This window comes from Leguminivora glycinivorella, chromosome 9 (assembly GCF_023078275.1).
Source record: "Leguminivora glycinivorella isolate SPB_JAAS2020 chromosome 9, LegGlyc_1.1, whole genome shotgun sequence".
NCBI lineage: Eukaryota > Metazoa > Arthropoda > Insecta > Lepidoptera > Tortricidae > Leguminivora > Leguminivora glycinivorella.
This window is the reverse complement of record NC_062979.1, coordinates 14569463-14713641: the sequence shown is the minus strand read 5'-3', so window position 1 is coordinate 14713641 and position 144179 is coordinate 14569463. Positions and strand designations below refer to the sequence as shown.

The 144179-nt window shown below is 37.5% G+C and overlaps 1 protein-coding gene across 2 annotated transcripts; it reads left to right on the top strand.

Moving 5' to 3' along the window:
* The first annotated feature begins 43205 nt into the window (after positions 1–43205).
* Positions 43206–133710, top strand: LOC125229711 (trace amine-associated receptor 8b). 2 transcript variants are annotated; one of them, XM_048134625.1, is made up of 9 exons: positions 43206–43373; positions 121852–122281; positions 122357–122482; positions 125165–125281; positions 126930–127069; positions 127938–128115; positions 130787–130915; positions 131839–131964; positions 132209–133710. In XM_048134625.1, exons 2-9 carry the CDS (start codon positions 122063–122065, stop codon positions 132677–132679), a joined length of 1506 nt encoding a protein of 501 aa, XP_047990582.1. In that variant the 5' UTR covers positions 43206–43373; positions 121852–122062; the 3' UTR covers positions 132680–133710. The 2 variants fall into 2 exon arrangements, with proteins under 2 accessions (XP_047990582.1, XP_047990583.1); XM_048134626.1 differs by lacking the exon at positions 43206–43373 and having other exon boundaries at positions 121845–122281.
* The last annotated feature ends 10469 nt before the right edge of the window (positions 133711–144179 follow it).

Genomic DNA, 144179 nt, shown 5'->3' with positions numbered 1-144179 from the left:
TTGCTATACAAAACTTGCCTCAACTGTCACGTTACGCTTAGCTGATATACTCAAGCCTGGACCTCCTGCCCAAACAAGCATCATAACTTCAATGCCAAGTAGCAAGAGAAAAGACCTGAGTCTCTTTAATTTATCAAAAACAAATCCGAAATAAAAATATTTAATTCAAACTGGCATTCCCGACAGAACCTAGTCCCTAAGCTTCTCAAAACCCAGCTATCCCATATACTTCAGCAATTAAACCTCCTAAAATATAGTCCCCATTAGCAGCTCATTCTACAGATATAATAAATAATAAAAATATAATATCACAATATTATCAAGTATAAAGAAATAAAATAATCTTTTATTTCTGAGGAATAAATAAAATATAATTGGCTTCAGCATTTTCTGAAGTTGATTAAGAACCTTAGTTCATTTAAAAGCAAAAGCTTGTACAGTTGACCATATAATTAACACATAAAATATCATTTGGTTTGCTTCAGAACTCCTTGGAATGAATGTAAGACCCTTGGATCTCAAACACAAAAGCATGCAGTTAAACATTGTTTTTCTGAAGTTGTTTAGAACCTTAGTTCACTTAAAAGCAAAAGCTTGTACAGATAACCATATAATTAACATTGTAATAAGTTCTCATATAAAATAATTTAGTTTGCTTCAGCATTCATTAGAAATTAATGGAAGACCCTTGGATCTCATACACAGAAAATATGCAGATAAGCATTGTAATAAAATTATAATATAATATGCTCCAGAATTTCAGAGATTTATTTAAAATCTATAGATTATTCAAAATGTATAATAAAAACCCTTAATAAATCAGTTATGTTTCAAAGTACCACAAAATAGTCATATAACAAACCACAATAGAACTTCATAATGAAATCACAAAGAAAAACAGTGATAAATATTAAAGAACTCACATGACTCCTTCTTATCTTTGGAGAGATCTCCCCGTGGCTGTTTCGACCCGCGACTCGTTCCTGAATGTTCCCCCCTGCGCCCCGTGTACTGGCTTATATAGCCCGCTCGGGTGCCGGCCCCGCCCGAACCTGCCACGCTAGCGTCCCCCCGGAGCCCCGACGGCCCTGCTCGCTTGTATTACCATATATGGGCATCCGTCGCGCACCCTCCAGCGCCGACGCGCTCATCTCGATCGTGATTGGCTGTGCACCATCGCCTGACGCCAAGTCGAGTTTCGACCTGTTTCCTAGAACTTTTGCTACCGATGTTTTGAATGATGTTTCTATTTGGAATGAAAATAATATTATATTTATGCATGCATAGGTTTGTACGAAACGAGATTATCGGATCGTCACAATTGCCCCCAACATTTGTCACAGAGGAAAGGTTTTGTAAACCTTGACTCGGAGCACAAATGTTCCCACTCTAAATCAGATATTGTTATTTAACCCTTTGATGTAAATGTGGTGTGTAAAGTGACCAATACTAGAAAGGAAGCAAATTATCCGGCATGAAATTATAAACCCACAGAATTATGACCCATGAGTCCAATTGCTTTCAGACAGAATTTCCACCCTCCATGCGACACTTGGTTGTGAGGCAAGTGAGCCCTATGTAGCAAAGTCCTCGCGTTTCATCCGGAATCTACGACCGTAGCCATTGAGATTCCACCACCTACATTGCCCAGATGTCCAGAAACAACGAAAACCTCCTCATAAAGAATGGAAAAACCTTTGCGGTAACCTCCAACACTTTTTCCCAGTGGCAATAACTCCAGTCAATAACCCACACAGGACAACCGATTCCTTTCTTTCTTGGCTTGATGTAGTACTCTATTTCCAAGCAAGAAAGCTAGAAGTATTTTGAATTCATATATATTACGTTATGGCTCAAATGATTTCCACTCGATTTTTTTTTTTATTCGTGTGGAACCCAAACGAACTCTAGATTCCTTATCTGAGGTTAGCGTCAGGATAGATGGACACGAAGTAATTCAAACATGTGTTTTAATTCACATGCTTGACCACCCCACATCACGTAAGCTCAGGAGTCAGCCAAATGGTCAGTTAAGAATGTAGAAGACATCCTTAAAAGTATTTGAAAGTCTCGACCGAGTTACTGGTAATACAAATGGACAGGAAGGAACTCCTGGACAGCCTCAGCCTTGCTATTACATTAATAATAACTTTATTTTATTTTGTGGAAGTTATTATTATCATAATCCTACTTATGATGAAAAATTACTATAAAAATTATACATATCTGGATGTATATCGGCTGCAAAATGCCATACTAATCTACAATGCAATTGATTTCAAAAAAATCATTTCTATAGAAAGCTTTTTAGTTAAATAGCAATGACCAAAACTGTCTATCAGAGGCACACATTTCTCTCCAAAGGTAGGACCGCCACGTCACTGCAGTTCAAACACATGGTTCTTTTTTTTTTTTTTCCACGTGCTTGCTGTGCAGCCCGGTACCCCGGATCCCCTAAGATAGGTTAAGCAAACTAAATCAAAACACTCCTTCTGCAAACCCACTCGTTCATAGAGAGTGTGACGGACGAATAGTGATAGCTTCTTGTAGAGTATTGTGTTATCAAAAAGAATTTACCTATAAAAGGTATGACCTTAACCTAACACCAATATTCTCTTGATAACACATCTTTGTTCCCCTTTTCCCCGTTTGCAAATAACAATAACTGTTGTCAATATTTGATGATAAACAACTCTTAATAAACTCTCTCATACAAAATCATACATCAATTCTTTCATCCATCCTCTCTTTCATCTACACATAACATACATCATCTGAGTCGTACACACATATCATACATGTTCCATTCAATCATCTTTTATTCTTCCTCACTCGCTCTTTCATACAGTTTAATACAAGGTTGCAAACAATCAAAATATTGACAGTAAAAAAAATTAATCCCATTTCCTTTTGAATAAAATATTTACTGCATTGTGCTTTATATTGAAAAAAAAATCTACATAGTATACTATACTACAAAACATAGTTTATAATTAAAGTTTACGCTTACGCTTAATGTTTAACGTAATTGGTTGAGACAAATTACGCTAAAAATAAATATAGTCAGAGCAACGTTAGAATTAATTCCTGATAGTCATGAATAAACCTTTACACATACGAAACCATGACTTGCTGTTCAACAAAAAGCCATAGCCCCGCACATGCACTGGCCACCCACAACCACCAAAAACCAATCCCACATTACTCCAACCATAAAAGTTACGCCTTATATGCTCTAAAAATTACGCTTGGTTACGCCTTATATGCTCTAAAAATTACGCTTAATCATTTACGCCAAATTGCAATTAAATTTACGCAAAATGTACTTTACTTAACGCCAAATTAGTTACGCCAATTGCTTTAATCAAAATTACTACGCGCTATGCCACTTAACTTAGGTATTCTAACTACAAAATGGTAACATGTTCATCTTACATTTGACCAGCCACAAATATCCTGAACCAAACGATTACCCACGTCTCATTCTTCATTATCCAGATCCTCTTCAGATGTTTTTGAACTTGTTTATTCTGCCGAAGTAGTAGATCCTACTGACTGCACAAATATGTTCTTGGAGGGTTTCAGACGAAGACAGCCACCCCAATTCATAGATCTTCTACTGCCACTGCTGGCCCGTACTACTGCTGCTGTCCCGTACAACTGCTGCTGGCTCTGTAACTCAAAAGCTCGAAGCACGAAACGCGTCGAGTTAGCGTAATTACAAACAAAATATGAACTTTGGATTATCCTTTATTTTTAGTTTCCCCAACACAAAATTGCAAAATTAATACTGTTACAGTTACACGATATTTTTAGCTAGGTGGAGGATAAAACGACGGCTTATAAATGGATAACCCTTATTTATAATCAGTTTTACTTGGGAATAGAAAAACATGACAAAACCTATGCCTGATAAACAAAATAATAAATTTTAGTGTAAGTAGCTAATTGGTTCATCAAGCTAAGGTCTAATTAATAGGTTCTCGTACAACTTTCCAAATAGCGAGACTCGCACATAGTCATTACATTGTAGTTCATTGTTGCTAGGTCCTTGAATAAAATATTTCTATTCATTTCCCATCCACATGATAAGAAACATGCTTTAAAGAACAATGTTGTCATGTAGCGATGCGTAAATAGATACTACTACGCTACCATAATTAGATATCTTAACGCTTTTATCGAAAGTTACTTATGAAACTTGCCCCCATGTCATTGCAAGTTTTATGCTATTGACTAACTCTGTAAATGTAAAACTATTAGTTTCTGGCTTCTAACCTTTGCCGAATTATGATGACGAGCACCCTCAGTTATTAATTAAGTTAATCGGAAACAAAAGTAACATACACATACACTTACAATTTAATTATAATATAAATAAACTAATTATAATATAAATAAATATAAATAAACATCTGATGCTTACTCAAACTAATTACAATTTTACATACTGGCACACGTGCCCCCCTGCGAACTAAACTTTTACATACTCAGTTGTGATAACCAAACACGGAATAACTCACAACAAAAGTCATCTTTAACACATGTCGTAATAATTACAACTCTCTTTACTCGCTGGCATACATGCCCCCGTGACAACTAAAATTTAGCGTATTCTAAAAGGTTCAAATTGTGAGAAGCTAAATAAAGGAAACAATTGACCAAAGTTTAATCACAAATGGATAACCTTGAACAATAAGATTAAAAACAAAACTAAAATAAATATAGAGGAAGAACCTTAAAACTAAACTAAAACAAATTAAAAGGAAAAAACTCAAACAATAAAATACACAAAAATATTTCATTGCCGGGGTTCGAACCGGTAATCTACCGCTTCGTAGCCCAATCCACTGAACTAAGTGTGCTACGGCGACTGTGGTGAAATAGGCAATGTATATCGACGAAGACAGATTGCCTTGATGTTTAATTTTCGTTCATTTATCTTTTCTGATTATTTTACCACCGTAGGAACAATTGCGTTTCGGACAAAATGTCGCACGAAAAATATGAATGAACACTAAGCACATTTAGAACTAGTCCTGTAAATACACGAACAGTCGTATAACACTTACCCCGCGACAATAACACACTCACACGTACCGCTTGTACATATGATTACGGTATACACCGTCTTTTTCACGTACGTAAAACAATTAAACTTTCCAGTTTACATTTCTAAAATGACGACATTGACGGAATTTCTCATTGACCTCTCACCTTTTTTTGACGGTCCACTTTCCTTCTTTTCTTCGCGACACCCTACATTTTAAATGTATGTTGTCACCAATCTACCCATTACCCTCTAAAGACAACAAATTGAAACTAGATGGCGTTATTAGGATCATGTAATGCGATGTTATGCTAAAACATCATGTTTCAACCACAAGCATTACCATATCACTTGAAACAAGCGAATACTAAAATAACATACATACACATACCTACCATTACATTTAAAATACAAGAGTGTTCCTTTACATACTTGTTGGCCTACTTCAGGTCCTCTTTGCGAAACTAACTCTTCTTCATCTATCACAAATTACAGACAAAAATTCTATGATTTAGGTTTTGGTGATGAAAATGAATAGTGATTAATACGCTGAGTTTATTTCTCTTACTTTAAGCTTTATTTAATTACGTCAACGATTTCAAAAGGAATTAATAGATGAATAGCCCTTAATAGAAAATAAATGACTTCTAAATAGTCTCGTAACATACATACATTACATACCTACATTCAAAAACAAAACTATACATACCTACATTCAACCACACATTTACAGGTACATACATTCAAACACAACTATGAAAATTGAAATGTAACTTTAAGTGTGTTCTCAGTTCTCACACTATCCGATCCGACCGATATCGAATGCGAAAACTCCCTGAGTAGAGTGCACCTTTAACCTCTTAATGTAAGTTTATCTATGTATAATGATGGTAATGACAGACTACTTACGTCTTATTTCGTTAATCTGCTTATAATTAGAATACCTATTGATACATCACACAAAAACTCGCAAGACATCGATTGCAGACCATCGCCCGTACTACAATACAATACAATAGTTAGTACATACTCTTACCCTCTGCTGACCATTACATTGAGTTGAAATTCGACGTACCTAACTTTTACTATTTCTAAAAATCACGTCTATGTTTTCAAAATCAAAATCAAACAACTAGGAGGTATAAATAGGTATATCTATGTTTATGAAAAACGTGATGAACTATCCCTTATTTACTGAATCGATACTATAGAATTGGAATGTAAAATTGGATTTAAACAATTGAATATAATAGACGCAGATTTTACTGAGTAGATATGAAAAACAATTTTCCTTCCATGTAATATTATGAATACCTACTTACATACCTACTTCCACAGAATATATGATACAACAAATACTTACTAATTACTTGGTACTTATACCTATTACTTACTACTTACTTGGCTGGCACGATAACCCAAAATGAGTTTCGTCCTTCAACACAAGAACACGCCGTTTCGTTCGGTCTTGAGCGGTGTCATTACCTCACATTCACCTTGAGAGAATGGGAGAACGCCGCCCTGCTGGTCTCCCTAAATATCGTTGGGCGGATACAGTGGAGGTAGACCTCCGTGAGCTCGGCGTTGACGAAAGCAATATTATGAATACTCGACGATAATGGTTATCTAATAATATATCTAGTAAAACAAGTACTTACCTTGGTTAAAGAAACTAGTTAAAGTTAAAAGTGAAATGTTTTATAATACTACTTGACTCTATTTGACCTTACTTGACTCTAATGTTAATCTGAAAGTTTACTGATATGAGTGCTTATCAAAAATTTAAAAGACTGGTTAATTTAAGGACTAAAACGTTTAATACTACGTCTCTAGTTTTGTTCAAGGAAATATAAAAGAATAACATGAAAATCCTTTCTAATTTTAAATAAACGGAGTAATGTTAAAACTGACAATTACGGAGCAACATAATCTACAATAAAACTCAATGAAACTACGGTTGCACTCACGTTGTTATATCGCTACTGTTGCGACATGGTTCGAACCAATAAAGTACCTACCTACCTAATCACAAGAAGATTCGAATTTAATCGAATGCATTATATTGTAGATCTATCTCGCCGAATCTATAAAGTTACATAAGTAAAACACAAAGATTATAATAATTCAGACATGCTCACTTACCTCGACATAATATGAAACTGCTAACTGACTCTACCTAGTCTGACTTCATTTACCATTTTACCAATTTCTTCTACCACGTCGATGACAAACAGGTAATTATACGGGCCGCCTGATGGAAAGCGGTCCCCGCAACAATTTTTGAAACCTTTTAATATCTTCTGGCTGATATTTACTCCACTGTGCCTCGAGTCAATTCACATAACCTTCTAAGTTTCCTAAGCTAAAAATGGGGAAACAAAACAATGGAAAAACATAACAGTACATAACAAAAGTAAATAGGATTAGTATAAAATAATAAAAGGGTAGATAAACATATCAAATATGTCCCGTTAACTTGTTAATCTTCATTCCTTCAATCTTGCTAACTTCCTGCATCTTCACGTGCCCCCCCTTATAGTAAAGTCTTGACCCACCATTATACAAGAACAAGATAAGTAGTGTAGACCTAAAAATATAAAAACACAATGTTATAAGAGAAATAAAAATTATGCAACTATCGTCTACTTTTACTCTGATTTCGAACTTTACTGAAAGACTTGGTTGGACAAAAACCCGCCTTCAACAGAAGTTTCAGCCTAAACGTGCTTACATAATATCTACACATTATGTGACTATGTTTGGTAAAACATATAACTTTTTATGGGGTAGGAGGCAAACAAGCAGACATAATAATCGAAGACATTTAAAACCGAGTTCGGCTTTGCGAGCCATATTTATACATATTCATAAAAGAAAGATGTAAAAGTCGCTGACATATACTATATTATATTCGCTTTTTAGTGATAAGACTGCCTATTGCTACCTATTTATATTCTCACTCAACATTATGTATGCATAAATATAATGTGTAAAATGGTGCAATAAAGTATGTTTACATACTTACTTATAATATTAAGTGATGATGATTAATGATATGTACTTAAAGTGTTAGTTCCTTAAAACAATCCCTACAAAAACGTTCCTTCAATGTTGTTCTTGAAACCCTTTCATATTTCTACTCATACATACATATAATCACGGCTATATCCCATAAAGAGGTAGGCAGAGCACATGAACTACCAAGTTTCAGTGCCACTATTCATACGAAGAAAGCTGAAGCAATCTTTGCTTTAGTTGCTAACACTAAAACCCTGACGACATATGAACGTCTTATAAACTATATGGTAGCTCATTACAAAAATTGAAGGATTAAAACGAGCTTTGAGACTAAATAATAACTAATACATGTTAATTATTAAAATAAAGATTACATGAAACCTTACACTAACCACGTATATAAAAAATGATATCCTAAATGTTGAGGACGACAATCGTTCGCTACGAAGAATTGCTATTACAAAATGACAGGCGTTATTTTTGTGTCATACTAACTAACAAAATCCAACTCACTAGACTATCCTGTTTGCCGTTGGTAAACACAAATCTATTCTATTTTGACCATCTATCAAATTATAGAACTTTCTACTCTAATGTTGATAACCATACAATAGACCTATACATATCAACACTAAGATTAAGTAAAGATAAAAGTAAATTAAGTAAAGGTAAGTTAAGAACATGTTAAGTTTTAAGTGAGAACCCTTATTCTATAGGATAAAGTCCTGCTCCTAGGTTTTCCAGAGCTCTCTATCTGAAGTTGTTGTCAACCAGTTGAGACTAGTCGGCGACGGCGGGCGGCGGCGGCGAGGCGGCGGCGGCGAGGCGGCGGCGACGGTAGGCAAGGCGGTGACGGCAGGCAAGGCGGCGACGGCAGGCAAGGTGGCGTCGGCAGGCAAGGTGGCGTCGGCAGGCAAGGCGGCGACGGTAAGCGGTCTGACTAGCCCATGGAGCATGACTAGGCGAGGCGGTGCATGAGGCGGCGGCGGCGAAGGCTGACAAACGCGTGGCGCGTGACGACACGGTGAGGTGAGGCGGCGGCGGTAGACGACGAGGCGGCGGCGCGGGTGCGAGCCCGGCCGTCCCTCTTCTCGTTTGAATCTCAAGATTTGGCGTAGGCACTAGTTTTACGAAAGCGACTATCGACTGATCTTACTACACGTAAAATACTAAATAAATGCTAAACAAGTAGGTATGTTGAAGTCATTGAAACTAACCTATTGCGGCTATGTACTTACAAAGTAAAACTTACAGAAATAAACTAAAACTACCTAGAAATAATATTTAACCTAGAAATAAAACTTAAAACAAGAAATTTAAGTTGCCTAGAAATATGTGAATATAAATTATGATGTATTATTTTTGGAATTTCCCTTTTTATTCTACTTAAGTAGATTTTTCTTTCTCGCTGATCCAACAACAAAATCTATAATGGTCGTTAGAACTTTAAACTGAATCACTCATTACGTATCGAAACGTAAGTGTAACAATAAATCGGCGACAACTTTACAAACAATAGCATAACAGTATATTCATAAATTCTATAGATAATCAAAATCAAAAGACCAAAAATATAACTGTATATAAATATAAATTACCCAAATATCCTAGAAAAACAGAAAAAGTAAAAAACAGAAAAATTTGATTATCCCATCGGAGGTTCGAACTCTGGACCCTCGAATCACATGTCCGACGTACTGCCGCGGAGCCACTTACGCTGTTAGCATAAACACGAATTTGTTGACCACTATCCACCCATGTGACATAGTTTGAAAACCCCACAATCCCTAAAGTTTTGATCAATTTTACCTATAAAAGATTTTAGCTTAAAGTTTAGCTCGCTAACATTACTAAACACTAAAACTAACTTTCCAACGCTTTCTTATGAAACATGACTAAGAACACTCCCGACTAATTCAGTTTTCAAACAAAAAATAATCTAAGTTGGTTCCTGCGTTCGGGAGCTACGATAGCACAGACAAACACACACACAGACAGACGGACAGTCGAACAGACAGACAGACATACTTACATACAGACAGACAGACATACGTACAGACAGACAGACAGACACACGGACAGTCGAACAGACAGACAGACGTACAGACAGACAGTCAGACATACATACATACATACAGACAGACAGACAGACACACGGACAGTCGAACAGACAGACAGACGTACAGACAGATAGTCAGACATACATACATACATACAGACAGACAGACACACGGACAGTCGAACAGACAGACAGACGTACAGACAGACAGTCAGACATACATACATACATACATACAGACACGTCAAACTTATAGCAATTTTACTCGCTATGCTCGCGGTTCAATACCCTACTATCAACTTTGGCATGACCGGTCAAACAACAAACCACTCGCTACGCTCGCGGTTCAATACAAGAATCCCTCGCTTAAGTACTCAAGTATCAACTTTGGCACGGCCGGTCAAACAACAAACCACTCGCTACGCTCGCGGTTCAATGCTGAAATTCCCCGCTTAGATACTAAAATATCATCATTGGCACGACTGGTCAAACAACAAACCACTCACTACGCTCGCGGTTCAATACTAGAATCTCTCGCTTCCGCGAATATCAACATTGACAAATACGATTAACCAACAACTTTGCCCCCTTGTAAAATAAATAACTAGGTATCTATTATTATTTATCTAATCCTAGTGACAATACAATACTAACTTAACCTACCAAACCCCTGTTTACAGTATTTTGAACAATTTTGTCGAAAAAAGACATAAAACCCTCTAAAAATCAAAATCTGTTTTGTGATGAAATTTTGATTCCCTCGTTTCTTTTCCAACCTGAGCGCACCGTCTAGTAACCACGTAACCCACCAGACTATACTCGCTCTGTCAGAGTTGCCCGCTAAAGTTTACTGACAGATGGCACTTTTCCCCACTAGTAACAATAGTCCCATAGTTTGTCAACAAAAAAAACAAACAACTTTTTCCGTGTTTTCACTTGTTTATCAAGTTTTTAAAGTAATATTTATTCTATTATCAAGTGGAAATATATTCGCATACATAACAATCAATGAGGTAAAACCCCCGTACAAAAATAAGTGATAATTTAACCGCAATTCCACGATTATTGGAGCCGGCAAAACAACGTAACCTATCAGTGAAATTCATCATTTACTGTGAAACGAAATATAACAAATCTAGTTAAAATGTGTAATGTGTTAGATATTCAGTAACTACCACATGTTGTGTAAGTGATTTGTGGAATAGTGTTAAGTGATATGTGGAAAGAAAATGGTCAATCACCAATTATTGTCTTCAAACCCGTTGAATGCTGTAAGGTTAGTAATCAAATTATAGTTACACTGTATATAAATAAGATGCGTATAATCAAAACTACTCAAACTTAATACAATGAGTTGAAACTACAACTTGAGTCCTTTTTCACTGCAACAAATTGTGACATTAAAACATGTCACTTGCAAAACAAAACAAATACACTCTTAAGTAAAACAAAGACATGAACAAATGTAAACAAATGAAGCTAACAACATTCTAATGTGGCAAACAACCACAACATGGCATACAAATGCCCGTCCTGATCACAAATAGCCCGTGCTGGTCTCGGCACCAAATTGTAACGGTCAAAAGGTGACCTACCTACCCTAGCCTATACTCTACCATAAGCACCCCATATATTTAACAACCCAAGACCCATTAAACTTAAGAACTACCCCCGAATTTAATCCCAATTTATTTTGTTTGTTTTGTTCTGCATTTTAAGAGATTGGCCATAGAAAAATAATAAAATGTGATCGTTTAGTAAAGGAAGGACGCCTAAGTTGTACGAAGTAACCACAAATCCTTTTCTCAAGTGTAGGAAGTTTCAACACACTAGATATTCCCCTAACATTTAGAAATTCTACCTCCTAGGTAATAATAGTTTCCGCTATTCTGATATTCCCTATAGATGAGTACCGATACATAATTTATTTTATAGAGCAATTACAACCAATATAGTCTTTCAATTCTCATAGTCAAATATACACTTTGTGAAGTAGAAAGAAATAAAATACAATAATTAAGGTGAAAAATTCAATTTATTTGTCAAATATTTAGGAATTTTATTTTTAAAGGTGTTTTATCCCCAACGCGTCCTAGTACGAATTACAATACATAGTCGGTAATACATACTAAGCTGTGACCATCAACGTAGAGCTATTTACCAATTCAATTCTTTCTTCGAATTGAATATGAAATTGGAATTCTATTTCAATTATTTCTATTTTATATTGAATCAGTGAACATACATCTTCAATATTGATACTATTCAAGATAATTTAAAGGAAAACACTGCAATTCAAGAATTCCAAGAACCCCTTGTTTTATTTTGTATTTAGGGCTTTATTTAGGCAAATACCCCTGGTTTGCGCATGAGGTAAGGTCGCCTATTCTGTCATCTAAAATGCCAGGCCTTGGATCCTTTCTTAGAATCATCTTTTCTGGAATGTGAACCTATCAACCGGTTCTCTTAAAAATTTTGAACTTTATAAACCATAGAACCCCAGACTCTCCTCCAACATATCGACAAATGAAAATTACAATCACTATATTTGAACAAGAAAATTCCATATAATGGCCATCATTGTATGTGGTAAGCTTGTACGCATTGCTATACAAAACTTGCCTCAACTGTCACGTTACGCTTAGCTGATATACTCAAGCCTGGACCTCCTGCCCAAACAAGCATCATAACTTCAATGCCAAGTAGCAAGAGAAAAGACCTGAGTCTCTTTAATTTATCAAAAACAAATCCGAAATAAAAATATTTAATTCAAACTGGCATTCCCGACAGAACCTAGTCCCTAAGCTTCTCAAAACCCAGCTATCCCATATACTTCAGCAATTAAACCTCCTAAAATATAGTCCCCATTAGCAGCTCATTCTACAGATATAATAAATAATAAAAATATAATATCACAATATTATCAAGTATAAAGAAATAAAATAATCTTTTATTTCTGAGGAATAAATAAAATATAATTGGCTTCAGCATTTTCTGAAGTTGATTAAGAACCTTAGTTCATTTAAAAGCAAAAGCTTGTACAGTTGACCATATAATTAACACATAAAATATCATTTGGTTTGCTTCAGAACTCCTTGGAATGAATGTAAGACCCTTGGATCTCAAACACAAAAGCATGCAGTTAAACATTGTTTTTCTGAAGTTGTTTAGAACCTTAGTTCACTTAAAAGCAAAAGCTTGTACAGATAACCATATAATTAACATTGTAATAAGTTCTCATATAAAATAATTTAGTTTGCTTCAGCATTCATTAGAAATTAATGGAAGACCCTTGGATCTCATACACAGAAAATATGCAGATAAGCATTGTAATAAAATTATAATATAATATGCTCCAGAATTTCAGAGATTTATTTAAAATCTATAGATTATTCAAAATGTATAATAAAAACCCTTAATAAATCAGTTATGTTTCAAAGTACCACAAAATAGTCATATAACAAACCACAATAGAACTTCATAATGAAATCACAAAGAAAAACAGTGATAAATATTAAAGAACTCACATGACTCCTTCTTATCTTTGGAGAGATCTCCCCGTGGCTGCTTCGACCCGCGACTCGTTCCTGAATGTTCCCCCCTGCGCCCCGTGTGCTGGCTTATATAGCCCGCTCGGGTGCCGGCCCCGCCCGAACCTGCCACGCTAGCGTCCCCCCGGAGCCCCGACGGCCCTGCTCGCTTGTATTACCATATATGGGCATCCGTCGCGCACCCTCCAGCGCCGACGCGCTCATCTCGATCGTGATTGGCTGGGCACCATCGCCTGACGCCAAGTCGAGTTTCGACCTGTTTCCTAGAACTTTTGCTACCGATGTTTTGAATGATGTTTCTATTTGGAATGAAAATAATATTATATTTATGCATGCATAGGTTTGTACGAAACGAGATTATCGGATCGTCACAACCGAATAAAGACAAAGGGTGGAACGAAACTCTCCTTCCATTGAGCCACTCATAACCTGAGCCTCTACCATGAGATGTTTTACAATACGTTACCTACTCGATAGCGTAAAAGTCACAAAAAAAATTAAAATTATGTAGTTATGTATATGTATAGTCACCCCTTTGGTGGTGCTGTTCACTTTACTCCAGAAAATGAATGTCAATGTGACGTTTAAATTCAGTACAGAAAGAGAAGAGTCGTAAGTAATCGTAGTATGTATATGATCCCTTACATATCAGCCAGTCTAGCCGAAATGACAATCGTTGGCGCCGGACGCCGATCGAAACGTAGTCTGTCTCTGTCGCACCAATACGGAAGAGCGATAGATAGCCACGATACCGATATTATCGTAAGCGTTTGTGTTACAGGGACCAAGGACTTACAACTTCATGACAGACTCTACGCTATCGAGTTACATATTATATTATACACCGTGTTTTTTTGTTTTCCGTTAAATTCGACATGTCGTTAGGTTCATTATGGGTAATTCCATGATAACTTGCGTTACATTTAGAACGCAAAGTTGTCAAACAAAGGTTATTTGCGGCTTGATTCATACTTAAATATCTTTTTTTGCTGGTGCACCATTTAATACAGTTAAATTATTTGAAACATGACCATTTTCTGGCCTCAGTACACTAAAATGAGGTGGTAACTTTCGTTACAGAAATTAGACATGGGTTTTAAAGCATCATTTAAATATGATTTTTTTATTTCCATATTGGTTTACGAATTTTCTTGTAACTTAAATCGTGTCAGTCAAGAGTACAGGTATGTTTATGTAGCAAAAAGGAATCTTAATATTTTTCAATTATGAAAATAAACATGCAAAACATTGGTAACTTGCGTTTCAAGAAATCAGTAACTTTTGTTACGTCCGAATGAAACGTATTTTTTTATAGTTAGTGATCGATCGAAATATGAAGTAAAAGTTACAGAAGTAAAAAAATACAGCATTCCTTGATTGGCTTGATTTTTAGGGATAAGAGGGAAAGTTAAATTATTTCCCCCAAAAAAGATATTTAGTTTTTAATTATTTTTTGGATTTTTGAATATTATGTTATTTTAGTATTTTTCTAAAAATGTCAGCTACTTTTTATAATTAGAAAAATCCCTTGAATATAATGTGAGTCTTAATTAGTTCAGTTTACGCACGTATCTTAAAAAGCACGCATTTTAAACTTTAAAAAAATTGCCATACTTAGTTAAACTCAGTTTATTAAAAAAAAAATCGGTTCAAGTAAGGTCTAGAGCCAAAGAACATTACCCCATAACCAGATTTTAAAAATTCTGACCTCAAAAAATCGCTCTCTGCCATGGAATTACCCTTATGGAACCACCCTATCAGTTTTAGTTAAATTCGCAAAAAAACTTTTTCGTTGTTTTCATACATAATAAATGAATTAATTAGTGTGAGAGACTCTTTAAAATAATATTCAAGTTAGTGTCAAGTGATTGACGGCACATGTCAAAACAAATAACATTGGGAAGTGGTAAAGGCGGTCAAACACGTGTTCAGTAATTATTACTATTTTTTTAATAACACGATAACCGTAAGAGTTAAGACGCTAGTTTCTTAGATAAATTACCTAATTGTATTTGATCTAAAGAACCATCCCTTAAAGTTAACGGAATTCAATAAAAACCGGGTATTTAACATACAAAACTCAAATCTCGTGGTAGGGCCTCTTCACTGCGTAGCTGTGAGTAATGATTAAAGTTGAACATTAAAATGGACCTGTCCATATTTCGCCGAGGCATTAATTTCATGGTTTAGTACAATTGGGTATTCGAAAAGTTGAAGCTGCCAATAATATTTTATGAAGGGGAAGCGTATTTGTTATAAAGTATTGATTGTGAGTGCTTTACAGTAATAGATTATGAATGCTTTACAGTAGTACCTACTGTGTAATATATTCAGTGATTTCAGTAACTATTTTAATTATAAAAGTTGAAAATAAACGTTTAAAGTCGATAACTCCTGGGTACGAGAGCCAGACTACCTTTCGCGGCGTTTCGTTTTCGTTTCGCGTCGCAGAAATGCCATTCGGCTACGGCACCTGTTCATGTACAGAGTACTCAACCAAAGTGTGTGTGTGTGGATTGAGTGAGCACCTTCCGAAAATAAAAAAAAATATGCTGATCATTTAGTAAAAGTTCTAAAACAATTGTAAAACGAATCTCTGAATTTGTAAAAAGATAAATCAAAAGATACAGCCATTAACATGTGCTCACTCAGTTCTCACAAACTACCAACGAAAACAGTGAATATATTCATTTAACATATAATATTTATATACTAACATTTAGTAAAAAATAGGCCAACCTACCTCTATAAATATTAGATCACCTAGTTACGTATTTAATTTTTTACAAATAGTTTCTTATGCTCACTCAATCCTCACACTTTTGAAAAGCCGAATTTTGTTGAAAAACATAAGATTTAGACCGCTATTATATGTGTATAGTTTAGTAAAAGTGAAATGGGAATTTGTAAAATACAAAACGAACCACTAACGTGTCAGGTTTTTTTATAATAAATTTTTGTAAGTGCTCACTCAGTCCACACGTTTTGAGAAAGTTAAAAATGTAAATATCTTACGATTTGTAGCACCTAAGATACTCGAAAGTACTTCAACATTTAGTAAAAATTTTTACTAAATATCCACCATCTAATATTTTAAATTCGTTGTCTGGTTTTAAAGATATTCAGACATAACTTTTCTCATACAAATGTATCAAGTAGGGTGACCACACTATGTCGGCTCCTGATTTTCCCCACCTTCCCATTGTCATATTGAGATTGGGGAGTTTCGTTTAATTTTGATAATAGTTTATATTAAACTAATACCATATTAATTCTCCATTTGCAAACTGTTTTTAGGTTATGTTCTTGGCCTAGTGATGATGTGTATTGTGTAATTTTTATCGACGTCAGGATAATAACCATATCGACATTCATTTGACGACCGGTCTGGCGCAGTCGGTAGTGACCCTGCCTGCTATGCCGCGGTCCCGGGTTCGAATCCCGGTAAGGGCATTTATTTGTGTGATGAGCACAGATATTTGTTCCTGAGTCATGGATGTTTTCTACGTATATAAGTATTTATATATTATATATATCGTTGTCTGAGTACCCACAACACAAGCCTTCTTGAGCTTACCGTGGGCCTCAGTCAATCTGTGTAAGAATGTCCTATAATATTTATTATTTATTTATTTATTTATTCATGCATTAAAAAGGACATGAATGATAATTGGTAAGAAACAAAGAATATAATACTTCACTAGTAAGAAACCAGAACCTGGTAATCTAATCGTGCTAACAGATGAGCATACCGGATTTGTAAGTGGGAGCGAGAAAATAATAACTATTTCTCGCTCCCATTTACAAGCTAGCAAGCATCCATATGGATGACCTTGGTGCGGTACGGTGCTCGTACGGTCATGTGTTAGCAGCTTTACAGCGTGCGTAGCCGAATGGCATTAGGGCCTTATCACACTTGCGATTTACAAGCGAGGCGAGAGCGAAGCGAGCGCGCAGCGAGTTCGTTGCGAGCCCGTAACTAATTCTCAGCGAGTGCGTCGCGAATTCGCCGCGAGCGCGTAACGAATACGCTGCGTATTCGCTGAAAGTGATCTGCGTCTTAGACAGTCACTTACATAATGGATTCTGACGACGAAACACTTCTGTTAGCTTTATTGCTTCGAAGAAGTAAGAAACGAAAACTAAAGCAGAAACGGCGTGTTTGGGAGGATCCATTTTTAAGTAATCGACTGCAAGTGAGCGACTATTATGTGCTGTTTTGTGAACGAATCAAAAAATTTTTAAATTTTATAAATGCCTCGATATCGATTCCAACAGTGTTTGATTGTTCCGCCATTATTGTTACTGTCCGCTCACACTCGTAGATAATAATATACTACAAATGATAGGATTAAACTAAAGTGGGTAGAAATGAATTTTGCTGACGAAGGTACAGCATATCTAGACGCGGCGAACTCGCTACGAAATCGTTGCGCGCTCGCGGCGAAGTCGCGACGCACTCGCTGCGAATTGGTAACGGGCTCGCGACGAACTCGCTGCGCGCTCGCTTCGCTTTCGCCTCGCTTGTAAATCGCAAGTGTGATAAGGCCCTTACTCCGACGCCAAACGAAAACGAAACGCCGTGCCAGTTAGTCTGGCTCTGTCGCGCCAGTACGCACGAGCGATATAGATGTCGATATGGTTATTATCCTGACGTCGATAAAAATTACACAATACACATCATCACTAGGCCAAGAACATAACCTAAAAACAGTTTGCAGATGGGGAATTAATATGGTATTAGTTTAATATAAACTGTTATCAAAATTGAACGAAACTCCCCAATCTCAATATGACAATGGGAAGGTGGGGAAAATCAGGAGCCGACATAGTGTGGTCACCCTACTTGATACATTTGTATGAGAAAAGTTATGTCTGAATATCTTTAAAACCAGACAACGAATATAAAATATTAGATGGTGGATATTTAGTAAAAATTTTTACTAAATGTTGAAGTACTTTCGAGTGTCTTAGGTGCTACAAATCGTAAGATATTTACATTTTTAACTTTCTCAAAACGTGTGGACTGAGTGAGCACTTACAAAAATTTATTATAAAATAAATTTATAGTTTAAAAAACTCTAGAAAAACACGCTTTTATAAATGCACGTAAAAGCCAAAAATAAATTATGGATCGTTCAAGTTGTCTCTATTGCTGGGATGAAGAGTAAACTATGTGCTTTTAATTATAATATTTGATTGTAAAAGCGTGGGGCGCTGCAGTCGTGCTGCAAGTCCAGTTAGCGCGCCAATCTGTGTAAACTGCTTCTCGTAATATAGCTTAACTTGATTTCTCAGCAAGTTATACAAAAAGTTTTTCCTGTTACAGCGCCCCACGCTTTTACAATCAAATATTATAATTAAAAGCACATAGTTTACTCTTCATCCCAGCAATAGAGACAACTTGAACGATCCATAATTTATTTTTGGCTTTTACGTGCATTTATAAAAGCGTGTTTTTCTAGAGTTTTTTTAAACTATAAATTTATTTTATACTTTTTAGTCGTTAATAATGAAATATATTTAAAATTTAAACAAAAATATTATTTCAAGTAGGCGAATTTCGCAAGCCATTTGTGGTTTAACACGTATTGCTATTGCTTAATAAGAATTAATACCACCTGATGTATAGGTACCAAGTTTATCGCAATAAGATTTCATTCATTTAACATTTTTTTCATAGTGCTGCGCTAATTTGAAGATTAATGCAATACAGAACTTAAGGATTTCATCTTACAGAGTAGGAAAGAGACAAAAGGTTGAATTTTCTCAGTCGCTCTCTAGTATATTTGCGTGGGGTTGAACCTGGTTATGGAACGTGGATGCGATAGTTTGCTAAGCAACTAAAAGACTGATAGTGGCTCTGGGATCTGTAGACCTTCGCGACGTGCTTAGCAGTGGCGTGGCGTGAAATTTTTTGTTGATAAAGCCCTTACTTTTGCCCCCCTTACTTTTGCTCTTAAGGGTCACAAGAAAGCCCTGACCCAACTTATTTTAAATATTACATTGATCTTTCTTTTATGCGGGGGGCTTCGCCCCCCGAGCCCCCCTTTCTTTGCTCTTAAGGGTCACAAGAAAACGCTAACCCAACTTATTTTAAATATTACGTTGATCTTTCTTTTAAGCGGGGGGCTTCGCCCCCGAGCCCCCCTTACTTTTGCACTTAAGGGTCACAAGAAAACCCTAAACTAATTTATTTTAAATATTACGTTGATCTTCTTTTATGCGGGGGGCTTTGTCCCCCGAGCCCCCCTTACTTTTGCTCTTAAGGGTCACAAGAAAACCCTAACCCAACTTATTTTAAATATTACGCTGATCTTTCTTTTATGCGGGGGGCTTCGCCCCCCGAGCCCCCCTTACTTTTGCACTTAAGGGTCACAAGAAAACCCTAACCTAATTTATTTTAAATATTACGTTGATCTTTTTTATGCGGGGGCTTCGCCCCCGAGCCCCCTTACTTTTGCTCTTAAGGGTCACAAGCCCTAACCCAACTTATTTTAAATATTACATTGATCTTTCTTTTATGCGGGGGGCTTCGCCGCCCGAGCCCCCTTTTGTTTATATACTCTTGAGGGTCACAAGAAAACCCTAAACCAACTTATTTTGAATACTACGTTGATTTTTTTTTGCTCTTAGTTTTGTTCTTAAGGGTCACAAGAAAACTCTAACCCAACTTATTTTACATACTACGATGATCCTTTTTTTCCGGGGGGCTTTGCCCCCCGAGCCCCCCTTTCTTTGCTCTTAAGGGTCACAAGAAAACCCTAACCCAACTTATTTTAAATATTACGTTGATCTTTCTTTTATGCGGGAGGCTTCGTCCCCCGAGCCCCCCTTACTTTTGCACTTAAGGGTCACAAGAAAACCCTAACCTAATTTATTTTAAATATTACGTTGATCTTTTTTTTATGCGGGGGGCTTCGCCCCCCGAGCCCCCCTTAATTTTACTCTCAAGGATCACAAGCCCTAACAAAACTTATTTTAAATATTACATTGATCTTTCTTTTATGCGGGGGGCTTCGCAGCCCGAGCCCCCCTGTTGACTGTAGATGGAGGCGGCTACCAGGTTACGAAGAAAAAACTCCAGTTTTTTATTTTCAATTTGCTGCGGTGGTGTGTATGGGGGAGCAGCGCGTGCGCGCTCTCTCGCCGTCGGTGTTCAAGTGACGCTCCGAGCGTCGGGGCGGGTATATATATGCTTTCCCGGCCGCGAGACTCGTGTACCATTCGTCAAGTATGTATTGGTGTTATGTGTGTCTATCGTGTAACAGCAATTCTTTATTTTTCAAATATAATTCTTATGAGATAAACATTAACAATCTTCTTATACATTCTTATAAGTATATATATTAATATTCTAATTAGATTGTAAGTATCGGTGCCAGATACTTACTTTATATTAATTGCCATTTGTTTTTGGTATATAGTTATGTATTTACGACTGAACTATGCTTGGGTTTTTTAAGGGTAAGTAAGAATCTACTAGTTAAAGTTCAGTCGTATAGTGAAGTGCTTAGGATTGGTGGGAAATAAAAGAACAAATATAAATCGATATTTCTTTATTATTTATTATCTTAAATCTAACCTACGAGATCGTTATTTACCTATATTTTGGGGCTATTTACGACATTCCCCCTACGTGTTTTTAACACAGTTACAACGGAGTAAATCCTATAACGATAAGTCGTGAGGCTGGGCGACGAATTCTTCCTGCAGCGGTTTCAACTTCTGTAACTCGTACTCGCCCATCTGGACCAGGAAACGTCTTTACTACTTTGCCGCGTGGCCAGGTATTACGAGGCATAGTGCCGTCAGCTATGATGACTATATCTCCTTCTTTTATATTTTCGTACTTGGGATCGTTGGGGCTTCGTCTTGGTCTTAGCGTTTGACGGTATTCTTTTGTCCATCGATCCCAAAACATATCTGATAGAGCTTGTGCCGTTTTCCATGATTTTTCTGTGAGATGAATGTCGGTGAATACGCCGAATGGTGACATGGCGTTTGACCTTCCTATCAGGAAATGATTGGGCGTCAGAGCCGTCTGACGGTCATCTAATCGGACTGGAACAAGTGGTCTAGAGTTGATGATATGTTCGGCTTCTAGAAGTAAGGTATGTAGCACTTCTTCCGGTGGATGCCGTTCTTTCAGTGTAACGCGAAGAGCAGCTTTGGTAGCACCCACCAGTCGTTCCCAAGATCCTCCTGCTTCTGGATTGCCAGGAGGTATCTTTTTCCAGATTATGTTTTTATTTGTTACGAACGACTGCACTTCTTCTTCTATGTCTGCTAATGCTTCAGCTATCTCGCGTTCGGCCCCTATGAAGCAGGTAGCGTTGTCAGTATATAATACAGTAGGTTGACCTCGACGAGCCATCATGCGTCTGAGTGACAATATCATAGATGATGCAGATAGGGAAGGCACTAGTTCTATATGTACTGCCCTAGTGGTTAGGCAAGTGTACAGTGCGCCCCATCTTTTTTCATGTCGTCTGCCTACTGTAACTGTCATAGGTCCGAAGTAATCGCACGCTGTAGCTGTGAATGCAGGTTGATTAGCGGTAAGCCTTTCAGCAGGTAAATCGCCCAGAGGCACCTTGTGGGTAGTACCTCTGTATACGCGACACCATTGGCATGTGTTGCTAATATACCGTATGGCACTACGCAGTCCTACTATATGAAATTGTTTGTGTAGCTCATTGATGACAGTTTCATGATTTGCGTGGTTAAACAAAGCGTGGTAGTGTGCTATGAGTAACTTTGTTAGAGCTTCTTTTGCGTGTAGGACTGGTATGCACTGGTTTCGATCTGTGCGCCCATCTAGTAGTAGAATTCCATGTTTGCTGACGTTCACGGCGAGCTTCTTCAGCGGTGACCCCTTTGATATAGGCCGCCCAGCCTCTATGTTGGCGATTTCCTCTCTGAATGATTTTCTCTGACTTCGTTTGATTAATAACAATTCCGCAATCTTAAGTTTTTCATTCATTGTAGTGAGTGTAAGTTTTATGCCGCGTATGAGAGACTTGAACGATTCAACTGCTGATAGTACGTAAGCGGACGCGCGTAATAATCGTTTATAGGTAGGAAATCTATCTATGTCGGGCAAGCAGACGCAAGTTTTGTTTTTATTAACGACATTTACCTTCTGTTGTACGCGTTCTTCTCCTGTTGGTGGAAACGGTTGTGCCGAGGGCTTTTCTACGGGCCACGAACTACTGTCTTGTGTTATAAAATCTGGGCCACGAAACCATCTATGGTTGGCGTCGAAATCTTTAGGTATGCCGCGTGTGGCGTCGTCGGCTACGTTTAGTGAGGTAGGTACCCATCGCCAATCCTCTGGCGAGGTAGTCTCCTCTATTTCAGCTAATCTATGTGCGACGAAGGTTTTGAATGTACGAGGTCCCGACCTTATCCACGACAGACACGTTAAACTATCTGACCAGTAATATGATTTTTCTATGACGTAACTAGATTCTCTTTTTACTGATTCGGTTAATCTACTAGCTAACGTAGCGGACTGCAGTTCGAGCCTAGGTATTGACACTTGTTTCAAAGGACAAACCCTTGCCTTCGCGGCTACTAGAGTGGCTTGTTTGTTCCCTTCTTCGTCCGTACCTACCATGTATACCGCGGCCGCGTATACTTTTTCTGACGCGTCACAAAAAGTATGAGTTACGACCTTTCGATTCGGCGCGGGAACGTACCGTTCTATTTTTAATTCGCGCAATTTATTCATGTTATTTATGAATTCTAACCATAATTGGTGATCTTCGGGGGTGATTTTTTCATCCCAGTCTTTACGCGTACGCCATATGTTTTGAATGAGTACTTTTCCCGTTACCGTAATGGGAGAAATAAGACCGATGGGGTCGAACAAGCTCATTACCCCCGAGGTCACCTGTCGTTTGGTAGGTATGACGCCTTTTTCCAGTACTTCTTTAGGTGTGTTGCGAAAGTTTACGTTAAACCCTAGTTTATCTTGTTTATTATGCCATAATAGGCCTAACGTTCGTTCGCATTCGTGCTTCCCTAATTCCGATACCTCTTTGCTAGAGATGTCGGTTACGTCTTTTAGAACTTCGGGAACGTTAGAAGCCCACCCGCGTAAATGAAAGGAAGCTTTTGCGTGTATTTTTACAATATCGTTCACTAACGTGCGTGCGACATGCGGGTCGTCAAAACTGGCTAATAAATCATCTACGTAAAAGTTATTTAGCGTAGTTTCTTTTACTAGTGGGTATTTTTCACTATGTTCTTCTGCGTTTTTATTTTTTACGAACTGTGCGATAGTAGGGCTAGAGGCGGAGCCGAATATTAGCGAAGTCATTCGGTATTCATCGGCCGGGCCTTCGCGCCTATCTCCCCTCCATAGAAATCGGAGGCTATCTCTGTCCTGCTCTATTACGCGAACTTGTAAGAACATTTCGGCTATGTCCGCTATGACGGCCACTTTGCCTTCGCGAAATCGTATCAACACACCGAACAATGATAGCAGTAAATCTGGCCCTACCAATAGTGCTTCGTTTAAGCTTTTACCCGCCATTTTGCATTTTCCGTCAAATAGTAATCTAGGTTTACCCTTTTGAGGATGGAAAGTGGCAAAATGTGGAAGGTAGTATTCCCTGGGAGACGTGTTAGGCTTATGTATTCTTTCGGCGTACCCTTTGTCTAGGAGGTTTTGTATTTGTCGAGAGTATTCTGCCTTTAACCCGTCATCCCTGTCTAGTTTTTTTTCCAAACTTACTAGCCGTTTCATTGCTTTGTCTTTGTTGTTAGGTAGAGTTTCGTTGTCCGTTTTCCATAATAATCCTGCTTCGTACCTATCTTCGCCCTGTATTTTTTTACATGTTGCGTTTAGGATTTCGAAAGCGCGGTTATTAGGATCGGATCTGTTTATTTTAGGCTCTACTCCTAACGACTCTATGTTAAAATGTTGTTTTATTAATTCGTGCGTATCTTGTTCGTCGCGACGAGATACGTGATTAATTGTTGCTATTAACTTTCGCGGTTTTGCTTCCGCGCCGTGAAGGACCCAGCCCAACTTGGTATAGGATGCGGCGGGCAGGTTCTCGTCGGCCTCTATCAATTCTCTAGTAACAATTAAATGCCAGTTATCCTGGCCTATAAGTACAGTAGGTATACCCGTAGCGTATGTGAGTTCGTCTCGTAGTTCCTCGAGATGAGCGCACTTACTTAACACTTCTTTATTTATTCCTTGCGGGTGTAATCCTAACTTTTCGACTGTAAATGCCGTAAGATTATTTACGTTCTCGCTCTTTAGTCCGCGAATAGACACGTTTACCTCGCACGACTCGTTATCTACCAGAGTATTGTCTCCTACTGTATTTAGAGATAATTCACACGAACGCGTTCTAGGCGTAACTTGGTCGGCTATATGGCGCTCTATTAAAGTAAGCCCCGCCCCTTCGTCCAAAAGCCCGTATGTTTGTACGGAGCCCAATGGCCCGCTTACTTCGACTGGCATAACCTTTAAATAGGTATCTTTATCGTGTAAGTGGCTTATGGACGACTGCACTTTGCGGGTTTCGCTCTCTTTTCTAGTGCCGTGTAGTAATTTATGATGTGCCGCCTCGCAATCGCCCGTTCCGCACGGTACGTATTTACATTTATTAAAGCGTCTGTGATACGGCCCTAAACATCTGTAGCATAATTTGAATTCCTTCATTTTCGTCCATCGCTCGTCAACATTAAGCTTTAAAAAATCGGCGCACTTCGTTATATAATGTTCGCCGCTGCATACCGTACATTTATTTGAATTACTTTCTCTAACTCGCGGGGCGTTCGTATGTGTTTTAGGTTTATTATTTTTCACGGATTTTTTCTCTACTGGTTTTTTACTGACCTGTGCAATGAAAGGTTTACTTGAACGTTTGTAGGAATATTCCGTTTCGCTATACGATTCCCTACTCGTCGACCGTGAGCGTGAACGGTGTCGCGACTGTGCTACCGCGTTTACGCTATGCTTTTTCTGTGCGGATCTACGCGATGCGTGGGTAACAGTTAGACCTGCCGCTTTGCTGGCCTCTGTTAGGAATTTTGATAATGACACTAAACCTAATTCCTTAGGGTTTTGTACGCGGTGTTTATTCCACTCATGTCGCATTAGAACACTCATTTTATCGACTAGCCTATTTACCAACTCCGGGGCCATGAGATATTGTTCTTGATGCAGTGATTTGATGGTGGCTACCACGTTAGCGACTTGGCCGGCGAACGATACGATATTGTGATTGTCTTCGGATAGTTTAGGTAACCGTTTGACCTCTTCTATTTCTGCTAGTACTAAGGCCTCGGGGTTGCCGAATTGCAACTCGAGCATGTCCATAATTTCGAAAGGATCCGACGTAGTATATAGTAGGGCTTTAACTGCGTATTTGGCGTCGCCGCGTAGCGCGCGCCTAATCCTACCTACATTTGCTACTTCTGAGAACATAGCCTCAGTGTCGTTGAACTCAGCCTTGAAAGCTATCCATTCCGATATTGAACCGTCGAATTTGGGTAACTCGGCAACGTGCCGTTGTACTACCGGGTCGCGCCTACCTTTACCTACCGCGTTCTCAAATCGTTGCGCTAACAATTCAATGTCATTACTTGCTATTTTATTACTTGTACCTACATACGGCATCGGTGCCGTATTTCTCGGTTTTATAGTATCTTTTTGTTCTATTTTTGCCTGTTCGTTAACCCAACATTGTACCGGGGGTACGTCTGACACCTGTGCGGGTTTGTTCATCGTCGCAGGTGTCTGTTTACGAGTACAGACTTCGGCAAACTCCGCCTCTGCTTTGGCTAGAGCTAATGCGCTACTGGCGGCAGCCGCTGCCGCCCTAGCTTGTGCTAATTCTGCGTCACGCACGGCCTGTTCGCTGCGGAGTATTAGTAACCTAGCCTCGGTTATTCTCTCGTGAGAACTATTGTCGATGACCGTAGGCCGCGGTGCCTCCACTGGCACAACCGTGTCGTCCAACATTGTGCTTTGACGGGGTGACGCCTGTTCGTTCTTATTTGTCGTTTCAGTACTATTCGCGCGTTTGCTACCGCTTACGCTTTCCTGTTCGGAAGCTGTATTTGTACGAGACCCTACTAACGGCGTGTGCTTACCCGATCGTAATACCCTCCCGCTTTCGCTCATGATTGAATCGTACAAATCTCTATCACACGGTAACGCCCTATATAATGAGTGCAAATAATTAGTACTATATACAATGGAAACTACAAAAAATAATCAAAAACGAACAAAACAAATTAACACTTATATATTATGATTGACTTAACCACTACGCATAACACTTATATAACAACCCGTGACTCTACACACTCATTATTTGTACGTGGCACTGTATATGTTTACACTTGGCAATAACGCAATCCTAGCACTTCACTGTCCCTATGCAACGTGTCAACCCCCTGATAGGTTGACTCGTGCGCGGTCCCTATCGTCCCTAGGGCCTGACCGGGTACTAACGTAGGGGATCCGATCAGGATAGGATAAGGTTTGCGGAACTGCTCTGGTAGTGGCAGTGTACCTTACGGGTGCCCACTGATGACTGGGAATGTCCTCAGCTTAACAGCCTGGTTTCAATCCGTTAGACGGCATAGAATCCACCGTTCGATACACTGCGTGCCAGCACACACAGCCGAGTATGTACGTATCACTTGCGTGACACGGTGTACGTTCTCGTTCGTACACGAAGACCCGCTGCCCAGGCTCACGACAGTCGTTGACACCGTTAGGTGACCGTCTGAGGAGGGGAGAATGTCGTCCAGGTCGCCACCGTTAAGGTTACGTTACCCACGTTACTTTTCTCGATAACTGATAAATCAGTCCTACTAAATTTTCGCGGCTAGCGCTACTCGTCTAGTTTATATCGATGACTGTATGTGTTTCTTTCTTCTTAGTTGCTGGATACTGGCACGATGATATCCGCGGCTCGATGGACCATTGTTGACTGTAGATGGAGGCGGCTACCAGGTTACGAAGAAAAAACTCCAGTTTTTTATTTTCAATTTGCTGCGGTGGTGTGTATGGGGGAGCAGCGCGTGCGCGCTCTCTCGCCGTCGGTGTTCAAGTGACGCTCCGAGCGTCGGGGCGGGTATATATATGCTTTCCCGGCCGCGAGACTCGTGTACCATTCGTCAAGTATGTATTGGTGTTATGTGTGTCTATCGTGTAACAGCAATTCTTTATTTTTCAAATATAATTCTTATGAGATAAACATTAACAATCTTCTTATACATTCTTATAAGTATATATATTAATATTCTAATTAGATTGTAAGTATCGGTGCCAGATACTTACTTTATATTAATTGCCATTTGTTTTTGGTATATAGTTATGTATTTACGACTGAACTATGCTTGGGTTTTTTAAGGGTAAGTAAGAATCTACTAGTTAAAGTTCAGTCGTATAGTGAAGTGCTTAGGATTGGTGGGAAATAAAAGAACAAATATAAATCGATATTTCTTTATTATTTATTATCTTAAATCTAACCTACGAGATCGTTATTTACCTATATTTTGGGGCTATTTACGACACCCCCTTTCTTTGTTCTTAAAGGTCACAAGAAAACCCTAACCCAACTTATTTTAAATATTACGTTGATCTTTCTTTTATGCGGGGGCTTCGCCCCCCGAGCCCCCCTTACTTTTGCACTTAAGGGTCACAAGAAAACCCTAACCCAACTTATTTTAAATACTACGTTGATCTTTCTTTTATGCGGGGGGCTTCGCCCCCCGAGCCCCCCTTTTGTTTATTTACTCTTGAGGGTCACAAGAAAACCCTAAACCAACTTATTTTGAATACTACGTTGATATTTTTTTTGCGGGGGGCTTCGCCCCCCCAACCCCCCTTAGTTTTGTTCTTCAGGGTCACAAGAAAACCCTAACCCAACTTATTTTACATACTTTGTTGATCCTTTTTTTTGCGGGGGGCTTCGCCCCCCGAGCCCCCCTTTATTTGCTCGTAAGGGTCACAAGAAAACCCTTACTCAACTTATTTTAAATATTACATTGATCATTCTTTTATGCGGGGGGCTTCGCCTCCCGAGCCCCTCTTACTTTTGCTCTTAAGGGTCACAAAAAAACCCTAGCCCAACTTATTTTACACACTACGTTGATCTTTCTTTTTGCGGGGGCTTCGCCCCTTTAATTTTGCTTTTGTTATCAATTTTTCTTTTGTAAGCATGTGGACGCTAGCCCGCGACCTGGGCTAGATATTTATGGGTCACAAAAAAGACCCTTACCTGACTTAGTTTAGATACTTATTCGGTCTTTCCTTTTTCCGCTCATAAGGGTCGCAAGAAAACCCTAACCTAACTTAGGCCTCGCTTCGCTTCGGTCAATAATAGGTTTGTTATAACGTTGAAAACGTAACGTTTAAAGTTCATTACGTGGCCTTTCTCACAAGCGCAAACACAACTATGATACGATATGCCATCATGGAATGCCAGTGCCAATCTTCGGGCTTCATTATCAGACCTTGAAACCTAGTTCATTATAAGACTTTTCTAAGAAACCAGAAAACAGCTATGATACGAAGTTCCATCATGTAGTTCCAGTTCATATCTTCCGGCTCCATCATCAGACCTTGAAACCTAATCGTAGTCAAAGTTCATTACAATACTTTTCTAAGAAACCCAAAAACAGCTATGATACGATGTTCCATCATGTAGTTCCAGGTCATATCTTCCAGCTTCATCATCAGACCTTGAAACCTAATCGTAGTCAAAGTTTATTACAAGACTTTTCTAAGAAACCCAAAAACAGCTATGATACGATATTCCATCATGTAGTTCCAGGTCATATCTTCCAGCTTCATCATCAGACCTTGAAACCTAATCGTAGTCAAAGTTCATTACAAGACTTTTCTAAGAAACCCAAAAAATGCTATGATACGATGTTCCATCATGTAGTTCCAGTTCATATCTTCCGGCTCCATCATCAGACCTTGAAACCTAATCGTAGTCAAAGTTTATTACAAGACTTTTCTAAGAAACCCAAAAACAGCTATGATACGATGTTCCATCATGTAGTTCCAGGTCAAATCTTCCAGCTTCATCATCAGACCTTGAAACCTAATCGTAGTCAAAGTTTATTACAAGACTTTTCTAAGAAACCCAAAAACAGCTATGATAGGATGTTCCATCATGTAGTTCCAGTTCATATCTTCCGGCTCCATCATCAGATCAGTTCAACAGTATCATATTATTGTATTGTCATCAGAACTACATACAGCTGCCAATTTTCATTACGCTACGATCCTTGGAAGATGGTTAAATTAGCCTCCGCAGATTCCATTACATAGTTAGTTACATACACGACGACCTAATAAAAGCGTGTTAAAAACCTGACACGTTAGTGGTTCGTTTTGTATTTTACAAATTCCCATTTCACTTTTACTAAACTATACACATATAATAGCGGTCTAAATCTTATGTTTTTCATCAAAATTCGGCTTTTCAAAAGTGTGAGGATTGAGTGAGCATAAGAAACTATTTGTAAAAAATTAAATACGTCACTAGGTGATCTAATATTTATAGAGGTAGGTTGGCCTATTTTTTACTAAATGTTAGTATATAAATATTATATGTTAAATGAATATATTCACTGTTTTCGTTGGTAGTTTGTGAGAACTGAGTGAGCACATGTTAATGGCTGTATCTTTTGATTTATCTTTTTACAAATTCAGAGATTCGTTTTACAATTGTTTTAGAACTTTTACTAAATGATCAGCATATTTTTTTTTTTTCGGAGGGTGCTCACTCAATCCACACACACACAACCAAAGTCACATCTCGGACACTGGCGATCAAATATATGAATGAGGCGCGTTCCTACCACACAGAATACGCTCGTGTAGGTGAACGCGTACTATGTTTGTGTGAGTGAAATATGATAGGTCAGATGTTCGCGTTTTTGACAGGCGGTAACTATGAGGTAACCGAGAGGGGGTGGGTGGCACTTTCAGCGGGGAGCGGGAGTGGCCATTCTGTACGATAGTACTCTTTATTATAAATACTGTGCCAAAGTACAGAGTGTGTTTCCAGATCGGAAAAATCTTCGAAAATTTATGTAATTATTAGTGGCGTATTGAAATTGTCTGCCGTACTGAAACGTTGCACGTTTGCTTCCGCTTTCCTTCTCTATAATCGTATTTTACTATCGTAGTCCTGCAAGACCCTTAGACCGTATAAATCCTTCACAGCTTCCGATATAAATCTACCATCATATTGCATAATGAATTTAAATCGTAATCACCGGCGCTGGGGATGTAAAATTAATAACTGTTTTATGCAAATCAGCTCTTAGTCGGCGTTAGGAGAGTCATATGGGACATTAATTAGATTTTAGGCAGCCGTGCAAATCTGAGAGGTCATTTCCAAGCACACATTACTCTGATTTCCTTCCTTCTTTCATCTCTAGTATCATTATATTTCTAAGCTGGTACGTACATACATTCAGTTTCACATGGCGACGCTTAAGAATCAATATTGTCTAAGTAACATGTAAGTCTAATGTTAGTTAGGCAATATTGATTCAAGCGTAGATGGCTGGCTAGGGGCATTATGATGTTGTATCCTGAACTTTTACATTTGAAAGATTTTCCACTGAGGAAAAGAGCGTCAGCGTACGTTTACATCTGGTAAATGCGTGTTTTAAGGATATCTCATGATAAAACTGATTCATTATTAATTAACCCATTATGCTCAAAATATAGTCACCGAACTTTTAATGTAGACGGCTATAATAGTTACCTATATACTATTTAGAACTATCTAAGTATACTATTTTGCGTTTCAAAGATATCTTCAAAGGAAACATAATATATGTAATACATTTTTATTTTCGCATTTAAAACTCCGAGTCTTGTCTTCTTTTGTGTCTCAGAGTATGTTACAAGTTGCCTATTATTTTTATATAATTGTCTATCGCGGGAAAATACATTAAAGGTTGTAGTAAAAACATAATTCTCCTCTAGACAACCTTTGTAGTTAACTTAAGGACTTTTTCTTTGATTTTGGATCAGTAAACCGGGCGGACTTGGATTCGTTGTTCTTTCTTAACGACTGATCAGTAAATGCGTACCTATATACAAGATTAGCTTTTGCCCTCGGCTCCGCTCGGGTTAGAAAGAGACAAAAAGTAGCCTATGTCACTTTCCGTCCCTTCAACTATCTCCTTAATAAATTAATAGTTTAAAAAACACTATAAAACACGCTTTTATAAATGCACGTAAAAGCCAAAAATAAATTATGGATCGTTCAAGTTGTCTCTATTTGTGAGCTGAAGTTAAAAAACTATGTGCTTTTAATTATAATATTTGATTGTAAAAGCGTGGGGCGCTGGAACAGGAAAGACTTTTTGTATAATTTGCTGATAAATCAAATTATGCTATGCTACGGGAAGGAGGTTACACAGATTGACGCGCTAACTGGAGTTGCAGCATGACTAGTAGGTTCTACATTAAACAGTCAAATCAATTAAAAGTCAGTGTTCAAAGTAGGTACCAGTTTGTCGAACTCAGACAAAATATGCGCTAGTAGCAAGGAGAGTCGACAGTCACCGACACTTAGAACGCCGCTTTTTTCCGGTAATCAAAGTACAAAAGGGGAAAGTGTCTACAGTGACAGGATGCAGAGTTCTTGTTCGTGGACGAGATATCTTTGGTTCTTTTTGGTAACCCTTAGGCGGCATATGTAAACGTTATGTTCTTATGCAACTTCATTCGCCAGGAAGTTCGGATTAGTATTTGTTTACAAGAAAGTCTTTCCTGTTCCAGCGCCCCACGCTTTTACAATCAAATATTATAATTAAAAGCACATAGTTTTTAAACTTCAGCTCACAAATAGAGACAACTTGAACGATCCATAATTTATTTTTGGCTTTTACGTGCATTTATAAAAGCGTGTTTTATAGTGTTTTTTAAACTATTAATTTATTTTATACTTTTTAGTCATTTATACATAAATTTATTTCAAGTAGGCGGATTTTACATGCCATTTGTGGCTTAACGTGTACTTATTGCTAATTGCTACTTAATAATAACCAGCGGCTACCTTCTTATTACGGTATTATCTTAAAAATGTTTATACCTAGTAAGTTATCCGTAAAAGATAGACCCCCTTTATTTGCTCTTAAGGGTCACAGGAAAACCATTACCCAACTTATTTTAAATACAACGTTGATCTTTCTTTTATGCGAGGGGCTTCGCTCCCCGAGTCCCCCTTTGTTTGCTCTGAAAGGTCACAAGAAAACGCTAACCCAACTTATTTTAAATACTACGTTAATCTTTCTTTTATGCGGGGGGCTTCGCCCCCCGAGCTCCCCTTTGTTTACTCTTAAAGGTCACAAGAAAACGCTAACCCAACTTATTCTAAATACTACGTTGATCTTTCTTTCATGCGGGGGGCTTCGCCCCCCGAGGCCCCCTTTTCTTAGCTCTTAAGGATCACAAGAAAACTTTTTTTTTGTTTTTTTTTCGTGGGGAATGCGTTTACGAATACCGCCGGGTCTGAGATGGTGGGCGACCCGGTCGGTTATGTGGGGCTCGAGGCTGTAAAGAGTCCCCCTACCCACTAAACCCCACGGTGTCCTCTCTCCGCTTTGTGTGCGGGGTCCCGGGAAGCTGTAAAGTGCATCCGCGGCCCCGCAGCAGCCATCCTGGATCAGAATCACTCGCAGGTCGGGCCATGAGCCGACCGGTCCTCACTGTGGGAGCGCTTCCTGGACACAAGGGTCGCACTCTCCAACTCGAGAACCAGCGTATTGGGCGGGGGCGCTTCCATGCATCCCTCGCCCGCTGGCTGTCTTTAGGGTGGCAGGTTCCGCCCGGGAGCGGCACGTCTGCGACCTATGCATCACAAGAAAACCTTAACCCAACTTATTTTAAATACAACGTTGATCTTTCTTTTAGGGGGGGGGCTTCGCCCCCCGAGCCCCCCTTTGTTTGCTCTGAAAGGTCACAAGAAAACGCTATCCCAACTTATTTTAAATACTACGTTAATCTTTCTTTTATGCGGGGGGCTTCGCCCCCCGAGCCCCCCTTTGTTTGTTCGTAAAGGTCACAAGAAAATGCTAAACCAATTTATTCTAAATACTACGTTGATCTTTCTTTCATGCGGGGGGCTTCGCCCCCCGAGCCCCCCTTTGTTTGCTCTTAAAGGTCACAAGAAAACGCTAACCCAACTTATTTTGAATACAACGTTGATCTTTCTTTTATGCGGGGGGCTTCGCCCCCCGAGCCCCCCTTTGTTTGCTCTTAAAGGTCACAAGAAAACTATTTTAAATACAACGTTGATCTTCCTTTTATGCGGGGGGCTTCGCCCCCCCGAGCCCCACTTTGTTTGCTCTTAAAGGTCACAAGAAAACGCTAACCCAACTTATTTTAAATACTACGTTAATCTTTCTTTTATGCGGGGGGCTTCGCCCCCCGAGCCCCCCTTTGTTTGCTCTTAAAGGTCACAAGAAAACGCTAACCCAACTGATCTTAAATACTACGTTGATCTTTCCTTCATGCGGGGGGCTTCGACCCCCGAGCCCCCCTTTGTTTGCTCTTAAAGCTCACAAGAAAACGCTAACCCAACTGATCTTAAATACTACGTTGATCTTTCTTTGATGCGCGGGGCTTCGCCCCCCGAGCCCCCCTTTGTTTGCTCTTAAAGGTCACAAGAAAACGCTAACCCAACTTATTCTAAATACTACGTTTATCTTTCTTTCATGCGGGGGGGCTTCGCCCCCCGAGGCCCCCTTTGTTTGCTCTTGAAGGTCACAAGAAAACGCTAAACCAATTTATTCTAAATACTACGTTGATCTTTCTTTCATGCGGGGGGCTTCGCCCCCCGAGCCCCCCTTTGCTCTTAAAGGTCACAAGAAAACGCTAACCCAACTTATTTTAAATACAACGTTGGTCTTTATTTTATGCGGGGGGGCTTCGCCCCCTGAGCCCCCCTTTGTTTACTCTGAAAGGTCACAAGAAAACGCTTACCCAACTTATTTTAATCTTTCTTTTATGCGTGGGGCTTCGCCCTCCGAGCCCCCCTTTGTTTGCTCTTAAAGGTCACAAGAAAACGCTAACCCAACTGATCTTAAATACTACGTTGATCTTTCTTTCATGCGGGGGGCTTTGCCCCCCGAGCCCCCCTTTGTTTGCTCTTGAAGGTCACAAGAAAACGCTAAACCAAGTTATTCTAAATACTACGTTGATCTTTCTTTCATGCGGGGGGCTTCGCCCCCCGAGCCCCCCTTTGCTCTTAAAGGTCACAAGAAAACGCTAACCCAACTTATTTTAAATACAACGTTGGTCTTTATTTTATGCGGGGGGGCTTCGCCCCCTGAGCCCCCCTTTGTTTACTCTGAAAGGTCACAAGAAAACGCTTACCCAACTTATTTTAAATACTACGTTAATCTTTCTTTTATGCGTGGGGCTTCGCCCTCCGAGCCCCCCTTTGTTTGCTCTTAAAGGTCACAAGAAAACGCTAACCCAACTGATCTTAAATACTACGTTGATCTTTCTTTCATGCGGGGGCTTCGCCCCCCGAGCCCCCCTTTGTTTGCTCTTAAAGCTCACAAGAAAACGCTAACCCAACTGATCTTAAATACTACGTTGATCTTTCTTTGATGCGGGGGGCTTCGCCCCCCGAGCCCCCCTTTGTTTGCTCTTAAAGGTCACAAGAAAACGCTAACCCAACTTATTCTAAATACTACGTTGATCTTTCTTTCATGCGGGGGGCTTCGCCCCCCGAGCCCCCCTTTGTTTGCTCTTGAAGGTCACAAGAAAACGCTAAACCAATTTATTCTAAATACTACGTTGATCTTTCTTTCATGCGGGGGCTTCGCCCCCCGAGCCCCCCTTTGCTCTTAAAGGTCACAAGAAAACGCTAACCCAACTTATTTTAAATACAACGTTGGTCTTTATTTTATGCGGGGGCTTCGCCCCCGAGCCCCCCTTTGTTTACTCTGAAAGGTCACAAGAAAACGCTTACCCAACTTATTTTAAATACTACGTTAATCTTTCTTTTATGCGTGGGGCTTCGCCCTCCGAGCCCCCCTTTGTTTGCTCTTAAAGGTCACAAGAAAACGCTAACCCAACTTATCTTAAATACAACGTTGATCTTTCTTTTATGCGCGGGGCTTCGCCCCCCGAGCCCCCCTTTGTTTGCTCTTAAAGGTCACAAGAAAACGCTATCCCAACTTATTCTAAATACTACGTTGAACTTTCTTTCATGCGGGGGGCTTCGCCCCCTGAGGCCCCCTTTTCTTTACTCTTAAGGATCACAAGAAAACCTTAACCCAACTTATTTTAAATACAACGTTGATCTTTCTTTTATGCGGGGGGCTTCGCCCCCCGAGCCCCCCTTCGTTTGCTCTTAAAGGTCACAAGAAAACGCTAACTAAACTTATTTTAAATGCTACGTTAATCTTGCTTTTATGCGGGGGGCTTCGCCCCCCGAGCCCCCCTTTTCGTTACTCTTAAGGGTAACAAGAAAACCCTAACCCAACTTATTTTAAATACAACGTTTATCTTTCTTTTATGCGGGGGCTTCGCCCCCCGAGCCCCCCTTTGTTTGCTCTTAAAGGTCAGAAGAAAACGCTAACCCAACTTATATTAAATACTACGTTGATCTTACTTTCATGCGGGGGGCTTCGCCCCCCGAGCCCCCCTTTGTTTGCTCTGAAAGGTCACAAGAAAACGCTAACCCAACTTATTTTAAATACTACGTTAATCTTTCTTTTATGCGGGGGCTTCGCCCCCGAGCCCCCTTTGTTTGCTCTTAAAGGTCACAAGAAAACGCTAACCCAACTTATATTAAATACAACGTTGATCTTTCTTTTATGCGGGGGGCTTCGCCCCCCGAGCCCCCCTTTGTTTGCTCTGAAATGTCACAAGAAAACGCTAACCCAAGATATTTTAAATACAACGTTGATCTTTCTTTTATGCGGGGGGCTTCACCCCCCGAGCCCCCGTTTGTTTGCTCTGAAATGTCACAAGAAAACGCTAACCCAACTTATTTTAAGTACTACGTTAATCTTTCTTTTATGCGGGGGCTTCGCCCCCCGAGCCCCCTTTGTTTGCTCTTAAAGGTCACAAGAAAACGCTAACCCAACTGATCTTAAATAGTACGTTGATCTTTCTTTCATGCGGGGGGCTTCGCCCCCCGAGCCCCCCTTTGTTTGCTCTTAAAGGTCACAAGAAAAACCCTGACCTGTTTGAGGCTAAAGTAGACACATATAAAACAAGAAGCCAGTATAGAAATAAGCTAAAAACACCTGACTCGAACTTGGCTATATATAGAAACGGTCCCCATTTTTTATGTATCCGCATAGTTAATAAAATCCCTGATGACATCAAATTAGAAAATAATGACAATTTATTCCATAAGAAATTGAAAAGTTTTCTCATACACAAATGTTACTATTCAGTGGAGGAGTTTTTTAATGATGAAACCTTTTAGTACCTAACTTAAAATTTCCAAAAAAACGATTTTTTTTTTTTACATGTATTTTGAATTTAATTGAAATCATTTATTCCTAAATCGTATTACTCGAATTATATTATGCTATTACCAAAAATTATTATATAACAATTCCACATATCCAAATTATTAACTAACTACGTGGCCTGAAACTTAGTATTAAGCTAGATATAAGTAATTTGTGTGCCCTGACAGGGTGTCATGGAAGCTATTTGTAAAATTTTAAGATCCTATGTACATGACTTATACAAATAAACATCTTATCTTATCTTATCTTATCAAGAAAACGCTAACCTAACTTATTCTAAATACTTCGTTGATCTTTCTTTCATGCGAGGGGCTTCGCCCCCCGAGGCCCCCTTTTCTTTACTCTTAAGGATCACAAGAAAACTTAACTAAACTTATTTTAAATACAACGTTGATCTTTCTTTTATGCGGGGTGCCTCGCTCCCCGAGCCCCCCTTTGTTTGCTCTTAAAGGTCACAAGAAAACGCTATCCCAACTTATTTTAAATACTACGTTAATCTTTCTTTTATGCGAGGGGCTTCGCCCCCCGAGCCCCCCTTTGTTTGCTCTTAAAGGTCACAAGAAAACGCTAACCCAACTTATCTTAAATACTACGTTGATCTTTCTTTCATGCGGCGGGCTTCGCCCTCCGAGCCCCCCTTTGTTTGCTCTTAAAGGTCACAAGAAAACGCTAAACCAATTTATTCTAAATACTACGTTGATCTTTCTTTCATGCGGGGGGCTTCGCCCCCCGAGCCCCCCTTTGTTTGCTCTTAAAAGTCACAAGAAAACGCTAACCCAACTTATTCTAAATACTACGTTGATCTTTCTTTCATGCGGGGGCTTCGCCCCCCGAGCCCCCCTTTGTTTGCTCTTAAAGGTCTCAAGAAAACGCTAACCCAACTTATCTTAAATACTACGTTGATCTTTCTTTCATGCGGGGGGCTTCGCCCCCCGAGCCCCACTTTGTTTGCTCTTAAAGGTCACAAGAAAACGCTAACCCAACTTATCTTAAATACTACGTTGATCTTTCTTTCATGCGGGGGGCTTCGGCCCCCGAGCCCCCCTTTGTTTGCTCTGAAAGGTCACAAGAAAACGCTAACCCAACTTTTTTTAAATACTACGTTGATCTTTCTTTCATGCTTCCCCCCTCGAGCCCCCCCCCCCCCCCTTTTCTGTTCTTATCTTCCGGCACAATCATCAGGCCTTGAAACCTAATCGTAGTCATAGTTAATTACAAGACTTTTCTAAGAAGCCCAAAAACAGCTATGATACGATGTTCCATCATGTAGTTCCAGTTCATATCTTCCGGCTCCATCATCAGACCTTGAAACCTAATCGTAGTCAAAGTTCATTACAAGACTTTTCTAAGAAGCCCAAAAACAGCTATGATACGATGTTCCATCATGTAGTTCCAGTTCATATCTTCCGGCTCCATCATCAGACCTTGAAACCTAATCGTAGTCAAAGTTCATTACAAGACTTTTCTAAGAAGCCCAAAAACAGCTATGACACGATGTTCCATCATGTAGTTCCAGCCCATATCTTCCGGCTCCATCATCAGACCTTGAAACCTAATTGTAGTCAAAGTTCATTACAAGACTGTCCTAAGAAGCCCAAAAACAGCTATGATACGATGTTCCATCATATAGTTCCAGTTCATATCTTCCGGCTCCATCATCAGACCTTGAAACCTAATCGTAGTCAAAGTTCATTACAAGACTTTTCTTAGAAACCCAAAAACAGCTATGATACGATGTTCCATCATGTAGTTCCAGTTCATATCTTTCGGCTTCATCATCAGACCTTGAAACCTAATTGTAGTCAAAGTTCATTACAAGACTTTTCTAAGAAACCCAAAAACGGCTATGATACGATGTTCCATCATGTAGTTCCAGTTCATATCTTCCGACTCCATCATCAGATCAGCTCAACAGTACCATATTATTGTATTGTCATCGGAACTACATATAGCTGCCAATTTTCATTACGCTACGATCCTTGGAAGATGGTTAAATTAGCCTTCGCAGATTCCATTACATAGTTAGTTACATACACGACGACCTAATAAAAGCGTGTTAAAAATCACATCAATTCGTCGCTGTGTTTTGCCGTGAAAGACGGACAAACAAACAGACACACACTCTTTCCCATTTATAATATTAGTAGTATGGATATCTTTTCATATACACATAAAGTCCAGCCAAGCCAAGTTAGCAACGGGTTTGACAGCTTCATTTGGGCTTTACTAAGCTCTTGCCCAATAACTCTATCGCGGATAAATACAATATGTAACTGAACAAAAAAAACTCAAACCCTTTATCAGTATGAACTGATTAATTTTACCAAAGGATCCAACTCAAAATAGCATTTTTTTATATTTTCTCATAGGAAGTATCGACGTCAGACCAGCGAAATATATAAAACAGCCAGTTTTTTACGTGAATTTGGGGTAATACTATCATGATTGGAACGAGTTCACTACCGTAAAATTTGACAAGTTGGATAAATTGCTTTTTGTTCAGTTACACACTGTAAAAGCACCTAAGATACATTTGAATACAGTCTTCAGTTTTAACCTTAACGTTATATAAAGAAACCCCTAAGTTCCAATATAGTCTTGAATTAGTGCTTGACACTGACCTCAACCTTCCTGGCAAAGAGGGCAATTTCAATAGATGTATTGTTCCACAAGAGCCATACGTGGCGCCCTTGGTGATGGTGGTGCAAGTTCAAGAGTGTCCCAATGTTTTTTTTTTTAATACTAAGTCGGTGGCAAACAAGCATGCGGTCCGCCTGATGGAAAGCGGTCACCGTAACCTATGGACACCTGCAACTCAAAGAGTGTCACAAGCGCGTTGCCACCTCATTTAGAAACTTGTACACTCCCTTTGCTGTGTTAAGTATAAGTACACAGCAAAAAGGAGTGTACAAGTTCTAAGGAGGGTTCGGGTTGCGGACGACTCAAAGGACAATAGACGGAACAAATTAGTTCCGTAAGTCCTCCCGTCGTCAGCACACCACACCCTCGTTGAGCTCTGGCAGCCTTACTCACCGGTAGAAACACAACACAACTATGAGTAGGGTCTAGTGCTATTTGGCTGCGGTCTTCTGTAAGGCGGAGGTACTTCCCCAGTTAGGCTCTGCTCTAGATTCGAGCGAGACGAGAGCGTGTATGGGTAAAAGTGGTAAAACTTACGAAAAGGTAAAAAAAAGCTGTAAATTACCTACTTTTACAAACAGAAGGCTCGATCTTCTATCTGTGATACAAAATAGACAATACCAATACATTGCTCATACTATTAATACACTACCCCCTACTTCGATATTATTAATACATACTATAATATTTGCCTGCAACGTCCTCTGCTTGCAATCGGTGTCAAAATATCATACTACGATACAAGTGCAGAAAATAGGAAATGCGAAAGACGTTTTAGAGTACATCATTTCTTGACAATCTTGACAGTATCTACTGACAAATCTGTGTTATAATTATGACAGTGACACCTTACTCATATTTAGAAGTACTATTTGAGTAGGTACATACAGAGATAAAGATTACATAATTCATACTATATTCGCAGTTTCACGCGCCATGAGTCATGATTCCACATAAAATACTCGTAATGGATACAATCGTTTAGAGACTGAAGAGTTGATATTTGTTTCTTTGTTATATTATATTCAATGCTAAGTAAGCGACTACCTAGTAGACCTATGAAATAAGCAAGCAATTATTTGCATTTTTAATCTTAGAAACTGAAATAAACAAATATTATTAACAACAAGAAAGCTTGCGTGTTATAGCAATCATATACACTTTTCATAAAAAGAAAAAAAACTTTTCGTTGACATTTCGTTTGAAATAATTTTTAATTAAAACAAACTTAATTACAACACGTACTTCCTCACCTCTTCTTACGTACTTACCTATTTATTTCCAATTGCACCAAATTGTTAGCATTGCATTTCAATTACCTGTTAATTTGAAATCAATATCTACCTCAAACAAAACCGAGGCCACTGCAAGTACAAACTTGAAGAGAGTTCGCGTAAACTAGACGTCTACGATATCAATGGTTGTCTATTCAAAGTTTTACTCAGAAAAGTTGTTGAATTTAGCAGCAGACTGGTTAACTTCAAAATAGTACTTGATATGTTCCGATCTTTACGAGGAACTTCGTCAAAGAGCAACGATTTGCTTTTACTAGCCGATACTGCTACGTATAATACAGCCCGGCAACTAACCTAACCAAAAAATTAAAATTTTGAAAAAACCCCCGACCGCGACATAGTAGATCGATTTTCATGAAACATGGCTAGAACACTCCCGACTAACTCAGCTTTCATACAAAAAAAAACTAAATCTAAATCGGTTCATCCGTTAGGAAGCTACGACGCTACAGACAGACAGACATGCAGACAGACACGTTATAACACCCCGTCGTTTTTGCGTCGGGGGTTAAAAAAGAGTAGAAAATAATAGGTGCGCCTTCGTCTATGTAAACCGTTTTGCACGTGGAAACTATTTTGACACATTTTGAAACTTTTCTATGAGATTATTTACTGAAGTGGTTTACTATGATAACATTTACTATGATAAAAAAATTTAGTTCCATATCTATAGGTACTCTTTTTTACCAAGCTGGACTATCTACATGTTTGTATCGATCATTCAATAATCCGTGTGGAATCCGCTTAAGATAATTTAATATGTTTGAGTCTCAGGGGAGTTTCATAGTTGAAATTATAAAAAAGTTTACTTGTACTTAATTTACATAATCCTAATATTATAGTATATTGTGCAACAAGGGAGGTAAGGGGGTCATTAAATACGAGTATCCTGATATATTCACGACAGCCGCAGGCTGGAGTGAATATAGACACGAGTATTTAATATCCTTACCTCCTGAATTACACACAATGTTTTTCATCACATTTGAGAGAAAAATACAAAAAAAGTCATAAGGCAAAACCTTCAAACGCAACGACGGCGCAAAGACCAGTAGTGTATCTTCATCTATATCAGATTATTCACATTAAATTCCATTGTTTTTGATAACAAACACTTTTTGAACGTAAACAAACACGAAAATCCTGCATATAAATTAAATGCAATGTTCAAGAAAGCATATAAATTTTATAATTGAATTAAAAATGTTTACTTATTTTTCATTAATTCATTAATTTTGATCTGTTGTACTCTCCGTTGCTAGGCAACGGTGTGCGCCTCGCGCTGGCACGCGGTCAAGCGCGAGTCGAGAACATATTGTCAGATTGTAAATTATAACGATTTATCTGAGTTAAATTTACGAAATAAATGCAAAACACTGAAATAATTCTAAAACATAAATAAATTGCATTTTTCATACCGTATAATATATTTTGTAGCTTAATAGTCAAATTTGGGTTGTGCAACAAAAATCCTTGGCTGATTGAAACATCCTTTGCCTGAAATATTGTACGGATTGTATTAATTTTTAAAACTAAATCCATTATTCCCTTGGGAATAAAATAGTACATTATGCTTCAGTACACGTAGACGCAATGAGACCTTTAAACAGCAAATGTGATGAAAAATAATTTATGATATAAGCGGTAGAATTTGCTGTATCTTATTTTTTCTCGGTCTTTAATAGACCTTTTTCCTCTAGACACATCTTTTCATAGTAAGTATCATGAAACGGAAAAATAAGACTAATAAGCTAAACCATAATGCAATCGTTACAAAAATAACCCGATTTATGATGTAACCTACAGGTAAAAGACAAAATAAAGGCGTTATGTTAATTTTAATAAAATCTTCGGGAAATATTACAAACTAAAAGTTAAGAATAAAAAGAAAGCCTGCTAGTGTCGATAAGCGGTTAACTTGTGGACGTAGATATCTTAGACAAGATCTGTAATCAGCTTAGCGCGACGAACAGAACTTTATCCCGCGAGCGATCCGTGGGGAGCGCCAAACGTTTCAGCGCCTTCAGCGTTTCAGTCCCCAATCCGACACGGCCGCGACAGGAGGTGTGCGCCGCGCTTCTGCGCAACACTTCGCTACGAGCGAAATATAATCAACCGGGAAAATACAAATCTCGCAGTGATGACGCTTAGATGAGTTCGCAGACTGACTTTAAAAAGTCTGCCTTCGTTGATATGTGTATGTGTGCAGTTACGATTATTGTTGACATTGTTTGCTGCGGGTAAGTGGAGTGATGCTACAGAATACGGTTTCATTTTTCCGTCTCTCAAACACGTTTTGTTACACGAGAGTGACATTTGCTTAATGAATGTCGCCTACACTATGAATAAAATGACAAAAGTATTTAAAAATGGTCGATGTTTCGTCTAAAAGATAAAAGTAAAAGTTTTCCCGTGGGACTTCGGGTATTTTTTCCCCTAGTCTCCGAATAATTTGTCAATGTAATGTTAACAAACTCTGAAAGAACCCGACATCGACTGCGAGATTTTCGGGTAAATATTTCACTTCGGTCACAATTAAGCCATTTGTCAGCAAGCCTTTTAATTTACTGCTCAAATTACTCTTTTATTCATTACCAAAATTTAACGCTTTGTAAATTTGGCCTTTCTTTGAAGAAATGTGGTAACTTTCTTCGGGATAATTCTTTTAGATCTCAAGATTTTGTCTGCAAATACATTTTACCGTCGGGACTTTACGAAATGTATTTAAGTAAAGACGTACAATTTATGTAGCTTTATTAAATTAAGGCAAATTAATTGAGTACTTACTCGTTTTGAATGTAATCTCTCCCGTAATTTAACAGATCTCTACGTAAGGATTAATAAGGTGACGCATTTATAAGTTTTGGCAACAGGGCCCTCGATAAAGCAATAGCATACTCGTGAAAGCATTAAACTGGTTGTTGATGGCATCAACTCCAGTGGTAGTGGAGGTTGCTTTACGTTGGAAAAACTTTCATACACAGTAGAGAAGAAAGGATCTCAAGATACCTTTTTTAAACAAAGAATTTTGAGGTATAAATTACAGAATCGTATCATATTTCTGAATTTGGAGTTTTATATTCCCAATTCCCCAGAAATTTTTTTCGCAGTTTATATATTTCGCAGTTCTTCTTAGACATAATTTTTTTATGATTTCTCCATAACCGTAAGTAAGTACAGTGTCGGTGCGGATTAGATACATGGTTTATAAAATTTCGAATAAACCTGGTTGAAATTTCAGTGAACATTTCGATTGGGATGATAAGTGAACTGATCTCTTTTACGTTAATTAAAGATTCGTAGGTAATCTCAAATAATTAGGTAAACTTTTATTTATAGGCTGTGACTATGCTTCTAAGTTTAATAAAAAAAACCTCAGGACTTGTGGACTACGTTATACGGTACGTAGGTATTTAATTGTTTCAAGTAGAAAAAAAGGATCTTTTGATAGTCTTTTATTCGGAAAATAGGTATAAAAAAAGATAAACCCACAATGAAATAGACCGGCCCGAAACGAACAATTAACACATTTCTCAATTTAATAACAGTGTAGAAATTTAATAAAACGCAATATAATTTCGGCTTGGGAGCAAATGGATTAAAACCATGAAATAGAACACCAAATGCGTCTCGCCGTGCTATTTTAATAAAACATTTTTAATTTCAGAAAGGTTATTCAGAAGTGAGAGCAATAAAATTGCAATAAAAGTGAGAACAGCCCTCACTCCTTATTGAAATTGCGCGCAACTGCTGTACCACAAGCTGTCATGGCTATTATGTATAATATCTTAAAATTGCTTCGTTCCATTTGAAAGTTTAAACGAAACGACTCGACTTTGACGCCGCCTGAACAACGGGCCCGAAGATGCGGATAATTGGGAGTTACGGGGATCCAGGGGACACTCGAAATTGCTAAGAAAATAACCACAAAATTAAAATTTTGAAAAAATCCGAGACCGCGACATAGTAGACCGATTTTCATGAAACATGGCTAAGAACACTCCCGATTAACTCAGATTTCGGACAAAAAAAAACTAAATCTAAATCGGTTCATCCGTTCGGGAGCTACGATGCCACAGACAGACACACACACACAGACAGACAGACAAACAGACAGACAGATAGACAGATAGACAGACAGACAGACAGACACACACACAGACAGACACGTCAAACTTATACCACCCCGTCGTTTTTGCGTCGGGGGTTAAAAAAAATCAGATTCTAATTGCATACCAATATTGCAATATTAGTGTTGACTCCCTAGTGTTAGTAGACTACCTAGCACCTACAGTATAAAACCGCATGATACCTTGGAGATACCTTTAAAAAATACAAAATACTAAAAAATATCGGTTTAGACATTATTTTAGGAGTATTGATGGAATCGATGAAGATCGTTAGTTTATTCACTTTGCCTACTTAAAAAAGTAACCAGTGAAGGCATGATTCTTTAAAACCTGACTGACTGAAATAATTGTATTGCGTTCCTTTTGTAACCATCGGATGAATGCACTGAATTACCATTGTTGGGTGAAAAAACACGTCCGCATGTCGGATATCATATCTGCAGGGTACTTAATATACAGAGAAAAATATAGATGTAGGTACATAATTATGGGAAAAGTTTCAGTAGGTATAAAGAGACAGGTGCGAAAATCCAATATTGCTCTGAACACTAATCTGGAACGTTAAATTAACATGATTGTTGAGAAGATGAAAATCACTTACATATCTCACACTCACTAAGGCTGTTTCTTCGGAATCCGTCTCTAGTCAGGATCCCTGCTCCGTCCTCACATTCGAAGGCCCTTATAAGTCTCCGGGTGCCTCTCACTCTTATTGAGACTGCTCGAATAAGGGAAATTTGGACTTTTACCTTCAACCAAAACAGAGTGATTTATTTCGTATTTATGGACATATACTCGTATATGGTAATGTGTTTCTGAGAGATGATACGAGTATGGTACTACAGTCAGCAATAAAAATAAACGTTAAAGTGCCAAAAATAATGATATCTGCATATTCAATTATTCACTATGGTATGGCGATAAAAATTAAGAATGTAGTTTAAAGGTCTTCGTTAGGTGCACCACTGGTGCTGCCCTGACTTAGTAGGCTTTTCTATGTTAAATCACTTAAATCTCAGGGAATCAAATTTAACGGCCGCCGGCTAGCATTAATGTTTGAAATGTTCATATTTACGTGTATATTTGACAATCAGTACCACCCCTTTACACACGTTGCCAATTGATCGAGCGTCTTTAGTTATTTTAATAATATTGAAATGCCAAGTGCTAAAGGTACCTATTGAAGAAAGTCATACAAAACCGAGCGTTTGTATTTCAATAAATTAATAGTTTAAAAAACACTATAAAACACGCTTTTATAAATGCACGTAAAAGCCAAAAATAAATTATGGATCGTTCAAGTTGTCTCTATTTGTGAGCTGAAGTTTAAAAACTATGTGCTTTTAATTATAATATTTGATTGTAAAAGCGTGGGGCGCTGGAACAGGAAAGACTTTTTGTATAACTTGCTGATAAATCAAATTATGCTATGCTACGGGAAGGAGGTTACACAGATTGACGCGCTAACTGGAGTTGCAGCATGACTAGTAGGTTCTACATTAAACAGTCAAATCAATTAAAAGTCAGTGTTCAAAGTAGGTACCAGTTTGTCGAACTCAGACAAAATATGCGCTAGTAGCGAGGAGAGTCGACAGTCACCAACACTTAGAACGCCGCTTTTTTCCGGTAATCAAAGTACAAAAGGGGAAAGTGTCTACAGTGACAGGATGCAGAGTTCTTGTTCGTGGACGAGATATATTTGGTTCTTTTTGGTAACCCTTAGGCGGAATATGTAAACGTTATGTTCTTATGCAACTTCATTCGCCAGGAAGTTCGGATTAGTATTTGTTTACAAGAAAGTCTTTCCTGTTCCAGCGCCCCACGCTTTTACAATCAAATATTATAATTAAAAGCACATAGTTTTTAAACTTCAGCTCACAAATAGAGACAACTTGAACGATCCATAATTGGACAGTGTTATGGAATAAGCGATCAAGCGACAGTTAGTTGAAATCGAGAAAATGAGCTAGAAAGATTTGAAATTTGAATCAGTTGTTGTAAGTTCATTTATAAAGTAAAAAAGTTAATTTTGACATTGAACCTATAAAAGTGTTCATAATTTAAATAGATAATAAAAATTACACCATACCTATTCAAGTTTCGAAGTTATTAACGTTTTTCCGCTTGATTCTTTATTGAACTAATACTGGGATGAGGTTAATTTATTTCGCCGTAGCGTACTATGAGACATATTTTGTCGCTTGATTCTTTAATGCAAATTGTTAGAGGTAAAGTGAATACTGGAATAAAATAAAATTCCATATATTTGAGTAAATAGTGCTATTGTAAATAAATCAACAACAATGTTTTCCTCCACAGTGATTAGGACTAATCCGTCTAACAATTTAGTTTTGTTCTCCAATCAACTTTTTTTAATAAATGTCAAAAAAATCAGCATATATGGCAAAATTGGCATTGTAACTAATAATAATTCATTAGTACTAGCCAGGATTACACATATAAGATATTATGATATAACAAAACCTCTTGTTACTTAGTTCTCATTAAGCGAAATATCCTGCAATTTCAAATATGTAACAACGAATTAAACGACACCATTAGGGCGGTTAAATCGATATTGCGTTTATAAATCATCAAAACTTTAAACCAAAACGAATTAATAACATTTTTATGGCGTTTAACTCGATTTTGCGATTTAGAATATACGCTTATTATAATTTGTAAAAGGAAATTTGGCGTTCAATTCGTTTTTACGTAACGACTTAGTACACAGGGCCATACAAATTTTAACGTGTCGCTTGATTCTACCCCTTAAAATAAGGCTGTGAGCATGATTTTTCAACAAAGAAATAGTCAATACTATAATTATCACATTTATATCCGAACTGCATTCATAACTTTTTTTTCGGATTTTGGCGCTTAGTTCGCTATTCCATAACACCGTCCAATTTATTTTTGGCTTTTACGTGCATTTTTAAAAGCGTGTTTTATAGTGTTTTTTAAACTATTAATTTATTTTATACTTTTTAGTCATTAATAATGAAATACTTTTAACATTTATACATAAATTTATTTCAAGTAGGCGGATTTTACATGCCATTTGTGGCTTAACGTGTACTTATTGCTAATTGCTACTTAATAATAACCAGCGGCTACCTTCTTATTACGGTATTATCATAAAAATGTTTATACCTATTAAGTTATCCGTAAAAGATAGACCCCCTTTATTTGCTCTTAAGGGTCACAGGAAAACCATTACCCAACTTATTTTAAATACAACGTTGATCTTTCTTTTATGCGCGGGGCTTGGCCCCCCGAGCCCCCCTTTGTTTGCTCTGAAAGGTCACAAGAAAACGCTATCCCAACTTATTTTAAATACTACGTAAATCTTTCTTTTATGCGGGGGACTTCGCCCCCCGAGCCCCCTTTGTTTGCTCTTAAAGGTCACAAGAAAAAGCTAAACCAATTTATTCTAAATACTACGTTGATCTTTCTTTCATGCCCCCGAGCCCCCTTTGTTTGCTCTTAAAGGTCACAAGAAAACGCTAACCCAACTGATCTTAAATACTACGTTGATCTTTCTTTCATGCGGGGGGCTTCGCCCCCCGAGCCCCCTTTGTTTACTCTGAAAGGTCAAAAGAAAACGCTTACCCAACTCATTTTAAATACTACGTTAATCTTTCTTTTATGCGGGGGCCTCGCCCCCGAGCCCCCTTTGTTTGCTCTGAAAGGTCACAAGAAAACGCTATCCCAACTTATTTTAAATACTACGTTAATCTTTCTTTTATGCGGGGGCTTCGCCCCCGGCCCCCTTTGTTTGCTCTTAAAGGTCACAAGAAAACGCTAACCCAACTTATCTTAAATACTACGTTGATCTTTCTTTCATGCGGGGGGCTTCGCCCCCCGAGCCCGCCTTTGTTTGCTCTTTAAGGTCACAAGAAAACGCTAAACCAATTTATTCTAAATACAACGTTGATCTTTCTTTTATGCGGGGGCTTCGCCCCCCGAGCCCCCCTTTGTTTACTCTCAAAGGTCACAAGAAAACGCTTACCCAACTTATTTTAAATACTACGTTAATCTTTCTTTTATGCGGGGGGCTTCGCCCTCCGAGCCCCCCTTTGTTTGCTCTTAAAGGTCACAAGAAAACGCTAACCCAACTTATTTTAAATACTACGTTAATCTTTCTTTTATGCGGGGGTTTCGCCCCCCGAGCCCCCCTTTGTTTGCTCTTAAAGGTCACAAGAAAACGCTAACCCAACTGATCTTAAATACTACGTTGATCTTTCTTTCATGCGGGGGGCTTCGCCCCCCGAGCCCCCCTTTGTTTGCTCTTAAAGCTCACAAGAAAACGCTAACCCAACTGAACTTAAATACTACGTTGATCTTTCTTTTATGCGGGGGCTTCGCCCCCCGAGCCCCCCTTTGTTTGCTCTTAAAGGTCACAAGAAAACGCTAACCCAACTTATTCTAAATACTACGTTGATCTTTCTTTCATGCGGGGGCTTCGCCCCCCGAGCCCCCCTTTGTTTGCTCTTAAAGGTCACAAGAAAACGCTAACCCAACTTATCTTAAATACTACGTTGATCTTTCTTTCATGCGGGGGGCTTCGCCCCCCGAGCCCCCCTTTGTTTGCTCTTAAAGCTCACAAGAAAACGCTAAACCAATTTATTCTAAATACTACGTTGATCTTTCTTTCATGCGGGGGCTTCGCCCCCGAGCCCCCTTCGTTTACTCTGAAAGGTCACAAGAAAACGCTTACCCAACTTATTTTAAATACTACGTTAATCTTTCTTTTATGCGGGGGCCTCGCCCCCGAGCCCCCTTTGTTTGCTCTGAAAGGTCACAAGAAAACGCTATCCCAACTTATTTTAAATACTACGTTAATCTTTCTTTTATGCGGGGGGCTTCGCCCCCCGAGCCCCCCTTTGTTTGCTCTGAGAGGTCACAAGAAAACGCTAACCCAACTTTTTTTAAATACTACGTTGATCTTTCTTTCATGCTTCCCCCCTCGAACCCCCCCCCCCCCCCTTTTTCTGTTCTTATCTTCCGGCACCATCATCAGGCCTTGAAACCTAATCGTAGTCATAGTTCATTACAAGACTTTTCTAAGAAGCCCAAAAACAGCTATGATACGATGTTCCATCATGTAGTTCCAGTTCATATCTTCCGGCTCCATCATCAGACGTTGAAACCTAATCGTAGTCAAAGTTCATTACAAGACTTTTCTAAGAAGCCCAAAAACAGCTATGACACGATGTTCCATCATGTAGTTCCAGCTCATATCTTCCGGCTCCATCATCAGACCTTGAAACCTAATTGTAGTCAAAGTTCATTACAAGACTTTTCTAAGAAACCCAAAAACAGCTATGATACGATGTTCCATCATGTAGTTCCAGTTCATATCTTTCGGCTTCATCATCAGACCTTGAAACCTAATTGTAGTCAAAGTTCATTACAAGACTTTTCTAAGAAACCCAAAAACGGCTATGATACGATGTTCCATCATGTAGTTCCAGTTCATATCTTCCGACTCCATCATCAGATCAGCTCAACAGTACCATATTATTGTATTGTCATCGGAACTACATATAGCTGCCAATTTTCATTACGCTACGATCCTTGGAAGATGGTTAAATTAGCCTCCGCAGATTCCATTACATAGTTAGTTACATACACGACGACCTAATAAAAGCGTGTTAATAAAAATCGGTTTTTAGGCGATATTAAGTACTATAGTCTATAAGCTACAACACGAAATTGCCTTGTATGCTGTTCCGTTCTAGATTCCCGTTTCCGTTAGCGCCAGCTGCAGAGAATTGCTAATGTTATACAGTGAAACCTGGATAAGTGAGACTTCAAGGGACGACCAAATTTATCTCACTTAAAGAGGTATTCCACTTATTCAGGGTCTCAGTTAGACAGGCATAATAAAATGTTTGTCTAATTTACAGAGGGTATGACTAATAGAGGCCAGAATACCCCATATGTCAGTTATAGAGCTGAAAATAAGGTTTTATTCATAATAGTTATTATTAGTTGCATACTACTTAAGAGAGAGATTTTAGTTTTAATTATTTAAAATTACCTACCAAGAAAACCCTTAAACTGACTTGAACACAAAGGACCAATCACGTAATTTAAATACAGTGAAACCTGGTTAAGTGGGACCTGGATAAGTGAGAAACCTCTTTAGTTGGGACCCAAGGTGTGGTCCCGACACTTTCGCACCGATTTACCTCTATTAGTGAGACAAAACAGACCTCTATAAGTGAGATTAGTCTTTTCGATTTTATAGTCACATTTCCCTCTATTAGTGAGACAGAGTGTATATTTTACCTCTGTTACTGAGACTATATTTGAAATGTATGTGAACTTAATTGTTTGTTAAGAATTTTATAAAAAATTACCTCTGTATCTGAGACACAGTCAATCTATGACCTCTGTAACTTGGACTTTATTGAAAATCTACTTCCATATATCTTCGCATTCTCTGGTAATTCTATGAGTCAGTATATTGAATAATGGGTTATTTTTTTATTTCCATTACCGGGCTTCTTATATTTGGTTTGTGGAGTCCAAAAATTGCACAGATTTAAGTTACTTTTTATACAAGACAAATACGAAGAAATGATGACGCTTACGTAGCTTAGCGGAACAGTAAAAAGAAGAAAGGCAATAAAAGGTCGGCAACAAATCACAGCCTAGGATGCGTAAACACTCTTCGCTTGCCTGCGTACAGCGCATCAATGCAGATCCATACTAATATTATAAATGGGAAAGTGTGTGTGTGTCTCATAATTTTAGAACAAAACGGGACTTAATCGCGTAAACACTTACATTTATATTTGGCCCGACGTTTCGAACATCATATTATGTTCGTGGTCACGGGTAGAATATAAAATGTAAGTGTTTACGCGATTAAGTCCCGTTTTGTTCTAAAATTATGAGTGCAAATCGTGTTAGTCTAAATCAATATATGTGTGTGTGTCTGTTTGTCCGTCTTTCACGGCAAAACGGAGCGACGAATTGACTTGATTTTTTAAGTGAAGATAGTTGAAGGGATCGAGAGTGACATAGGCTACTTTTTGTCTCTTTCTAACGCGAGCGAAGCCGCGGGTAAAAGCTAGTATTTTATAAAAAATAATACACGTGCGGAAAAGAGGAGATTCGAAACGAGTGCCGTTAAATTAATGGGAAATGTACTCTTTAGTCGAACTTTTTTACATTATATTTTTTTATAATCACAAATTGTACGAGCTAAAACTTGTGCTTCAATATAACGCTTTAATAAGACGCCTTAAAGAAGTTAAGACACGATTTTATGACAACCAACACGTGTAGGATAGTAGGTACGACTGGTACGAAACTACGAATAGGGCAATACAGGTCTTTCTTTAATCTCTTTCTGATGAATGATCTTTATTTAATTTTGGTACTTCTTACTAAAATAACCGGCCAAGAGCGTGTCGGGCCACGCACAGTGTAGGGTTCGCTAGTTTTCCGTATTTTTCTCGAAAACTACTGAACCTATCAAGTTCAAAACAATTTTCTTAGAAAGTGTTTATAAAGTTCTACTTTTGTGTTTTTTTTTCATATTTTTTAAACATATGGTTCAAAAGTTAGAGGGGGGGGGGCACACTTTTTTTTCCTTTAGCAGCGATTATTTCCGAAAATATTGATATTATCAAAAAACGATTTTAGTAAACCCTTATTCATTTTTAAATACCTATCCAACAATATATCACACGTTGGGGTTGGAATGAAAAAAAAAATCAGTCCCCACTTTACATGTAGGGGGGGTACCCTAACAAAGCATTTTTTTTCCACTTTTTCCACTTTGTCGGCGTGATTGATATACATGTCGGAGCCGGTAGCTCTACGAAAGCATCAGGGGCCTGGCACCAGCTCCATGGTGGGCGGAAACGGTGAGCATATCACACACACACAAGTCCAGTAAATGTTTATGCAATAAATTATGTAACTAGTAACGAATATTACTAAATCACAACGACAGTTAATTAAGTTCCAAATCACAAAGAAATCACACCAAGTCAATCAAAGCTTTAACATCACTAAGTTATCAGAAACGGAAACGAATCCGTGGGTCAAGTGGTACAAGTCGGTACTTAAAGCGCACACGTAATCTCACGGCACGGTTATGGGATAGGGCGCAGTCGCGCGTCTATATTCAACCATGTCCCAAATCTTAATGCCCTCTTGGCACCTCAAGGAATGCTTATAATAAACAACTAATTTCATTACGTACCACATCGGACCCACGGCTACGTTCGGCGGTGTTTATAATATCCGCCCCGTCTCAAAGAACAAAGATATCACTGTGACAATTCCGCTAATGCTGTTAATGTAAACATTGGACCAGGAATGTGGCCCACCTTCACGGGCCTCAGCCACTATAGGGTTACAGGTGCCTTGCGCCGACACGGCGATCCTGACTGTCACACGTCCCAGTGTGCCCAATAAAATCGCAGGCTTTCAAAAGAAGTACAATTTTAATCACTCAATCTGCTCGGCTATCCTGCCATCAAGTCACAACTATGACAGAAAGTTAAGTTCCCAAAATCCATGCCACAACTTATAATCAAGTTGCCAATAGTATCAAAACCAATATTCACATAAAACACAGATCAGAAACAGCCCAAAATCGAATTTCACAAATTCGACACAAATCAATTGTCTCAACATCAATTCAGGCCACACGCCAAAACAGATCACAAAATTCACAAAGCAACCGTATTCCTCCTGCTTGTCACTACCACCGCGCAGTCTCCGTACCAGCTACACTGGGTTAGGAATATGACCTACGGCTACGGCCAGCAACCAAGGCAGTAGATAACGTTGCAAAATACAATGCCAACCATGTGACATCAAAACTCAGAAACTCGGCATCCATGTGTATCGTCACACCTCGCCGACACGGGCTGATCCTGACTGTTCACTAATTTCATCAACAGATGATCATTAACCATATTTCATGAGAACGTAACAATCTGACATCGTAGCGCCACATCGCACGCACCTATTAGTGCATATTTTGTTGTTATCAATGCACAAAATCAATTTGTATCGAAGAATCGAAGAAATCAACAAGAAGTATCAATTTGTATCGAAGGAAATTAATAAGGTATCTTAAATGGACTTTAAAACTTCAAATAGACTTAAGTTGATTTCCTTTGTGATTTCGTAAATGCATTCAATATCAATTCACAGCGTAGATTTCCTCACAATAAATGTGTACCTCACAATAACAATTATTGTTATACTCACAAATAACTATCTACGCTTCTTCATATTTTTTTTTTACACTGCTATTTAAATAGCCTTCATACTGCTGTTCAAGTGCTATTCATCCACACATTTTTTTTATATTTTTTTTAACTTTTAGCATGACTAGGATATCATAATCACCAAATGTATGCCATGATGATCAGTTAGTATTCTTCATTATGCTATAAACATTCACTGGGATTATTATTTTACAAAAATAACCTTAATTACTGTATTAAAAGAGCTCAACATCATACCCCACTTTCTCCTGATTGCTGTCTTGAATATAATTCTTAATTTTAAGCATTATGCGCTCAAGCATACTATGCCAGTGCTATATTATACCATATATACGGGGAAAATTCGTCTTCGTGACTCAATTCAAGTTTATTTGCTAGCCATCGGCCATAAACTAATATTGTGATAGTAAAGCTTCTACAGTCTCACATGACATGACCAATATTCACGTAATACCTAAGTAGTAGGTAATAACATTCTTTTTATTTTTATTTTTGTCATTTTGTGCATCATTGGTTAATTCGCATATGACGACGAAACATATCCGGAGTAAATCTTCTTCTTCAATTTAAATATACCTGCAGCTTCCAATTAATAATACATTATCATGGTTTATTCAGGAAACGGCAAAAACTTATTATGTCCAAGAATCATGTTTAGGTACTTTATTACTTCACTTACTTTATCAAACAAAAAAAATGAACTGAAATGAAATGGTCAACACTGTCAACAGTGTATCTAATTCATTTTTGATGAGAAACATAAGATTTCGAAGTATATTTAGAAGATATGTACTGTACAAGTACAGTACTGTAACTTATTTTTTTTTTTTTAGATTATGAATGTTCAGTTCAGGGTCTCCTAATTAATTGTTAAAAATCTCTGGCTTTTGTATTTTGCTTCAACAGAAATACTAACAGGACCCATTCGTGTACCGTTTCTATAAACAATAACATAAGTGCTCGATTATACTTTACTTATACAGAAGCCTCATCAGCTACGAACTCTTACAACAACAACAACATTTGTAACTCGTGATAGTCGTGATGTAAAATGTCGGCATTGTAAGAAAAGCTGTAAATAACTGGCTTTTCTTCTTTCATAATATTTTCTTCCTGTGGTTGTGGTCTAAAACGACGTATTTTGTTGCTTTTACATAAACAACCATCACACTATAAAGTTACTGATCCAACCAGTACAGTAGCAATATTCTCCAGCAACATAAATGTCTTGCTAAACCCAACAGACGTTATTTGATGACGCCATTAGAATAAATAGCTCTTTGTTCGTTAACAGATAGGTACATTATAATTTTGTCATTTTTTTTTTCAACTCTCCAGAAACGCATCACTGTACCTTAATATTGTTGTTTCAAGTTTATTGTCTTCTTTAACAGAACTGACAGTGAAATCAAAAGCTTTTAAAGACTTGCAATAACTTTTAGGTAAACCAGGACATGTTATTAGTTTCGTAAACCTTGTTTAAAGTTTCTAAACTTTAAATTATTTATTTAGCAATTAAATAGTCCACAAGGGGCACTTTACACGTCATACGTCAAAACTGACCACGTCTATAATACATCAAACATCAACCAGTTCATTCAAATTAGGTCTCATTTCGCCAAAAATTGTTTCACTTTTCCCAACATATAATTTGTTCAGCCAACTCTGGTCTACCAGATATTAAGGCAATAAACCAATCCAACGGATATCTTAAAAAAAACGACACATTAACCCAACAAAAAGATTAAAGATGCATTGACAAACTATTCATTCTCAAAATCATATTCAGTTTTAATCAAAATTCAAATGCGTATACCTACTACGCTAACGCTCTGCATTCTCTGTTCAATGGTTGTACCTATTTACTCGCAATCTACCCAAGATTGCCACTTTTTTTTTAAATGTTACTTGAGATTATCACGCTTGCCATCACACTACAGGCTGGCCGACTCGGTCGCCATCTCATACAGACTGGACAACTCTGTCGCCACCTGAGCCGAGACTAGCCAAGCGACTCTCTCACATATACGACTCACCAACCGGAGTCAAACACAATTAACACAACCAAATCTGGCAACAACGACACCACAAATGCCAATGCCAACACATATCATAAAGAATGCAAGCCTTCTATTTTATGTGGACTATATAATGTCCCTTTCTCTAAAAATTATCGAAACAAAGTTTGTCATTGTCTCCTTAATAAATGAAATAGTTCTTAAATCAAACCTCAGTTGATCCTGTTTCATGGTTTTAATAATTGCCACATCTTTATAAATCAAAAGATAAGGATCCATTTCTTTTCATTGAGCATTTAGCAAATTGCATGAAACTAACCATAACCAAAATGATCTATCGATGATTCATGAATATCTTGATACTACTTAATTTTTTTTTTTTTAATGAAAATGTTATCAAAGAAGTTCAACTAAATATGTCACGTCACTTGATGACCCGATAATCAAATCAAACAAATTCTCATCACGACAGCACAGTGGGTGCTTCACTGAACATCAGGTACTATCATGTGGTAATGTCTTTTCCACCGAGATGTAGATAACACATTAGACTGCATCATTTTCGCTGTTAATTTATAACCATACAAAAGCTTGATACCTTTAATCAAGTATTCAACGAAAGCAATTATGATTTGGCTCAAGATTTCGCTATCCAGATTACTTGACAAAAAAAAACACATTTTCTTAATAGTGGTTTCTCACCGGCCAGGCTCTTCTAATTACAACACTAAACAATGTGTAGTTCAAATACAGTAAACTTTAATTACCTCTTATAGTAATTAATACTCAGCATCTCTCTCAGAAATCTTCAAAAAAAAAACTTCTCAAAATCAGGTCAACAAAATATCGTTGAAAGTGTTGAAACCATTTAAATGACATGGTCAAGGTTCTGATAAAACATACATTAATCTCTATGGTATCTAAAACAAAAACAAATGAATAATCCGTTCATGTAATAAAATCTCAGTCATAAAACATTATTCCGTAGGTTCGTCGCATAATGTAATCGACATCAAATAATTACGTTCGATGCTATATCGACTTTCTGTTAACATAAGAGTTAACACTTCATATCATATTATCAAAAACATTGAAACTCAACAAAACAACACACAAAAGTGTATAAAGGCTTAATGTCTATTACTTATCTTGTCATCCCAATAGATAAACGATTGCTGTGCAGTCTGGATAAATTCGTACTGCACCACAGTGTCCGCAGTCAAAGTTGCTGCACTCTGCAACCATCGCGCGACTAAATATCGCAGCACTTATTCCGCTTACGGGAAGTAATCAAACCAATTGCAGGTGTAATATTTCCAACATATAACATTTCAACAGGTATTTTTCTTATTTTAGAGAATTCCCATCTTAATAGGTTGCATCTTCCATACGGTAGATCCTCAAATGACGAACAAAACAACCTCCAATCGATTTTCAATCAAATTCCAATACATTGTTGATTTCGGAATTTCCACAACTTTCCAGAATTTTCCTCTTTTACGATCCCACTTCTGATGTCGGAGCCGGTAGCTCTACGAAAGCATCAGGGGCCTGGCACCAGCTCCATGGTGGGCGGAAACGGTGAGCATATCACACACACACAAGTCCAGTAAATGTTTATGCAATAAATTATGTAACTAGTAACGAATATTACTAAATCACAACGACAGTTAATTAAGTTCCAAATCACAAAGAAATCACACCAAGTCAATCAAAGCTTTAACATCACTAAGTTATCAGAAACGGAAACGAATCCGTGGGTCAAGTGGTACAAGTCGGTACTTAAAGCGCACACGTAATCTCACGGCACGGTTATGGGATAGGGCGCAGTCGCGCGTCTATATTCAACCATGTCCCAAATCTTAATGCCCTCTTGGCACCTCAAGGAATGCTTATAATAAACAACTAATTTCATTACGTACCACATCGGACCCACGGCTACGTTCGGCGGTGTTTATAATATCCGCCCCGTCTCAAAGAACAAAGATATCACTGTGACAATTCCGCTAATGCTGTTAATGTAAACATTGGACCAGGAATGTGGCCCACCTTCACGGGCCTCAGCCACTATAGGGTTACAGGTGCCTTGCGCCGACATACATATTGGTGATTGATATACAAATTTCAGCTTTCTAGTGCTAACGGTCACTGAGATTATCCGCGGACGGACGGACGGACGGACGGACGGACGGACGGACGGACGGACGGACGGACGGACGGACGGACGGACGGACGGACGGACGGACGGACGGACGGACGGACGGACGGACGGACGGACGGACGGACGGACGGACGGACGGACGGACGGACGGACGGAAGGACGGACAGACGGACAGACAAACATGGCGAAACTATAAGGGTTCCTAGTTGACTACGGAACCCTAAAAATCATTTAGGAAACTTTGAGATAATGCTGACGGTACCTACAGTTACAGTGGTCTAGTTATTATTGTAGAAAGTTAAACTTAGTATTTTTTAACCGCCGCAGCCAAATCTCAAGGAAGGTGGTTCTCAATTCGTCTGCTTTTTTTATGTTTGTTCCACGATATCTCCGTCGTTAAAGGACCGATTTTGAAATTTTTTTTTATTGAATGTATGTATGCATACAGATTGGTACCATTTTTACCGGAACCCAGTTCTGATGATGGGATCCTGGAGAAATCGAGGGAACTCCTCAAATCTGAAAGGCATACATATGGTGATTTTTAACCGACTTCAAAAAAAGGAGGAGGTTCTCAATTCGACTGAATGTTTTTATTTTTTATTTTTTTTATGTATGTTACTCGATATCTCCGAGAATCGTGGACCGATTTTCAAAATTTTTTTTTTGTTCGAACGGGTATAACCCCGAGATGGTGCCATTGACACCAAGTCGGGGTCTGATGATGGGATCTTGGAGAAATCGAGGGAACTCTTCAAATGTTATAGGCACATGTGATGTTTTTAGTGTATTTTTCAAAGGTACACCAGTATTTACGCCTGATGGTAATAATTTTATGTGGCTGAGCTGATGATGGAAGGTCAACTCCTCAATGGTTAGGAGTTAAAGGATAATTCTTTCACTACTGTACATATATTCGGACTGATACATATAATATCAATAGGAACCACTAAAAATCAACAAATAAATAAACTTTTTAACAAAAAAATAAAACCGCCTTCAAAAATAAGCGCGTTACAAAGCACGGAGAAACTAAAAAGGAAAAAATAATAAACCTTTGAATTCAGATTTCTTATCGTATTGCAATAATCTAAACATCCAAATTATAAACAAATCAATTATTTTTGGAGTCGGTGCCAGCCTGCGTATGGTTGGGTGGGGCAAACAGGCAATAGCAAGGCGACGAACAGGTCTGGTACCGACTACAAAAATAATTGATTTGTTTATAATTTGGATGTTTAGATTATTGCAATACGATAAGAAATCTGAATTCAAAGGTTTATTATTTTTTCCTTTTTAGTTTCTCCGTGTTTTGTAACGCGCTTATTTTTGAAGGCGGTTTTATTTTTTTGTTAAAAAGTTTATTTTTGTATTTTTAAAGGAACAACATGCATTTACGTATGGAACAGTGAAATTTGGTGCAGTGGAACTGCTGATGATGGTAAGAACGGAACTCCTCAAATCTGGACGGCACACTAATAGTGACTTTGGTATTTTTATAAGAACAGCATGCACTTACGTCCAGAACAGTGACATTTGGTGCAGTGGAACTGCTGATGAAGATCAGAACGGAACTCCTTAAATCTGAACGACACACTTATAGTGACTTTCGTATTTTTGTAGGAACATCATGCATTTTTAAGTTCAGTACAGTCACATTTATTTGTCAGGATATTTGTTATCTTTGTTGTGCTTACATATTGAGTTTTCAAATTTTGGCAAGCTGGATTTCTTATAATCGGATATCGGATTCATGAGGAAACTCTTCAGACCTTAACGGTATACGTATATTCATTTGTGTTTCCATCAAATAATCAAAGATTTACATTAAAATCAGTTTTAAAAAAATACCTACACATTTGTACATAATCCAACATTCGCAAGTACCTTTCACCAGAACCCCAAAAGCGGTGGTTTTTTTTTCTTAAAAATTATTTTACACCATATCGACTATTTTAGTGTCAAGCTCGCTTAGAATGAGCTTGCTCTAAGCGTATTTACTATGTTTAGGTATGTCACTTACGTGACAACAATGTTATGTTAGAAGTTTACACTAAGTGGAAACACAATGTTGAATGTTACCAAGAATTCAAGTTTAGTTAGAAGTTCCTAAGTTGACAAGTTTGTGTCCATTCGTCAAGGCCATCTTTATGAGAGATATCCATCCACGAAACTACAAAAGCGTTAATGTCAGAACTTGTAACTAACAAAGTTATGACATCATTAATAGAAAACGAATATGATATACGAAAAGTCTTACCTGTTCTTAGAGGATATAGAAATAAATCTATTAGGTAAGATATAAAAAGGACTATTAGATTAAGTACCAAGTTACCAACCTACTTTGCTTGTCACAGTCATCAATATTAGTAATAACCTCAAAGAAAATTCTTCGAATGTACCTCTCGAAAAGGCAAAATGGACCGAGTTAGGGTTCGAGTACAGTTCGAGAAAAGTGAAGTGCATCTCATCTCAGAGAAAATCGACATTTAAGTACGAGTATGTAAAAGCCTCTTTGATGTTCGATAATTCTATATTCCGTATTCCCATTTTAAGAATTTTACTAATAAACAAACATGCACACAAACATTATAAATTAAAATAGATTTTTAAGTTAAAACAAAGAGTGAATAATAAAACACTTATGACTAAAACGTCTACATTATGTTGAATTTAGGATTCAGGAGTTCAAACATATGCTCCACGTTTTGGTAAAAAATGAAAACCTCGGTATAAGCTGGGTTCACTGTTATTTTATCTCATAACGGTTCGAACAGCACTGGCTATTACTAATATTACTAATATTAACCACAAAACCAACAGTTCTAGCTACGTTCGTTAACGTCCAACGTAACCTATACTCCGTTTTTTTTTACCTACGTTAACTCCCGCCTGTATTCCCAAAATGGATAGACAAATATTTTTCAAATACTGACTTATAAAAAGCTCTTTCATTTGATGAGCATTTCTTGTTTTGTTTGATATTTTTTTATTTTGACATTTAGGGAATTTTAGGTCAATTGTACTCAGAATCACGAGTAGGTACTTTTAATCTCACTGGGTGACAAAAAGTGTCCTAGAATTTCCATACATTTTAAATACTCTCCTCTTTTGTTACCTCACACAACGTGTACGGAAAATGGTAACAAAATAAGAAAAAATCGTATAGGACAATTTTTTAACTACTAGGATTGAAAAATCTAGTGATTCTGAGTAGAAATAAATAGCATATAGTTTTTCAAAAATATCACATTTCATAAAAGTGGCGAAAAAAAAGAAATGCTCTGATATGTAACAAAATATAGTTTAAAAAAACTTTGATTTTTAATTTTCACTTTTACCCCCCAAAAGTGACCTATATAATTAAATTTTCTTAATCTAAATTACATGGGTCACAGGTTAACATATGTGTGCCAAATTTCAAGTTAATAGGTTCAGTAGTTTTGGAGAAGATTTGCTGTGACAGACGGACAGACAGACGCAAGAGTGATCCTATAAGGGTTCCGTTTTTCCTTTTTGAGGTACGGAACCCTAAAAAGAACAGAGTGGCCTAGTTTCAGTGCCACTCTAAGGAATTAAGGGGTTGAAAGAAAACTAAATCGTGATATTGCAGTGACAAGTTGCTATCTCCCTCAAAAATTTAATCCATATCATACTTACTGTCGAGTTCTACGATACCAACGGAAAGGAAGGTGGCAGTGAAATTCTTAACCCCAGCCACATAGGCAATGTCTTCTTTATTGTAAATGTACGTATTCTTAACTTCGTATTAAGGTGTCATTCTCTTTATCCGCGTTCTCCGTTAACTTGTTTCTTTTCGATGGCTCTACGCTTTTTACAAGAGTTTTATTGTTCCGAGGACTTTGGAACTGTATTGTTTTCCGCTCATAAGAAATATTTTTATATGTATTTTTGCCAAGAGATAAATAAGTTTGTTGCTGTTGACAAAGTAATCCTATTTCATACGGCATTTTCCTCCTTTGAAACAGAAAACATTAAGTGCCTTCTCTTTATTTTAATATTATTTTATTATATTCTTGTATTAATATTATTACAATGTACTTACCAAACATTGTTATTACATAGAAATTTTAACGGAGTAAATGTACATCTAAAAATTAAACATGATAAAAAAAACAGACACAAATGAAAAACAACTAAATAACCTTAGAGCTGCAAAAGACTAAAGATAACAAAAATTCTCAATCCCAACTACAGATCAGCAATTCCCGTCAACTTCGTACAAAAATTAAGGGAAAAGTTAAATTTGTTTTTATTAATTCCTATTTTGTTAACAAGATTTTGTTGATGAATTGAGATTTTATTAAGTTTTATTTCGTCATTAAGGTTCTCTAGTATCTATATTTTCTTAATTATAACAATTATCATGTATATATCTTACGAAAGTCGAATTATATTACTAAATGTTGGTAACAAAATAGGATCAATTAAAATTTGCTGACGTGGCATTGTACAAAGTTGACGGGAATTGCTGAGATAACAAAAATACTCATCCATCCTCCTTCCCAGAGATGTACATCTCTAAGAAAAATCTGAAAAACGATCTAAAACTAATATAAAATTCAAAATAAATTCGATTATATCAATAGCCAGAGCGTGCAGATATGGTTCGAATTTTTAACTGCTATGAATCTAATGCTGCTAAAAATAAAATGATGGAAGTAAACAAATGCGTTATGTAATCCAAAGTAATAAATGGATTAATACAGTTACGATTTAGTCTTTATTCGTACACTGATATTAAATCGATATATTATTATATGAATAATAGCCGTATTTGAATATCAGTCAAACGAGTGCTCATTTAAAACTTTTACGAACATTTATTAATGCGACTGAGACGCTCGAACGCTGCTTCTGAAAGTCTATGAAAGAAATAGCAATACCCAGCAGTTCGATTTTACATACTTAATCAAAAAAATAACCCTGATATGAAAAAGTGACGTTTTTGTTTTAAAAACGGTAAAATTGTAAACCGAATGTAAATCCTTTACACTTCTAAAACACTTAAGTTGAGCTATTGTGCAAGAGTACCACCATTCACAATAAAATCCTCTTGAGCAGCGAAGTAGATTTTACTATCTCGTATTGTACAGAAAAGTAGCTCCTCACGGCCAGCGGAAAGCTCAGCAGGAATGTTCATCGTAAACCAAACGAGTCGATTGCTCGCAGCCCGTATTATCCAGCTGACGGGTTAAGCAGAGTTTTATTAAAGATATTTAGCTCAAAGTTAAAGTGTTTTCTTTGAGTTAAAACGGACTAGGAAGGAGCTCAGAAAAGAAAGGCAATGTCTGGCAAGGGGTGTTATAACACTTATAACTAACAGGGCAGGCACATACTATGTAAGTATGTAGTAACAGTATTTTTGCCCTAGAGACTAATATCTACTCGTCCCACTTTAATTCCTAAATAAATGTACTTTTAAATAGCGTTGTACAATCGCGTCCATAATATCCTTGTACTGCACGCGTAGATACAGATAAACCTTAAAATACGTCTATCAAAACGTAATTTCAACTTCAGTATCAATGATGAATTAAAGTAGATAGGTACCAAACAACTCTAGATTATTTGAAAATGTATGGAAGCAATGTAACCACCCCGGCGCGTTATCGAAATATTCGGGTCGGTTATACCGAAGCAAATCCCTGTGGCGGGGGTAATCTTATGCAATTGCCTTAGCTATCGAAGCCCGTGAGATGGGTAGACCTAGCGCCAGCAGTAGCATAACTTCGTAGTTCATCATCATCAAGTACGTTCCGGCTGTGGAATGAGCTCCCTGTCGAGGTATTCCCGATGAACTACAGTATGGGGTTCTTCAAAAAAGGAGTGTAAAAGTTTTTAATGGGTCGGAAACGCGCATGTGACATCTCTTGAGTTGCAGGCGTCCATAGGTTACTGTGACCGCTTTACATCAGGCGGGCCGTATACTTGTTTGCCACCGACGTGCTGTAAAAAAAAAGTAGCCACGACGACCAGACTGGCCTAGTGGGTGGGGACCCTGCCTGCTAAGCCGATGGACCTAGTTTCCCGGGACTCGAAACTAGGTCCATCGGCGTAGCAGGCAAGGCTATTTATTTGTGTGATGATGTATTTGTATATTGTATGAACATGACTGTGTAATGTGTATCGTTGCCTGAGTCAACAAACCACAAGCTTCTTTAAGCTTACCGTATGGCCAATTTGTGTAAGAATGTCCTATATTCTTGATTATACTTTCCTACCTAGGAAAATTAGAATTAGATTCAGCATACAGTACCTACTTAGCCATATTTAGATGCTTTGGACTATGACGGGTGTTTTATATTATTTTGTACAAGTATCTAATATTCTTTTGACATGGCAGTCAAGCCAGGTAATCTGCAGAACTGTTCATATTACCGAATTTATTACATTAAATAATTCCATTCCTTTCGAGGCTATATCAGAATCAGATCACTAATAAGTTCACCAACCTTCATTCAAAAGCATCGTTAATATATGCACCGACCTTTATGCTTTAATGTTTACATATTAATTTGAGCGCAAATGACGGAGGTAAGTCAGGAATAAATTTTCCTGTTTGTTAGCAACGACATAATTGTTACATTACGGGAGAAACGCAGAAAAGAGGGAATTCGAACCGGGGCGATAAATTAAAACACGATCGAACGGACCCATATAACCATAATCGGTCGCCGTTCCTACGCAAATCCTCCTATTTTGTGTACACACAGGTCTTCGGGTCTCAATGCTTAGTCGCAGTACGGTCGACGTTTAGTCGCGGCGACCCAAATGGGGACGATTGGTAACAGGCACAAATGGTCACAGAAGTGACAGTTGTGTGTACTACGCGTGCACACACTGTTACCGTTTGGCGACTACTTTCCCAAAATCATTCGTTCATTTCATTCTTTTCAAATGGCGACTGTCAGAGACGTCAAAGTAAAAAGAAATAAAATCATTTGACATTAAAATGTAATGGCGTAAGAATTTGTTAAAGATAAATATTGTTTGCATTTGTAATATAATGTGGGCTAATTACCATGGCCAATTAAATTGCTCGAGTGATTTCATAAAATAAGTCTAAATTTATCAACGCGCCATCAATTTACCTCAGTTTAACCAGTAATAATATTATTGACTACTCGGTGTTTGCGTGTTATGTATATTGATTGGTGAAGTTTTAGTGCTCCGGTGCATATACTATACTGAAATAATAAAAATAATGCCTAGAAAACCAATAAAGTTGTTAAAATATGGATTAAGACGGTAATATTCCATGTAAAAAACAGTCGCCAAACGGTCACCAAACGGTCGACAAACGGTCGCAAAATGGTCGCAGCGTACACGCGTGACCGAAAGCAGTGAATATTTATTGGATTTTCAAAATGGCTAATGTATTCATTTTTTCCAGGTATCCTCAAACTTTATAAACAATTAAATATGCCGTCATACTCAGTTGTCCTCACTAAAGAAGATTAAAAAAAAATTGTAACGTGCGTACCGAGCTGCTGGGTTGTAAAGGATCGGGGATCATATTATTATGGTCTTCTATAGAGCAACTAGTATTTTGCGGCATTTCACAATTGACACTTGACTTGTTGAAGTAGTCGTCATTAATATTACTATCAACATTAATTTCAGCGATCTGTACTTCTTTTGTCAAGATTTTTGTATAGATAAGTGTCCACAAATTTGTAATGTTAAAGAGACATAAATAAAACGTAGTAGAGTAAATAATGTGTTTTTTTTGTAACCCAAACAAAATACTTGTAGATACGAGTGCGGAAAAGAGGAAAATCGATACAAGTAGCGATAAATTAATACACGAACGAAGGGAGTGTTTTAAATCGACACGAGTTGTGAATGTCCTTTTCGCACGTGTATCGTACGACGATTTTCAGTACCTAAATCTAAGCTAAGAGTTTCGACCAGACAAGAAATGAGTCATTGCTTGATTTGTTCGCACTACTGCGTTAAAAAAAGCAGCATCTGTTCTGAAAAAAACTATCATTGCGCAACAGAAATTCTATTAATATCACAGTAAATACTCTATTTCATTTGATTCCTACTTTTATTGTGTAAAGCAACACTACACTTCATTTTTATCAATAAGAATTAAAAATTATATATTTAATACATTAAGTAACTATAAAGTGCTTATCTATTTGTATAATCATTCTGCACTTTTCTTAACTTTCCCACATTTCTATAAAATGTCGAAGAGTGCTTAAATGGTCGTCGTTGTTTATTAATATTTAATTCGCTCATATTTAAATGATTCAAAGCAACCAGTCCACAACTTCACAAGACAGTTTGAGAAACCTTTGTATTTCAGATTGTCATTTGCGGATACAGTGGTTTAGGAGCAGTTCGGTAATCAGACCTACACATGTGTGTACAAATTCTGTCAATGTCACTGTCAGAAACCGTTCTGACAGTGACAATGACAGCCGCAAATTCGTCCACATGTTGTTACCGTTATGTGTGCAAACGTCGACTAATAAAGTGTCGTTAAAAGTCATTCTGACAGTGACATTGACAGCCACAAATTCGTACACATTTTGTTACCGTAACGAGTGCACACGACGACTACATTTTGTTATTGTATCAATACGGTCGCATTGTTTGCACGACGTTACCACGCGTTATGTCACATTTGACAGTTAGTTACTGATTTGAAGATTTTGCGACTGAAATGGTTGTATGGGGAGTCGATACGAGTTGCAGATTACCTCTTCGCACGTGTATCGTACTGCGTTTAAAACTATCTACAGATGACCCTTTGAAGTTTTGACATAGGAATATAAAATATGTACTAATTAGGTAGGTTAATTACTTTGAAATCAAGAAAGGAGCACTATATGCATTTACTGTAACAGTAGTACCTACATACGGCTCCCTTCGACCGTGCTTTAACTCGACATATTTCCTATTCGCACGTGTATCGTACGACGTTTTACACGACAAGTAATGTACAAACAAGCGAACAAGTATGAATTTTGCGAACAAGTGCATATATAACACCGCATATTATGTCTTGATTTAAGATTATGTTAGCCCAGGCTTGTTTTTGATTCTAGGAGATTCTTTGTTCTAGTCTTGGATCATCCTTATTTGGATCCGGAGTCGTGTTACTGTACGTTTTCTTTCATGTACCAGAGGCTTAATATTACGCGAACTCTGCTAAAGTAACATACACTACTTGTGCCCTTGAAAATGTTTAGTTGTCAGCATTTTAGCGGAAAAGTGTTTTTGTACAAAACATTTCTATCTATCCTTATCTCAAACTGTCTCTCATATTATTTTAATCATTCATTCGATGTGGTTCGTGAATTACTAATTTATATGTACATATTATTTTGTTTATTATATAGCATCTTTGAGTTATACTCGTAATCTGAGATGAAAATACGTTGTATATAACAACCTGGTGTTCAGTTATGAATCATAACTGAACACCAGCTGTGTTCAGTTATGAATCATAACTGAACATTGATTATTAACTTATGATTGTTCTTTTTTAATATTTAAGTATTATATGTTTGTACAAAAAAAACAAATCCCAAGAACCAAGAAAACATATTACCTCCTAAGTGCATTGTTATTTCAGCCCATATTTTGTATCCATTGCTCCATTTCCCAGAACGTGTGAATTTTATTTACAGGGCACACAGTATCAGTTCGGTATTGGGCGTAGTTGGCGTGCTCCCAAGGTTTTAAGTTTGATTGTATGGCCGGAAACCGATATACTATTTTCTTGAATACTTTTTGTACACAACTGTTTTATGAAAGTGAGTTGATATGAGTTTCCTTTTTGGTGTTACTTTGATATTTGTTTTTTCGAATTTAGCCTCGTGTTAATGAACCTAAAATACTGTCGAATTTAACCGAAATAAAAAATAACGGTTTATACTGTGTAATTGTGTATACATACATAATTACATTAATTACATATATTAACATTTATATGCTTTTACAAAAACCTTTTTATCTAATTTTAGATGTAGTAACCATTTAATGTTACTACGATACATATTACGCAGAAGTTCGTAAAATAATTAATCCCGCATGTCTATTGGCAACTCCGTAGAAATCTCAATTAACTTTATCAAAGCGAAGAACAAAGTGAATCTGTACACATCGCTATAAGACCGATAGAAAAACTGCCCGCTTTTCCGCCAATTCATTTAGTGTCTGGTACTTTGGAGATTGCGTCGTAATTGGAGTAGATATAGGGGCCTATTGACAACTTAGAAAATCGTGTATCCCAGTCAGTTCAATGAGGTAGCTCGTAAGTGGTGCGAAATTTTATGGAGTCAAATGACGGTAAAGTTTCGTTTGTCCCGTTCTGTCACACCTATACGTCGGAAAGGGACAAACGAACTTTATCGGCTTGATAACTTTAGTGAACGTTTACGAATAAGGGGTAAATCGTTATTTTTACTCGGCATTGATGCTGCAGCTCCGGGTCTTTCTGACAGCAAACTTCAAAATCCACCAATCATGTTAGATCGACATGCATTAATTTGGCAATCAGCGCCACTCCTCCCACGAGTTGTCAAGAAGAGTCCCGCCAATTTTGAAAGTCATGTATCTCTATCACTCCAGTAAAACAACGTTGTGGTGAGAGAGCACGGCAATCTATGACGGCAATGATTTCCTAATGATTCGAAGTTCAGATGAAGTAATTATCACTAACGATGACAACTAACGTCTACCTATTAAGCCCTTAATGAGCGCTTTGAATTGCATAGTTAATCACATTAATTTATTAGCAACAAGATCAAATGGCGGCGTCTTATTATATGGAATTTGGCTAGCGGTTTTGCCTGTAATCTGATCAAAGCATGACTTTAGTATTTTTCAGAAGTTTCTTTGTTGGTGAGAAAATTGCTTCTGTACGTATCATGCTCAAACTGCAAATTCACGAAGGGGAGTTAAACTTCATGTAATTTACATAATATAGACTAGCTATAGTAGCTATAGGGGTTTTGAAATAATCAATGAAGAATACTAATTATTAAATCTATCTACTTAAATGTCTTTGAAAAAGTAAGTTAAAACACGCAACCTTGAAAACATTTTTTTTGTATTTTTATTTGTGGTCAGGCCCCGTAGCCGAATGGCATTTCTCCGACGTCAAACGAAAGCGATAGGCCGCTGGCTCTGTCGCGCCAATACGCAAGCGCGATAGAGATAGATATCTACTAGCGCTTCGTTTCGTGAGCGTTTCGTGAGCGATTGTGCCATTCGGCTAGCCACCCTGGTGTTGTAGCCGAATGGCATTTCTGCGATACGAAGCGAAAACGAAACGCCACGAAAGGTAGTCTGGCTCTGTCACGCCAATACGCAAGAGCAATAGAGATAGATATCTACGAGCGTTTCTATTGATTTCGCAGGTGAGCTGACCTAGCGGTTAAAGACGCCGGTTTAAAGTCCGACCATTTACATACATACATACAATCACGCCTGTTTCCCAGAGGGGTAGGCAGAGATCACGGATTTCCATTTACTACGATCCTGACAAATCACTTTCGCTTCACACACTTTCATAACGTTTCTCATACACGCTCGTCGGTTTCGAGTACTTCTGACCTGGCCTTTTTGCAATATTTCCCCGATTTGAACAAGAAAAGTTCGCCTAGGTCTTCCACTTCCAACTGACCCTTCCACTCTTTTTCCATATACTTTCTTCGTTACTCTCCTCTCATCCATCCATCCGACCATTTTTCTGTATAATATAATTATGACGTATTAATTTTTAGACAAAAGTACCTACCTACAGTTTATTACTAGGTAGCTACAGTCACCGGCATAAATAAGTGATGATTTCTGTACCTTGTCGCTTTAAATTGTTTGACAATTTCGCATGACATTTCAAACAAGACGTTAATGTGACAAGGTATAGAAATCATCACATATTTATGCCGGTGACTGTACCTACATTTTGTATAATTGGAGACCCTGGCCAAAATAAGATTGTCGCTAAAAGTGTATGATTTTTTTATCGTTTTAACTATAATGAAACATATATATTTATAATTTATGTAGGCATCTACATAACTATTAATGGATGTAGAAAGATGCGCCATTCATGAGCCACCTCATCACTCATACTCACGAGATATGGATATTTCGTTTACATAGTGGCTGATATGGTCCGTATTAATCATCTAAGTGTAAATATATAATAAATATTCCTTAGGTATGTCTTAGGAGTATATAAGGTCCTAATTTATTAGTTGCAGATATTTTAACACATGATACTTTACATTAAAATAATTAACATTAAATATAAATTAAGAAATCTTTTCATGTAACTTTTTTGATTTCATTTTCCTAACAAAAAAATTAATTATAATTTCGTCTAAAAAAAATCATCATGTGCATTATCACATGTCACAATAACACTGTCTGTCATGTCAACAATTGTTTGTAGTAAATGTCGTAAAGGTTCGGCGGGAAAACTGCACATGTCATTGAAGTGGCCAGTTACAGTTAAGTGGTACGTAAAAGAGGTACTAGAATCTGTTCAATGAGTTTTCATTTAATAATCACATAAACAGGGTGTTTTTACGTAACAAATTTGTTTTTCCGTTTTCTCCAAAAAAAACATCGTAAAAGCTATAATGTTTCACGGTTTAATATACTCCAGAGACCGAGTACTATCAGCTGTAAAAATATCTGCATCTAATAAATTAGGACCTTATATAATTATTTCAGTGTAGTGTATAAGTATCAGAAGTACAGTTAACGCTTTACTGTATATATGGTGCTTTTTTGTACTTTCACTAGTGCGCAAAGTATTTGTAATGTCGAAAGTACAAAGGACCGTAATGTATTTATAAGACGTCGTACAATACACGTGCGAAGAGGGAATTCGTAACTCGTGTATATTTAAAACACCCCCATCGGTCGTGTTTTAATTTATTTCCAATCGTTTTGTATTCCTCATTTCCGCATCTGTATCACAAGTACTACTAGTAGACAGGTATAATAAATAATATATATAATAGTAGACAGGTAGGATATAAATATCATAGCTTGACAGAATCTAATTTTATAAAAAGTTTAAAATAAGTTCATCTTTCCCCTTGGCGTGTCAAATATTTTTATTATGGGTAACGAACCCAATAATGTTTGAATCTGTGAAAATCAGGCCCTTGGCCTTCATTAAAAAAAAACCCTGTACATTTGTTTATTCAGCTTTGTTAGCTCACGTAAAACTTTTCATCGTTCTTGTTTTGAGCACAACTATGTAGTTTTCAGTACAGATGGTGTTTTTTTTACGCACTAGTGCGAGAAGTGGTTCATTATATGCCAGGTCGAAACTTCGGAGGCTCATCTGTACTGAAAAACGTCGTACGATACACGTGCGAAAAGGAAATTCGTAACTCGTGTCGATTTAAAACACTCCTTTCGGTCGTGTTTTAATTTATCGCCACTCGTTTCGAACTTTCTTTTTTACGCACTTGTATCGTAATGTACTATTTCGTTTTCGTTACCAACGAAAATAGAGCGAGCAGAAATATTCCACCCACTACCCACGGAGTCACATTAAAGCCCGCGTATGGATACTAACTATGGATTTACCTGGTCTCAATTAAGTCTCACAGTTTACTTAGACCTACATACCTTTAATGAACATACCAGAGACTATGCGACTTCAAAGACTAATTATATGTACATACTTAATAGTTTCATTAAAACGGCGAATTTCAATACAAAGACTAAAAATTTTGCTGAAAACCTAAATGTCCGTAAATATATTTCTATTTGACGACCTGTCTGGCCTAGTGACCTTGCTTGTCTATAATATATGTCTTATAATATTTATCCATTATTATAACTCTTCTGATAGCCAAATATGGCATAATTCTATAACATTTAAAAGGTTCGCATTTAGATCACACATTAAAAAGGGTGTATCTATTATATGACTTGGGGACCAATGATCCAGAAGTTAAAGGCAAGGGTTTTATAATCGTAATCATAATAATCATTTATCTCGGGATGTGTGCGTAGTCGTTGTAAAGACGTTGTAATGTTGTTAATAGTTCGTAACAATACCTACCTAGTTCACTTACCTACGTATATGGGCGGTGCCTTGAAATTGTGATCAGTGTCGCCAATTTTGTCATAGTTTTTTCGTTGGGTATTTAGGGCACTTGATAAATCTCTATTTTGACATCACGCTGGGACATTCGTTCTCAGAAATATGACAAAATTATTGTTTCTATAGGAATGTACAAGAACAGTCATTATTATTTACCGGTCTCCGAACATACCTAATTTTCGCGGTTGGCACGCCGTTGAAAGGTGAAATTATTCTCTCTCCTCTAATTTTATTTTCATCAAGCTTTCATTTTCATGTATGTATAATGGGGGTTAGAAAGGTCATTAATGTTATTATAATCATTTTGGTGATATTTATTGATAATTACTATCCATAAAGGTTTTGTTTGTAAAAAGGCCAATTTAATTATCTGTTAATGTTTCAGATATCATCGACCAAACTCAAAGTTTCTTTGCTTTTACCTTTTCTAAGGATCATATTACATTATCATTAATATTTTTTATCATATGTAGGTCGGTATGCCTCCCTTTTTCTTCAACGTGAAGAAAAAGGACGGCATGTTGTCTATGATCATATTTCTATGATAGTCTAATATCGGCCTAAGCTTCATGAACCTTACAGTCAGTACCTAAAAGCTTTGCCGCCTACCATTGTAATGCGACAACCACAACTGAAATAGAAAGAAAATCCTTTCAGAGACGACTAAAATATGTATTCTCGTTACAAATGAAATAGGCTAGAACAGCCATGTTTGCGTGATCCAGATTCGGGAGACCGATTCGAACTAAAAACGGAAAATCTATTTTATCATTCTGATTCTTGCTCTTACTTCTATTTATATGTTGGTATCAGTGAGAAGAGGTGCTATTCGGTTGGAGTACGTGGGCCATTTTTTTCAAAGTTGTCGCCCCACTCTTTTTGGATTTGGATAAAAAAAAATAGGAAAAAAGTGTCCCAAGGTTTTCTCCCCGTTTCGTTACCATTTTTTCATACATTTTGTATGTCGGTAATGGAACAGAAGGTTTGAAAAATGTATGGAAATTTTGGGACTTTTTTCCTATCAGGATCGAAAGACCTCGCGATTCTGAGTGGAAACCGCATAAACAATTCCAAATCCAACAACGGTGGTGGACAACTTTGAAAAAAAAAAATGGCCCAGGTACATTTAAAATAAAGATTTTTAATAGTTCGAAAGCCACTCCGGGGTTTAGTAGTTTCCATCCCTTGCCTAATGGACTGGAAGAATGCCCACTTGCCCAGTTCCATACTTCCCCGATTAAGTGTAGGACCAATCGAATTAAGTAGTAGTATTGTTGTCAAGTTTTTGCTATTAACGACTTTAGGTAAACATGTGAGTGTTGAATTGATTTTATTTTAAGTATTAGGAAATGTTATTACGTAGTCTATTCACGTAAGTCAATTGATTACATATGATATTGACCGGAAGCTTTTTTATACTTAATGTCTATTTAAAATTGGATTAAACTGATAGCAGTTTCTAGGAATGTTTTGTAGCCTAGTTTTTTTTAAACCATAAGAAAAGAATACACATGTAAGATTATAAGACTTTATATCATTTAATAACCAGGTGCCTTCTCAGTGTCTTATTTGTTTATGGTGAAACTAATAGGCTAAATAAATATAGTAGCTAAAACTGTGTAGAGTTTCTTTTGTTTTAGTAAGAAATAGTATTTGGTCGTTTCATAATCAGACTAGATATTACTTTAATCATCGCGAACAACAAGAATCTACACCTACATAAAGAGAAGAAGGACTGGAAACAGATGTCCACGAATAACAGACGGAGGGAGAAATTCCAAGGCACTGTAATTTAAAATTAAATTTCATTCTAACGAAATGTTTTTTTTTTGCTACATTGTTAACTGGAAATAAAATCGCTTAGTTCAGTTTTGTGCGCAATCAATGCAGAGTCGTTTTTTGTTCTCATTTCTCATAGCTTCAGTTTGGCGAAGACAAACAATGGAAAGGGGATTTCAGTTTAAGTTTGTGTTGCTCTCTAATTGATGAAAGCAATCGTACCTTGCTTTAAAAGTGTTCAAGCGAAACAATGTAACGTACATGATCACTTAAGCTTGTATTTGTATTATATTTTTATTCACGGCAACAATTTAACGCATTTTTTTAAATCGAGGATATACAGTGACCTGTGAAATTGCATACAGAAATTATTGATTAATTTGCCGTGCACTTTTACAGCTCACTGTACCTTAATTCAGATGATAACCCCGCTGAGAATTGATTTAACAAAAGAGCTTAGTTTCGTGACTTTCGTGAGAATAGAAAGTGTTGCCGACACTTGTCCCGTTGCCGTGTAGGTAAATAAGAGTAACCGTATTGTTCCAGTCTCAAAGCTACCAAATTACTCAGTTGGAACGCATATCGCATGACCTTAAGTTTTCGAGTAACCCTGGAACAATTTGGCTTCATAATCCAAGCATAAAAAATGTAAACCGACATAAACAGTCCCCATAACAGTCCGTACTAAAAAGGTTCTCAGATGGGACGAGAAATTGCACGCTTTATTCCGGAATTCAAAATAACGGCGTCGGAATATTCCTTGCATAGCAGAGAAATGGCGGGGAATCCTCGGTCACTAGACTTATTGAATTGAGTCCTATTTTGTTAAACTTTATTCCGCTTTCTCAAAGAGCTGAGACTGTTCTGAGTGTACCTAGTGTCCGATTCAGAAGAGAACGGGCCAATTCTCACGTTAGAAATCTACATAGCGGTACGTTGACAAGTATCACATAATTATTTTACAGCTATCAACAGTACAGCCGCGTTCAGTTATATCTACACAGTTACGCGATCAAACATATATGGAGGTTGTATTATTTGTAAATACAAGACAAAAGATATTATCATATATCTGAACACGCCTTCATGCTCATAGTACTCGTACAGTGTACACGTATATCTCACTAAATTTCTGACCTTCTTCTAGGAATAACTTGCTTGACGCTAAATACAGGATGTAATTTTTATAACTGGCAATATTTTCTAAGTATCATGGCCAGCATAGCTAGCTCATCATATCCAGAAAAGATTGCCATTTATAAATAATACAACCTGTATATAACAAGCATAGTTGATGTCTTAAGCTGGCTGGTAGAATTTATCTATAAATAATGATTATAAATCATAAAAAACATTGAATAAATTGATGGATTTGATTTAATGTGATGTTTTGTAGTTAGTATTTTGTTCGTGTTAGTGTGGTGAAAAATTTTGTGCTTCACTCGGGGGCAAAGTTTGTTTAACCTTCGGGCCTGGAAGCCCTCACAATGCTCAGGATTCCACTTTCTGGACCACTCGCTACGCTCGCGGTTCAATATTTGGAGTCTTTCGCTTGCTCGGGCATCAATATTGACACGTACGTTTGAACTACAGCTTTGCCCCCTTGTAAAACAAATAACTATTAGTCATAATAAGCAAAAAAACGAAGACTGTAAAATCAATCAATCTATTTAAATATTATTTATTTAAATAGGCTTTTAAATAGTTAACAATGTAAAATTATCATCTTGTTTTAAATATCAGAGCAATTTATGTGTGCAATGAACAATATTGTTTTAAAACTACATTGAATTAATTCAATAAAATGTCAAATTGTATAAATACTAGTCTAGAAACTTCTAGAACAAATTCTAAATGTCAAAAAATTGCTAATTAGTACTTGTATTAGTATTATTTTTTGCATGTTATTGAAAATTATTGTTTATCATAAGTATTTTTTTTCTTGTCTTAATGCAGGTATGTGTTGTCTACCTACCTACTTACCAATTACGGTGACAATAACCTAGTTAAATGCATGATGTATTTATGTAACAACAATGTTCTCATGGAAGTGATGTATATCTTAAATGGGAATAAATGTCTTTAAACCTTAGTTGTGCTCACTTGAATTTACAGTTTTACATATCGATCGAATACGTGGTATCAGGAGACACTCTGTCAAATCACGGAAGAAATCGGAATCAAGGAAGAAATGTACTTAAATCAAATGAATGAGCGAATGTTCAACTGAACGCCACATGTCAAGTGCCGCTAAGCGTAATGAAATGAAAAAAAAAAACATCATAAAATGAGACGTGAATAAAAATAAGAAGGTAATGCGAAACCCGTGAAATGACAGCCGTATACTTGTGTGGTAACCATGAGTACAAATTACTTTATTTACTAATAGATACTCATACTCGTAGCGATAAGGTCACAAAAATGTGGAATTATTGGTTTTAGTAAAGAAGCCGTTTGTTGCCACTCTTCACTTTTTAACAGACTTCAAAAAAAGGAGGAGGTTCTCAATACGACTGAATGGTTTTTTTTGTATGTATGTTACTCGATATCTCCGAGGATCGTGAACCGATTTTCAATTTTTTTTTTAATCGTACGGGTATAACCTTGCGATGGTCCCATTGGCACCAAGTCGGGGTCTGATGATGGGATGTTGGAGAAATCGAGGGAACTCTTCAAATGTTATAGGCACATGTAATGTTTTTAGTGTATTTTTCAAAGATACGCCAGTATTTACGCCTGGTGGTAATAATTTTATGTGGCTGAGCTGATGATGGAAGGTCAACTCCTCAACGGTTAGGAGTTAAAAAATAATTCTTTCACTACTGTACACATATTCGGATTGATACCTACTTATAATATCAATAGGAACCACTAAAAATCAATAAATTAAAAAAAAATAAAGAAACTTAAAAAAAAACGCTTTCAAAAATAAGCGCCTTAGAAAACACGGAAAAACTAAAAAGCAAAAAATAATAAACCTTTGAATTCAGATTTGTTATCGAATTGCAATAGTCTTAACATTCAAATTATAAAAAAATCAATTATTTTTGGAGTCGGGACCAGCCTGTGTATGGTTGGGGTGGACAAACAGGCAATAGCAAGACGAGGAACAAGACTGGTACCGACTACAAAAATAATTGATTTGTTTATAATTTGGATGTTAAGATTATTGCGATCCGATAAGAAATCTGAATTCAAAGGTTTATTATTTTTTGCTTTTTAGTTTTTCCGTGTTTTCTAAGGCGCTTATTTTTTTTAAATACTTACATTTTCTGGGACGTTCTCGGGAACCGAATATTTTTTCCAGCGTAGTCCTGATCACATTTAAAAAAAATATCGTACTAACATTTCTGAATTTCGCCTAAGTTTCGAATTTACCACTTTAAAAAAAAAAACAAGTTTTTATTTATAAACAACTTTGATTATCTTTATCAACATCAACTGATGATAAAAAGTGTAAATAGTTATTTGTTATACAATGGGGCAAGTTGTATTTTAACGCCGAGTGTGGAATTGAAAAACGAGCAAGTGAAAGGATTCTGTAGTTGAACCAAGCGAAGCAAGTGGTTCGAGAATAGAATCCTGAACTCGCGAGTTTTTTAACACACGAGAAGTAAAATACTAATACTGTGCACCCGAGTGTAACACAAAACTTTTCCCCTCACTATAGCGAGGAAACTACAACGCAAAAAATGCGTTTATCACTGCTTCCAGTAGTTACACAGGTGGTAAATCATCTTTATTACTAGATTCACCTACTTTTATTAATTTTAAAGCAGTTAATTTGAGTTTATTCAAGGTCAAATTACTTTACCCACTAGTGGATAAAATTCGTTTTTACCCGCTGGTATTAAAGTACAAAACACGTGTTTCCGAACTAGTGAGGGAAAAAAAAATTGCTTAGACTCATATTTTAAATAACAGATTTTCTTTCTATTGGCCACAGTAATGCGTGGTTATCATATTTCGATTTCCTCAAGTTACACTGTGTATAGTAACGTATTCTGAATTCATGACAGCTACACACTGCTTATGTTTATTTATCCTTACTTATTCTCTTTGGAGATTACTTTTCTTCACGAAAAACAAACCTTATTTAACTTTTATGAAAGTTTATCAAAAGAAATATCACATCAATTAAGTTCAGAAAGTACGTCGTTATTATCGAGCATCGAGGGTTTCACAAAACTTTGTTCTTTACTGGGAATTTACTTATTGATTTTGAATTATTTTTGCATAAAATAAAGATTGGTAAAAATAATTTTCCTATACGGTATAGGCAAGGTATAGGTAACATTTATGTGCGAAATGTCATTTGATATTTTCCAGTCGCTTTTCGGTAAAGGAAAACGTCGTTAAGAAACCACAATAATTCCAATAAGGTCTAGTTTACCCTTCGGGTTGGAAGGTCAGACGGCAGTCGCTTTCGTAAAAACTAGTGCCTACGCCAAAGCTTGGGATTAGTTGTCAAAGCGGACCCCAGGCTACCATGAGCAGTGGCAAATGCCGGGATAACGCAAGGAGGATGATGATGATAGGTAACATTTTGTTCTAGCTATCTTGAGAAGCTCACGTTGGGCCTACAGCCTTACTTATAGAAATAGTGCTCCCACGCTGACTGTTATAAATGTTATACATATAAACAGTATAACGCCGTGGCTTGCGTGGGCAACGGTCGCGCGATGGTCGTGCGACGGCGATGCGAGTGCGACGCATACGAAATAAAACCTTATCGATATAGAAGTATGAGACGCGACGGCGACGGTCGCGCGATCGTCGCCCACGCAAGACACGGCGTATTTAACATGGTGTGACAGGGGACAACGCGATGGTGCGATGGCGATGGCCAAGTCACACCATGATCTACTTATTACATTTATAACACAGCCCGGTGTTAGCACTTAAAGAACAACATTTTTTTTTTATTCTACTTTGCATTTAAATTAGGATTACAAATAATACCTATATTCATAAACTTCTAAATCGTCACCCAGTAGCCACCAGCTAACCAGCTACTTCTAATACCTGCACTTGTTTCCTCGTTCGTCAATTTAATATTGGAGTAGAAAGTAAATATTTAATGAACCCATTGAGAACTGTCAAAGTTTCAATCTCTTCATACAATCAATACAATTTTAATGCACTTTGACGACGTTGATAAACGGTTCCTTACTATACGGCGGCGAGAGTAGGTATTTCTATTTTATTTTACGATTTCAAAATCTATCGATTGCTACTCTTCCCAGAAAAACTACTTTCATAACAAAAACGCAGTCATTTTGTGTTACGTACACACTTAAAATATTTACGATCAAACGAATTCAGAATTTCTCAATAATATAAACTGAATCAAGCTTAAAATTTTACGGTCGATAGATGAGAAATCTGAGATTTAGTATAGTAGCCATCAGACTATCAATTTGATTGGTATAGTTTCTATCCTCATAAAACTAGGTTTATTTTTGTGTTTTTTAATAAATTTCAACCGTTTTTCGAGTTTCGAATTTATATTCCAACGAAACATTTACATATTTATTATACATTTTGTTTTACGCGACAACTTAAAAGTTACATGTCTTAGATATTTCAGCCCTCTCTGTATACGCAAGCTGTTTTCGGTTCGATTTATATCCCCGGCTCCACATAACGTAGACGAAACTAGCGTATAAACATTTCGCAACGCCCGCACCCGACAGCAAAGCACCCGAGAATCGGTAACGGTGTTTACATCATATTTCCCAGATATTACTTAGCATTCAATGGTTGACTGCAGACGAAACGTATAACACACCAGCGATATGAGAGCGTCAATCAGAACGCGTATTCTTGTAGAGACCTAGTAACCGCCGATTGTTCATATGTGTTTAGAAGAATTCTTTATTAACTGCACCCGTTAAGCCTGATTTAGACGGCGTGCGAACTCGCATGCGATTTTAATTACATTGCGGGCTGTTGAGGGTACATCCAATTTTGCACAACCATCAAATACCGCAATGTAATAAAACTCGTACGCTAGTTCTCGTACAGTCTAAATGGGGCCTTAAACTTCCAATGTATTGCACAATACATAATAAATAAATATTGGGGACACCTTACACAGATCAACTTAGCCCCAAACTAAGCAAAGCTTGTACTATGGGTGCTAAGCGACGATATACATACTTAAATAGATAAATACATACTTATATACACAGAAAACATCCATGACAGGAACTCATATGAAAGTCCGTGTCATTTAACAGCTCTCGATAAGCAATTGCAACAACGGCTAGGTAGTCATTTGACCACTGGCTGACTGGCACTTGGTAAGCAACCGTAACAACACTTGTAGGCAGAAGGTAGGTATGTCTGCAAACTTCTATTTGTGTTCCCAGTTTTAGGACACAGCCCATGCATACCAAATATCCTGTTGACATTTGACATCAATGAGCAAATTCCGAAGATCTGAGGATATATTACTATTCATTTTGCCTGTAAATATATTTGCGAACGTTTAGATACATACGCTTTGAATTAATAATCTTGGTTGATTCTGGTTCTCATTGATGATGAATATTCGATTTCTTTGAGCAAATGCGCGATGTGGAGCGGAATCGCGCTTACATGCAAATAAGGGTATTGGACTTGCCTGCATCGAATACTAAATACAATGGAAACCATTATGAGGGTGTCGATGCATTAGGTGTCGGAGTAAATGAGATAGCACTATCACCATTATTTGGGGTTTATAGGAAAATTATTGAAATAAGTATACAAAAATGTGAATGTTATTGCATATATGTATCAGGGATGTAACGGAAGTGCTTTTAACGGAAGCGGAAGCAGAAGTTTAGAATTTAGTTTAACGGAAGCAGAAGCGGAACCGGAACCAGAAGCGGAACTTATAGACATTAAAAATGAAAAGAAAAATACCACATAGGTATTACATAAACCAAAAATAACTAAATTACCTAGAACTTTTAGGTGTTTATGAACTAAGAATGGGCTTGGAATATTACTTATATAATCCAAAAATTAAAAACACCTTAGTTGTTTACTCACTAAAAATCACATAAGAATAATCAACCCTTTTTATGCCGTAAAAGGTTTTAGAAACGGAAAGAAAAGTTACCCGTTAGGTATAATACAATCCAAAACTAACCAGTTAAAGTTATATGGATGGTGATAAGCAATAATGTGTCAACCCACAAAAACTAAAAAAATGAGATTTTAATGCCATGTTATAGCTGGATTTTTAAACTTCTATTTGCAAAAATGACCTTTTCATTTTGAAAATTTTTACTATCCCAAAAGTAAAAAAATAGGTTAACACAAATCCTATATCGTGTGTTGCCTGTTTTGCATTAATGTGTCAAGAACCTTAACTTATTATAGTAATTGGCAGAAGACATATTTAAATTACAATAATGTGTTATGAGGGTTGACTCAACGATTTTTTTACACTTGACTCATTCTTGCAAAACGCAAAAAATGACATAGTTACCCACTATGAGACTTGAATGATTATTGCAAAATGATATTTTATTCGTTGTTTTATGCTACGACCCGTGTTATAAAACATAAGTCATTATTGTTAAATTATATTCGGGTCATAAATTGTTCGTTTTTGGTGTAAGTACCATGACACTATATTGTAAAATATAACTGTTCATATTAATTTATGTTTAAATAAGTTATGACTTAGTCCATTAGTATATTTTTGCACATGAATGGTAAATTCAGTACGAAATTGAACATTTTAAGTCATGAATATACATATTCGTTATTATAATTTGCAAACATTTTTTACAAGTACGTGTTTATATAAAAATCTAATATAAGCTACTATTTTTTTATAATTACTAATTACATTAAGACGTGTTAATGTATGCATAAAAATATTGTTTGATTTTTGAATACTTACTGAATGGTAGTTTATTATTTTGTTAAAGATATTTTATGTTTTGTTCTTGTACAAGTCATGAGTTATTCATAATTTAAATGACTTAGTCTATTTCTTAGCGTAAAAAAATATTTTGTTGTATATTTTAGATAAGTAGTTTGTTTTTTTTAAAGATGATTATTTGGTTTTTGTAACGATTTTTTGTTGAAAAAGCACAGATAATTTAAATATGTGTCTAGAAATGATCATTACTCTAATAGTTAATTTATAGTATTTTATTCAACAGGCGTTTAAAGGAGGTCAAGAAATATGAGTGGCGTACTTTCCACGAGTATTTTGGAGTCAGTTAAACACCATTGCATACAATACTTTTACAACGACCATGCACTTAGTTTTTAATAGTTTTTTTAAATAATTCTCGCGAAATTCACACTGTTTCCTGTATTGCAAAGGTTTGCACTGTCAGCTCAGCTGCCCAAAGCCTTCCCGCGCACGCACGCAGTATCGTTAATGCAATGCGTTGCCATGATTACAGAACCAAACAATGCGTTTTCAGTTTTTTCGATACGCACAATCCTGTAAATGACGAATAACAGTTCGGGAGTAGAAAAATCATTAAAAGGTTTGATTAATAAATAATGTATTGATTCCTACATGACGACAGGTCTGGCGCAGTCGGTAGTGACCCTGCCTGCTACGCCGCGGTCCCGGGTTCGAATCCCGGTAAGGGCATTTATTTGTGTGATGAGCACAGATATTTGTTCCTGAGTCATGGATGTTTTCTATGTATATAAGTATTCATATATTATAAGTACCCACAACACAAGCCTTCTTGAGCTTACCGTGGGTCTCAGTCAATCTGTGTAAGAATGTCCTATAATATTTATTATTATTTTATTATTTATACCTAATAACATAAGTGACCATGACTGATATGTTACTTAACACTTATAAAGTTAAAAATATGCATAGGTAGAGTATTTTACAATAACAATTTATGTGCTTTAACATGTTTATTTAAGACTCATAGATATTTTTAAACAATTAGCAAAAGTGGGTTAAGTATCATAACAGTCTTGAAAAAGTTTGACGTCGTCGAACAATTCGCAATAAAAGAAAAGGGCATTATTTCGTCAAATTGAAGTTTGTTTTGAAATTAAGCTACAATAATCACTACTACTGAACGTATTATAGCTGAAAAACACAACAATCTATATAAAAAACAATTTTTTTTAAGAGAAACACAAAAAAATGAGAAAAAATCTTTAGACGCCATTTTCTCAAAATGGTTGGCGTGTGGGTTGACACATTATTGCTTATCACCATCCATATGTGTAATTGTTAGCACACAATTAAATTTTTAAATTAAATGAAGTGATTCTAAAAGAAGTAGGTAGGTAAATTGTATTTAATAAACTTAAAAGCTTGGCAGCTTTATCTTCCTGCAGTCTGCTTCTAAAGGGATCGTAGATATAAGCCCTGCACCACTGAATAGTTGTTCACTTGCTACAGAACTAGGTGGACAGGGTAAAATATTAAGTATCGCAACACGTGGCAGCGGAGAGATGAGCGAATGACAGGTATAAACCTGTTGGTCTTTGATGTACGCCGCTCATGTCCCACCGTCGCGCTAGGTTTCGACATCCGCTATAACTTCCGTTTGAAAAATAACAGAACCGGAACCGAAGCGGATGTGTAAAACAAAACGGAAGTTCCACAGAAACGGAAGCAGAAGCAGAGCTCCGTTACATCCCTGATATGTATGTAGCAGACTAGTAAAGAAATAAAGACATAGAACCATTTAATGGTGCAAAATTGGTTCTCAATTCAAGTAGTCTACTTCTACGGAATACAATAATCATAAATACTTAGAATCTAACCATTAACCATGGTTGATGTAATCTTGTGTTGATGTAAATTGATCCAGTTTTTTTTCTATAAAGTCTTTGTCAAGCGAAAAAAGAAAAGTACAATTTCCCTTTACATTTTCAAGGTCTTACTAAAATAAACTGTACCTCAAAAGTTAGCTAAGAGGCAAACGCGGAACAAGCCCATACGCGTCCCATCTAATGAAACCCTTGTGATTCGGCGCACACATCTCCTCGTGAATTTGCAATTAGGACCCTTGTATTAAGTACCGAGGACGGGGGTCGATTTATTGTATTATGTTATAGGTCAGCACTAACAGAGAATACGCATTACTCAATCTGCTTATGAAGAAGCAGAGACAAGTTATTTGTAAGGAACGTCAAAACAAAATTGTAAGGCCTGCACTGCAAAGAAAAATTTTGTGGATTTTACAGTTATTAAAATTTTCTTCATATTATTTTTTATAACAAAACGTACTGCATTCAAAGAATTTTTAATACTTCTGTCTTATCCGAAAATCGAATTCGCAAGTATACAATAAAAATAAAAACCTTTATTTTTCATAATTATGGACCCTGGCTATCCTTAAAATATCTCAATTTAGCATGAGCTGGATTTTGTAATCTAAAAAAACCGTAAAATTAGATACTTACCGAAAGAGAGTATACTATCCGGCTATATCAATTGTATTTTCATGGTACAGTCAAGTGCAAAAATATATATCGAAAAAATCGTCTCATGAATATGGTACTACGCTCTTATTACACCGACCGGACTAAGATGCTATGGGACATATTTTTGAGTAAGATGTGTACACCCATATTTTTACACTTGACTGTACTGTAAGCAAGGCTCTCCACACGTGAACACAATAGGACAATACGCCTATTGAACATTAGGTATTCTGCGATTGTCTAAGACATAACAGCGATATTGTACTGTTCAATAAGGCGTTAGCCTATGTTATCATCGTGTAGGAGCTTTCATTTTACCAGTACTCTTGTCACAGACTACTTGACTCCGCAGATAGATCACATACGGCCTGTTTCATAATTTCCTGTTAAAGCTATCTGGCAGATAAAAAATAACACTCTTTTTTTCTCTTGCAAGAAACATGATAACGTGTTATTTTTTATCTGGCAGATAGATATTCTGAAACAGGCCCAGAGTCGTTGAAGGTAGGAAGAAAATGTTATCGGCCCTATTTGTGCCTGAAAAACACGTAGAAACTAAAAAGCAAAAAATAATAAACCTTTGAATTCAGATTTCTTATCGTATTGCAATAATCTAAACATCCAAATTATAAACAAATCAATTATTTTTGTAGTCGGTGCCAGACCTGTTCGTCGCCTTGCTATATTGCCTGTTTGGCCCCACCCAACCATACTCAGGTTGGCCCCGACTCCAAAAATAATTGATTTGTTTATAATTTGGATGTTTAGATTATTGCAATACGATAAGAAATCTGAATTAAAAGGTTTATTATTTTTTTCTTTTTAGTTTCTACGTGTTTTGTAACGCGCTTATTTTTGAAGGCGGTTTTATTTTTTGTTAAAAAGTTTAATTATGTGTTGATTTTTAGTGGTTCCTATTGATATTATATGTATCAATCCGAATATATGTACAGTAGTGAAAGAATTATCCTTTAACTCCTAACCATTAAGGAGTTGACCTTCCATCATCAGCTCAGCCACATAAAATTATTACCATCAGGCGTAAATACTGATGTACCTTTGAAAAATACACTAAAAAACATTACATGTGCCTATAACATTTGAAGAGTTCCCTCGATTTCTCCAAGATCCCATCATCAGACCCCGACTTGGTGCCAATGGGACCATCTCGGGGTTATACCCGTTCGATCAAAAAAAAATTTTGAAAATCGGTCCACAATTCTCGGAGATATCGAGTAACATACATACAAAAAAAAAACATTCAGTCGAATTGAGAACCTCCTCCTTTTTTGAAGTCGGTTAAAAATAGAGACTAGGTCTCTCCAAAATGAAGAAAGTTGAAACACACGAGTTAAACTTTTCATTTAGTTACTCATATTATTTAGTACCTACTTATGTACTCGTTTTTGTTCTCATGAAATAATATTTTGCTCTTCGCGCCGTGGTCATTATTTACAAGCGCAAAAGGGCTTGACCACTTTGTTAACTTTATTATCGTGCGTTTCGTTTTGCGAACATTTTTCATTAGAATTAGTATCCTTTACGATTTCCATTTAGGTAATCATTTTAAGGAATAAAAAAGAATACATACTTATGTATAAAGGTCGAGTTAGGGTAGAGTACAGAAATACAGAAAATAATGCAAAATAAGTCATTGTATCTTCCCTAAAAAAAATTGTAATTTCGAAAGGCTTTTCCATTAAAACTAGTGCATGTTTTTTTTTTATACCACGTCGGTGGCAAACAGGTATACGGCCCGCCTGATGGAAAGCGGTCACCGTAACCTATGGACGCCCGCAACTCAAGGGGTGTCACGTGCGCGTTGCCGACCCATTAGAAACTTGTACACTCCTTTTTTGAAGAACCCCATACTGTAGTTCATCGGGAATACCTCGACAGGGAGCTCATTCCACAGCCGGAGCGTTCGTGGGAGGAAATTCCTCTGAAACCGCACGGTGCGCGACCATTTAGGTTGCAAGGTGTGTGGATGAGCGCTCTGTCGATGGCGAGCGGTGCGATGATGAAAAGTGGCCGTTGGCATCATGTCAAACAGTTCTTCAGAACACAACCCATTGTACAGGCGATAGAACACACATAAGGAGGCGAAGTCCCTCCTTAGACTTAAGGGTTCAATACCGCCTGTGAGTTTGGGATCGTCGACAATTCGTACAGCGCGTCTCTGGATCGAGTCAAAGGGTCCAAGCTGGTATCCAGGTGCTCCTGCTCAAAGGTGATTGCAGTACTCCATGTGGGGTCTAACTTGCGACTTGTACAAGAGCAGTCTTTGCCCCGGAGTAAAGTATCCCCTCGCTCTGTTGAGCACACCGAGCTTTTTGGATGCCAACGCAGCTTTCCCTTCCAAGTGACAACGGAATTGGACGTTACTCGAAATGTCCAAATTATGCATGTACAAATTATTGGGATTAAACAGTCGAGAGGAATGTATTGTAACATAGAAATCAGGTGAGCGCTGACAATAAGACGATGATCAAGACAAGTAGTATGATAATGGCATATCTGTCATATTTTTTAATCTCCTAGCTAGTGGCGGCATTCACGATTCAGAGAGGTAATCCGGGGATCAGCATTACTTCTAATAGGCGCATGAGAATGGGAAAATTATCTCAATATTGCGTTAGCGCGATTCTTTTAACACCCGCCCAGGCCCCGTAGCCGAATGGCATTTCTCCGACGCCAAACGAAAGCGATACGCCGCTGGCTCTGTCGCGCCAATACGCAAGCGCGATAGAGATAGATATCTACTAGCGCTTCGTTTCGTGAGCGTTTCGTGAGCGATTGTGCCATTCGGCTAGCCACCCTGGCCCCGTAGCCGAATGGCATTTCTCCGACGCCAAACGAAAGCGATACGCCGCTGGCTCTGTCGCGCCAATACGCAAGCGCGATAGAGATAGATATCTACTAGCGCTTCGTTTCGTGAGCGTTTCGTGAGCGATTGTGCCATTCGGCTAGCCACCCTGATATTACTCTACATCATATTTTCTATTTTCTACAAACTTGACTAAAACCTATTGTTTTATACTTTCAGACTTTATTTTAATGGAAAAGGTAAACTTTACATACTCACTGACTATCAGTTGCCGGACGATACAGGCCTCTCAGGTATTTATTTATGTAAATTCAAAGACATATGTAGCTCTGTATAGACAGATCAAAGAAAAAAACGTACCTCAAAACCATAATGAAAAAGGCATTGTGGCCAAGATGGCGTTACACATTAGGGGAACGCTCGGCTAGATGGCGCTAATATGGTACATTTACGAATATTACGATACAAGTGCGTAAAAAAGGAAGTTCGAAACGAGTGACGATAAATTAAAACACGACCGAAGGGAGTGTTTTAAATCGACACGAGTTACGAATTTCCTTTTCGCGCGTGTATCGTACGACGTTTTTCAGTACAGATGGCCCTCCGAAGTTTCGACCTGGCATATAATGAACCACTTCTCGCACTAGTGCGTAAAAAAAAACACCATCTGTACTGAAAAAAATATTTGACATTTTAACACATCGCCGTGTGCCTGCTATACGGCCACAACTCAAAATTTTTAATTTTCTGGATTATTGCAGATTCGTATTCAAAATCGTTCAATTTACGACCTTACTTCGAGAGCCATAGCAAAATAGGTCCTTAAGAGCCTTTTTCTCACAAGTGGCTGTATGGAATTGACCATAAATTGTCAGAAGATTCCCTGCAATACGGCCACTTGCCAGTTTGTTCGCATGTAAACCGACGGCCGTTTTGAGTTGTGGCTGTATAGCACACATTTTAAATGTAAGTTTTGAGTTGCGTCCTAAAAACTTGAGTGATAATTGCAATAAATCCCTTTAAATATTGTGTCAAACAGTCAGTATCAAACATATTATTACAAAATTACCAGCCCGACGCCGAATCTACTACACAAAATGATTAAACAAATCTCAACTTTGTTTTCTTACAAGTGCAGTTCAATATGTCTCATTACTAAAGTCATAATTATTTTTACCAGTCAGTACACGTTGTTCTCTACTTAAATTATTAAAAAACTAGACTTAAGATATTCAACGGCATTTGTCTAAAGTGTCTTAGCTGTCACAGCGGACCCCAGGCTCCCATAAGCCATGGCAAATGCCGGGATAGCGCAAGGAGGATGATGATTTGTCGAAAGTGTCTTAAAATCTGCCCTTTTTCCGCTAAACTTGGTTATGGGGCACTCGAAGGCTATATGGTGCACCGTCGGATCTGGGTGGCCACACTGTCACTCCACAGACTCGCACCATCTCCATCTGCACCACAAAGATGAGCAGTTTCCGATGCCTGTCCTGATACGGTTCAGCCGACACCAAACCTGTCGAGGCTCCTTAAATCACACCGGTCGGGCCCCAGTATCGAACTCGTACAGCTCTGTAGGAAGAGCTCTGGCTATCCAGTCCATTATCCATGCCTCTAAGGGGCTTATTTGTAACCCACTTTAGTGGAATTCAATTTGGGGGGTTAGTCGAGACCTCAGTCTGAAAGCCTTTAGCGCGTCGAGGTCTCGGTAGATGGGTAAACTTGTGTCTGCTCGAATCTTGGCGATTTCACGAAATAGGCACTTTTCTCGGCGGAAGTTTAGAGGTAAAATATGAGTCAGCACCGGCAACCAGTGTGTGGGAGTTGGTTTTAGGCAGCCTCTGATGAGTCGCATAGTGTGGTTCAGCTGGGCGTTACCGCGGTAGTATGGGTGCTGTTTAGCCACACCGCTGAGCAGTACTCGGCAGAGGAGTAGACTAGGGATAGTACGGTTGTCCGAACTGTTGCTGCGCTGGCACTCCAGGAAGTTCCAGTAAGCTTGTGAATGATGCTGTTCCGGGTCTTGAGCTTCGCAGAGAGGCTGGTCAGATGTTCCTTGAAATTCAGGCTTCTATCCAGGGTGACACCAAGATACGTAAGCTACAAAGTTTTATTTGTTTCAATTTTAAATAATTAATATTATTTGGTAATGACGTAATATAATGTTGATGATTATAAGCTACACATAATTATTGTTATCGTTACTGTCAAAGTTCGTAAATAAAATTGTTTTAACTATTTGATGTTTTTTTCATATATATTTGCATGATACCTTTATCAAATAATATCGTTTAATTTTGGACGCATCTCAAAATCATAAAAAAATGTTTCTGCAATACAGCCATAACTCTAAATACCTGTCTTTCAGGCATTGTATCTTAAAAAAAAGATTTTTTTTGCGAAAAGTGTCGTGATCTTATGGAGGGTTATATCATTCCGAGTAAAAATAGCTAAATTTAAAATTCATAGACCTAAAACTCAAGAAGTAAGATCCTATTTAACAGCCTCAACTATACTCTCAAAACTTTGAGACGCGATTTCTCGAAAAAATGGTTTTTTGAATTGTGGCCGTATAGCAGGCACACGGCGACATATCAAGCTAAGAATATGGGCCAAATTGTCAAAACAGGGTGGCTAGCCGAATGGCACAATCGCTCACGAAACGCTCACGAAACGAAGCGCTAGTAGATATCTATCTCTATCGCGCTTGCGTATTGGCGCGACAGAGCCAGCGGCGTATCGCTTTCGTTTGGCGTCGGAGAAATGCCATTCGGCTACGGGGCCTGAGGTTTTAAGCCTGTGTCGAGAGATGGCAGTGGTGACTACACATTTTACTTTGACAGTAACTCTCTATAATACTCAATCTTCTTTGGTAATTTTAATTTAAGTATCAGTTAAAATATTTGATTTTCATTTTTTTCATCAGACTCGCTCGTAAACGGCGTTATTACATGCCTGGATACTGATACGTAATGAGCTATTATACTGCCCTAGGGCGGTAAAGTGAATGCCTGGGTGGGGCCTTCCATGACCTGTCAAAAATTACAAGATGGCGGACGAATGTTCGGAATGTCAGCGTAGGTACGTATTTCAATACATTTAGTTTAAAATGTGGTTATTACTTCACGAGTGTTATGAAAAACATTGTGTATATCACGATTGGCTGAAAGATTACAAACTCGAGTTATTAAACAGTCTCTCGTTCCTAGTCCTTCACTTCAAATGACTTCAATGTCCTATTATTTGACATTGGAGGGACTCTATTCCTGTAATTCTTATTAGTTAAAGTATTATGAGATACATTTATAACTGCGACCGTTTCCAAATACTCAAATGAATCATTTTAATAAAACATTTTGCATAAAAGCATCATCCTCCTTGCGTTATCCCGGCATTTGCCACGGCTCATGGGAGCCTGGGGTCCGCTTTGACAACAAATCCCAAGATTTGCCGTAGGCACTAGTTTTACGAAAGTGACTGCCATCGGACCTTTTAATCCGAAGGGTAACTAGGCCTTATTGGAATTAGTCCGGTTTCCTCACGATGATTTCCTTCACCGAAAAGAAACTGGCAAATAATAATCAAATGACATTTCGCACATAAGCCCAGAAAAACTCATTGATACGAGCCGGGTTCAAACCGCGACCTCCGGATCGAAAGTCGCACGCTCTTACCGCTAGGCCTCCGGCGCTTTTTGCATAAAATGTAATATTTTGAAAACCAAAGTAACCCTTCATAACAAATTGTTTATAGATTCAGTACAATATGGAGAGCACGACAGACATGCCGTTTATCGTACAATGGCGTTCACGCCCGCTCGCCCCAATTGTTCACTCCATTGAAATGACACTGTCAGGTGCAGGGGTGTCAATATGTGAACTTGACTGTATTGAAATATGGCAAGTTTATACGGTTATTCAAGGAGACGTACTGTGTATGTCAGTGTGACGTCGGTTTATTCAGACTCGATGTAAGCAAACGTGACAGATCCATTGACATACAATTTGATATGTGTCAACTTTGATGGGTGCTATATTGTCCATTGATTCCTTCACATGTCAACTACAGGCTTTCCTTTCATCTCTAATATATATGGTGTTTATACAGTGTGTTACCCTCATGCGGACATTTATTTAAACTGGTAATAAATAATATGATCCGTTCGCAATCGTTTGCGTATATCAGCAAATAATAGTTATTTAAATTAACTGCAACATTAATTTTGCGAAATCCGCACATTAAATGTACAGCGTGCACTTCGTAACTGTCATTACACATATCGTCACTACTTTTAAAGAAACTTGTATCTTCGTCTGTCAATGAAAAGAAAATTGTAGTAAGTATGTATGGAATGCATATAGACTTACTGCGTTTTAACTTTGAGGAACAGCGTGAGATACGATATTTTTTTAAAGTAGTGAACATATCGCTAATTGGTTCGTGGGCATTTTCGCGAGAACAATCACCAAAATTGTTTTTTTTTTATACCAAATGTAAGTTATTTAGTTTTAGAGTTATTTAGGTTTTTTAGATTTAATTTAGTTTTATTTGTAGGCTAATTTGTACCTAGTTTGTAAGGTAGGTAAATTTTATGTTTTTCCTACTCAGAATCACGAGCCCTTTCGATCTAGGGCAAGTTTAGCTATTCGCACTTAACATTATTGCTAGCCTTTAGCCTTCGTTAAAAATGTCGTATCTCAAGAGATCAAATTATTTTTAAACACAAGCACCTGCTATTGAAACTCAGTAAACACCAAAAACAAAATTTATTTTCGTGTCTCTTCATACACAGCGGAAGCAAGTGCGCGAATCCTTGTCTTTTGTTTGAAATGACGGCCATTGAATACGAAAATACATGCAATACAATACTGGTACCTAGCCAACGACACAATCGCTTACTATTCGTAATCTTAGTCCTTTCCCTCTTCTGTAGTGGCGCGACAGAGTCAGACTGCGTTTTAATCCCCCCGAAGCATTAACGATTGTCACTGCGGCTAGCCCGACTGAAGGTAACTTTTCGGACGGTACATTTATTTGTCCTGTTATTCGCAAACTTCCACGGACATTTGGGATCACAAAAAGTTTTTCGAAGCTCGTGCAAGTACTGTCAGATTAATAATAAAATAAACATTAATGTTTCTTTATTTGTATTATATTAGAATTACATGACTTTCTGACAATCAGCGCCACTCCATCACGCACACGTTGGCAATCGGTACGTATGTATTGTACTCGTACAATTATTTCCTCTCTTGATAATAAACTATAGTTTGAATTAGTGATAATAGTGATCTCACTAGTTCTTATGAGGTACTTAACGAGACTTTATTGCCTTTTTACTTATTATCCACAGGGGAACCTCGATAACTCGAAGAACGAAAATGCGAAATCCACATTAGCACGAAATAAGAAGCCCTTTCATTTCGTTTATTAGATACCTACGATACCACTGTCAAGTTCAGTTTTATGCTTATATTATATTTTTTGCAACTTTAAAAAAATAGTGGTTTAAGATATAAACGCAAATACTATGAAATTTGCAACTAGTGGCGATATTTTTTTGACGACCGGTCTGGCTCAGTCGGTAGTGACGCTGCCATACTAAACCGCGGCGTTTGAATCCCGGTAAGGGCATTTATTTGTGTGATGAGCACAGATATTTTTTCCTAATTCATGGATGTGTGTAGGTATCAGTGGCGGCTGGTGAAAATATTTGTTAGGCAACACTGAGCATTAACCTACCTTAATATTAAGGTACTTTACTTGTGATAAATTTTAGGCAAGCCTGTGGGAATCGGCTTGTATGGACCAGCCGCTGCTGATAGGTATGTATTTATCTACTTAAGTATGTATATCGTCGCTTAGCTTAGCTTGTACTATGGGTATAGTACAAGCTTTGCTTAGTTTGGGGCTAAGTTGATCTGTGTAAGGTGTCCCCAATATTTATTTATTTATTTTATATTTTATTTTAAAACTTGACTGAAACATAACTATAATATCTTTTTCCCCTCACTAGCTCGGAAACACGTGTTTTGTCCTTTAATACCAGCGGGTAAAAACGCATTTTATCCACTAGTGGGTAAAGTAATTTGGCCTTGAATAAAGTCAAATTAACTGCTTTAAAATTGATAAAAGTAGGTGAATCTAGTAATAAAGACGATTTACCACCTGTGGAACTACTGGAAGCAGTGTTAAACGCATTTTTTGCGTTGTAGTTTCCTCGCTATAATGAGGGGAAAAGTTTTGTGTTACACTCGGGTGCAAATGTATTTTACTTCTCGTGTGTTAAAAAACTCGCAAGTTCAGGATTCTATTCTCGAACCACTCGCTTCGCTCGTGGTTCAACTATAGAATCCTTTCACTTGCTCGTTTTTCAATTCCGCACTCGGCGTTAAAATACAACTTTGCCCCCTTGTATAACAAATAACTATTAACTGAGTTGTTCTTAATGGACAATTTTTTTTCGATAAATCTAGTTAATAACACTAGTATATTAAACTAGAATTCCCAAATTGAAAGGGGGGGGGGGCTCCTTTCCATTTTAGCATTTTCGCTCCTGTATCGTCTTAAACAATGGAAACACGCCATTTTTTTCTTTGTCGCCACTGGTGACAAATGACGCTGTAGTGGCGCGGAAACGGTCACTACTTTCGGACACTCACCTAGATAGCCTCTCGGTTTTTGTTGCGAGCTGGGTTTATTATATAGGCGGGTTCATGTACTCATGGAAACGGTGTATTTATAGGTAATTGTGACAGTAGACAAAATGTGTCGGAAATTGTGGGCGTATCGTAAAGGAACCATGTCATCTTTATCTGTAGTTGATCACAGTTCTTAATGAAGTACTATAATCGTACACAAATATTACTGGACAAAACTGATTACACATCATATGGATGGTGATAAGCAATAATGTGTCAACCCACAAAAACTAAAAAAATGAGATTTTAATGCCATGTTATAGCTGGATTTTTAAACTTCTATTTGCAAAAATGACCTTTTCATTTTGAAAATTTTCACTATCCCAAAAGTAAAAAAATAGGTTAACACAAATCCTTTATCGTGTGTTGCCTGTTTTGCATTAATGTGTCAAGAACCTTAACTTATTAAAGTAATTGGCAGAAGACATATTTAAATTACAATAATGTGTTATGAGGGTTGACTCAACGATTTTTTTACACTTGACTCATTCTTGCAAAATGCAAAAAATGACATAGTTACCCACTATGAGACTTGAATGATTATTGCAAAATGATATTTTATTCGTTGTTTTATGCTACGACCCGTGTTATAAAACATAAGTCATTATTGTTAAATTATATTCGGGTCATAAATTGTTCGTTTTTGGTGTAAGTACCATGACACTATATTGTAAAATATAACTGTTCATATTAATTTATGTTTGAATAAGTTATGACTTAGTCCATTAGTATATTTTTGCACATGAATGGTAAATTCAGTACGAAATTGAACATTTTAAGTCATGAATATACATATTCGTTATTATAATTTGCAAACATTTTTTACAAGTACGTGTTTATATAAAAATCTAATATAAGCTACTATTTTTTTATAATTACTAATTACATTAAGACGTGTTAATGTATTGTATGCATAAAAATATTGTTTGATTTTTGAATACTTACTGAATGGTAGTTTATTATTTTGTTAAAGATATTTTATGTTTTCTTCTTGTACAAGTCATGAGTTATTCATAATTCATAATTTAAATGACTATAGACTAAGTCAGTTCTTAGCGTAAAAAAATATTTTGTTGTATATTTTAGATAAGTAGTTTATTTTTTTTAAAGATGATTGTTTGGTTTTTGTAACGATTTTTTGTTGAAAAAGCACAGATAATTTAAATATGTGTGTAGAAATGATCATTACTCTAATAGTTAATTTATAGTATTTTATTCAACAGGCGTTTAAAGGAGGTCAAGAAATATGAGTGGCGTACTTTCCACGAATATTTTGGAGTCAGTTAAACACCATTGCATACAATACTTTTACAACGACCATGCACTTAGTTTTTAATAGTTTTTTTTAATAATTCTCGCGAAATTCACACTGTTTCCTGTATTGCAAAGGTTTGCACTGTCAGCTCAGCTGCCCAAAGCCTTCCCGCGCACGCACGCAGTATCGTTAATGCATGCGTTGCCATGATTACAGAACCAAACAATGCGTTTTCAGTTTTTTCGATACGCACAATCCTGTAAATGACGAATAACAGTTCGGGAGTAGAAAAATCATTAAAAGGTTTGATTAATAAATAATGCATTGATTCCTACATACCTAATAACATAAGTGACCATGACTGATATGTTACTTAACACTTATAAAGTTAAAAATATGCATAGGTAGAGTATTTTACAACAACAATTTATGTGCTTTAACATGTTTATTTAAGACTCATAGATATTTTTAAACAATTAGCAAAAGTGGGTTAAGTATCATAACACAGTCTTGAAAAAGTTTGACGTCGTCGAACATTTCGCAATAAAAGAAAAGGGCACTATTTCGTCAAATTGAAGTTTGTTTTGAAATTAAGCTACAATAATCACTACTACTGAACGTATTATAGCTGAAAAACACAACAATCTATATAAAAACAATTTTTTTTAAGAGAAACACAAAAAAATGAGAAAAAATCTTTAGACGCCATTTTCTCAAAATGGTTGGCGTGTGGGTTGACACATTGTTGCTTATCAGCATCCATATAATAGGTACATTTTGCCTATTATTTCAAGCAAACTGCTGGATTTTTTTCAGTGACTACCACCAATACCGTAACTCCTTGCACCATTTCGTACTCCGACATTAGTGAAATAAATATCAGGACATATTTACAAAGATTGATCACCACAAGTTCAAGAAAGCTTGTGTTGTGGGTATGGGTACTCAGACAACGATATATAGTATTATTATAATATAGTAAAGCACCCTTGACTCAGAAACAAATAAATGCTCTTACCGGGATGCAAACCCAGCTTATCGGAATCGGCTTAGCAGGCAGGGTTACCACCAACTAAGCCAGACCGGTCGTTAAAGACATAATATAATATATACAACGTGTTTCCGGTATCACTCAAAACCTCAGACACCCCAACTGATTTTTATTTTTTTAAACTCATCTAGAGTATTCATCTTTTAATCTGATGGTTACTTTTTTTTAATTGAATTTTAAATTTTCTGTACAGCTCTACTTGACTTTTAGCTCTACACTCAATAAAATAATTGCTAACTACCATCATAACTGCTGCCTGCTGCCTGCTGCTGACTCTGTAACTGTGTCTCTTTTGTTTCCTTTATGTACAATAAAGCTTATACATACATACATACATACATACATAAACCATAATACTATTTATTTGTGTAAGTTACTGCAACGACATAAGGTTTACCAATGGACAGCTAAGATGTCACTGTAAAACACTTTAAAGCTTAATTTGTCATAGTAAACTTCAAATTGGACAAGTAATCGCAGTAAGCAAATTTAAACCCAATATTCAAAGTGACAAGGTTGTAATTAGGTACGAGTTCAATTTGTTATGACTTATGATAAACATTAAGATTAAACTGACAAACAACGTCAAACTCGTAGCGGAAAAAATAATCGTTCAAGTAACCAGCCAGTATTAATACCCCCAAATACTGAAAAAGGTAAAACAACCTCTATCAATGCGATATACACAATGTTGTATTACGAATACAATAGAATAGGCACATAAAAATAACTAATAATACTAATTTAAATAAAAATATTACCCCCATCAAGATATAGCTCAATCGATTCTACTCTCGATTCTGAACAAACTGTTTTCAGGTATTTATTGTTAAGTGAAACACGGTGTATTGATGTATATGTAAAACGGGCGGTATTTATTTTTGTTACATGTACCTACTACGCACTTTTTTAGACTAAGATTCTGACGATAACGTTCAAAGCAAATACTGAGAGCTTCTACACAACACGAAGTTGGCAAGCACGGTCGCGTGATAAACGATACAACGCCAGCCCGTCCTTTTCCCACTATTTCTAAGTGCGATAGGGATGCACCGATGCGATAAAGTGTATCACGCTAGTGTGCAAAACCCGCAGTTCTTTGATTTCTTATAGACATCTTAATTGTATCGCTTAACTTCAAACTTGGGTAAATCCATTCTGCTGTATAAAGGTTGATTATATAAAAAGTATAATATTGACCTGAAAGATAATCAACCTTATAGCAGAATGGATTAACCCAAGTTTGAAGTTAACACTTTCGCTACCAAGAACCCGACTGTCGGGCACACCGCTCGTAGAAGCGTAGCCGATTACATGGGTTTCCCCGTATGTAGCGAAAATGTCGTAGCGCCGCGTAGAGCCCGGTTTCGAAAGTGTTAATTGGTAGGTACCTATTGAACAGTTGCGTTTCAACATTTTACCACGGTACACTAAACGATATTATGATTATGATTATGATTACTCATCAGAGTACTTTATATCTTTCTATACCCTCATAGGGTTAGATACGCACTGCAGTGTGGGAGCACCTTTATTCTTATCTCTCTACGTGGCTTATTACCCTTTACAACAACCATAAAGGAATAATATTGTACCTTATAAAGCTACGCATAAACATCATCCCAATGTTTGCCCTAAACGATCCCCACTTCGTTATGAACTCTGTTTAAGCATTCGTAATATGTATGAGTCTAAGTAGTGATGTGCCATATCGTCACTACTTTGAAAAAAGTATCTTCTTCTGTCAATGAAAAGAAAAATGTAATAAGTATGTATGTAATGCATATATAGACTTACTGCGTTTCAACTTTGAGGAGCAGTGTGAGATACGAGATTTTTTCAAAGTAGTGACGATATGTTGTAATTTTTCCCAGAAGACCAATTATGGCGGTAATTCTATCGTACTTCTACTTCATGCCCGTTTCAATCAAGAAACGAATCGAGAAGTGCAATCTTCGTTCTAAACAAGTGTAACTGAAAAGAATAATTTTAAAACTACTAGAGAGAAATAGAAAAACGCGTTCTTCGCACAAACAGGACTTTTAAAAATAAAATTAGTTCATTCCCACGGCGTAAGAATCTAGCATAGAATATTATAAAAATTCATAACGAGAAGACAACAAAAATATGACACAAAAGCAAGCCGCCGCCGCCGCTATAGGTTCCCTCAGGCGACTTCGTAACTTTCTACCTATTCCTACAAAGATTGCGCTTGCTCAGACATTACTTCATCCCATTCCTGATTATGCTGACATTTCTTATTTGGATATTACTGATGATCAGCTAAGTAAGCTTGAACGCATTCAAAATGTCTGCATTCGGTTCATATTTGGGCTGCGCAAATACGACCATGTTTCCAGTTTTCGATCTCAACTAAAATAGCTCCCCATCCGTCGTCGTCGGAATTCTCACATAATTTCTCTTCTTTATTCTATACTTTTTAATCCAGCAACTCCCCGCTATCTCAAGGAGCGTTTCTCTTATCTTAATTCAATTAGATCCTCTCAAAATTTCCTTCTATCTGTGCCATCTTCATCTTCCAAATTTTATAATCGTTCATTTACTTTCCAAGCTATTCGACTATGGAACTCTCTCCCTGTTGAGTTAAGACGTTCTCAATCTATTGCCTCTTTTAAATAAAACCTTAAAGAATACTATCTTTCCCTTCCTTAGATTTTATGAATGACACTGTTGTTTGTTTCTTTATGAATATAAACCTTTTTATATATGTATTTATGTGTGTATGTTTATGGTTATACTTATTTATGTATGTCTCTTTGAATGAGTGTTTTGTGTTGTTTGGTTGTATTTAAATTCTACTTCTCATATTTCTTAGAGCCACCTACTATATATTCTGATTATATTAACTCCAGTACCCAAAGGTTGTCTGGAAGAGATCGCTCTTAAGCGATAAGACCGCCTGTTGTTACCTCTGTTTAATTTGTTTTGTTTCTTGTGTATTACTTGTAAACTATGTGAGGTGTGCAATAAAGAGTATTGTATTGTATTGTAAAGCAAGATACGTGTCAACCTACCTTTTGAATTGGTAAATACTCGTAGTTTATATATATATATATATTTGTTTTCTCGTATGGTTTATCTTCTCTTTCGTATATACATAGACAGGTATAGAAGATTTAATGCACGGTTCCCGTAAATATTCAATCGCAATCCCCATTGATTTTTTGATCGCCGCCTTAGACGTTACACTTGCTAAAAATAAATCGGGTTACGTCTAATGTTTTTCAAATTCCTCAATGTTCCTTACATGAATGTCTCATAGGCAATATGAATGTACTCGGTAAAGCATTTAAATCCCGTAACACATCACTGGCTGTGTGTCGACATTATTATGCAATGTGGTTATTGATTTTTCATCAGTGTTGGAGGCGCACTGTCTTTTGATAGCTTGCTGACACTTGGTTGAATCCAGAGCACCTAGTATCCATCCATACTAATATTATAAATGCGAAAGTAACTCTGTCTGTCTGTCTGTCTGTTACGCTTTCCCGCTTAAACCACGCAACCGATTTTGATGAAATTTGGAACAGACAATCTTTGGACCCTGAGACAGAACATAGGCTACTTTTTTTTCGAAAAAAAGGGATGAAGGGGTTGAAAAAGAGGTTGAAAGTTTGTATGGGATTTCTTAATTTTAAAAGATAAAACCATGAAACTTTATATTTTAGCACTTGATAAGAAATCATTGAACATCTTGATAACGAATAGGGATAGGGATAGGGACAGGGACAGGGACAGGGACAGGGACAGGGACAGGGACAGGGACAGGGACAGGGACAGGGACAGGGACAGGGACAGGGACAGGGACAGGGACAGGGACAGGGACAGGGACAGGGACAGGGACAGGGACAGGGACAGGGACAGGGACAGGGACAGGGACAGGGACAGGGACAGGGACAGGGACAGGGACAGGGACAGGGACAGGGACAGGGACAGGGACAGGGACAGGGACAGGGACAGGGACAGGGACAGGGACAGGGACAGGGACAGGGACAGGGACAGGGACAGGGACAGGGACAGGGACAGGGACAGGGACAGGGACAGGGACAGGGACAGGGACAGGGACAGGGACAGGGACAGGGACAGGGACAGGGACAGGGACAGGGACAGGGACAGGGACAGGGACAGGGACAGGGACAGGGACAGGGACAGGGACAGGGACAGGGACAGGGACAGGGACAGGGACAGGGACAGGGACAGGGACAGGGACAGGGACAGGGACAGGGACAGGGACAGGGACAGGGACAGGGACAGGGACAGGGACAGGGACAGGGACAGGGACAGGGACAGGGACAGGGACAGGGACAGGGACAGGGACAGGGACAGGGACAGGGACAGGGACAGGGACAGGGACAGGGATAGGGATAGGGATAGGGATAGCGATAGATAGATAGATAGATAGATAGATAAAAACTTTTTTCATTTCCACAACATACATGGTTTAAATTACTAAAAAATTAAGTACATGCAACTTAAAATTAAGAAAAAACAATCTAATCTAAAAAATCTAAACTAATAATGATACGACCATGTGTCGTGGCAGAGAATTGGCGCTGGCTCAGCATGATGATGCGGCAAGCCCATGGCAAGCCACATCGCTGATATTCTGCCAGAACCTTTTATAAAAGTTTGTGCAACGCTTTATTATAAGTACGTTCATGTAAGTGTCTGTGTACATGTTGTGTTAGTGTGAGCAAGTCTCTATGTGTATGTATCTGTATGACAGTCGTAGCAAATATATAAATTTTTCAATAGTGTTATCTGTATTTTAAAAACATAGTGGCAGAAGTACGCAATGCAACCAAAACGATATATATATATATATATATATACATTTAAAAAGAAAGAGGAGTTTCAGCCTTTTTCTTTTTGCTCCTTTAAAAGGTGTAATCGATACTTATGCTTGAAATTTAGTTTGGTTCTTAAACGACGAATGGGTGGAGGAATATTGTTCCAGCAGTTACTTGCACGGTACCGAAAACTCCCCCTAAAAGCAGCAGAACTGTGTCTGGGTACCCGTAGTACGGCCGCTCTTGACGATCGAGGTTGATGGTGGGTATTAGAGTGCCATACAAGTTTTTTAAAGAGATACGAGGGCTGTTTCGTTTGGACGGTATCGAATAGCAAGCATGCAAACATAAGTTCTTGTCGAGCAGCCATTTTTAACATATCCGAGTTATTTAAATATGGCGTTATGTGTGTCCTAGGTGGTATTTTGAAGCAATATCTAGCGCAAGCATTTTGTACTCTTTGAATGAGACGATAGCGATAGCGATAGCGATAGCGATAGCGATAGCGATAGCGATAGCATAGCGATAGCGATAGCGATAGCGATAGCGATAGCGATAGCGATAGCGATACGGATACGGATAATATGGGTATCGTTAGAGGGATTCGGATAATCGGTCGGCGGTCTCTTACAATCAATGTGCTCTAAGACGATCATTGTTTGCTTGCTTGAAGATTACGTTTGCGATAAGTATAAGCAAAATGTAAAAAAATTTAAGGGATAATAGAAAAAAGTACTTTTTACCCACCGATCATAGTGTCGAAATACGGGCTATGTGGGATGTTTATAAAGGTTTCCCCAGCGTATATAGAATTACCTACGCTGTGGTCGATGTGTAATATTTCTACAATCATTGCAAGCAAAAGTATTATGTGCAATCGAAATAATCGCAGATAAATATACCTACAGAGAAACCTAAGGATCCAAATGAAAATCTTAATGAATACTTTTATTACGCGGGCGAAGCCGCGGGTAAAAGCTAGTAAAATTATATGTTCCATTTATGAATGAAGATGAGTTGTGGTTCCAAAATGTCTCAATAGTGTAATATTTTTGGTTACAAGTTACAGTCGGGATTTGTCCCGCTGTACCTTACACACGGTAGAACCATTAAAGATGCTCACCGAAAAGTTTACGCTTTGGAAAGACTAGAGGTACACAACAGTCTGTTAACTGTGTTTGTTGAAAAACGTGTTCAAGACAATCGCTTGGGTTAAGTTGATTGTTATCTTCTAACCCTTCGGTGACAAATTGAAAACGTGCGCGGAAATCCCGATACATCGCAAATTTTGCGTGTAAGTGGTTTTGGGGCAGTTAAGAAATATACGAGGTACATAGTATATCCGTGTATATACCAATACGTAGTTTTATTCATTTAATTAAGTATATCATGATATTATAACAGGTTATAAGTTTATTTTGTGCTAAAATTAATAATATTATATTCAATATCGTAGGTAAGCACTTTAGATATGTTGTGGGTTTACATTATAATATAATGCATGCATGAATTACCTCACGGCAAAAGCTGGCGCGATACCGCTCAAGAGTAGTGGTAAAGTGATGTGCTCTTGTGTTGGAGGCAAAAACTCATTTTGGGTTATCGCACCATCCAAGTAAGTAAGTACAAACTTGAGGCGGGCGTTCTTCTTAAAAAGGGTAGGCAGAGTTTAATGTGAAACTCCTCAAATTTCAGTGTCACTATTCGCTAACAAATAGTTATTTGTTTTACAAGGGGGCAAAGTTGTTGTTTAATCGCACGTGCCAATATTGATACCCGAGCAAGCGAAAGATTCCAATATATAACAGTTCAAAAAGTGGAATCTTGAGAGTTGAGAGGGTTTCAAGTCACGTAGGTTAAACAAACTTTGCCACCGAGTGAAACACAAAATTTTTCACCACACCAACACGAGCAAAATACTGAGTATAAAACATCAAACTAAATCAAATCCATCAATTGATTCAAAATCATCATTTATAGGTAAAATCTACCAGCCAGTTTAAGAAATCAAGTTAAAATTTGTATGAAATTACTTTGCACTCTTGTTGATAAAATGCAATTTTGCTATCTGTTTTCGAATAACAAAGAGAGCCATTACCAGTTGGTGTGGTGAAAATTAAATTGTGACATTTGCTGTGACATGTTGATAGCCCATAGCCGACAACCTAATTACATAAAAAAATATCCCATAGTCGACACGTACGACACCCACGGGAAGAAAAGGGTCGATGAAATTCTTACCCCGCCAGCACACGGGGAGTGTAAAAAAATATTTGCCTGTTTTAGCAGTACCTATAAACCGCTTGTTCTGAGTCGGCCAATAGATCCGGTTAATTTTTTTTCTACGCTGAAGAGTGTATAAGGTGGTATAAATTTAACAAAACAATGAATTTGTACGAGAAAAAAAAAGAAGCTTTTAAGATGAAAGGGCTTGATAAAAAAATTAAAACATTATTATTATATAGGACATGTGATCAATAAAAACTCTCATTGTCAAACTTCAACCAATTTCAACTTGATTTTTTGAAACCATAAGTATGATTCTTCTTCTTATTCCTCCTACCCTTATCCCACGTTATGTGGGGTCGGTACAACATGTCTTCCTCTTCCATTCTCCCCTATCTTTCGTCATCTCAACACTCACATCTTTCTTTCTCATGTCCTCTTTCACACAATATATCCATCGTTGTCTGGGTTTACCCCTCCCTCTCCATCCATCAACATTCATCTCTAACATTCTACCAACATTATTACCATAAGTATGATTATAAAGCTTTATATTCCAACCTTTATTACCACAATTAGTACCATGTAAAGTAGTTTTTAACGAGCTATAAGAGCTTCATTAAAAACTTTAATCGCCCAATGAAGCGTACTGGGTTAATAAGCTGTAGGGGAGTAAAATAAATTTTAGGGTACCTAGTTTCACCTTTTGGTCTTTTTCATTGAAACAGGATTTATTTTAAGTTTTTGTCATATATCTGTTTACTATGTGTAAACAACTGATTAAATTTTAATTTCTTGCTCGTAAAATAGCTAAGCAATATCATTCGTAAGTAAAATAAACCACTTTATAAGATTTTAGAGCTTCTTATAACATATTATGTTCTAAGACAGATAATATCATACCTACATTTTGCTTTTGACAATAAGATGAGCTATTCTAGTGTAAAATTGTAGAAATAAAATATAACTCAAAGAAAAAAACATACACTATTATTGCAATCTGTAAACAATATTCATTAATTAATAATTAATTTATAATTTAATTATTTTATTATTTAATTTATAATTTATATATAGTAGTGTGACTACTTGAAAAAAGAACAAATCAAAAAATATTCAATAAAATAATTTGATTTGTTCCCTAGTTGTACAATATTCATACGTCAAAAATTACCTATATAGTTACGAAGAAAGTGGTGCTCTAAAGGAATGAATGTAAATAAATATACATCAATATAATTTACCTACTTTCTTATATTATTAACATATTGAAAGATCTGGTATAAGATTATCACCTTAACACTATATATTTCCAAAGGTGGCAGTCGCGAATAACGAAACTAGGAAACATCCATCGACATAACGGGCCCATAAAAGGTAAAGTTGGAAGGTTAGTGCCAACGTGGTCAGCTTATATTTGGTGTGCTCGCTAGAATTAACGACACTGCCAAACTTGTGACTTACCTTGGAAAACATTATTGACATGGTTTTGCCATAGTCGGAACATTGTCAGCTTCTGTGAAAATTATACTTTTGTTTGTTTTGTTTTTTATTTATGGAGGTGACAATGGCTTTCTTTTCACCCCTTTTATTATAATTTCTAATAGCAGTAGTATCGACAGTTTTTGATGTTTTGATGATACAAATGCATTAAAAGGTCTCTGTTAAAATATACAAATAAAGCATGTCAAGTTTTGAAGTAAAATTAATATTCTCTACAATAGTCGAGTCACTCTTGTCGCAAAACAAGTTGCGGTAAAAACAACCAGTGTACTATAAATCAAAGTGTTTCTCTGTATAATATTTGTGGTATGGCGCTGATGGGCACAAAGTAAGTAGTCTTGTGTGAAGCAATCGATTTTGTCGACTTGAAGAACTCGAACAAAGCGTGTTTGATCATAAAAAGGAGCAAAAACTCAAAGTAAAGAGCTTTTACACACAAAAACGTTTGCCATTTACGAAAAAGTCCTTGTCCTCCAACAAACAACAGACTAGTAAGCTTGTAGGTTTTCAATCAGCACATCTTCGGTAACATTATTGCCGAATTCTGCAAACAAACATCGGAGGAGGAAAAATGTCCGATTTCTGGAGCCTTTAAATCACATCGTAACATCTCCCTTTGTGTTTTTATGACTGCTATCCGGGAAGCAGCTGATACAATAGGTACGATATATTCGACCTATCGAATTTGAATTACGAAGGATTACGTAGGCATAGTCATATTCGAGAAAATATAATAATTTATTGGAAGGTAAGGTAATATTTTATGGAAGAATGAAAATCTGAAAATCGTAAAAGTGTTTTTATAGCGGCCCAGTCGTTGAAAAAAAGTATTAGGTAATAAAAAATTGAAATTCATAGCTTAGCTTGGAAATCTTTATATATTTTTAATAATAAGATACCTGCGTTATGTTTACCATTTGAGAAAGTAAATGTTTTCTTTTGTTGTAACAAAGCTGAATGAAGTATTTACGAAAGGTATTGAGTGTGATCATGTGATGTTGATATTTACCTATCGGTTAGGTTAGGTTAGGTCCCCTTGTTCCTCGTAGATAACCAAGTTTGCTAACTGGTTTTCTATGAGGAAAAATAATTCTTCTTAGCTAACTGGGTTATGAAATAGGATTTTTTTTCTTCGTAGAAAACCATTACTTTTTGCAGTTTTCATAACCGGGTGAGCTAAGAAGAAAAAAATCTTCGAATCGATCGAAAATCGAATTTTCCTGTGCCGCGTTAAGATATTGTTTGTAATTTAATATTAAGCGCGCCATTGGGGTGAGAGGGGAGAATATGGAGCAAGGCATACAATACCTATGCTCAAACAATGCCGTGCCCAAAATCAAAAATGTACGCCAACACTTATTAATTAATAAATACAGGCAATTAAAACACATGATATGTAGAAAAAAATACTTACTTTTCAATTTAGGTTTCTAGTAGGCTTAGTTGTTTTTTTGTTACCTAAGCCTAAAGAAAATACAACTAAGCCTGTATTTTTGTAAAGGATTAGCTGTAATTTTATTGTTATTTTATAATTAAATTGTAATGTTATTATAAATTATTGTTAGTTGTTGTTCTTTACAGTCTGTTTAACTATTTGAAGTTAATATTTTTAACTCTAGAAATTATCGCCGTAGGAAATACAAGTTCGAATCCGTATTTACTTTCTCAGTTAAGTCTACTAATTCGTTTCAGTAAATTAAGCGTCAAAATAAGCCAATAAATTCGGGAAAATCTGAACTCGCCCTGGGGGTTTACTGGTAGTTGGAACGACTCTGTACACATTTACACACGTGTAGGTGCATACAGGCTGTTTCAATGAACGTAATACAAAACATGCTTTCAAACTCTGCTTCCTATAGCTAAAATACTATGTTAGGTCGCGTGTTGTTAAACTAGTTAATAATCACTAAAATCATCGTTTTCCTAAATCCTGTTATTTTGGTCACAACATGGTTACCCTACCTAAGTTGCTAAGAGAAAATAGGTAGTTCGAATCTAGTTTTGTACTATAAACTCACCTTTTTGTTCATCTAGACTAGACTGACATTTTATGAATAAAATGCATTCTGACATGATACATGTAATAATCAACACCTTGATAACTGATACGACACCTACAACAACTGGCCTATTATAGGAAGGCATGGCATAAAGTCAAAATGAGTGACCACATTTAGAGAATTGGATTTATTTATTTTATTAGAAAATTAACAATATTTAATGACGTAAAATTGTAGGACTCAATACTATATAATTATATTCTTCGTCGTTAATAGAGCCGGAATCACTTATTTTGTACTACATTCATTGAAACACCCTCTATATTTGTCTACCGTTCCTTATATTTTCTCACCTATGTGGGCGATGGGCTTGCAACCTGTCACTGCAACCTCACAATTTCGGTTTGCTGACGACGGTCGCGCGTCGACGATGCGACGCGGCGCGAGGAAATCAAACCTTTGATCTCTATGGAAGTGTCAAATCAAATCAAAATATTCTTTATTCAATTAGGCTTACAATAAGCACTTTTGAATTGTCAACAATGTACAATATTCATTTTATTCTAAATATCACAGCAATCTATTGGTGCAATAAACAATATTGTTTTAAAACTATATTGAATTAAAATGATATCAATCTAAATTGTATAAAAAATACTGGTCTAAAAACTTCTAGAATAAATACTAAATGTCAAAAAAAAAAAATTGTATGAAGATACATTGAATTATCAATATCATCATTAATAACCTATATAATTAATTGTGTTCAGCAATACTTGTATCCCACGGTGTCTCATCATTCATGTAGTCTTGTGTGCTATAGTAGGCTTTAGAGATCAGTATACGCTATACATAATGTTTAAATCGATTATAATTTTTAAGAAAAAAAAAAACCGCCTTCCTTTGGGGTTCTGGTGATAAATACATTCAAATGTTGGATTATGTTATCTATTCGTCTGTATATTTTTTAATGTTTGTTATTCGATATCTCCGTCATTTCTGAACCAATTTTGAAATCTGGATGATTCTGAAGTACTTACAGATGAGAATGATTATTAGAACGGAACTCTAACCAGGAGCGGCTCACTCTTCATCAGCAGTTCCACTGCACCAAATGTCACTGTCCTGGACGTAAATGCATGCTGTTCTTATAAAAATACCAAAGTCACTATAAGTGTGCCGTTCAGATTTGAGGAGTTCCGTTCTGAACATCATCAGCAGGTCCACTGCACCAAATGTCACTGTTCTGGACGTAAGTGCATGCTGTTCTTATAAAAATACCAAAGTCACTATAAGTGTGCCGTTTAGATTTGAGGAGTTCCATTCTGACCATCATCAGGAGTTCCACTGCACCAAATGTCACTGTTCCGTACGTAAATGCATGCTGTTCCTTTAAAACAACAAAAATCACCATATGTATGCCTTTCAGATTTGAGGTTCCCTCGATTTCTCCAGGATCCCATCATCAAAACTGGGTTCTGAGAAAAATAGGACCAATCTGTATGCATTCAATAAAAAAAAAAATTCAAAATCGGTCCAGTAACGACGGAGATATCGAGGAACAAACTTTAAAAAAAAAATACAGACGAATTGAAAACCCCTTCCTTTGAGGTTTGGAAGGCGGTTAAAAAGACAGTTCAGTGATGGCATGGATGGATGTCTTAGGTGGGTCACGTCGATGAACTATCGATGATAGGCGATGCGATTCGACGCGACGGCAGTAGTCGCGCGACGGTCGTGCGCCCGTCGTCCACGCTAGCCACGGGCACTGACACTTGAGCAGTCCTATGTGCTCTGTATGTGCTATGTCATAGCATAAATATATACAATACACACTGTACAGCAGAAACCGAGGCAGGAATCCGCGATTATTACGTCACACAGCTCATGAGCCAAGTGGAACATATCCCTGACCCATTTAGGGCATCGCGACTGTACCCAAGCACCTAACTTGTATTGTGGGCACTAGATTACTCGTATTGTTGTCTTATGCTATTCGTGACATGTTGAGATGCAGGCATTGCATGCCGATCAGGTAAACACTCTTATTTACACGTATAGGTACTTCTAGAACGATGTACTTAATACGAAATTAGATTTCATTTACACACTTTGACAAGGTACCCTGTACAGTCGCCATCTGAGATATCGGAGATGTCAAAGGTGTCACAGATATCAGAACACACACACACGCACACGTTGTCTTGACCAAAAGAGACGTGTTCCGATATTAATTGTGTACGAGAGCTTCGGGAGCTCTGCGTGCGTAGCCTAATGCACAAACGCTAACGAAACGCTCGTCGCTATCTCTATCGCTCGTGCGTAATTGGCGTGACAGAGCCAGACTACCTTTCGCGGCGTTTCGTTTTCGTTTCGCGTCGTAGAAATGCCATTCGGCTACGGGGCCTGACATATTCTATGGCGACTGTACCGGTATACCGGTAGACTTATCTCCGAGTGTCGCGACGGTATCTCGTCCACTAGCCTAGCGTGCCTGTCCCTCTGTAATTATCACCTCAGGCGGAAAAGACGGTCGTCTTAGCCACAGTATAAGGACGACTCAGTAATAATTCTTCTAACAAATTTTGCGCCACGCGGTTTGTCCTTGAGTAGCGCTCTGCGCGAGCGAGGTAAACATAAAACATAAAAAATGTATTTATCTTCACGAACATTAATCATAAAAGTGCAGAGAGTACATGCGGAACCGGAGGATGCCGGTCGCGTCAGTACGCGCCGCGCTGCGTAGCGCTGCCAAGACCGCGCGCGGCGCGTGCGAGAGAGCCAAATACCGATCGCGGGAGATTAACCACTGAGTCGTCCTTATACTGTGTCTTAGCTTTATCTCACGTGCGAAATACTGCCGGCCTAGCCAAAGTGACAATCGTTGACGCTTCGTGGCGATCGAAATGAAGTGTGTCTCTGTTGTGCCACTACAGAAAAATTATAAGGAGAGCGTAAGCGACCGATTGTAAATAAATAAATATTATAGAACATTATTACACAGATTGATTGAGTCCCACGGTAAGCCCAAGAAGGCTTGTGTTGTGGGTACTCAGACAACGATATACCTATTATACAAATACTTATATACATAGAAAACATCCATGACTCAGGAACAATCTGTGCTCATCACACAAATAAATGCCCTTACCGGGATTCGAACCCGGGACCGCGGCTTAGCAGGCAGGATCACTACGCACTAGGCCAGATCAGACGTCAGGCGACGTTGACTACAATATTTTTGTCTACTTTTTACGTTTTTCATTGATAAAAACTACCTCATGACTTGTATCACGTCTCAGATTTGACTGTCTATTTGTATTTCAACGTCCTCGTAAACAAGCGTTCGTAGCAATCAATAAATATTTCCGATATTCAATTCCCTTATTATGAAATGTATTTTTTCTACTTGTCGACTGTAATCTGTCAATTAGGACACCACAGACTAAACTATAAGTGCTAACTTTTCAGTGTTGGATACTCTATGGCAGTTCCGACTCAATTATAATAAGCTCATTATAGTTGACTTTAGTTAACTGTAATAATTTCAAAAATAGAACTTCATACAATTTCTATACTAATTTGCGATATCTGGCAAATTTTCCTGCATCTGAAACACATTTTTTTTTATCTGTCGCGTTATCGGCCAATCAGAGACGGTTATTACAAACAATTGGTTGCTAGGTAATTCGATGTTGATACAACGGTGAACGACTCTATTAACATTAATTTTAACTTGCATGAATGGTGATATTTCCGTCCATTGATGATGAAGATGATGACTCGTAGAAAAAGTATTGTACTCGACTGAAAAGGTACTCGACTGAAAAGCTTTGTATTATATCACGCTTGTATAAAATACTATCTTATGCCTCCGCTGAGCTTCTATCACAAGCGAAGCGAACATTGTCATTTTCTGTGGAGCCCCTTATTGGCTACTAATTCTCTTTTAATTATATTTCTATTTTGTCTATTTAAACCTTCCTCATACGCGTGGAGAGATATTTAAGGAAATATGATCACGTTATTAACTAAAATATTCCTGATTTCCTGCATCTAAGCGGATAAGCGGAGCTACGTATTAATTTTCGACTAAACCATTACAGAAGAGAATATATCTATAACTTTGGCATAATTATAGTTAGGTCCATTATAGGAAACAGAATAACATACTCAGTTAGTTTTTTTATTCGTATCTTTTTTCTGAAAAACGCCATACACCTGCGATAGATGTTACATCAATTGCTGTTAAGAAACGCGCTTTGTGTGTTTGATATGAGATTGACATGTCATAGTTTTGACATTTACTTAGTGAGAGTTCATTGTAAAGCCCATTTCTCAACACTAATTTGATGTAACATCTATAGCACTGCAGGTGCACCTATGGTTTAAAAAAAATACGAATTTAAGAAAACTAACTATGCCATTCTGTTTCCTATAATGGACCTAAGTATAATTATGCTGAAAACGGAATTTAATAAAAACACGGCGTATAATATACAACGAGTGGCACTGAAACCTGAGTAGTTTCATGTGCTCTGTCTACCCCTTCATGGGACACAGGCGTGATTGTATGTATGTATGTATGTATGTGTTTCCGGTATCACTCAAAACCTCAGACACCCCAACTGATTTTTATTTTTTTAAACTTATCTAGAGTATTCATCTTTTAATCTGATGGTTACTTTTTTTTAATTGAATTTTTATTTTTCTGTACAGCTCTACTTGACTTTTAGCGCTACACTCAATAAAATAATTGCTAACTACCATCATAAACCATAATACTATTTATTTGTGTACGTTACTGTAAAACACTTTAAAGCTTTGTCATAGTAAACTTCAAATTGGACAAGTAATCGCAGTAAGCAAATTTAAACCCAATATTCAAAGTGACAAGGTTGTAATTAGGTACGAGTTCAATTTGTTATGACTTATGATAAACATTAAGATTAAACTGACAAACAACGTCAAACTCGTAGCGGAAAAAATAATCGTCCAAGTAACCAGCCAGTATTAATACCCCCAAATACTGAAAAAGGTAAACAACCTCTATCAATGCGATATACACAATGTTGTATTAAGAATACAATAGAATAGGCACATAAAAAATAACTAATAATACTAATTTAAATAAAAATATTACCCCCATCAAGATATAGCTCAATCGATTCTACTCTCGATTCTGAACAAACTGTTTTCAGGTTTTTAGTGTTAAGTGAAACACAGTGTAGAAGGTATATCTTAGAAGCTTACCGTGGAAATTATGAACGTCAATCGTCTTATAATAAGTTATACGGTTGCATTTAATTGTCATCGTTGCTTTCATATATTTTTTGTATGAAAACTAATGGGTAGGTAGTGGCAATCAGATCGCAGAATTATGTTTTATGAAAACGATACGTATTTAAAGGATGTACCTCTATACTAATGAGACACATCTCGTTAATTAAATAAATAAGTAATATTGGGGGACACCTTACACAGATCAACCTAGATATACATACTTAAGTATACACCGTGTTTCACTTAACACTCAAAACCTGAAAACCGTTTGTTCAGAATCGAGAGTAGAATCGATTGAGCTATATCTTGATGGGGGTAATATATATATTTTTAATTTGTATTATTAGTTATTTTTTACGTGCCCATTCTATAAATTCGTAATACAACAGTGTGAATATCGCATTGCTAGAGGTTGTATACCTTTTTCAGTATTTAGGGGTATTCATACTGGCTGGTTACTTGGACGACTATTTTTTCCGCTACGAGTTTGACATTGTTTGTCAGTTTAATGTTAATGTTTACCTCTAATAAGTCATAAGTCATAACAAATTGAACTCGTACCTAATTTACAACCTTGTTATTTTAAATGTTGGGTTTAAATTTGCTTACTGAGATTATCTGTCCAATTTGAAGTTTGCTGTGATAAAGCTTTAAAATGTTTTACAGTGACATTATGGTAAACCTTATGTCGTTGCAGTAACGTACACAAATAAGTAGTTTTAAGGTTTATGATGGTAGCTAGCAACTATTTTTTTGAGTGTAGAGTTAAAAGTCGAGTAGAGCTGCACAGAAATTTAAACATTCAATTTAAAAAATAAATAAACATCAGATTAAAAAATGAATACTCTAGATATGTTTAAAAAAATAAAAATCTGTTGGGGTGTCTGAGGTTTTGAGTGATAACGGAAACACCGTGTATAGATAAATACATATATTTATATACATACCGTAGACATGTTTGCCACGAACGTGGTATAAAAAAAATAGAAAACCGTTCATGACTCAACAAATATCTGTGCTCATCACACTAATAAATGTCCTTATACCGGGATTCGAACCCGGGACCACGGCTTAGCAGGCAGGGTCAATACGCGCTAGACCGGTCGAATTGTAGTATTAAATCGTTGTAATGTTATATTTATTTAGAAAATTGTTTCCTCAATCGTTATTATTACATAAAACACGAATAACTGACTTTTGGTTATTGCCGATATTGGAATATCATTTTCCCCTCACTAGCTCGGAAACACGTGTTTTGTCCTTTAATACCAGCGGGTAAAAACGCATTTTATCCACTAGTGGGTAAAGTAATTTGACCTTAATAAAGTCAAACTAACTGCATTAAAATTGATAAAAGTAAGTGAATCTAGTAATAAAGATGATTTACCACCTGTGGAACTACTGGAAGCAGTGACAAACGCATTTTTTGACTTGTAGTTTCCTCGCTATAGTGAGGGGAAAAGTTTTGTGTTACACTCGGGTGCAAATGTATTTTACTTCTCGTGTGTTAAAAAACTCGCAAGTTCAGGATTCTATTCTCGAACCACTCGCTTCGCTCGTGGTTCAACTATAGAATCCTTTCACTTGCTCGTTTTTCAATTCCACACTCGGCGTTAAAATACAACTTTGCCCCCTTGTATAACAAATAACTATTAATATCCACCAATAAGGCAGGCTACAGAATAAAAGCAATTACGTACAAGCGACAAAAATATCCGAGGCAACGATCGAATTGCTACATCTAACAAGAATCTTTTGTATAGGAAATGGTTAAATGGGTCGTGACTCTCGCCATAACTTTCTCAGTAGGCGGTTCGCACCGTGCCAGAAGCCTTCGATCCGCCCAATCCACGCGCTCAAGAACATCATAATTATCTTGACCTATTTTTTTACATTTTCCCACTAGTAGGGGGTTCCGAGACAACTTTACGGATGTGGGGAGATTTGTGGCATTGCTTTTTTAACTTTCTGGGGAAATTGTTTTTTTTTTTTTGCTATTGAATTGATTTATTGCAGGTTTTGGTAAAATATATCAGCCAATTATCGGGGCGGAACGAACGGAGTCATTAGCCGGTAGGGAAAATATAAAACAAAGTAAATAGCTAAAAACAGATGTGAATACAGACAAAGTGCCAAAAATATATATACACGCCTTAATGTACAGGAAATAAAGTTTTGTAAACATATTTTTGGCACTTTGTATTCACAGCTGTTTTGTTGACTATACTAGTTATTCTTGAAAGTCGTATATTTATTGAGAAATGATTGTATCTTGTTATTGAATGCATGTTAATTATAAGATGTAATGTTTTGAAAAGAAGTTGCCCACCGAGGTTCTTGCCGGTCCCATAGTGGATACCCCTCTCCCAACTGAGGGGAGACTGAAATCTTCTCGAGGCTGAGGCGTAGGGTTAGAGCCGGCGTAGCTTTATTTGACGTTCATATGCGCATTGTAATATGCCTACTTGAAAAATAAATATTTCATTTTCATTTTCATTTTTTTTTCATTTTTCATTGCAATATGCCACTTTTGAGACTGTTCTCCCTTAATTGCTTTTAGTTAGACACCTTGTAGGGATAAGTCCGCCTTTGTGATAATGACAAGTGTTTTTTCTTATTTTCATCTTTTTGTATCAAAGTATTTTTATCATACAAGTGTAGCTTTATTGTTTAAGTTTAAGAAATAGTGTACCTAGCTGATTTGTAGATTAATAATAATATGATGATACTGGTAAAACTTTTCTTAGCACTAAAACTTTTAAGAGAAAAACATCGAAATAACCGTATGTAAGTACCTATATTTGTCTGATAGTCTAGTCTAGATACTACCATAAATATATAACAAAATAAACAAAATCCAATAACAGTTCAACAATCTCCCGATTTGATTTATTTAGGGAAATTTTAGGATTGTATTTGGGTATCACTGATAGAACTCTTTCGGATAAAACACGGTTCGCGATTGCGTGAGCAAACAATTGAACTGGGTGAAAATACTTTTGTTTCTTTTGCGGTGTTTTCTGGATGGAGATTTGCAGCTCTCGTGATTCTTGAAGTGCCGAAACTCACTGTGTTCTTTCTATGTACCTACACCTTTTGTTTTAAAGGTAAAAGTGAATGAGTTATTTACTTTACGTAACATAGTTCCTGCGAAAAAAGTTAGGGCAATACTTAAACAAATGTTAAGCAATATGTACTTAAACAGATTTATTAAAGAGGTACTTAATCTTATGTTTTTTTCTGAATTTTAAATAATTGGTTACTTCACATCATCACTATCACTACATAGTATAAAACAAAGTCACTTTTTCTGTCCCTATGTCCCTATGTCCCTTTGTATGCTTAAATCTTTGAAACTACGCAACGGATTTTGATGCGGTTTTTTTTAATAGATAGAGTGATTCAAGAGGAAGGTTTATATGTATAATAACATCCATTAAATAGTGGAGAAGTACTGTTATTTTTGAGGTTTCTAATGTGATGTCGTAAATAATTACATGCGGGTAGATTATATTTATTTGTCTACCCCGAACATTTATATAAATTAATATCGGGTAGTTTTGTGTTGTTTACATCTCCGGTGACATTTTGCTGGGACGTCAGTCTTCCGCGACCACGGCCAGTGCAACCTGGCCGAAACGTTGGGAAAAAAGGTAAAAATAATGTTAATTAATCGCATTCGACCTGTATGTGACTTTAAATATGTGTACAAAGCGCGAGAACTTAGTGTTATCTTGATAAGGGATAGGGATAGCGATAGGGATAGCGATAATCGTAAATTCGTAAATAAACTTAAAAATAAACTTATGCTTGAAGCGTATTACACTGTTGACGAATTTTTCAACGACGTGCACTCTTGAACTGGTTCACTATACCAACCATTTTGAATTATAAAATTGAAATGTATCTTCGACAGCATGTTTGCATTAACTATGTAAGTTATAAGTGCCGACTGTAGACACTTAATAACAAAAAATAACAAAGAAGAATAATTGTATTTATATGTAATTTTGTTGACATGTAAAACTATGTTTGATAAAGGAATAAATGAATGAATGAATGAATGATAGGGATAGCGATAGGGATAGCGATGTCACTACATAGTATAAAACAAAGTCGCTTTCTCTGTCCCTATGTCCCTTTGTATGCTTAAATCTTTGAAACTACGCAACGGATTTTGATGCGGTTTTTTTTAATAGATAGAGTGATTCAAGAGGAAGGTTTATATGTATAATAACATCCATTAAATAGTGGAGAAGTACTGTTATTTTTGAGATTTCTAATGTGATGTCGTAAATAATTACATGCGGGTAGATTATATTTATTTGTCTACCCCGAACATTTATATAAATTAATATCGGGTAGTTTTGTGTTGTTTACATCTCCGGTGACATTTTGCTGGGACGTCAGTCTTCCGCGACCACGGCCAGTGCAACCTGGCCGAAACGTTGGGAAAAAAGGTAAAAATAATGTTAATTAATCGCTTTCGACCTGTATGTGACTTTAAATATGTGTACAAAGCGCGAGAACTTAGTGTTATTTTGATAAGGGATAGGGATAGCGATAGGGATAGCGATAGGGATAGCGATAGCCATAGCGTTAGCGATAGCGATAGCGATAGGGATAGAGATAGGGATACGGATACGGATACGGAAACGGATACGGATACGGATAATATGGGTATCGTTAGAGGGATACGGATAATCGGTCGGCGGTCTCTTACAATCAAAGTGCTCTAAGACGATCGTTGTTTGCTTGCTTGAAGATTACGTTTGCGATAAGTATAAGCAAAATGTAAAAAATTGTAAGGGATAATAGAAAAAAGTACTTTTTACCCACCGATCATATAGTGTCGAAATACGGGCTATGTGGGATGTTTATAAAGGTTTCCCCAGCGTATATAGAATTACCTACGCTGTGGTCGATGTGTAATATTTCTACAATCATTGCAAGCAAAAGTATTATGTGCAATCGAAATAATCGCAGATAAATATACCAGAGAAACCTAAGGATCCAAATGAAAATCTTAATGAATACTTTTATTACGCGGGCGAAGCCGCGGGTAAAAGCTAGTATATAGAGAAATCTATGAGAGATGTTTTGCAGTACTTTCGTTTGAAGAAAAAGAAACTCTTTAAATAGTTTTGTGGTGGGTTGCCAGTAGTGGCTTTTAAGTTCTAAATTCGAAAATCAAGTACCTATTAGATAACTACACAGCAAAACCAAAATTCAATGACAAATCCAAGTAGAAATCTATAGAACGTCGTTATACATATTCATACGTACTCTATTCTTCAGACAGTTCTACCATTTTATTATTCTAAGCCATAGCGAAGTTGAAAGCCGAAGCAATGTATAAAAGGAAAATCCAACCGATTTTTTGTTGCTACGCATCGTTTTATAGCCTACAACTACTGAACTGAGACGGGTGAAGTCACATATAAAATCTCGACACATAAATATCCCTCGAGAGACCAGCGGCGGCGTTCATGAGATTCTAGGGCTCTTGAGAGCAATCATATGATATAATATTGTGATAAAGTAAGGAATGGCGTCTAGAAGTCTATCATACGGAATATTAGTTTAGGAACGTGACTTTTGTCTTTATACTGAGTTACTTTCAACTTTTAAACTTTCTTTAGGTATGTATGACGGTTTTTCATTAAGGCAGAGCGTGTGAAATTTAAATGATTGACCCTGCGAATGATGAGTTTATGTTTGGGGCGAAAAAACTAGGAAGGTAGGTATATAAGTAGTAACTTTAGAGATGGAAAAAATTGACAGCAACAATGTCATCAATCGAACTATCAATTGAACTACTTTTATGAAATTATTTTTGTTATATGCGGTAGACTTGGTCGCTTTTTACATATTTTAGTCCATAAATCAATAATAAATTTTCTTTTTTTTTCATAATTTTCAAAGCCCCTACAAATAAAACATCTATCTTTTTTTTAAATATGTGGCTAGTGTATTTTCATCTAATTATGTTTGTATTTTTATTTGTTATTTATTCTGTAAGTGAACCCTAATCACGTATTTTATCGGCAGACATAGTGACGCCAAATGAGACAACTCTATGTTACTACACTTTTTTGCGTGGATAGGGAAAACTTGTTTAGTTAAATATTTAGGTACGTATAGATATCGTTTAACGTTCTATAAAGTTTAAATAGTTAAGATACTCGTGATTCAGCTACGAATGAGATGAAAATATTACTTGAATAGACTTATTTATAGACCCTATATCCTGGTCAATATAATTGTACTGAAAATAAACGTCAGTCGTAATTTTACAGCCATAAAACTATTATTGCGTTGTATTCTTTAGACTATCATCAATATAAGCACCTAAATATACATACATATTGACTTTAAGCGTAGGTACAAAATTAATATGCCACGCTACGAAACCTAAACGGGGAATGCTATTTTGTGTAATGATCAAAGGTGCCGCCAAACGGTCATTCCGTGCTAGTGGCATGTCAAGATCCTAGCTGACCCCGGGGGCCGCGAAGTCAACATACGAGTGACATACAACCCTATTTAAACCTACAATATAACATCTAAAGGATATCGTCCACATATTGTTAATTTCATCTACATATTGTGCGTCTTGCTCGTCCTTACCTGGAGCTGTATACTTAAGCGCGAACGAGACAGACGATAACTAAATTACATCATTCAGATATATAGTTCATGTACGTTTATTTAAATTGGCCTATTGAATAAACGAGGATTACAAAAGTCGATAAATAAGCTAGGACAATATATTATATTGGGAGCAATGGAAATAGTGCGTACTAAAGTAATTTAACTGTTAATTATATCAATAATACAAAATTTTAATTAGGTACCTAATGAAATTTAATATTAATTGATGAACTGGCAGATAATTATGCACAAATGAAATTGAATATAGTTAATAACAGCGCTGCGTAATTACGTAACTAAACATAAAAGCAATATTTTTTAACTCTTTAAAATTTTGCTCATAAAACCAATTTATTTAAAAATAATTAATTATTTGCGCACTTAGTCAAATAATAATAACTTTCTAGAGATATGATTACAAACTTAATACCTATGTCAAACATTTGACATCTACATGAAATCCTGATACCTACAAAATGAATCGTGATCGTTGTAATTTAAACCAAGGCTCGACATAGTCGTCAATCTCTTAGGCCCACTTGCACCAACCACTTAACTCAGGGTTAGTGGGCTGTCAACTGTCAAATTCCATATAAAATCGTAACCCTCGGCTTAACCCTCCATTTTCGTCGTTGCAAGTGTCCTTTACACATTTATTTTATGTCCTACTCCTTTGTAACAAGTCAAAAGTAAATACTTTTGTTCGACATCGAACACAAAACGATGCCAAAGGATGTCACCAAGTGTAACTACAATACGAGTATAAGGCCACTTTCCCCGATGCCACGGAATTCGATTTCCTCCAGGAAATTGACAGTAGCGTCGCCAGTCGCCACTAATCTTAAAGAAGTCTCAACTTAGAAAAATCTCGACGAGGTTCCTGGGATATATTATGTCACGTCTTGCACACGTCTTATTCGTTGCTTTGTTCAAGAAATGCTGCATTCGTTGCTTTGTGCATGCGAGTTGCTGACATTTTTTTCCCTACTTGTACCTACTGCTGAATTTATAGCATGTAGGTACATGGGGGGCAAGAACCATACCGTTCTACCCTGGGGATGGTCAGAGGGCGCTACGAGTCCTTGTATAGATTACTCATATGAGAGATAATTTCGACCTCAACAGCTGTGACCTAGGTGGCCGAGCGAAAATAGGCATCTGCCGCGATTGCAGGGTACGCTGGTTCGATTCCAGCCTCAGGCACTGGAGGCCTTGGTCACTTTTTCTTTCATATGTGTAATTTATTTCGGTTTTAATGTAGGTACCTATCTTTAAAGCTTTGAAGCGAGGTATGCCAACAAAAGTGTAGTTAACACTTATGTAGCGACGTTTATAGATGTTGCTCGCTTGAAAGGTTAAGTTGCAAAGGATTAAATCATTGAAATATTACAAGGTACAGCGGGGAAAATCCCGTCTGGGGGTCAATTGTAATTGATCCATTTTTTCCATTATTACATTATTAAGTTGAGTTTCACGTGTATCCACTGGACACGCGTGCCATATATTACGAGTGGACACTCTAATTAATAATGCAAACATTGTAAAACATAGACCCCCAGTCGAAATTGTCCCACTGTACCTTAAAACACGACTGCAGTTATAAGTGCCCTGACAAGATGGATTTTTTTTTGATATGATATGTAACTAAGTGTTGTTGTTAGTTGGATCATAAACAGCAAATACAAAAGTTTATGCTTGTTAAGGATTGTGACTGTACCTGGATATTTGCCTTCAATTGCAGGTTTCCCACCTTCACGGAATGTTTCCCACCTAAAACAGGTCTCACTCTTAAATTTGAGTAGTCTAAAAATAACCCGTCCTCGTATTGAAGCATACTATTGACAGATGTAGACGCAATAGACAAACACTTATTCGCAAATTGGTTAACCTCAAATGTTTGAATAGGGCTCCTTAGACAGCGACTTTAGATTACTTTAACTAGTTTCGTCCATGTTTTCCTGTGTCGAATGAGGAAGTAGAATGTTTATCTACTTAGTGGCTGTTGTGTTTTATTTGTTGACTATTGTTTGTCTTTTTTTAGACTCAAAGGAAGAAAACACTGAAAATGACATTTATTTCCACGTGTTATTTTTTTTTAAGTCAAGCCATGTAGTTTTTGCCAAGTCATGTCGTAATATCAACTTTTTCAAATAAATCATAACCCGGTTATTTACAGTACGAAAATAATGTTTTGTTCTCCCAACTTACGATTCTTATAAAATATGTAACAGTGATTTTTCCGTTTCTAAAAATATTTCAAAACTTAATTCAGGTTCAGAGCGGACGCGACAATTTATTACACTGATCCTGGCAGGAAGACAGTGAAATTGATTCAGTATCTTAGACTTCGTCTTATTTTTTCAAGTTTTCCTTTTCCTTAACAACGTGACGAGAATGTTTTACAATTTCTCTTCGGGATAACGATGCTACTAAATTGACATTGTGTTTTTTAAATGAATCAGAAAAAGTGAAGTATCATTAAATTTAGTATTGTTTGTTTCAGGTACAAGAGTGAATGAACAGGAGCTGATGAAGGGTTGAAAAATTAATAAAGATTTGTAGATAAACTAAACACAAGATGGAAATTTGAAACGCGCTGTCAAGAGGAAAGACGAGTGGATAAACGCCAATGAAACTATAGATACTAGTGCTGCGCATGTGATCTAAATGCCTTATTCAAGAGAATTGTGCGCTGCTGAGAGCAGGCGCCGACTATGTTCGACTCGACCAAAGGCGCCTTGCTCGTAGCGCCGTCTCTCGTCAACAGTTCCTGCTGGTTCAACGGCAAAGGCTGGCCCACCACTTTTCCTGCTCCAGTTGATATAATCAAAGCTTTTTTCATATTCGCTCTATCCATGGGCATAGTTTTCGCAAACCTAGTTCTTATCTGCGTGCTTAGCAATCGAAGATATATTAAGTATATTGAAAACCAGGTAATTAATTATTTGTGCAATTATGTTTATAGCCTTAAATTGTGAAATCACTTTTTAAAATAGAATATCTTTCAGCCGAGGTATTTGCTGACATCCTTGGCACTCAACGACTTGTTCACGGGAATCTTGGTGGCTCCCGTGGCTCTACTCCCAGCGCTTTACAAGTGTTGGCCCTACGGCGAAATCTTCTGTCAAATACAGGTAAAAACTCAATTTAAAAACGCTCCCTCGTTATTAGACCCTACTCATAGTGTTGTGTTCCTGCCGGTGAGTAAGGCTGCCAGAGCTCAACGAGGGTGCGGTGTGCTGATGACGGGAGGACTTACGGAACTAACTTGTTCCGTCTATTGTCCTTTGAGTCGTCGGCAACCCGAACCCTCCTTGGAACTTGTACACTCCTGTTTGCTGTTAACACAGCAAAAGGGAGTGTACAAGTTTCTAATGTGGTGGCAACGCGCATGTGACACTGTTTGAGTTGCAGGCGTCCATAGGTTACGGTGACCGCTTTACATCAGGCGGACCGTATACTTGTTTGCCACCGACGTAGTATAAAAAAAAAAAATTAAGATTTTGTGGATTTGATTGAACTGAGAAATCAAATCGAAAAGGCGTGTTGAAAGCGGAAAAATAATTTTCCCATCAAATTTTGAGAGAGTTGCTTAATCCATTAAAAGCAAGGTAGAGGCTACGGTGTCCTTAAGAAAACTTTATTTAAACAAGAGACTAAGAGAAAATGAGTAAAGTTGCTACTCTGAAACAGAAAAAAAGTTTTCAAATGAAGAGGCGAAGTTAAACGGTAATCGGATACTAAGGACAGTATTCAGTAGCGTGACTTTTTTATTACATTTTCTGCTTATTATGTTTCAAACTTCCGCAGACTTGTTAAGGGTGTGTTTGTGGGTACTTGTGATAAAATCGATTATTACGCTTGGGTACTTAAACTTGAGAGTATCGGAATATAATAAATAGAAAGTTCAAAGTTTAAGCAATTTATCTTAATAGCTTTTGAAGATACGGAAGCATTTCAAGTTTTTGAAGAGTAATTATTAGGGGTGTCGGTGCTGATCCGCAAACAATAAAGTTGGTGGAACTTGCGATGGCGGGTGCGCTGTCGTCTAACTAGTGATGTGGCGTGGGGTGGGCTCACTACAAGAGCTTCGAGACAATAGTTGTGTGTTGTATCGTTCTCAGTCTTTTCTCCGTTTTGTATGAAAATAGTTTTCGTTCAAGCATATTCATCTTAGACTTAGTAAACGAATAAAGAATATTCTCGAACATTGATTCTATTTAATGATGCTTTTATGCTGTATACAGCAGGAAAACCAGTATTATTGTTCGTCATTAATGTAAAATAACATATTCCAACAGTCGTTTGTACTGTGGGTACTTCTAGTGTAATTCTAAAAAAATTCAGTAAGCCTTTGCTTTATGGGATATTCAACAGGGCACATGTTTTGGAAGCAAAGCTAATCAGATCTTAACTAGGTGATTATAGCCAAATGGCGGTTTGGCTACATTAACCTATTATACGTGATTTAATCCGTTTCCATAGTTTATGAATTGTAAATTCATTATACGCGATTTAATCAGTTTCCTTAGTTTTATTTCATGAGTAACTATCGCGGTAACCGAAGACAATATTGTACATTAACCTATGTTCATTCAAAATTGAGAATTCCTTTGAGACGGGAATTGTCTCATTTGAGAAGTATTGTCACGTCACTAGTCTCGCGCTATCGTGTAATGGTACACGGTGACCGAGCAGAAACTCGCTCAAACTCCAGCGACCAACTTATGCCTTCCTGTCGACCCACTGACTAGCGATTCCGTTTTATTGTACTTTCGGGCTTTACAGCTTGTTTAATTATGTCATTGCTTACGACACAGTTACAATGAATAACAATAGTTTATTCACCACACCAACTGGTAAAGGCTCTCTTTGCTATTCGAAAACGGATAACAAAATTGCATTTTATCCACAAGAGTGCAAAGTAATTTCACACAAATTTGAACTTGATGTCTGATACATAGAAACGAATTTACCATTAGGAAATTGGCTTTAATTAAATAGAATCCGACATAGAATAGTATGATATATGACAATCAGAATTAGACAGTTACAATTGTACATTTGAAAGGATGGAAGAAAGGAGTTTATGCGTCAATGTCTAAAGATGGATGTTAGATTTTAGCTATAAAATGGTAATGTTGAATCATAAATATTGAATAAATTGATGGTTTTGCTTTAGTTTGATGTTAAGTTATTGTAAGTATCTTGTTCGTGTTGGTGTGGTGAAAAATTTTGAGTTTCACTCGGTGGCAAAGCGCTCAAGATTGGCTGCGCTTGCGGTTCAATTTTGGAATCTTTCGCTTGCTTGGGTATCAATAGTGGCACGTGCGATTAAACAACTTAAAAGGGGGCAACGCCTCCTTAAACAAATAACTATTAACTTACCATTTCCGCCGCTGTCGCTACTCTCAGGATTTCACACTTTTTGAAGTTTAATGCCCGCAACTCGTTCCGGTCGAATGTACTATATTTATTACAAATACAACGCAACTCGATAGTACAAAATTCGGGAATAATAATTTTACTGTAAATGATCAAGTTCAATGATAAGTGACATTGACATAATAATTGTAATTCTTCTTCATTTGGCCAGAATTTTCATTATAAATGAAAATGACAAGACTCTTTACCTATTGCACCTTTAACCGTCTATGACAAGGACACCTTCTTGACAGCGAGGTTTTATTGACAAGATAATAATGAGTTTCATATGAGATTTTATGACATGATCACTAAGAATTAATTGTTATTTAATCCGCGACTGATATTCTGATGCTGATTTACATAAAAATGTACTTTTTTAATGTTGACAGGCTTTATTGAGAGGAGCAGTAAGCCAACAGAGTGCTGTCATATTAGTCTGTATGGCTATCGACAGATACCTGTTTTTGCTTCACCCAAATACCTACCAAAAGCATTCCAGTAAAAAGGTAAGTTGATTCCTATTTGCGTTAGTAACAGTAGTGTTATAATGAATTACTATGATTAGGATCCTAGTTGATTACCTACTAAATTCTGTTAATACGGTTGTTAATCTTTACGGTACCACAAAGAAAGCGGGCGCGGCTGCAGAGGCTGCAGAGACACATAAAAGACGCAAATACGGAGGTCTCGACGCCAATTACAACTTTGTTGCTTTTGGCGTCGAGGCCCTCGGTCCGTGGGGCCCGGGCGCCCAGATTTTATACAAGGACTTGGCGAAGCGGCTGACTGATTCTACGGGGGACAAAAGAGCTGGCAGCTTCCTCGCTCAACGTATAAGTATTGCAATTCAGCGAGGAAATGCTGCCAGCATCTTGGGCACTATGCCTCAGGGGCCCTCTTTAGACTAAGATTTTTAGTTTTGCCTAGTTTATGATATTTATTGCATGGAATGTTTGTTTAAGTGTTATTAATTAATACATTTTTACCCGTCTTATAAATTATGAATAATATGATAAATTATCCTAATAAGTATCCTAATTTGTTTTCGCATTATTGTGTAATTCTATAAAATATTGAAAATGTCAATACTTCATAAACACTAACATTTTCTTTTGGAGTATCAAATAACAAAGTATAACGTTTAAAAATCGCTTTAGGCGATATAATTACGGTTAGGTACAACCTCGTTAAGCTATCTCGCGATATTCTCTGTAAAATCGGAGCCTAAAAAGAAAACACTGAAAATTGTTCATTATTTTGTACAAATTCGTCTTTTGGTGCCTGAATAGCATTATGTCGTCCAAAAACATAAAAACCAACAACACGTTTTCTGTGTAAATCGCCCGTCTCAAGCAAGGCTTTGGCATCTAAACACCTTTCTTATTTTAGAAGGTATTTCCACCACAAAGTTTTCAGGCTCTTTGCATTGTGAGGAAGCTGGCTTAGGTTCTGTAAAGTTTCTTTGTGAGACCACTTTGTGAACGTCTAAACACATTCATAACTTGTGGACTTTGAAACAAATCTACAGAGAAATTTACCGACATTTGGAAAGTTTGGAAAGTCAGTCGTAATTTATTTGAGTCCACCGCTTGCAATGTATATGTTTGTAATGATACAAACAAGACAGAACATAGAAAATGGTGACCGCATATAAAAGATTCATCTAAGTATTGCATTACACTGTTTCAGTAAAGTAACACACCTATACTTATTATGTTTGCAATTCTTCAAAAGCGTATATGTGGTTTTTCTTTTCATTACGACAAAGAGTCCCTCAGCTCAGTTTCATTGTCGCGTATGTTATTTCAAGATTAAAGTAATGTTGTTTTTTGTGTATGGTTTAAAGAAGTCAAAATCCGTTACTTGGTTTAACAATATCTGTAGCTATTATTCAAAAGTGCGTTATATTAACTTTTTCAGTACAGATGGTGTTTTTTTACGCACTAGTGCGAGAAGTGGTTCATTATACGCCAGGTCGAAACTTCGGAGGCTCATCTGTACTGAAAAACGTCGTACGATACACGTGCGAAAAGGAAATTCGTAACTCGTGTCGATTTAAAACACTCCCTTCGGTCGTGTTTTAATTTATCGCCACTCGTTTCGAACTTCCTTTTTTACGCACTTGTATCGTAATGTACTATTTTTTTGTTTCAGGGTTGCGTGTTAGTTATAAGCATTACGTGGATCCTGTCCGTATCACTCTTCGCTAGTATGGTGCTACCTCGCTCCGGGTACTATTTCAACTCCACGGGGCTTATGGCCTGTGATGTTTTCCACAGTAGAGTAGCGTTCAGGTACATTTTAACTCTTTTGTATCGACGTAACTTTATACGCTTTTTTGTTGATTGTATAGTTTTCTTTAAGAAGGCACCATTACATAGCGAAACGTCACAATCGGTTGCAAGCTTCCCTTGTCAGCTATGTGGCAAAGTATGTCGCTCTCGCATAGGTCTGTTTAGCCACCAAAAGCGATGCCTAGCGGACATTGCACCATAAATCGTCTGAAACAGATGCTAAGGCCAGTATATTTGTATAGTTTTCTTATAAATATCATGCATATTGCCACAAAACTACTTTTATCTAAAAGAGGCCGGGAATTCAATTTCGGAAAGCATATCATGCATTCACAAAAACTGGATCTCTGTCGCTAGTTTATCCGCTCGGTCAACAAAAACAAAATCTGACTGCGGTAAGGGTCTTTTGCGTAGTTGCTATTTTTTGCGAGCAAAATAAACATTATTCCTCACCATATTAGGTCTTGTGTTTAAGTGAAATAGGGACGCCAAGCGCTAAGATCATACTACATTGACCCGTCATTTCCTATCTGTATCTGTTGAGCATACCTATTTAAGGATGACCTTTGCTAGACCGGGCCATTTTCTATGGGAGGCACCGACCATTTAAAAAAAATATGTGTGGGATCGGATGCCTTAGCTTGGTCCGCCACGGTCTAGAAAGAGGTATCTTTTGTACTCCGGGCAGAGGGCACAGTGATGGCAGGTGATTGATCAACCGTTTGATAGGTTAGCAATATAAATTTACATATGCTATTAGCTATTATTTACGTATGCTTTAGGGAGTGGCGGATTCTCTAAATTCTTTGTAGCTTACTTAGCTCCTACTTTCTGCATATTAAGCAATAAAGAAGTGTTTTTTTTGTAGAATCCTGTCGTGCTGCGCCTACTATTTCCCGACGACCATGGCGCTGATGTACTGCTACGGGTCCGGGTTCCATGTGAGCAAGAACCGGAGCAAGTGCGTTCCGGACCCGGTTAGGCCCAACGGGATCCCGCCGCCGTGCACAAAGAGCGCTCTGGACAGTCATGAAGCAGTCACAGTGGTAAGATTACGTATAAATCAGGCAAGACATAGACTAACATACATAAGTAATAATTACATTCATACTTATACCTACACTCAGTTCAACCTTACTTGTCCAATCATGTAAACAAACACTGCTGGAAAACATTATCTCACTTTTCTCTGGAATTGCACATTAACCGTCACTAAAAATGTTATTATACACTTAAATAAACTCACAAAGTATTGAAATCAATAAAAAAACCACTGAAAAATATCATTTCTAAAACGATTTTCATCAATAATTGTAATTACGAACGGATGACATCAAAAACTCCTTACATTACATTACATTAGATTGTCTATGAGTCGTAATGTTGGGATGACAACTTATCGTTATGAACGATCGATATTAACGTTTGAGTTTGTATAGCTTGGAAAAAATGCGTTGATATAATTACAATAATTTATCAGATTTATTAACCGACTTCTTTACGTTTTATTTCCTACCTCTTTACAATAAATATTTTACTATCAGTATATTTTTTGTTGTATTAATGTTAATGTTAGGTATTATGAAATGAATACTGTACTAGCCTTTTCCATAGGATTGTTGCAAATGTGACGAAACCTAATTAAATTTTGATTTTTACATAGATGTTGTGTGACGTAAAATTGAAAATCCTCTGATGACATTAGCAGCGTTTATTTACAAATTATCGTTAATACATAATTTTATCGACATTTCCAATCACTAGTAATTGTCTTTGATCATATTTGACGTTTCGTTTGTTTACATGATAGGACAAGTAAAGATGAACCGACTGTATACCTAACTCAACACTATTTAGGTGACATCGTGACCTTAAACAGATAAAATTGCAAAAACTGGCACTGGAACTTGAGCAGTTTCATGTGTTCAGGCTAGCCCTTTTGGGAATAAAATCGTGGGTTTAGGTACGTATCTTCGTTAAGTCGACTGGCCTTGTCCCGGATGCGGCGGTTTGCCCAGACATTTGAAAGTATACTGGTCGGATTTAGACTATTATTCTGTCTATCGGATTGAGACTAGCTGCCGTACCGTGGACCTTTCGCGAATATCGAAGTTCTCAGTAGGCCCTTTTTATCGCTGCCGAAAAATGACGAAAACGGGAGAGTAACTTCGAGACTTGCCTTCAATTCTGCTGCAGTACCTAATGCTGTCGAACGCATTTCTGCAGGAAAGGTCAAGACAATAATTTTAGGTACTCATATTAGATATTACATTATACGTACGACGATAGGAACCAATATCACATAATGTCTCTGAAAGTTTTGCAAAGCAAAAAGAGCGACAATTTTTGTAGCAGTAAATGTTTTTTTCATAAGGCAAATTGCATCAATAAACAGAATACGACCCTCTATTGTTCCATTTTCCTGCCTTTTTGCTTTTCTTTGGAGTACCCAATTTCGTTGCCAATGTTGGTTAATTTAGGTAAAATGAAGCAAAATTTTACTTATACATACTTTTGTAAATATTGAAGGATATTTAACTGTGCTCTTAAGTGTAATTCCTACATCAAAACGATTTGGAAACGATGATAATTGTTCAGCACGTATAAAATCCCCTTCAGGGTTATTACTAGAGCCCGTAACTTTCATGCCGATGACATCAATTTGACGTCACGCTGCATATAGGATGATTCAAATAGTTTTGTTGTAATAATTAATCATTATTCATTAATCAATTCTTATCATTAACAAAATTACTTCAAAAGTAGGCTATTCATACGTGGAATAATTAATACCTAATTGATACGTGAAACGAAAAGGAAACAATTTGTTTCGTTTTAATAATCTATTGAATTAAGGCCGGAGCGGCTCACTCCGCGATTCTATCGCCGTGCTACAAGTACATGCCGGCGGCCGCGAGTTCGCGGCCTACTCAGGGGTGGCGCGCGTTCTCACGGAATGAACGTTCGCACTTTCTATTGTTACTTTACCTCGTGAGGTTTTTGTAAGCGATGTCCGCGTGTGGAATGCTAATAATATTTAGTTAAATATACATATTGGATTAAATAAATACCATAGGACATTTTTAAAAACACTGATCTACTACTGATTAAGTCCCACGGAAAAGTTCAATAAGGCTTGTGATGTTGGAACTTGAACAAAAATATATAAATACAGTATATATACCTAGAAAGTACCCAAGACTTGAATATAATAGTATAACATTTTATGTGAGTATTAATTCGTTTGAAACCATTGATAACCCTATCACCGGACGCCGCGCACGAGCGGTTCGTTTCTTTGTAAGAATTTGTAGGTATTTAAAAAGGCGGCATTTCGTGAACATCAAAGCAGTGAGCCTTCTGTACTTGTACTATTATATATTCTGTGATTAAGGTAACAAACATATTATTTAATAAAATGAATGTAAAAGAATAAACCAATAAATTAATTTACTTTTCACGTATCAATTATTTCACGTATGAATAGATTAGTTTTGAAGTCATGATTAAAGTGATTGATGAATAATGGTTAATTATTAAATAAAAATCTTGAATCATCCTATATGCAGCGTGACGTCAAATTTATGTCATCGGCATGAAAGTAATACGGGCCCTGGTTATTACACACAAATATACAACATATGTAAGAGGACAAAATGTTTTAGTCCGGTAATATTTGTAAACTGCGATCAAACATATTAATTTTTTTTATTGCAGATCCAAGCACCAGCCAGACCTCACAGTGTCAGCACATCTCGAACCATGGCCGCCATGTCTCTAGGATTCATTGTAATGGTCACCCCCGCGACCATACAAGAGGTCGTAGCAGCATGTACTGGTTGCAAGGTATGTTGTACTCAGTACAAGATATTTACTAGTTACAGAGACATGTCCCGCGAGATAACCCCAATTTAGGCTGCCACGAATTTCCTTTCCCATGTCAACCTTTGAGTAATCTAATCATAAATCAATTTGTGTACCTACCTATGCCGTAAAGAGTAAATAAAGCTTTTAAAAAGTCAAGGCGTTTTTGTCGTACCTAGCTCATAAAATGTTTTTTCTACTCCCGTACTGTTATTCGTGAGTTACAAGGTCGTGCATAGAACTTTAAAACCCTACATAAAAGATGTCAGGACAAGTCTATCTAGTCTATACCCTGAAAACATTTAGTAGCAGTAGCACGATATAGCTGTTACAGTTCAGTAAATACATTGCTACCAACTTAACAAACCAATTCGCAGAGTCGAGACTCCTTCGTTTTCTGCTGCGTTCATTGGCGACGCGTCGAATCGCATTCAAATGTATGAGAGCTCGATTCAACTCGGCTCGATTCGTCTTAGTGGCCAGGCTTCAAAAGAACCATACCATAGACAGTTTTATTTTCATGTTTGCACTCAAACTGCATATTCAAAATGGTAGGCGGTCCACTAGATAACTAAGATGACTGAAAGTAGGTATTTTTTGATTTATAATTTTCTTTCAAAATAAGTGCTTGGTCGTAGAAAAAGTATTGTATGCAACGGTGTTTAACTGAGTCAAAAAATGCTCGTGGCGTCTTTATTAACAATTTTCGGCTTCGCCTCAAATTGTTACCCACGCCACTCACCTTTTTTGACCTCTTTTAACCACCAGTTGCATAAAATACTATAAATTAATTTGAATGATGAATTTTAATATCGTATTTTGCTACGTCATCGAGTATTTTTTTTATTTGTAAAAGTAACTTAATTATTTCCAAAGTATTAATTTATTTATATTTCTTAACGCAGGTTCCGCCAACGCTAGACTTCATTGTGACTTGGCTGGCTCTTAGCAACAGCTTTTGGAATCCCTTCTTGTACTGGCTTTTGAACAGTCACTTCAGAAGAATCAGCAACGAGTTACTTCAGTATTATGTAAGTATAAGTCCTAGCATTGGCCACTCTCTTATTCGCCACATGGCCTATTAGTAGTATAAATAAATGCAAGTTATCTTTAAAACTTTTCTTAAGACTAATTATAAAACTTATCAAATACGCTTGTCTTAGATAAAAGTTCTGTCATTATTTACCTACCCATAATTTCTTAAACTAATAAAATCTATCTCTTTGACAAATTCATGTTTGACAAAAATATTAATTGCATTTTGTTTTGTCACAGTTTTGCTGCCGAAGATCAAAATCTTTCGGAAACTATGATAAACCAACGGGATGTTGCGGCTCCCCAATCACATCCGATGGCCGACATTCGAAGGGAGAGTTTGAAGGAGTAGGCGAAAAATATTGGGGTGAAATACTAGAACGCACGGTGTCATCCACATCTCTGCATGCTATTCAAAAAGCGTGTCATAGAGATCATGTGCGGTGCACAGGATCTTTCAAAGGGTGCCCAAGTAGTGTTTGTAAACATGACCCGAGATATTTTGATGTCTGTGGGCCTACAGATTACAGACAATTTGATAGATCAGCTTTTCAAATCGAATCATGCTCAAGACAATGTAGACTTAAGAATTCCGACATCTGCCTCTTTAGACCAGCATCAGAACTTGAATGTGGCAGGTCTCGATCAAATTTAAGTTTAGATGAAGGAAATTTCAACAAAACATGCAATGGAAGGCACCCAGAATTGTGAGAGTTCCGACAATGCCCGGTCTTCGGGCACAGGAGTAACAGTATAGGAGTATACCCAGGGATAGATCACTTTAATTCAAACATAAAGTGGAAGTTTGATGATTCTCCTGATGTTGATGACGATATGCAGACTTTGGAGCAAAATTTGGATAGGATACGAAGTGTTAGTCACGATAGAAGCTTTAATACATTCGGTGTAAAAGAAGAAGATCACATGTTGGAAGTAGAAGTAAACGATGTCGTCGACAACGATTCCGATGAAAATAGGGACTACAACAGTTCGCGTGAAATGTCTGACGAAAAGAGTGATTACAGTGTTACTAATAAGTTTTCGCGCACTTCATCTCTCTCCAACAGAGAGCTCGATGTCATAAAGGAGAGCTCGAGAAGCTCTAGTGACACTGAAGTGACGTTAACACGATGACTCCCGCGGGTGACTTTCGACAGGGCGGTGAATGTAGTTCACTTACAGGCAACTGTTGAGAGACCTAAATCTAAGCGCAATCTGTTGATAAAAAGATATACGTAGTAGCTCGAATAGATAGAATTGTTGTAGTTTTAAATTTGTGGACCATTAGATTCAGGTCTGATTTGTGTATTTAAATTGCTGAATTTGCTATTCAGAACGTTGTACATATAATGGAAGTATCAGTATTATATAAGATTTCATGTATAGAAGGACATTTTGTATTTTTTACTTTTTGTAATAGTAATTTAATAGTAGATTATGATTTTGTTACTATATAAATTAATTATAACTTGAAATAAAAACGGATTGTGATGTCAGATATTCTAGTCATTAACTTTGTTAATTAGACAAAATGTAATAACTATGAGTAGGAAATGTTTTAAAATATTATTTAAGACTATGAGTACTATGTTAATTTATCTTTCTCCATTAAGCTTGTACATATACAATAAGACTGTTTGAACGTAATTTCTATATTCAGAATCGCACAATTATACTTTTCTTCTATATATGAATAATCGTGAATAAATTATTTATGTCTACCTAAATGTTAAACTGGCGAAGGAGAGAAATAAATCATTTGTATTAAAGGAACTGTGTTTTATTATTGAAATTCCTGTAATTTAATACGAAGCGTCACAGCAAACGACGCAGAAACTAATTAATAGGGAAGTGGACATCAACACAATGCGAGGCAAAAAATAAGAGGACGAAAAAAGCGGCTTAAAGTTTTTTCTCACTGAATCTTAACATTCCACCAACTTTCACAAATTAAATTTATTTTCTTAGTATTTAAAACTGAATTATCAACTCATATAATTTTAAAACAAAAACTTTTTAAGGCGTTTGTCTACTTAGGTATAAATTAATAGTTTAAAAAACACTATAAAACACGCTTTTATAAATGCACGTAAAAGCCAAAAATAAATTATGGATCGTTCAAGTTGTCTCTATTTGTGAGCTGAAGTTTAAAAACTATGTGCTTTTAATTATAATATTTGATTGTAAAAGCGTGGGGCGCTGGAACAGGAAAGACTTTTTGTATAACTTGCTGATAAATCAAATTATACTATGCTACGGGAAGGAGGTTACACAGATTGACGCGCTAACTGGAGTTGCAGCATGACTAGTAGGTTCTACATTAAACAGTCAAATCAATTAAAAGTCAGTGTTCAAAGTAGGTACCAGTTTGTCGAACTCAGACAAAATATGCGCTAGTAGCGAGGAGAGTCGACAGTCACCGACACTTAGAACGCCGCTTTTTTCCGGTAATCAAAGTACAAAAGGGGAAAGTGTCTACAGTGACAGGATGCAGAGTTCTTGTTCGTGGACGAGATATCTTTGGTTCTTTTTGGTAACCCTTAGGCGGCATATGTAAACGTTATGTTCTTATGCAACTTCATTCGCCAGGAAGTTCGGATTAGTATTTGTTTACAAGAAAGTCTTTCCTGTTCCAGCGCCCCACGCTTTTACAATCAAATATTATAATTAAAAGCACATAGTTTTTAAACTTCAGCTCACAAATAGAGACAACTTGAACGATCCATAATTTATTTTTGGCTTTTACGTGCATTTATAAAAGCGTGTTTTATAGTGTTTTTTAAACTATTAATTTATTTTATACTTTTTAGTCATTAATAATGAAATACTTTTAACATTAATACATAAATTTATTTCAAGTAGGCGGATTTTACATGCCATTTGTGGCTTAACGTGTACTTATTGCTAATTGCTACTTAATAATAACCAGCGGCTACCTTCTTATTACGGTATTATCATAAAAATGTTTATACCTAGTAAGTTATCCGTAAAAGATAGACCCCCTTTATTTGCTCTTAAGGGTCACAGGAAAACCATTACCCAACTTATTTTAAATACAACGTTGATCTTTCTTTTATGCGGATGGCTTCGCCCCCCGGCCCTTTGTTTGCTCTTAAAGGTCACAAGAAAACGCTAACCCAACTTATCTTAAATACTACGTTGATCTTTATTTCATGCGGGGGGCTTCGCCCCCCGAGCCCCACTTTGTTTGCTCTTAAAGGTCACAAGAAAACGCTAAACCAATTTATTCTAAATAATACGTTGATCTTTCTTTCATGCGGGGGGCTTCGCCCCTCGAGCCCCCCTTTGTTTGCTCTTAAAGGTCACAAGAAAACGCTAACCCAACTTATTTTAAATACAACGTTGATCTTTCTTTTATGCGGGGGGCTTCGCCCCCCGAGCCCCCCTTTGTTTACTCTAAAAGGTCACAAGAAAACGCTTACCCAACTTATTTTAAATACTACGTTAATCTTTCTTTTATGCGGGGGGCTTCGCCCTCCGAGCCCCCCTTTGTTTGCTCTTAAAGGTCACAAGAAAACGCTACCCCAACTTATTTTAAATACTACGTTAATCTTTATTTTATGCGGGGGGCTTTGCCCCCCGAGCCCCCCTTTGTTTGTTCTTAAAGGTCACAAGAAAACGCTAACCCAACTTATTTTAAATACTAAGTTAATCTTTCTTTTATGCGGGGGGCTTCGCCCCCCGAGCCCCCCTTTGTTTGCTCTAAAGGGTCACAAGAAAACGCTAACCCAAATTATCTTAAATACTACGTTGATCTTTATTTCATGCGGGGGGCTTCGCCCCCCGAGCCCCCCTTTGTTTGCTCTTAAAGGTCACAAGAAAACGCTAACCCAACTGATCTTAAATACTACGTTGATCTTTCTTTCATGCGGGGGGCTTCGCCCCCCGAGCCCCCTTTGTTTGCCCTTAAAGGTCACAAGAAAACGCTAACCCAACTTATCTTAAATACTACGTTGATCTTTCTTTTATGCGGATGGCTTCGCCCCCCGAGCCCCCTTTGTTTGCTCTGAAAGGTCACAAGAAAACGCTAACCCAACTTATTCTAAATACTACGTTGATCTTTCTTTCATGCGGGGGCTTCGCCCCCCGAGCCCCCCTTTGTTTGCTCTTAAAGGTCACAAGAAAACGCTAACCCAACTTATCTTAAATACTACGTTGATCTTTATTTCATGCGGGGGGCTTCGCCCCCCGAGCCCCACTTTGTTTGCTCTTAAAGGTCACAAGAAAACGCTAAACCAATTTATTCTAAATACTACGTTGATCTTTCTTTCATGCGGGGGCTTCGCCCCCGAGCCCCCTTTGTTTGCTCTTAAAGGTCACACGAAAACGCTAACCCAACTTATTTTAAATACAACGTTGATCTTTCATTTATGCGGGGACTTCGCCCCCCGAGCCCCCTTTGTTTGCTCTTAAAGGTCACAAGAAAACCTTAACCCAACTTATTTTAAATACAACGTTGATCTTTCTTTTATGCGGGGGGCTTCGCCCCCCGAGCCCCCCTTTGTTTACTCTAAAAGGTCACAAGAAAACGCTTACCCAACTTATTTTAAATACTACGTTAATCTTTCTTTTATGCGGGGGGCTTCGCCCTCCGAGCCCCCTTTGTTTGCTCTTAAAGGTCACAAGAAAACGCTACCCCAACTTATTTTAAATACTACGTTAATCTTTATTTTATGCGGGGGGCTTTGCCCCCGAGCCCCCCTTTGTTTGTTCTTAAAGGTCACAAGAAAACGCTAACCCAACTTATTTTAAATACTAAGTTAATCTTTCTTTTATGCGGGGGGCTTCGCCCCCCGAGCCCCCCTTTGTTTGCTCTAAAAGGTCACAAGAAAACGCTAACCCAAATTATCTTAAATACTACGTTGATCTTTATTTCATGCGGGGGGCTTCGCCCCCCGAGCCCCCTTTGTTTGCTCTTAAAGGTCACAAGAAAACGCTAACCCAACTGATCTTAAATACTACGTTGATCTTTCTTTCATGCGGGGGCTTCGCCCCCCGAGCCCCCCTTTGTTTGCCCTTAAAGGTCACAAGAAAACGCTAACCCAACTTATCTTAAATACTACGTTGATCTTTCTTTTATGCGGATGGCTTCGCCCCCCGAGTCCCCCTTTGTTTGCTCTGAAAGGTCACAAGAAAACGCTAACCCAACTTATTCTAAATACTACGTTGATCTTTCTTTCATGCGGGGGCTTCGCCCCCGAGCCCCCTTTGTTTGCTCTTAAAGGTCACAAGAAAACGCTAACCCAACTTATCTTAAATACTACGTTGATCTTTATTTCATGCGGGGGGCTTCGCCCCCCGAGCCCCACTTTGTTTGCTCTTAAAGGTCACAAGAAAACGCTAAACCAATTTATTCTAAATACTACGTTGATCTTTCTTTCATGCGGGGGGCTTCGCCCCCCGAGCCCCCCTTTGTTTGCTCTTAAAGGTCACAAGAAAACGCTAACCCAACTTATTTTAAATACAACGTTGATCTTTCATTTATGCGGGGACTTCGCCCCCCGAGCCCCCTTTGTTTGCTCTTAAAGGTCACAAGAAAACCTTAACCCAACTTATTTTAAATACAACGTTGATCTTTCTTTTATGCGGGGGCTTCGCCCCCCGAGCCCCCCTTTGTTTGCTCTGAAATGTCAAAGAAAACGCTAACCCAACTTATTTTAAATACTACGTTAATCATTCTTTTATGCGAGGGGCTTCGCCCCCCGAGCCCCCCTTTCTTTGCTCTTAAAGGTCACAAGAAAACGCTAACCCAACTGATCTAAAATACTACATTGATCTTTCTTTCATGCGGGGGGCTTCGCCCCCAGAGCCCCCCTTTGTTTGCTCTTAAAGCTCACAAGAAAACGCTAACCCAACTGATCTTAAATACTACGTTGATCTTTCTTTCATATGGGGGGCTTCGCCCCCCGAGCCCCCATTTGTTTGCTCTTAAAGGTCACAAGAAAACGCTAACCCAACTTATTCTAAATACTACGTTGATCTTTCTTTCATGCGGGGGGCTTCGCCCCCCGAGCCCCCCTTTGTTTGCTCTTAAAGGTCACAAGAAAACGCTAACCCAACTTATCTTAAATACTACGTTGATCTTTATTTTATGCGGGGGGCTTCGCCCCCGAGCCCCCCTTTGTTTACTCTGAAAGGTCACAAGAAAACGCTTACCCAACTTATTTAAAATACTACGTTAGTCTTTCTTTTATGCGGGGGGTTTCGCTCTCCGAGCCCCCCTTCGTTTGCTCTTAAAGGTCACAAGAAAACGCTAACCCAACTTATTTTAAATACTACGTTAATCTTTCTTTTATGCGGGGGCTTCGCCCCCCGAGCCCCCTTTGTTTGCTCTTAAAGGTCACAAGAAAACGCTAACCCAACTTATCTTAAATACAACGTTGATCTTTCTTTTATGCGGGGGCTTCGCCCCCCGAGCCCCCCTTTGTTTGCTCTTAAAGGTCACAAGAAAACGCAAATCAACTTATTTTAAATACTACGTTAATCTTTCTTTTATGCGGGGGGCTTCGCCCCCCGAGCCCCTCTTTGTTTGCTCTTAAAGGTCACAAGAAAACGCTAACCCAACTTATCTTAAATACAACGTTGATCTTTCTTTTATGCGGGGGGCTTCGCCTCCCGAGCCCCCCTTTGTTTGCTCTTAAACCTCACAAGAAAACGCTAACCCAACTTATCTTAAATACAACGTTGATCTTTATTTTATGCGGGGGGCTTCGCCCCCCGAGCCCCCCTTTGTTTGCTCTGAAATGTCACAAGAAAACGCTAACCCAACTTATTTTAAATACTACGTTAATCTTTCTTTTATGCGAGGGGCTTCGCCCCCCGAGCCCCCCTTTGTTTGCTCTTAAAGGTCACAAGAAAACGCTAACCCAACTGATCTAAAATACTACATTGATCTTTCTTTCATGCGGGGGCTTCGCCCCCGAGCCCCCTGTGTTTGCTCTTAAAGCTCACAAGAAAACGCTAACCCAACTGATCTTAAATACTACGTTGATCTTTCTTTCATGCGGGGGCTTCGCCCCCGAGCCCCCTTTGTTTGCTCTTATAGGTCACAAGAAAACGCTAACCCAACTTATTCTAAATACTACGTTGATCTTTCTTTCATGCGGGGGGCTTCGCCCCCCGAGCCCCCCCTTTGTTTGCTCTTAAAGGTCACAAGAAAACGCTAACCCAACTTATTCTAAATACTACGTTGATCTTTCTTTCATGCGGGGGGCTTCGCCCCCCGAGCCCCCCTTTGTTTGCTCTTAAAGTTCACAAGAAAACGCTAATCCAACTTATCTTAAATACTACGTTGATCTTTATTTCATGCGGGGGGCTTCGCCCCCCGAGCCCCACTTTGTTTGCTCTTAAAGGTCACAAGAAAACGCTAACCCAACTTATTTTAAATACAACGTTGATCTTTCTTTTATGCGGGGGCTTCGCCCCCCGAGCCCCCCTTTGTTTGCTCTGAAAGGTCGCAAGAAAACGCTAACCCAACTTTTTTTAAATACTGCGTTGATCTTTCTTTCATGCTTCCCCCCTCGAGCCCCCCCCCATTTTTCTGTTCTTATCTTCCGGCACCATCATCAGGCCTTGAAACCTAATCGTAGTCATAGTTCATTACAAGACTTTTCTAAGCAGCCCAAAAACAGCTATGATACGATGTTCCATCATGTAGTTCCAGTTCATATCTTCCGGCTCCATCATCAGACCTTGAAACCTAATCGTAGTCAAAGTTCATTACAAGACTTTTCTAAGAAGCCCAAAAACAGCTATGACACGATGTTCCATCATGTAGTTCCAGCTCATATCTTCCGGCTCCATCATCAGACCTTGAAACCTAATTGTAGTCAAAGTTCATTACAAGACTTTCCTAAGAAGCCCAAAAACAGCTATGATACGATGTTCCATCATGTAGTTCCAGTTCATATCTTCCGGCTCCATCATCAGACCTTGAAACCTAATCGTAGTCAAAGTTCATTACAAGACTTTTCTAAGAAACCCAAAAACAGCTATGATACGATGTTCCATCATGTAGTTCCAGTTCATATCTTTCGGCTTCATCATCAGACCTTGAAACCTAATTGTAGTCAAAGTTCATTACAAGACTTTTCTAAGAAACCCAAAAACGGCTATGATACGATGTTCCATCATGTAGTTCCAGTTCATATCTTCCGACTCCATCATCAGATCAGCTCAACAGTACCATATTATTGTATTGTCATCGGAACTACATATAGCTGCCAATTTTCATTACGCTACGATCCTTGGAAGATGGTTAAATTAGCCTCCGCAGATTCCATTACATAGTTAGTTACATACACGACGACCTAATAAAAGCGTGTTAATAAATAGGTATTGATAGAGAAATATAATTTTCACACCTCATGCTCGACAAAGTCGGATTATATGTCATTAGAACTTCACGGAAAGCATGACATTATATCCCTTGTCAACAACCGTGATATAATGTTGTATGAAAATTCATTATTACACACGGCGCAATAATGTAATTGCCAAATAATTGCACCTTATTGCTATGACGATAAAGTCTAATTTCGTTAAGCCGTAATGCCCGCGGCGGGCATAGCCAACTCGATTTTCAAAAACCGAAGCCGCGAGCGACTCGATTTTCATTTGACGCACGATCTTCATTTGTTGAAATGCTGTCAGAAACGAGTTGTGACAAGTTGCGGCGGTATCATTTTATAGCTCCATTTCAAGAATTTGCTGTTTTTTCTTGTCTCGCATAAGGTGAGAAAAGTAGAGTATATACCTCGGGAATAAACCTGTTTTTGTCTTGGGCGCTTGAATCCCTCACTGCACTCAGGACTCAGTCTTAATTCCCTCGCTTCGCTCGGGAATTAATTCTATAACTCCCTCGCTGCGCTCGGGAGTAAAACTCGGAGTCCTTCGTTACGTTCAGGATTCAATGTCGCGCCCGTGACATAAAACAGTGTTTTATTCCCTTGGTGTATAATCTACTATTACATACATACATACATACATACATACAATCACGCCTGTATCCCATGAAGGGGTAGGCAGAGCACATGAAACTACTCAAGTTTTAGTGCCACTCTTGGCAAATAAGGGGTTGAAAGAAAACGAAACTGTGACATTAGAAATAGAGGTATAATTTATTCGACAAAATGTCAGTGTCATATTAGCAGTAACAATTTGTAGATTTGTAGTATGGAAAAAATGGATCAGTTGCATTGGCCCCCCAGTTGAAATTGCCCCTCTGTACCTTGTCTTCAATTCAAACACATCAGGAAAATATGAAATCAGTGATATTGATTAACATTTGACTTTGTTTTCAAATTTAAACTGAAATCCGATGTCTCGTTTGGTGAAATTGCACAGAACCTAATTGTAAACACATCGGTAGTTCATTTACGAGACCCTCGTGTATTATTATGTTCATTCCGCTTACTAAATATTTTAAACGTTGTTTCACCAATTCGAATTGAGTTTTGCTTGTTTTAAATGTTACTTCTACATATAAATTTCCGAGAAATATTATCCTTATCGATTTATTTGCGCCATCGGAGGGGCTTTTCAATATTAATCTAAACACAGTGGCATTGTAGGCTTGCACTAGATTTGTTTGTAAAAAATGACAGTGAACGGGACAGCTGTTATTAACATTTTATCAGTAACGCTATTTATATTCTAAACCTTACTACAGATGTAGTGCGAAATCTTACGGAAACATACGAACGTGTCATGCTATTTCAGCCAGTCTCAGTATAAGATGTACCTGGTCTCTTGATACTGTTTGAATTGAACTAGCACGTCAAATACGAACGAGGGAAACTCTTTTCGCACTATATATTTTATGTTGTGTGTGTATAGTCATTGCACTCACGGCTCGAAGTGATTTTAAATATGTGTACAAACCGCGAGAATTTAAAGTCTTTCTACTATTATGCTCACGTCATTTATAAAATATTTTGCCAACATAAAAATGCAGCGCAAACTACACATATCAGTTTATCTGTTTTTTATGAGCAAGTCCAGAGATTTTACAGCTTCGAGCGCTGTGTGCGACCGTAAATGGTTTGATGCCGGGTATTCCCGGATTTATCCTGAGGCGCCTTCATCAGTATCTTTATAACCGTAGTTTAGTTTTCAATCAGATACAACATGGTACAAAATTATGTGGCCGATAGCTGGTGAGACTACTACAGTTCTCTGGTAACATAAAATACGTAAGTACCTAGAGAACAAAATAAAATGATTTAAAGGCACCTAGCATTCAAGGATGACATACACCAGATAATTTTCGACGTGTACGACGAGTTTTCGACGACATCGCGCGGCGGTCGGGGTAGTGCAGAGGTAATAACGTTAGCCGCGTAAGATGAGGACCCGGGTTCTATTCCCGGCTCCACCACCAGTGGACTGATTTCTTTTTCCTTGATGTTTGGCATGTGTTAAATTAAATGTATTTCACTTATTCTATAGCCATAAAGACGCTTGACTGATTATTTATATAAAGAAACAAAAAAAATCTTACCTCTTGGTAAGCGTCCAAGTACCTGCCATTAATTTTTTATATTTTAGACAGGTAAAACGTTTAACTATAATCTCACCTATGACCTCGATACAAATTACGAAGAGTTAAATTCATCATAAGTAAACTTTACTTAATTTGAGACAGATTTATGTTCGCGTAAAGCGTTTCAAGTATTGAAAAATGATGAATTTAAATTACATATTAATATTTAACATGAATTGGTTAATGTTTGTAATCAGGCATTACCTTGCAAAATGCTCGGATGTTTTCTGGAAACAGATTTTTAGCCTCTTGTAAAGAAGACGAGACGGTTATATTCACAAAATTTTATTAAGGGAATTACTACTTTCAAAATATCGAAAGAGGACAAGGCGTCCACTCGGATGGCCGAGGTAGGATGCCTGAGTAGGTTCGCACTGTCGCGGGTGCCGCGGTAGTACCAGGGAGCTCTGTCCGTCACGGATGGCCGCGGTGGACTGAATGCCGGGCGCTGCGACGGCTGTCTTTTATAGGGGCGCGGCGTGTGAGTGTGTGCCGCCTCGACGCTCCGTTAGGTGTGTGCGTGAGTTGTTTGTGATTCCCGGCGCGGGCGCGTTGCTAGAGTCTTAGGCACTACATCCTCCCCTCTGGATCCGATGGCGGCCCGACGAGGATACAGTATTATGGCTTCCTTCTCTGTGGTTGAATAATTGCGTTCCGGAGAAGTGAGTAGTCGACTAGCATACTCTACCACATATTCTTCGCTTCCCTCCCCTGGACTAAAGCCGCTCCGAGCGCGTAGTTACTGGCATCAGTCTTCAGTATGTAGGGCTTAGTGTGGTCAGCTTGACGTAATATTGGGGAGGAAGTCAACCTATGCTTCAGTTCCGTAAAGGCATTTTCCTGCTCTTCAGTCCAGGTCCAAGCAGCTGTCTTCTTTGTCAGTTCAACGGCCTGAGAATGAACATTTATTTGTGCATCACGAATCATGTAGTCCAGATCTGGGGAGCTGGCCTCGTAGAACCGTGACTTCTTGGGTGACGGGGATTTTATGGGAATCAAGTTCCAATCAGGTGTTCTCGGGGCTATAATGGTCCTTTCTACGGGTGTTTCGGTTGTCATCATAAAGCCTGATACCTCTGTTCCCTTATCTGCTGGCTCTGGTAATGATGGTGATGAACACGACGGCAAGGATGGTGAAGCGCAAACGTTTCCTGGCAGCGTAGATGATGAATTCCAGGTCAAAACGGATACAGGTGATTGCATTTGGAACTCTTCCATTGAAGGCTGTTTGAAGGTGGCAAACCCCTCGTCGTATAGGTCGTAGTCCTCTTCTGGCCGCTCAATGAAGGACATCCTGAATTGAGGTAAGTTGATCAGTATCCCTGCATCTTGGATGTAGCCAACGCCAAGTAAGGTTTGGTTCTTTTTGCAACCGGGCAAAACGACGAAAGTGGTGTACGTTGTTTTCCCATAAAGTTCCACGGGGGCTCTGACTATTTCAACGTTCTGACGCTTGCCAATGCCGTCCGCGAGAGTTATCTTCATTCTCTGTTGCTGGAAGACGTACCCCTTCTTTCGTAACTTCGTGGCCAGTTGGTATGACGCAACGCTAGACTTGGCGCAGCAGTCGAGCTTAGCGCACTCTTCGATATCGCCGATCTTCGTAAACACCATAGGTCGGGGCCTTACATCCAGCTGAATATCGAT

Coding starts and splice junctions, on each gene's coding strand:
- LOC125229711 (XM_048134625.1), top strand. CDS start 122,063: ATGTTCGACTCGACCAAAGGCGCCTTGCTCGTAGCGCCGTCTCTCGTC. Junction 127,070..127,937: donor CACAGTAGAGTAGCGTTCAG/GTACATTTTAAC, acceptor TTTTTTTTGTAG/AATCCTGTCGTGCTGCGCCT. Junction 131,965..132,208: donor ACGAGTTACTTCAGTATTAT/GTAAGTATAAGT, acceptor GTTTTGTCACAG/TTTTGCTGCCGAAGATCAAA.